General features: G+C 37.9%; 1 protein-coding gene across 2 annotated transcripts; it reads right to left on the reverse strand.

The window, feature by feature from the left end:
- Positions 1–5,225: 5,225 nt before the first annotated feature.
- GTPBP4 (GTP binding protein 4) lies at positions 5,226–86,797 on the reverse strand. 2 transcript variants are annotated; one of them, XM_037835682.1, is made up of 17 exons: positions 86,717–86,797; positions 31,666–31,836; positions 28,444–28,547; positions 28,224–28,360; positions 26,852–26,952; positions 25,403–25,495; positions 24,447–24,638; positions 24,247–24,312; positions 21,248–21,337; positions 20,159–20,269; positions 17,878–17,955; positions 17,386–17,437; positions 16,741–16,841; positions 14,330–14,527; positions 8,923–8,988; positions 6,770–6,913; positions 5,226–5,509 (listed from the first exon to the last, which is right to left on the reverse strand). In XM_037835682.1, exons 2-17 carry the CDS (start codon positions 31,741–31,743, stop codon positions 5,357–5,359), a joined length of 1,764 nt encoding a protein of 587 aa, XP_037691610.1. In that variant the 5' UTR covers positions 31,744–31,836; positions 86,717–86,797; the 3' UTR covers positions 5,226–5,356. The 2 variants fall into 2 exon arrangements, with proteins under 2 accessions (XP_037691610.1, XP_037691609.1); XM_037835681.1 differs by lacking the exon at positions 86,717–86,797 and adding an exon at positions 34,934–35,453.
- Between the last annotated feature and the right edge of the window lie 57,382 nt (positions 86,798–144,179).

Genomic DNA, 144,179 nt, shown 5'->3' on the forward strand with positions numbered 1-144,179 from the left:
GTAAATCTCAGGAAAATATTTTACCATCCAATGAGTTAAAAAAAATTGCTTCCTTTTTTGTCTTTCTATTAATAGTATCTGTTCTAGTCTCCTAGGCTGCTTAAAGCAGATACCATGAATTGAGTTGGCTTAAACAATGGGAATTTATTAGCTCACAGTTTTGATGCTGAGAAAATGTCCAAATCAAGGCATCAAGGTGATCTCGTTCTGAAGACCGGCTGCCTCTCTCACATGGCAAGGCACATGGCAGTGTCTGCTGGTCTCTCTGTCTCTTCCAGTTTTGTTGCTTTCAGCTTCTTGCTTCTGTGGCTTTTTTTGTATATATTCATTCCATTTGTAAAGGACACCAGTAAGAGGATTAAGACCTATCCTCAATGAGGTGGGTCACACCTTAACTGAAGTAAGTAAGCCTTATTAAAAGAAATCTACAGGAATGTTTAAGAACATGTTTTTCTGGGATACATACAGCTTCAAACCACCACAGTATCCATTTCACAAGATCTATCATCCCACAGTCTTCATTATGGAAAATGTTATATCAGGAATCTTGAAACAAGAGCTATTTTAATTAATTTTCTGATCAACTCTTCATTAATGAGAAAATCACCTTTATTTTGATGTGTTAAATTCTTTGCTGTTTGTAACTAAATAAATTTGCAAATAGGATACAGTCCTGAAAACAAAAATTATACAAAAACTGGTTAATTCTTTGTGCCAGTTTGAATGTATTGTGTCCCCCAAACGCCATTATCTTTGATGTAGTCTTGTGAGGCAGACGTTTTGGTGCTGATTAGATTTGCTTGGAATGTGCCCCACCCAGCTATAGGTGATGACTCTGATGAGATATTCCCATGGAGGCATGGCCCCACCCATTCAGGGTGGGCCTTGATCAGTGGAGCCATGTAAATGAGCTGACTCAAAGAGAAGGAACGCAGTGCAGTTGTGAGTGATGTTTTGAAAATGAGCAAGCTTGCTAGAGAGGAATGTCCTGGGAGAAAGCCATTTTGAAACCAGAACTTTGGAGCAGACGCCAGCCACGTGCCTTCCCAGCTAACAGAGGTTTTCTGGATGCCATTGGCCATCCTCCAGTGAAGGTACCCAATTACTGATGTGTTACCTTGGACACTTTATGGCCTTAAGACTGTAACTCTGTAGCCAAATAAAACCCCTTTTCATAAAAGCCAATCCATCTCTGGTGTTTTGCATTTTGCAGCATTAGCAAACTAGAACATTCTTCTTCCAAGTTCTGCAGAGGCTCGCAGTCATTTCAGTCATGAATCTACATGGTACAGTTCTGAGACAGAGCTGACCCTGTTTGAGTGGATGAATTCTGGCATTAGAATTCAGGATCTCTTCTGTGTTCTTTTCCTTATCTTGTTGCAATGCTTAGACATAATAGTTTTACCCTGTTTATTTTCAGAATTCACTTAAGAACCTATAAGTCTTTAATAGTCCATCATTTCTAACCTTTCTAGGCCTATCCCAAACCTTAGTTTTCTTCACCAACATATACTTCCCTACATATTTGTTGATAACAGTGACAACGTGCATTTCATTCCTTGTAAGGAAAAGCATTCTTTCTCAAAAGACATTAATGTTTGCAGTTTCAAAGACCAATGAACATATTTTAGCTTCCAGCATTGTGCAAAAAGCTACCTTACATTGTTAGAAATAGAAATTACTTTGACTTATTTTCTTTCGTTGAAAAGACAGCACCAGAAATAGAAATAAATAAGACATATAATAGCACATGAAAAAGAAAATTTTCTGGTTACATACAGCTCCCTTTCTCACACCAAATCTGAGGAATGATTGAACAGATAATACAAATAAAATTAAATACACAGGCATTCTCACGAAAAGGGGAATTCTGGAAAAAAAAAAAAAGAATGGATGAAAGGCACCTTTAAAAACAAATAGAATAATTTTCCAGAATTAAGGAAATCCTCAAATTGGAATGCCCTACCTAGTATCAAATATGATGAAGGGAAACAAAACCTGAACAAATTCATAGTGAAACTCTGTAACCTCAAGTATAAAGTATAAGTATACATTGCTGTCATGAAAAACAAAGAAAACCCAAGAAATGCTACAGATTAATGGAGACCAGAGACACAACTGATTGCAAAGCATGATTCTAGGATTTTCTGTTGCTCCAAAGGATGCCACTGGAAGTGTGTAAAAATCTGAATGAAGGCCACTGATTTTATCTTCAGTAGTAATATATCAATGCTAATTTCCTGATTTAAAAAATTGTAGTATGGTTATGTAAGAAAATGTATTTTTAAAGGAAATACACACTCAAGTATTTAGAGGAAAAGGGGCATCATGCCTGCAGACAGTTCAGGAAAAAATGCATACATATGTAGAGATTCTTTTATTAAATTATAGAAGACACCATTCTAAGATACTGGATATGAACAGCACCATAAAATGTACTCTTTCAGAGGAAACACAATAACACTGGCTCTAAACGAAGTAGAAAAACTTAATTAAACTAGGGAAGACATAGAAAGATTTGTTCAAATAGTTATCGCCACTAAAGGTTTTTATCAAGGAGGTTAAGGATATACGGGAACTTGTTTACCATGGAATGAGGGTAGAACACTGTGGAAATGTGGGGGATAAAAGACAGGAGAAAAACACAGAGAGGTACAGGAATAAAAGTACAGAAAAGAAAAAACTATCAGAGGTACATTTTCTAAAATCTCAATTGCTATCCAGAAATGATGACGAGTTTACCATGGTGGCAAAATTTTCACTTACCCCCAACTGAAAAAACCAGTAGCCAGGTCTGTGGGCACTAAGAGTAGCAGATAGAACCCAATGACAGCCTGCGACTCTTGAACCCTTTCTTTAGCTCTGGCAGAAGCCTGAGGACTACAGGATCTTCCCTGTGACTTAAAAAATGCCTTAGATGGCCCACTCAGGCTGGTTTTATAACTGATGGAGCCTCACTGTATTTGAATAACATAGGTCCTATAAATGTGCTTAATTTACTGCAGTCTAAATGATGAGTTGGCTAAAACAAGCTCATTCCTCCTCCAAAGCAGCATCCTTAAATTTGAAATTAAATAATGTATTACTCTGGAGACGAAGCACTTTATATTTCACTCCTTATTAATGGTGCCTTATTTTTCTTTGCCACCTTTTAGAAGCCTGAAACTACCTTTATATATGCTTTACTTCTCTCCTTGGGCCCAACCTCTCACTTGGACCTCTCCCAAGATATCAAATCAACATTGGAACAGAATTTTATTACTGTACAACAGTACAACAGTTGCAAGCATACCCTGAAGATGACTTCCCTGGTTAATGTTTCCCCAGTAGAAGGTCAAAACCTCTTGGAATTTTTGAATTTCTTAATATAACCTTTTTTCGGTCTATATATGTATGAAAATTTATGTCACAAACCTTCAATACATCTTTGTGGTAACATATATAGCATAGAATTTGCCATTTTAACCATTTTTAAGTGTACAACTCAGTGGCATTAATTTCTTTTACAATGTTATGCGACCATCACAACTTTCCATTACAAAACTTTTTCATTACCCAAAACAAAAAACTCTTTTTTATCTATTAAGCAGTAACTTCCCATTTCCACTATCTCCAGACCCTAGCAATTTTCTCTGGGAATTTACTTCTTCTAGAAATTTCATGTAAGTGGAATCATAGTTTCTGTCCTTTTGTATACAGCTTACTTTACTCGGCATGAAGTTTTCAAGGTTCATCCATATTGCAGCATGTATTAGCGGGTATGAATTGGTATCTCTTTGTGGTTTTGATTTGTATTTCTCTAACGTCTAATGATGTTGAACATCCTTTCATGTACTTTTGGTCATTGGTTTACGTTCTTTAGAGTACTGTCTGTTCAAGTCCATTGGCCATTTTTAATTGAATAACAGCTTTTTGTTGTTGAAAAGCAGGAGTTCTTTATCCATTTATTAAACCCTTATCAGATATAAGACTTCCATGTATTTTCTCCTATTTGTTAAGTTGCCCTTTGATGCACAAGTGTTTTTATAATTTTGATGAAGTCCAATTTGTCTATTTTGTTCTTCTATTGCTCAAGCTTTTGGTGTCATATTTAAGAACTCATTCCTAATACAAGATTTTCCCCTATTTTTTCTTCTAACCATTTTATGATTTTAGCTCTTACATTTAGGCCATTGGTTCATTTTCAGCTAATTTTTGTGCATGGTGTGAGGCAGAGATACAACATTTTAAACATAACTGTGTATAAGAAACCTCAAAATATATTCCAAAAACAACAGAATGTCCTACTCAAATGCACTTTTAAAAGTATACCAAGTGTCAGCAAAAGGGACCTGCTAAGAGGACCAAATCAGTTTCATGTTACCACAACAAAGCAATTGTTAAGAACTGTAATGTGGTCAGAAAGGGATATTTTAAATACTTATTTCACAAGTTTGTTACATGTTACTTTATTACAGGTACATCTGAGGAAATCAATTGGGGGTTTCCCATTTAAATTAACTGAATATAGGGTCCCAGGAGGTACTCGGGGGGTGAGGCTGGAGGTGCACTTTGTGTTTTCCTGAACATATGTAATTTTCAGAAATGGACTACTGAAATAGGAGAGGACCCGTTTAAAATGCTGCAATTGTATAAATAAAATTTTAAATAAAATATTTAAAGCAAAACATTTTTTCCTTGAAAACAAAACATGTCATTTATGTTTTCCCTTTTCATTTGCCCAAATCGATAGTGATATGTAACTAACCCAAAAAATGAACTAAATAAATTACTTTCTCAAAGTTTACTTCAGATAAAGTAGTTGAAGACAGTTTTACAATGATACATTGTACAAAAGAATGGAAAATAATTTAAGAGAGCATTTGAAGCCCTGGGTTCCAACATACTCATTAATGTCCATTTGCTCCCGTGCCTACAAAGCGCGGCCTCTGGTAGCCTCCTCCACACGTCCACAGTGGGGATGTTTTCCCACACAAAAAAAGGACCACTTGAGTGTGATAAAATAAAGCTCCCCTTGGTAGAAGAAAATAGGGGTTTTCTCCATCAAAAGTGGGGCACATCAATAAGTCTTTCCAGTTCTGCAACTCTGAAGCAATCAAAATGCCATTTAACACAGAAACCACTGTCTACCTAAAATATTTGAAATAATATGCAGGGACAAAAATTCCTCACACCTGTATAGTTAAGCTAACTATGGTTTTTCAGCAAAGCAGCAAGTGCCTTACTTATTTTCATTGTTTTTTTTTTTTCAGTTTATAGATCATTTACCCCAACTTTATGAAACCATACCAAACCAAAGCGAACAAAACCAAAAAACAAACAAATTAGTTCAGTCAATTTCAATTCAAAAGGATACCTATCTTCTATCCTTTTTACCAGCTTTCCTCTTTCCAGATAGTAAGTGTTTGGGCTTCATATCAAACACATGTCTATCTGCCTCCCCTTTCTTCCCCAAGCGATTCATCTTCTTTTGAGCATTCTTCATCATAGTCTTGGCTTTCTTCACCATCTATAATGGGGAGGGGAGGGGGGAACAACCCATAAAATACTTTGGTTACTGAAAAATCAATTTCCATTGCATATAACAATGACTTGGTTAAATGTCCTTAGTCTGCTAAGTTCTGTAAAGACTATGTTCACTGCTGTTTTCCCTTAAACTCACCACAGTATCTACAGGAACTCAATGAATATCTGCATATGAATACTAAATAAAAATTATATCTAGGAAAAGTTTTATGTCTATAAGGATTACGTAAATTTCAGACCTGGAAGATCAGAGTACATCTGTTCTTATGACCTCTTAAACAAACCAGGAAACTGCAACTGGGGCCCATGTAAATTTACTATTGGCATCTGATTAATAAGTAGCAAAAACAATAAAGTCCAGATCTCTAGACGGAAAAGGCATGGTAGAATGGAAATCTCAGACTTCAAAGTCAGACAGGCCAAGACTTTAGGCAAGTTACCTGTTTCTTATCAACGAGGATAATAATACTTATAATCTGTTATGACTGTTAAGAAGATTAACTAGTAAATGCAAGATGGAATATCATATGCATTAAAGAAAATGTCTTTCCTCCCACTTTTAGTCCAATGAGTGGTCTTTCGATCACAGGCATTTTTGAGTCTAATCCTTGCTTAAAAAAAAAAGACTGCTTGCCAGCTTATATGCAGACTTTCCTCTATAGCCGAGTTTTCAGAATGCTGAAAGCACCTTCATTGTTTCAAAATGAAAAGAAGTTACCACAAAAGAAACTACATACCCAAAGCTTCTTTCCCCAAAGACATTATAAATGTTTATATGATAGTAACTGAAGCTACCAACTTGAAGAAAAAAAAAAAAAAATCCCAAATAGTTCACTCTGAGGGTGGCTCTCTGGCAAGGGGCTACTTGGAACTGAGGGCCCAGGGTCTCCAAATACTAGGCAGGGACCATATCCTAACAGTTTCCTAAACTGCTGGACATAAGCTCAGACCACTTGGTGCCCAGTCGTATTTATTCCTAACCCATAATGCCACTCTTCTGTTCACCCTCCCCAAATAGGAAAGCATTAGGGAATAGTCCACCAGCTGGGCATGCCAGTGTACCCTGGCCCAAGCACACCTCTGTAGAGAACGGCTGGGAACGGGGGATGCAGTGCCTTTTAACCATCTGCCTGTCAGTTCCCATCTGCTCCGAATGACAACTGTTAGTGTTTGCCCTGAGTCCTTTGTGTAATAAAAGACAGAGGTTTTTTTTACTATTATATTACATTTTACAGACACTAACCTTGACATCCCTAAGACCAGAAACATCACGTGGAGTTCGAGAGCAGCTTCGACTCCGAGCTACGGAAGCAGATGGAACAGAGTCTTCCCGTTTTCTTTTCCTGGTAATGCTCCGAGATCTTCTTGCCTGGACTGCATAGTGGGCCTGGACATCATTAAAGTCAAGTCAGGATATCAGACTCACTTCCAGGTTTACTGATAAAAATAAAATTACTTCAACAAGCAGAGCAGCAGTGAGAAGTTTTTAGAACCATTATCAAATAAACTAAGGATTTTAAAAACACATATAATTAAATCCTAATTATTTAATGGTCAACATTCTTTCTAAGTTAACACATGCTGCTTTATGTTACAAAGGTGATTTTAACTACATTTTAAAAAATTTACTTAGAGCTGCCAATTTCAAAATCGTTCCCCTTACAACCTAGACCTTTAGATTAGCATCACAATTTTTATTTCAGACATAATGAATTCTTTCTCCCTTATGCCTCCATTTTTGGGGCTATATGAACACAAAGTGATAAACATTGGACAAAAAGGTTCAACCTTGATATTAAGCAGAGAAATGGCACACTAGTAATTAAGAGGACAGCTTCTGCAGTCAGACCTAGGTTATGTCACAGTTCTGCCTTGTGCTGGCTGTGGAGCTTTAAACAAATTCCTTAATCTTGCTAATCTTCAATTACCTCATCTATAAACTAGGGATAATAAACTATCTCAAAAGGTAAGCAGAGATTAAGCCAAATATTTAATAAACAATGAAAAATCAGAAGACACAGATGTACATTAAGGATGTAGGCAAATAGATACTCTATATGTAGCTGATTAAAATCCAAATTAATCTAACCCTTTTGGAATGGAATTTTAATACAATTATCCTTTGAATTTGGTAATTCCACTTCTGGGAATCTGTTCTTAGAAAATAATCTGGAATAGGGAAAAGTTCTTTTAACTAAAGACTTAAATACTCTGGCATGATTCATAACAGCAAAACAATGAGAATTCTAATTAATACCTAAGATTCCTTCTAATGTTTGGGTTCCCACAGAAATAGACTAGTAAAGACTTCTAAGTTCTTCCAGTGAACTATTTAGAGCCTAAGTGGTCTTTATTTATTTTGTTCTCTGTGACATTCTATTCCAATTTATATTTCCCAGATGCCAATTTTAAATATTTGTATGTTTCCTATAAGCAACCTTAAATTCTTTGAGGGGACAGCAAATATATGTGAGTTTTTAAACTGCAAGCAACCCAAAAAGCTCAAAAGAAAGAAACCATAATTGCTTAATTAATTTGTTAATTTCTTTATTAAGAAAGTGTATTTCTTCATTAATTTATAACTCAATTTAAAATGTGAGAAATTTACTGTATCTTGAAAAATGCTCATACCATAATGAAAAGTAGATATAATGTATGCAGAGTATGACCATAAATATATTTTTTTAAAAAGAAACAGAAAAATGAAAAGCTGTCTGTACAGAAAAACAAATAAAAAAGTATTTACCACATTTTAACCTAATTTATTTTTGTGTGACTTCGGTTTTTCCAAATTTTCCATTAACATGGAAATAGAAGATAATGTGTAAGTGCGTGTGTGCATGTGTGTGTGTAAAATAAGACATCCAAAAAAAACCCACAAAAACCAAAAATAGCATTGAGGTCACCTCACATACCTCACATGACTGACAATATTAAAGAAAATGGAATATCAGACTAATAGATGGGAAACTTTCCATAATGTCAGGGAGATTTTGTAATTAAGCACTTGAGGATGCATAAGGTTTTCCTTAAAGTTTTCACAAATTGTGAACAATCACAAAACAGTTGTGAAAATATCTTTTTGTACCAGTAGCATGGAATCCTTGAACCTGTTTATACAAACTTCCTGAAATAGTCATTGAAAGGGAACTAGAACAATGTAACTAACGTAGTTAAGCTGTTGATCTTTAGTTAACGAGCTATGTATCAACCAAATCACTGCAAATCAAAACTCCCTGCTAATACATATCATTAGAAATGCTGAAAGTTCTAATTTCTTTTCTCCTATATTTTTCAAATCAACTTTTATTCCCACAGATACCTAAAATCCTGGCCTTCTTTAACAAAGTTGTATCTAACTATATAAATATCTGAAACCCCCACACACACACTTACATCGTCTTTATCATCCATGTCAACACCCAGACTACGCATCTCATTCTCCAAAACTTTGCGCTGAACCTGAAAAAGAAACAAAAAAAGGGTAACTGCTTTTAAAAAAATTAGTTTGATGAAATGTTAAAAAAAATTCAAGGGAAAATATACCTTTTACAATGATCTTTAATATAATTTTTAAAGGAATTATACTTTTTATGTGGACTCACTTTCAAGCTTTTTTTTTTTTTTTTTTCAATTTTATTGGGATTGTTCACATACCATAGAATTATCCAAAATGCACAATCAATTGTCCACTGTACCAGCATACAGCTGTGCATCTACCACAAATTTTTTTCCCAATTTTTAGAACATTTTCATTACTCCAGAAAATAAATGAAGACGAAAGAAAATTCAGTTCCTCCCCTACCCCTAACCACCCCCTCCATTATTGACTCATAGTATTGGTATAGTACTTTTGTTACTGTTGATGAAAGAATGTTAAAATAGTGTTAACTGTAGTACATAGTTTACGATAGGTATATATTTTTTCCCCTATATACCCCTCTATTATTAGCTTCTAGTTATAGTGTCATACATTTGTTCTACTTCATGAAAGAGATTTCTAATATTTGTACAGTTAATCACGGACATTGTCCACCACAAAATTCACTGTTTTATACATTCCCATCTTTTAACCTCCAACTTTCCTTCTGGTGACATACCTGACTCTAAGTTTCCCCGTTCCACCACATTCACACACCATTCAGCACTGTTAGTTATTCTCACAATAATGTGCTACTGCCACCTCTGTCCACTTCCAAACACTTAGGTTCAACCTAGTTGAACATTCTGCTCATAATAAGTAACCACTCCCCATTCTTTAGCCTTGTTCTAAATCCTGTTAACTTATATTTCATGTCTATGTATTTATACATAGTTCACATCAGTGAGACCATCCAATATTTGTCCTTTTGTGTCTGACTTATTTCACTCAATGCAGTGCCCTCAAGGTTTCTTCATCAACCCATTTTTTTTCTTTAAGATGGTTTTGTTCACCCACCATACTTTCCATCCTAAGTAAGCAATTGATGGCTCCTGTAGAGTTACATATTTATGAATTCACCACCATCACCACTATCCGTATAAGGACATCTGCATTTCTTCCACAAAGAAGGAAGAAGAGTCAAAGAAGGTAGAGAGAGAAAAGAAAAAGAAAGAAAAAAAATGACGGCTAAAAAGCAATGAAAGAAAAGATAGAATTAAACTAAAGTAGAATAAAAGAGCCAGACAACATCACCAATGCCAAGAGTCCCATATCCCTCCCTTATATCCCCCTCTTACAGGCATTCAGCTTTGGTATATTGCCTTTGTTATACTAAAGGAAGCATAATACAAAGTTTCCATTAACTATAGTCTCTAGTTTGCATTGATTGTATTTTTTCCCCAATACTACCCCATTTTTAACCTTGCAAGGCTGACATTCATTTGTTCTCCCTCATGTGAAAACATATTTGTACATTTTATCACAATTGTTGAGCACCCTAGGTTTCACTGAATTATACAGTCCCAGTCTTTCTTTCTTCTTTCCTTCTTGTGTTCCACATGCTCCTAACTTTCCTCTTTCAATCATACAGCCATCTTTGTTCAGTGAACTTACATTGCTGCGCTACCATCACCCAAAACTGTGTTCCAAACGACTCACTCCTGTCTCTTCCTTTCTGCCTGTAGTGCTCCCCTTAGTATATCCTGTAGCGCAGGTATTTTGTTCACAAATTCTCTCATTGCCTGTTTGCCAGAGAATATTTTAAGCTCTCCCTCATATTTGAAGGACAGTTTTGCCGGATATAGGATCCCTTGGTTGCCAGTTTTTCTCTTTCAGTATCTTGTCTTTGGCATTTAATAATCTGATTATTAAGTGTCTTGGCATAGGTCTATTCAGATCTATTCTGTTTGGGGTACGCTGTGCTCCTTGGATCTGTAATTTTATGTCTTTCATAAGAGATGGGAAATTTTCATTGATTATTTCCTCTATTATTGTTTCTGCCCCTTTCCCCTTCTCTTCTCCTTCTGAGACAACCATGACATGTATATTCGTGTGTTTCATGTTGTCATTCAATTCCCTGAGACGTTGCTCATATTTTTCCATTCTTTTCCATATCTGGTCTTTTGTGTGTAGGCTTTCAGTGCCTTGTTCTCCAGTTCCTGAGTGTTTTCTTCTGCCTCTTGAGATTGGCTGTTGTATGTCTCCACCGTGTTTTTCATCTTGTGTTGTGCCTTTCATTTCCATAGATTCTGCAGTTTTTTCAAACTTTCCATGTCTACCTTATGTTCGCCCAGTGTTTTCTTTATAGCCTTCATCTCTTTTGTTATATCTTCCCTGAACTCACTGATTTGTTTTTTTTATTTGAATTAGCATATCTCTTTGAAAATCTTTAACAGATTGTTTCATTAAAGTGAAACAATATCTCAACTGTATCTTGATTGAGGTGTCAGTTTGTTCCTTTGAATGGGTCATATCTTCATTTTTCCTAGTATGAATTGTAGTTTTCTGTTGTCTAGGCATCTGGTTTCCTTGATTACCCCAGTCAGATTTTCCAACTGGAACAGGTTCAGCTCTCAGAATGAGGTTATATTCAGGGTGTATCTTAGAGGAATGACAGACTTTCCTGTGGGGTTTCCAGTCACTGTGCTTTTCCTAACCTGCCCAGCAGGTGACGCCTGTCAGCCTGTCGCTCCTGACTTGTGTAAGGAGGTGTGGTGCCTTCAGTTTCTGTTTTGGCTTTTTTCCCCCAGGCTCTGGGATCTGGTTCTGAAGGGAAAGCTGTGCCCCACCTCCTTATTCTTAGGGAAGATATATCCCCTAGGGAGTTATCATCTGCATTTGAATAGTCTCTCTGACTCTGTTATCTCCACCCCTGTGCAGGTCAGAGCACTGTGAACTGAAAATGGCTGCAGGTCTCTCTTCTGATCCCCTCAAGCTGAGAGAGAGAAAAAGGGACAGAAATCCCCCCTTTGGAGCCAGTACATGGTCCCCCAGTTTCACTCATTGGCCAGAGGTAACACTCAGTCTTCTGGGCTCCCTCTCCCAGGACCGATGAGTCTTCTGGTTCTTTAAGGTAAGTTGGCACTAAAAGCCTCTATCTGTTTGTTGGGGGGTTGTAGCTTATATTCAGCCGTCCACATTTGTTAATTAAAACCCAACTTGAAGCTCAGCTGAGATATATTCACTTGCTTGGAGAGTGCTGCTAGTTCCTAACACAGCAAAGTTTTGCAACAAAGCCTGCCGTGGGGGGAAGGGGCTCTTGACGCAGTTCCATAGCTTTTACTTACAGGTTCTACGCTGCGATCTCAGGCATTCCTCCCAAACCAGATTGGTGTACAATGTGTGGACAGTCACAGTTGTCCCCCAGCAGTTATTTCAGATTATTTACTAGTTGTTCCTCATTATTTATTCATTGTTCCAGGGGACTAAATTCCACTCCTCTCCATGCTGCCATCTTGCCCCTCCACTTTCAAGCTTTTTGACCCTCAATCTGATTTGTTACATCACATGAAAATTAACACATTCTATGCGTTTGCCAATGTGAGAAACAACAGATGTTACTTTATGTTTTTCTGCTCTTCCCAACCAACCTGGGGATTAAATAGTTACTGCTTTCATTGTATGGGTAAGATCATTAAAGCTGAGAGATTCAGTAATGTGCCCAAAGACACAAACTGAAGGCAGAGACTGAAGTTGTGCTGTCACAAGCCAAGGAAAGCCAAGAAATCCTTGCTACTGCCACAAACTAGAAGAGGCAAGGAATCCTTCTAAACACTTACTAAGCACTGCTAAGAGGAATATAAAAAGGTCTAAGTCTATCAATACCAGTCATCTATCATCACAGGAAAACAGTCTTTGCAAATATATGTTTATCCACTGAGAAATTTCTAGAATTTCAAGTTATTTTCTTTCCTTTCCCATTGCCTTTTTTTTCAACATTTTTAATTGTGAAATGTAACAAATATACAGAAAAGTGATAACTTTCAAAGAAAGATTTAACAAGTAGTTATAGAGCAAATTTCAAAGAATGTTATGGGTTATAGTTCCACCATTTCAGTTATTTCCTTCTAGCTGATACAATACTTATAGAGACTTTTAAAAAATTATATAAAGATTCAGTATACATAGTCCTTTGTTAAATCCTATGTTGTTTGTTGCTACTCCTCCCTCTTGTTTGATCACTGTCTCAGTCTTCAAGGACATCTGGGCAGTGACCACCCTAATTCGTTCATACTGAAAAGGGGTGTTGACATTATGGGGAAAGGGAATGCATCTGGTTGATGTTCTTGACGAGGCAATGCCTCTGGGTTTGGGGACTTATTTGGCATAGGAAGACTCTGGAAGATTTAAGTTTCTGAAGAATAAACTCAGTGAGTAAAACTTTTATAGAGTTTCAGATAGGGACCTGGGTATTCTTCAGAATTTTTGGGACTACTGTTAATTTGGGCTTGGCATACTGTGGCCATTTGGAATATCTAGCTGGAGCTTGTGTAAGAGTAACCTCCAGGATAGCTTCTTGACTTTATTTGAAATTTCTTAGTGACTGAAACCTTATTTTATTACCTTTCTTTTCCCCTTTTTGGTCAAGAAGGCATTCTCAATCCCTGATGCCTAGGTCAGGCTCATTCTTAGGAGTCATGTCCCACATCACCAGTCCATTGCCTTTTAACTGCCCAGCATCACTGTCTTCCTTTTTTGGGGAACTGCTCCTCTCTTACTGCCTGCCCCAAGTGGTTCAGGTTTTGCTGTCACAGGACCCTGCTCTGGTCACAGGGATAGGCATATGCCCTAAGCCTGACCAAATAAGAGACTACCACCTGCTGCCCCTGCTAGATATAAGAACTGGAGAGATGATGCCATATCAAAGAAAGAGAACTGAAAAATGGAAACAATCCTGACATCATTTGGTCGATTTGTGCCTAAAGTGTGATTCTTCCCATCCTAATCAGTCATCTGAGTCAATAAACTGTCTTTTGGATTGAGACTGGGTTAGGTTTCTGTAACTTGCAAATTAGGTTTCTGTAACTTGCAAAGGGTAACAGTTCTGATTAAAAAAGAAATGAAAGAATAAGAAAGCATAAACTGATGGCTTTAAGTTTTACAATTCACAAATTACAATCTTAATTTGTACAAGTGCAAAGTGATTGAATCTAACAGTGCTGACCTCGAAGACTGAAATTACAAGAGAGGACACATCAATCAGCCAGAATATAAAAGATCAAAAACCAAATGATTTTACAAGTCAACATATACTAAGAAAATAATTATGTAAAATCTTACGGCCACATAATGGGTTGAAAAGTTTCATTTAGCCATGATTACCCAGGAATCCAATATGCAAAGAAATAGGATGTGCTTCTTTGCAAAGACATAAAAACTTGCCTTTTTAGCAGTTCGAGGCATTCTGGGTCCCTGAATATTCTTTTCTTTGGACTGCAGAATTTTCAGTTTCCTTTTTTCTCTAATTTGCTTTGCCAACTGTCGGATTTCCACCATTTCCTCATCTTCACTTTCAGATTCACTGTCATACTCTCCGGCAGCTGTTCTTAGTTCTTCTTCTTTTTCTAACTCTTCCAATTTCTTTAACAAAAAAAGTCAGTTAAACAAAATTAACAATTAAAAAAAAAACCTCATAAATATATAAACGTATCAACATTTAAATGGGAACTATGTTTCCCTTGAACCTTTGAGGACACAATGAACCAAGGATACAATGTCTAGAGTCACAGCTGGACCTTATCCTACATGCTGGACCTGATTTTCAGAGGTAATGGATTCTATGGAGAAAATGAAGACTACTTGAATATTAACCTGACACTATTTTGCTGATTGTTCTGTGCCATTCCTCTATGCCTTTTAAAAAACAATTACTATGGACATTAAGGTAAAAAAACATCCAGACATCACTTTCCTCATTCCTACAGCTCCCAGCAGATGTATGAAATAACCTTGGATTCTTAAAGAACTTTAAAAATCAACCTGAATTAGTCTTGTGCTACAATACCTCATTTATCCATTCTAACACAATGTCACCCTGAAACAATTTTAATAAAATTGAAGAAAAAAAAAAGGGGCATATTTCTACAGACAAATCTCAGACCAGAATCCAACACAATCAGATGCGACCATAAGCTTATGGTCATATTACTGCATATGTGAAAAATGTATAGAGGGAATAAGATTGGAAAAGTAGATAAGCTAGGACAAATTACAAAGGTCCCTGTATCCACTAAAGAAAATGAATAAAAGATGGTAAAAGATGAATCAAAGAGGCATACTCGAAGTTTTAAAAAAAGAAATAATATGATCAAATTTTTTGGGTCTGGTAATGCAGGCAATGGAATGAAAAGGGGGAAAAGACTGAAAGCTGTAAGACCGATTAAGGCAAAGGCAATTAAGATGAAAACTAGCTAACAGAGAGCAAAAGAAGGGAATAAATAGTACAGATGAGAGTGAAGGGGACTTACTATGAAGGTTTATTCCTCAGGTATCTAAATAAACCAAGATACTAGCAGCCAGATCAATGTCTACAGGAAAAGGAAAGTTGTGAAGACTCTGTGGAGGCTTGGAGCTATACACCCCAGAAAAACATATCCTTAAACTTAATCCATTCCTGTAGGCGTGATCCTTTGTAAACCTATTTACCTACTGATGAGTTACTTCAGATAAGGTATGGCCCAAATGACTCAGGATGGGTCTAATCCTATTACTGAAGGCCTTATAGGAGAAGACAAAGAGAGAGAGGGAGAGCTGGTGGGCATGCAGTGCACAGGTGCCACAGGGAACAGCCAGAAGCTGCAAGTCAGTGAAGACTGGAACCTGGAAGAGAAGGGAGAGGCCGGGAGAGGCCACCATGTGCACTGCCAAGTGACAGAAAAGTCAAGGACCAAGGAGCGCAGCAGCCGGCCCTAGAACACCAGTATTCTTTGAGAAAGCATCGCCTTGATACTTTGATTTTGGACTTCTATCCTCAAAATCATGAGAAATAAACTTCCATTCTTTAAGCCAATCCATTGCATGGTATTTGCTTTAGACTCCAGGAAACAAAAACAAGCTTGTAGAGATAATGAAACTGAAAAATATAAATTGAGGGAATTTGGGAATTAAGGAGTGGAAAAATAAGGAAATAGAAAGTTTTCTCAAAAAGCCTGATTGAGGAGAGAAAGACAGGATAGAAACTAAAGGACAGAGTTAAAGACAGTTTTTGCTTTTTTAATAAGATGGAAGAAACCTATGGATATTTATAGATTAAGAAAAATCAAGAAAAGAAGGAAGGACTGGAACAGAAGAAATACATTACTGGTGGGAAGAAATTCTAGAGAAGACAAGAATTGATATCATGAGAAAAAGCAGAGGAATGAATGAGCCCTGCAGAGACAGTACACTTCTATATCAGATTAAAAGGATCACTGTGGAAATACACAGAAAAATGGGGCAATTATTCACATCCATGGACTCGATTTTCTTTGTAAGGTGAGGTCGCCTGCTGAGCAGTATGGGTAGGAAGTAGAAGAAGCAGAAGACTGTGATACCTACAAATGGAAGATTCAGAGCAAGTAATAGTGGCAAAGGTCCAGATAAGGGTGAAAAATTCCTTTGTAATGTCCCTGGTCTGAAGTATTATCTGATTTTCTCCAATAACACTCGGAGGAGAGGATGCACAGTGATCAAGGATTGTGAGGTTTCAGGGTAGGTGTAGCAGAGTAAAGGGGACAGATACAGAGGAGCCAAAGCTGTGCTTATATCTTCTAAGGGTGGGGGGTGGGAATCACATGATATAAAGTAACACTGACCTTCATGATATCAGGATCAATATAATCAGCTATATTATGGCCTTCCCAGATCTCTGGTATCTTATCATATTTTTCAGCTGAATCCATTAAATTCCAGTACTCTGAAGATTAAATTAAAAAAAGTTAACTTCGTAACAGTTATTAATATCTTTGACTATTATGTGGCCAAAGTGAGTTATGTAACTTAGACCACAACATATCGCTCTGTAAAGATAACAGCAAATTTGTATTCAACAGTAAAGAAGAAATATGCTTAATAAAAGAATTACTCCAAATCCTTTCCAAAGTATATCAGAACCTGAAGGCCAAGTGGCCCAAATAGTAAAAACAAAAATAAATAAAAAGCAAAACACGATATACTCAAAGGAAAGCAAAAGGCTTGAAAGATAGCTTTACAATTTCAACTTGTTTCAACCTTTCTATGCTGTGAAAGCTTCAAAAATTATTCCCTCATCCTAAAACTACAGAAAACTACCTGGAAGGAAATCTCAGAGAGTCCTATCAGTATGCAACTTGACTCTTTAATAAATTAAAAATTAACAAATATGCTGGAAGGCTTTTACTTATTAAAGACTTTTTGGATATACTTTATATGTAACTGGCATTTTAAAGTATCTGTTACACTGTGCTTTGTATAACACTTACTTTGAAGATCTAAAATATAATCATCTCCCATTTCCAGCTCAATATCTCGTTCCTGCAATGAAAGACAAAATCATAACCAGCTTTATTATGCCTTTCAGGTCCAGAAATGCTATGCACCCTTCTTGTCACTATGAAATAATCTCTTCTCCTCTAATCTAACATCCAATTCTTCCAACTCTGGTGGGTTCCATTCCTATTTCTGGTAATAAAGCTGTCCTTTTGTTTTGTTTTGCCATCTGACATGTTATATATTTTACTCATGTATTTTGTCCACTGCCCTCTCCATCAACTAAAATGTAAGCTCCACAAGGGGAAGGACTTGTTGGGTTTTTAAATGGTATGTTCCCAAGGCCCAACAGGGTCAGACATCAGGAAGCTCTCAATGTGTGTTTAATGGTTCTGATTCTCCATTACCAGTGGCACCTACATCCTAAAGTGGTGCCTCCCTCTCCATAAATGAGTAAGGTTGAGAGTTCATTTAAAGTAACCTACCCGTCTCTTTTTAGGCTCGTCAGTTTCCATTTTCTTCTTACGAGCCACTACTCCTTCTGGGATGAAAGGAGGCCTTTCCTGGAAAGGTATTTTTGGAAATATTTATTTGAAACGCCTTGCTCAATGAAGGAAAAAAAAAATTACAAAAAATTAGAAATGAGAAGCAAATTCTCCATCTTCCAGAGGAAAAAACATATCCAGACCAATTAAAATACCAATATATTATTTCGGAGGGAGAGGAATGGGTTGCAGGGTAATCTGGGCAAGGAGGTGAGGAAGACTTCACAAGCAGATTCAAGTTTATTTAGAAAAAATCTATACCAAGATGATCTAGAAATATTACAAAAAAGAAAAGTGATACAGAAAAAAACAATAGATCAATGGAAGAGAGAAATTTGGACACAAACCACATATATTTCAATGGAAAGATAAATTGTTCAATCATTTGTTCAATTGTTCAAATGGCAAGCCATTTGAAAAACACAGCTGATTAACCATTTCTACCTCTCTCTTGATAAAAAATTCAAGGTAGACTCTTTCTAAGCCAACTCTGCAGGTAAACTCGCTGCTCCCCCCACAATGTGGGACGTGACTCCCAGGGGTGTGGAACTCCCTGGCAACGTGGGACATGACTCCTAGTGATGAGCTTCACCCTGTCATTGTAGGGTTGAGAAAATTTTCTTGGACCAAAAGGGGGAAGCGAAATGAAACAAAATAAAGTTTCAGTGGCTGAGAGATTTCAAACAGAGTTGAGAGGGCATTCTGGAGGTTATTATTATTCATCATACAGATATCCCTTTTTAGTTTTTAGTTTATTGGAATAGCTAGAAGAAAATACCTGAAACTGTAGCCTTTGTTCTTGAAGGCGATTGTATAACCACATAGCTTACACTGAGTGACTGTGTTGACTATGAAAACTTTGTGGCTCACACTCCCTTTATACAGTGTATAGACAGATGAATTGAAAAATGAGGACAGAAAGTAAATGAATTATAGGGAGGGATGGAGAGGGATGGGATGTTTTGGGTGTTCTTTTCCACTTTAACTTTTATTTTTATTCTTTTTTGTGTACGGTAATGAAAATGTTCAAAAATCGAATGTGGTGATGAATGCACAACTATATAATGGTGCTGTGAACAACTGACTATACATTGGGGATGAACGTATGGTATGTAAATATATCTCAATAAAATTGAATTAAAAAAAAATTCAAGGCAGAGCAAAGACTTCCATATTCTTGGAATGGATGGCAGAACTTTCTACACATGACAAAAAACCCAGCAGCCATAAAGGAAACATTAATATATGTTAATAGTCTAAAAATGTATAATTTCTTTGAGGTAACCAAAAAAAGATATCAGAAACCAAAAGGTAAGTGACACACACACAAAAAAAGTACAGTACATATAACATGATTCTGACTTCTTTAATATACAAATTACAAATGAACAAGTAAAAGATAACCTAAAGAAATAAAAGGTCAATATGCACATACAAACTGCTCAACTGCACGAATCATTAAAGAAACATCACAACAATAAGATTGACAAAAGCTAATACGCAACGTTATAGAAGATGTCGGGAAAACATACATTCTCAAACTGTTAGTGGAGTAATTAAATGAGAAAGGCACTTTTGGAGGACAGTAACATTTTCAATGTACCTATCTTATCACCCATCTATTCTAATCCTTGAAATCTACTCTACATATATATTTGCAATAAAACACAAAGACATATGGATAAAGATATGCACTCTAGCCCTACCTGTAATGAAGAGAAATTAGAAATAACTTGAATATCTAGCAGAGGAGACTGCTTAATAGTAATACAGTAAATACATACAAGTGGAAATGGAGTCATAGCTTCATGTGCTAATATGGAAATATGTACATGATAAATTTTTAAAGCTAAAATGCAAAGTCTACGAGAATGGAACACATTTCTGTTTGTGCTGAAAAATTTGTTTTAAGTATGCTTACACACCAAGAAAATTTCTGGAAGGATAAACAAAATAAAGTTAACAGTAATGGCCTCTCGGAGAGTGAGAAGCAGGTTTTTTACTTATCTTGCACTCTTATTTAGTTTTCAATTCTTTATCATATACATATATAACTTTTATTATGAAAGAGAAACTCAAGACTGTTTATGAAATTCATTTGTGACTGTATTACTTTGACCTAAAATTCCTGGAGAAAGGTATGAGTACAGTATCTATTGACTTTTTATCAGAAACATATAATCTTATTCCAAAGGTTCTCTAAAAAGGTAATCAATCTCACCTTATCATCTCTTTTGTTTGGTACAGCTAAATGCAATCTGTTCAGCACCTCATTCACTTTATTTCCTTTCATTTTGGTTTCAACCCGATGAGCCAAAAGCCTATCACAAGCCTAATAGAGTATTTAAAAAAAGATACAAAGTCACAAAGACATAGTACAGTAGCTTCCAGTTAAACTTTAAAGGGAAAAATACAGAATCAGAAGTCCCTACTAACCAACAGATTATGTTCCAAAGGTTTGTTTTTATGTATGCCTTTCTGCAACTTACTATACATTTTCCCTTAATAACAACATATAGTAGCCACATTCTCAAGTCATCATCCCAAGGGTCTATTAAAAACTAATGTAGCATACCATACTTATACAAAGGGAAATAAGCTGCTTCCCCTCTTTTTGGGCTGAGTGCTAACCTTAGGCAAAACTGTGAAAGAGCCCCTTGAAAAAGTTCACCTTTGACACCCCCCACATCCCATTCCGCACCTTTTCCCAACATTAGTGACCCTCTCCCAAGACTCTCAGTGCTCTCAAACTGTACTTCCTAAAGGAATTTGAGAAGTAACCTTAACTATATGTAATTTTTCACCGTATGATTCTAACTTGAGAAACTAATCCCTGAGCAAAATCAACAGCATCATAGTTGTCTTTTCTTTTTCAGGCAAAAAAAGGAAAAAACAATTTTAGATAGCATGTGAAATCTGACATGAAACACCCCACCACCACCACCACCACCAAGGTGTTCCTGCTTTTCATACTATCTTTTTCCATCTACTTCTACACTTGTGCCATAAAAGCACTCTTCACTATTACTCATGGAAATACTAGCAGATCAAGAGAAGCAGCAGATATTTTAAGTTAAAATTACCTATGGTTGTAACTGTAAAGTATCTCTTCAAATTCCCATCATTCACTTGGGAGTATCCAGTAGGACTTTAAAACCCCATCTTATTAACTAGAGCACTATTCCTAGCTATCTAGCAACTATAAGTGCTCAGAGTATTAATAAAACCTAGCAGAAAAACTATTTTTTTCCAAAACTGGAGAAAGACATTAAAATAAAAGATTGACATCTGGTTTTAAGGAAGTACTGACCTCTGTTTTAACTTTAATAACACCTTCCTCTGTCAGGGTGCTGGTTTCTATTACAGGAAATCCTTCATCCTGCAAATCTATAAATATTTTCTGGGAAGACAAAGGAAAAATGTGAGATGCATTATTTATTTCCAGTTCCCTATGGAACAAATCTTACTGTTTCTCAAATGGATGTTGCAAATTCTAATTGTTCAACATCTGGTTTGTATGTTTGTTTTTTAACTCACTGAAAGGGCAGAAATCTCTTAAAAAGTTACTTATTTTTCTCCTATATTCTTCGATGATTAAGGAAAGAGAAATTACTGGAAGGATCAAACCATACTAAAGTAAGTGAATATCTGGCTCTACAAAACGTTCTGTAGGACCTCATTTTCCAAAAAGAAACTTTTAACAAGACCAAGATACCTATTTTTTAGAAAGTATTTAATGTTACTTGTTATAAAAAACTTGAACTCCACAGCCTACAGAGAATTGCTTAGAAAACAACATAAAAATATTTACAAATTTAAATACTTTTAAGTTACTATGACTCTAAAAGAAGGAACTTCATTTTATTTTCCTCCTTCAAATACCATTTTTTAAAATATCTAACTGTAAAGGCAACCATGGTTAGATGCAATGTGAACAGACCTATCATATTTAAGCTACTTCTGAACATGATCTATTTCCGTTATGGGGTCTAATCTACCAATTTAGAGACTTCCTCTTCTACTGGAAAGAGTACTGACTGGTCTTAGAGAAAACCTGGGTTTGAGTACCAATTCTGCCACTTACTAGCAGTGTAAGCAATGAGTAAGACAGACCTGAATCTGCATGGGCATGTGATGACAAACATTTATCATCTATAAAATGGGAATAACATCTACTTTAGTGCTGCTGTGATGAAGTTAGATGCACCAATAAAAAAAGGGCAGGGTATAAAATAATTATTAACTGACTACTAAACAGTTACTACTACCCATTTGCTTTTTGATTTCATTAAATCTTTCCAACAAACCCATGGTGCAACTCCTACCTCTATTTTATAGACAAAGAAACTAAGATTCAGAACGCTTAACTAAGTTCTCTATCACCCAGCTAGTAAGTGGTAAAACTGGGACTTCAACATCTCTAACTTCAAAGCCTGAGCACTTCATCATTAGATTGCTTCTTAAACCTTCCTAGTGCTACCTACTTTCCCCTTTTCTTCAGCCTCCAATTCTCTTTAGACTGAAAAACTGAAATAACTTAGATATATGGGTTCTTTTTAAGACGAGTTAATTCTCTGTGTTTATACAATTGGTAATTTAGAGAATATACTATAGCTCTCTAAGGAAAATCAGTATGGCTGTTTAAAGAAGCCTACTTTTTACAAAATATTAAATTTTCAAATAAAACAAGAGAGAGATCAAGACGTTATACTTTAACTTGTCTAGTGTAGAACAATGCAGGAGAGATACGGCCAAGTCTAATTTATTATTCTAGTGCAGTGGTTCTCAAAACTTTAACAAATATGAGAAACACCTGGAGGGCCTGTGAAACCACAGACTGCTGGGCCCTACTCCCAGATTTTCTGATGTTGTAGGTCTGAGGTGGGGCTCAGGCATTTGCATTTCTCACAAGTTACCAGGTAAAAGTGACACTGATGTTGCTGATCCAGGAAGCACATGTTGAGAACCACTGTTCTAGTGCACTGTTTCTCAAAGCACGTACCCTGAACGTCACTTTAAAAGGGTTGAGGCCTCCCCCCTACATGGGACCTGACCCTCAGGGGTGTAAATTTCCCTGGCAACGCAGGATATGACTCCCGGGGATGAACCTGGACCCAGCATAGTGGGATTGAGAACATCTTCTTGACCAAAAGGGGGATGCGAAATGAAACGAAATAAAGTTTCAGTGGCTGAGAGATTTCAAACGGAGTTGAGAGGTCACCCTGGTGGACATTCTTACACACTACATAGATAACACTTTTTAGGTTTTAATGTACTGAAATAGCTAGAAGTAAACAACTATCAAACTTCAACCCAGTAGCCTGAACTCTTGAAGACGATTGTGTAACAATGTAGCTTACGATGGGTGACAGTGTGACTGTGAAAGCCTTATGGATCATACTCCCTTTATCCAGTGTATGGATGGATGAGTAGAAAAATGGGGACAAAAACTAAATGAAAAATAGGGTGGGAGGGGCGGATGATTTGGATTTTCTTTTTCACTTTTATTTTTTATTCTTATTCTGATTCTTTCTGGTGTAAGGAAAATGTTCAAAAATAGATTGGGGTGATGAATGCATAACTATATGATGGTACTATGAACAATCTGATTGTACACCATGCATGATTGTATGGTTTGTGAGTATATCTCAATAAAACTGAATTTAATTTTTGAAAAAAGGGGTTGCAGGATCAAATCAGTTTGAAAAATGATGCATAATAGTGTTATCTTCCCCTTGGAAATTTACAGTAAACATTATATATTCAATATTCTGAAAAGTCCTATTTTACAATAGTTTGCAGAAATCCATTTTTTCCTTCATTTAATCATTTTCCAAATCAATTTAATGTCTTTTATTAAATAATATCTATGAACATCCCTTCTAACTAGAAATATATTTTGGAAAATGTTGCTCTCATATAAGATATCCTGAGGCTTGAAATAAAGCATTTCTTAAGGTACTTTATTTCTTTAATGCACCAATTTAAAAAGAGTCCCTTTGTAAGTAAGTAAACATATTTACCAAAGGTTAAATGTATGGATTCACCACTAAACACATCGACTTTTTTTCAGAGATCTAAGAATACAGAGTAGGAATTAGGAAAACTGTGTTTCAATTAGTTTGCCACTACCTAGGTTTTTATGATGGTCATATCACTAAACCACTGAGGATATTACTGTAGCAGTAAAATAAAAAAACTGAACAGTATTGCTAAAATCCCTTCTGAACTCTGACTGAGAGAGAATGAAATTCTGAATTAATAGATATGAAACATTTAAATTGTTACAAAAATATTAAGGTGATTTACCTGATCATCTTCAGCAAGTTCAGCTACTCTCTTCACATCACATTTGTTGGCCACAACTATAAGAGGCTAGCAAGGAAGAGAAATAATGAAGTTAATATCATCATAAAATATTAAAATATCAAATTTATTTATTAATAAATTTTTTAATATTAAAAGTTTTAAATTAACATTGATAGTTATTAAAACATTAGTTATCATACCTTATTGATAAAGAGAGGTCTAATATTTTGGAAGAGTTCTAGCTGCTCCTTCAATCCATGTCCACACTGTTCAGACAAATCCATTACATACAGAATTGCAGCACGAAGGTGGGCCAGTGCTGTGATGGCCTGCATTTCAATGGTGTTCCTATCCTCCAAAGGGTGATCCAAAATTCCTGGAGTATCTACAACCTAAAAATCTGACTTTATTATTCCAAATACATATTTATAAACTTTTTGTCCAGTACATCCAGGAAGTCACTCACATTCCCGAAGTAGATTTGACAACATAATAAATAGTATATAGAGCTCCCAAAATGACCATGATAAAATAAACAAAGCAGTAAAAGTACATTTCTTTAAATTAAAAGAAAAAAAAAGTGTGTCTGTTGGGGGGGAGATTAGCCAATCATCTTGAAATGACTCCTCCTCTTTTCATTAGTGACATCACAAAATTTAAAACCTGGAATAACTGGCAAATTATCTATGTCTTAAGAATTACTTCATAATTTACAACATTAAATTGCACTGTGGAAACTGATTCAAACTTTCAAATGGAACATGCCACTTCTAGTGACAGAATTAGAAATGATGACAAACAGCACTTCATTTCAGTAAAAGGGACATCACAGTTAACATAATACACAAACCCATACTGTTAGCTAGCTGTTTCCCTTGAATTTTATCAGAGGTAAGTGAACTACCCCCCTGTAACTTAACTCCAAAGTTCAGATGAGTTTTATTTACTGGTGATAGAGAAATTTAAAGTTCTTGGTGGCTCCAGAGAATCTATTCTCCCCATCTCCCCAAAATTCTCTCAAGGAGATATAGTTGACTCTATACTAAGTGTACTATGAAATGGGAACATACTATAGTTCTTCAGAAATCATCAAAACCAAAATCTACTAATAAAAAAACTAAGACAATGTTCTATCTTTAAAGGTAAGAACTCTCACCTGCCAACGTAAGTATTTGTAATCCATGTGCCCAACAAACAAAGATTTGGTCGTAAAGGCATAAGGCTGAACATCCACATCAGCTCTTGTCACCTTAAAACAATCAAAACTTCAATAATCACAAATTTTGTAACTTCTGTTTTCTCTCAAACAATATAAACATGGCAGCTATATATTACTGAAACTAATTTTTTTTGGTAAAAAAAGAAACAAAACAGGACTCACATGACTAAATTTTTAGGACAGAAGTTACCAAACTTACAAACCAACTAGCTTCACTTCCTTCTTATTGCCTGAACCACAGAGCAAGAACATGAATCAAACACTAGGAAGGCTAAGGAGAGCCCAGTACCTGGAGGGTATTCATCATTTAATGGAAGTTCAAGTATTCTTCCCCCCAGTTTTCTCATTGCTTGTCCCAGTGGAATGATAGAAATGGTCTATAAATGCACCATCTAATATGGCAGCCACGAGTCACATGTAGCTACTGATCTCCTGAAAAGTGGTTAGTACAACAAAGGAATGTAATGTTATTTTGTTTAATTTCAATTAATTTAAATTTCAAAAGCCATAGGTGGTGAGTGACTAGCTTATTAAACCACACAGCACTAATCCCTATTATACTTAAAAGTTATTCACAGTATGCTTAAAAGTTATCTGAAAGTGTCAGACAGGATACTGCAGACCTTTGTCACCACTGCGTCATGGCAACTTCTGGATAAAATAAAAACTTTAAAATCTGCCTAAAATCAAATGTGTTCCTGGTATCAAGTAAGCTATAACATATTTAACATATTTTTTTGTGGGGGTGGGGAGTGGGGTGCTGAGCTATTGCTGGTTGTATAAAATTAAATGCTGTATCTATTCTTTTCAGAACTCTCAAGCTCTGCTAAATTGTCCTGAAGCACTAAATCACTAAATTACTTAAATAGTACTCTTGAATCCTAATAAACTCATTCAAGTAAAGACTGACTTAGCAACCTACCACTACAATGGATCAAATAATTTATGTGAAAGTTTATACAGCAACCATGGTGACAAATCAACCAAGAAATACCTTCTGAGATTGGGGAAATAGAATTCAATACGTAAAATGTTTAAAGTAACTCCTTGGGCACTACCATTCACAGAATATGCTGAGATAGCAATCCTTTGAAAAGCTCTCTATTTTTTTTTTAAATGAAAATGTATTTGAATATCTCACATTTCTTAGACATCTGTATGACATACACAAGAACCAAAAATAAAATGGTCTCTATTATTGCAATATAAATCTCGATTCAGACAAGAGTTAATCCTCCTTAAGAGGAAATCAGGTATTTTCCAGGTGTTTATTAAATGACTAGACTAGTCTGCCAAAAATATAACCAAAGTCAACCTAAATTCCACATGCTTTCATCAAAAAATAATCACACCGTCCGTCAGCTTTATAATCAAAACCAGACCAACCTTATTGATGAAGCTGGATTTTCCGACATTCGGGTACCCACACAAAAGAAGAGTCCTCATATTTGGATCAATGGTTGGCAAACGGGATAAATGCTGACGCACTATGAAAGTTTAAATAAAATGTGTTTAATTTTCTAAGGAAAATTAAGAGCCCCAAAGTTTAAGATTTGCTTGAAATTGTCTTTTCAGCTCATTTACACTCCAGGCCCATGGTAATATTAATCTCATGCTAACATTTCTAAGTGAAGAAGAAAATATAAATTAATGGAAAAAAGGATTAGTTGCAGAGGCAACATTACAGTATACAGAGTAGAGTCTCCCAAATCTGACTCTATCAAGAATCATATTCCTAGCCTTACCAACCCAGTGTTCCAATTCTATAATTCAAGGGTGGGGCCAAAAACACAAGTCTAAGAAGTACCCAGATGTCTCTTATGAAGTGAGGTGATACGTTGAAAACAGTGTCTTTTAAAGAGTAAGTACCACCATTTTCTGGCTCTATGGCAGTGGTCTTATTTAATTACTTTAGTCCTCCTTTACCACATCTGTAATATGCACATAGCTCCACAATGATACTCATACCACATTACCATGAAGATTATTAAGTACTTTCAACAATTTCAAGCATTATAACCTTATCAAAAATTGTCTGCAAGATGAGGGGAACTAAATCAAATTTCAGTTAAAATAATTTTAGTGTAACAATACATGCCTGTTAGACGGCAAATAATTGTTTCAATAAAATCCTACTACATTCAGAAAACAGTCCTAGGAATAAAAATACAAGGTAAAAAACTGAAGAACACATTTGGATGCTAACATTTATTTCAAAGGAAAGCAGTTTTTTGAAAAATAAAAACATCATGGACTTTAATAGTACAATTATAAAAATGTGCCAGCGTTAATTGTAACAATGTCCCACACCAATGCAAGTTGTTGGTGGAATGGTGTATGGCAATCCTGTATTTTATGCATGATTGTTCTGTTAACTCCCAACATCTCTAACAAAGAAAAAAACAAATTAAAATATCAAAAATAGGTGGAACTATGAGTTAATTTAGTTTTATGTATTTTCCAGTATTTTCTTGTGATTTATGTTTACGTCTTATCTATTAAATATGAAAAACAATTTTCTTAATAGTTACTAATTTGTAAGCATTATAAGTACCAACCCTCCCCACCCCAGTTTTCAATAAAAAATAACTAGCCCAGTAGAATAAGAAAGCTGGGAAAAATAATATGACACTGCCACCTCTAAAATAGCATATGAGACAAATAACAAAAGCAAACACTTCAAGAATACGTTCTCATCATGGATCAATTATCTTAATAGCAGATACTAAAATCTGTTTTGCTTATGTATATTAAATACCTTGTTCCAAATATTCCAAACTCTGTTTCTGTCTCTTGATAATAGTACACATTCGCCCAAGGGCAGCCCGTTTCAGCTGTTTGCAGCGGTAGAGAGAATCTCCATATTTCATAAGCCGTACATAATCTTTAGCAACACTTAAAAAAATTTGTAAAATACATAAGAGACTTTTCACTTTTCAGAACAGCTTAAAAGACGCTATATTAAGAAAATACCTTACTTGTCCACTAAATTTTTAGCAATATTTATTTGTCCAAGAGCCAACTTGTAATGATCCTTGTCATAGAGAATATTCATCAAATCAGCATAAAATGGATGGATATCCTATTGGAAGAAAAAAAACTGTCATGTTAATTCAGTTCTTCCTCCCTATATGTCAGTAAGACATGAAGAATAATTTCCTAGGGAAATATCTCACACTTTTTCCTCTCTCCTCAAACCTTTAGCATCTTTTCCTCAATCCTCACCCTCTTGGTTAATGCCTTTACTTCTTTCATTGAGAAAATAGCAGCAATCAGCAGGGAACTGCTGTGAGTGCAACGATCCCTTCTACCCGCCTATCTGCACCTCTGCCTATATACTCCCCTTTCTTTATGGAGGAACTGTCCGAGGTTCTACCCAAGGCCAACTCTCCTTACACACTAGATCCCAGCCCTTCTTACCACTCAAGAACTTAGCTCCAACCCTTCTCTTCTTACTTTTCCATTTTTAATTCTCCCATTTCTACCTGATTATTTCCATCAGCCTACAAACATGCTGTTATTTCTCAAATCTTTCTTTCTAATTTAAAACTCCCTTGAACCTACAATCCTTCACTTCCAATTACTACCTCTTTTCTTTGCTCCCCATCTTGTTAACTCCATGAAGTGGCATCTATGCTGTATCTTTTCTTTCCTCCCACTGCCTTAAGCCCACTCCAACCAGAATATCATCTCTACTGCTCCATCAAAACAGCTCAACAAGCTCTCCAATGATATTCCCAATTCTCATTCTTTATCTTACCAGATTTCTTAGCAGCACTGGATGGTTGGTCACTCCATCCTTCTTGAAGCATTTATTTTATTGGCTTCCAGGACCTAATCTGTCTGGTTCTCTTCTGTAACTGGCCATTTTTACTCTAACTCCTTTGCTGGTTCCTCCTCACACCCCCAACTCTAAACATTAGAGACCCCCAGATCACTGCCTAGGTGATCGCACGGAAAGTTTAAATACCGTAACAACCTACATTTTAACAAATCTCATTTTCATCTCCAGACGTGGAGGTCTCTCTCTTGATCTTCAAATTACTTGGCATTTCTACTTGGAGGTCTTATACTCATCTCACAATTAATATGTACAAACAAATTCTTGACTTCTCTTCCTCCTCCTCCTCACACCTGATCCTCCTCCAGGCTCCCCTATCTTGGTAAACGGCAACTCCATTGTCTAAGGTGCTAAGACCCACCAAAGTCATTCTACAGTTTTCTTTCTCTCATAACCCATCTAGTCTACTCACAACTCCTTTCAGCTCTACCTTCAAATGCTATCCTGAAGCCAACCACTTCTCAGCACCTTCACTACTACCACAGCAACCTACATCTCACCATCTCTTACCAAGATTACTGCATTAAACTCTTAATTGTCTCTCATCCTTCTTCACCCTGTTCAAAGCAATGTAACCAGCCATCCTTTTAAAAGATAAGTCAAAGCATGTCATGTCACGCCTATGTTCAAAACCCTCCCATGGCTTCCTCAGAAATAAAATTTAAAATTCTACATGACTCATGTGTCCCCACCCATCACCTCTCTGATCCCATCTGCTAGTATTCTCCCTCTCACATACTCTACCCCAGCCTCACGGATCTCTCTGTTCCTCAAAGACATCACACTCTTGACTCCAGGGCATGCTGTTTCTTTGCCTATAGTGCTCTTTCTCCAGATATCCACAAAGCTCGCTACCTCACTTCCTTCAGTGTTACTTTATCAAAAAAATAATGACCCCACTGTGCTGGGACACCCTATTCCCCTTATTCAGCTTGATTTTTTTCATCTGACACACTGGATCTTTTCATGTTTACTACATATCTCTCCCACCAGAACAAGGATGGGGTCTTTTCATTCACTGTTGAATTCCTAGTATATGGAACTGGACCAGACACATAACAAGCATTTAGTGAATAACTGGATCTAAACAGCCATTCTGATACTATTCTCAGATAACTGTCTGTACTTTAAAAAAAAAAAAAAAGGAATAGAATGTTCATAAATTTGAATTCTTCTACCTCTAATGTATAAAACACAATGCCAAGAATAAAAAGAATAAAACTTCTAACAAAGAAGAATCAAAAGATCTGGTATTAATTAGATAAAAATATGTTCTTTTTGCTAAAATCCGGTGTCTTCTAATACCAAATCACTGTTTATATTCTTAATCTAATTCTCACCTCTTTTCTAATCCCCAAGAAATTATTCACTCATTCAAAAAACATCTACTGAACACCCTGTATCAAGCCCTGAAGACAGACTTGAGTGCCTGTCCTCTAGTAAGAATACTTTTGATTTTAAACACTTCTGTATTTTTTAAACAAGACATTTATCAATAAAATTTTGTATATATAAAAATATATAATAACATAAACCAATTTCAGAGTCTATTTTGGAGGAACAGCAAATTTAGGCTCTAACACTGAATTGCTAATCCCCTCGTTCTTCATAATCTTAAATAACCTTGCAACCACATCATCAAAACACAGGAAACTTTGATAAACTTAAGACTTTGTTAACAGACCATGCCAAGTAGTTCCTGCTTTTGCTTTTCTATTATTAAATAAATGGGCAAACTGCAACATGAAGCAATTCAGCTCTTTTCAGTTTCACACAGAAGTCAAAGCTCCCCATGCAACCTCTTCTCACCAGTGAGCAAAACAGACAGATGAACTGTCATCTGCTAATGAGGAACACCAAATCACAAACAGTGGTGGACCCTAGGCAGTTGACTCAAGTTGGGCCTATAGGAAACAGAAGCCTCAGACAGAAGGAAGTAGAGATGAAGCCCAGGCAGGCAAGAGTTTAAAGGCTAGCGAGCTGACAGATAAATGCTGAGTTTCTGAATTTAAAATCCACAGCTTTCAAATTTGGATTGGTCCTTTCAAGCCCGCAGGTTACAAAGAAAGCCTGAGAAGACAGCCTTGGGCCGTCTTAGCTAGGATTTGGTTGGGTATAAGGAAGAATACCAAGAAATTTTAAAACCTGATTCTGTTTCCAGCCTTGCCACTAAAGCCACTACTTTCTCCCACTACTGAGTAACCTTTGACAAGCCAAATATCTTCCATTTCCCCCACTTTCTATCGAATAAGTAGCCTAAACACTGGTAATCCGTAGGCTTTGCAAAAGCACACTTAAATAAAAACATATTTGTCACAGTACATCCAACCATACCCCCCTCTCCCGCCAAATCACTTACATCCAATTTGGGGAAATCTGTTAAAATCTGTGACAGTCTGTCATGGTAATTTTGTTGCGTAAATTTGACTTTCCTCATGTAAAAATGTCTAATGCGATGAATTTGGTAATGTTTATGAATAACTGTTGGAGTCTTTCGTTGAGTCTTTGATAATGTCAGGTCGATAAAGTCCTGCAATTATAGAAAGTAATTAAGACACAGTTGCACCAAAAAGTCTACTTTTACTTTTCATCTAGTTATTTGAAACCTTCTTAAAGACTGACAACTAATTTATATATATCCTACAGATACCTGTTTCTTCTAACTAAATCTTTGGTCTTTTAAACACAACTTTGTTCACCTTTATATTTAGTTTCCAGCCTTTAAGAAAGAAGCAGTTACCAAATGGCTGCTGAAATGAATTTTAGCCCATAGTTTCTTGTTGCTGCCTTAACTTCCAAATACCAAAGAACCTTTGAAGTCAGTCAGAAGATTGAGGCATAAATCAGAAAATTATTAGGAGAACAATCTTACAATTCCAATTTTAATGTACATAAAATAATGGGTAAAACTAAAATTCACTATTTATAATTTCTCAACATTCTGGTCCTAAAAGTATGTATGGCAACTATTTGAGGATATAAAAATTTTTACTTCTACTCCCCAATACAACTCCTACTTTAATAAGGACTCTATCACGATACTTCCTTTTTTCTTTTTATTCCTCAATATCATGTATGTAGCCATATCAAACTACTTGATTTTTTTCCTTTAACATGTTCATTAATTCAACAATATTGGTCATCTACTATAATGGATAATAGGGCTAGACAGGTGTTGAAGATAAAATAATAAACAAGACACACACTCCCTTATCTCAAGGAACTTACAGTCCAGGGACAGAGAGGCAAGTAGACAATTACAATACAGTCAGTCAAATACCATGGAGGTGGGGGTGGCATCGATTTTCACATCTCTGTGTCTCTGCATGAAATTTCCTGTTCTATCTGGTAAATTCTATTAACCTTTAAAGTGCCAGTTCAAAAGTTTTCCCTGACTCTCCCATCCACCTATCTGCACTTTTTATTCTCCCAAATCAATGTCTATTACTTTCTTACAGCAATTTTAGCAAAGTGGTTCTATTACCCTTCTAGAAAATGACTTCCAAAAAGGTAGGTATTGTATCTTACTCACTTTTCTAACCACAGCACCTGGCACACAAGGCACTCACTAAATAGCTTCTAGAATGAATTTTATCTCATACTTTCTTGATGCTATTTTTTACTTCCAATCACCCAAAGATATTATCACCCATCTTTTAAACATAAGTAAACTCATCTGTTTTCTATAAAAAAAGGCCTAACTTGAGATAAGAGGATTGATGGTGAACACTAATATATTTTAAAGATCTGTCTCTACATAGATGAAATATATGAACAAAATTCATATGATCCCAAGTGCCCAATTCCCTATAAGACAAAAACTTGGTGTATATGACACTCTTTAAAAGTAAAGAATTCATTGAACAAACTTGAGAGATCACTGAGAAAACATGAGGGAGATTGTGGAGACACAATCTCCATACTCACAAACAAATCTAGCCAGAAATGTGCTATAAATTATGAGAAACAAGTAAAATGTGATAGAGAAAAGTCATACAACAATTCTGTGTGTTATGAATCCAAAACCCCAGTTCTTAAAGTTTCCCAAGTCAAATTCACTGCAGTTTGATGCCCTCCCCCCTACGTGGGACCTGACTCCCAGGGGTGTAAATCTCCCTGGCAACACAGGATATGACTCCCGGTGATGAATCTGGACCCAGCACCGTGGGATTGAGAACATCTTCTTGACCAAAAGGGGGATGCAAAATGAAATGAAATAAAGCTCCAGTGGCTGAGAGATTTCAAATGGAGTTGAGAGGTCACTCTGGCGGACACTGTTACGCACTATATAGATAACACTTTTTAGGTTTTATTGTATTGGAACAGCTAGAAGTAAATACCTGAAACTACCAAACTCCAACCCAGTAGCCTTGACTTTTGAAAACGACTGTATAACAATGTCGATTACAAAAACCTTGTGGATCGCACTCCCTTCACCCAGTGTATGGACGGATGAGTAGATAAATGGGGACAAAAACTAAATGAAAAATAGGGTGAGGTGAGGAGGATGATTTGGGTGTTCTTTTTTATTTTTATTTTTTATTCTGATTCTTTCTGGTATAAGGAAAATGTTCAAAAATAGATTGGGGTGATGAATGCACAACTATATGATGGTACTGTGAAGAGTCTGTACACCATGGATGACTGTATGGTAGTGAATATATCTCAATAAAACTGAATTTAAAAAAACTTCACTGCATTATGAGATCTGAAAAAGAAAACAGTGAAGGTTATCTATTCACTGTAGTGAGTTTAACAGCCGTCAGCAAGAATTCTTCCTCATTTGCAGTAATCAAGAAACGGTGTAAGAAACAAGTTCCATGATGAACGCTTTTATCTGTGTCTTCATAAGGCACGTTAAACACTCACTACATAAAAACTTTACTTTTTAAGTCTTAATACTCAAACACTTTTTGTACTCACTCTTCCTAAGTTTACTAACACTATACAAATTTACTGCGCTTCCCAAATCCAACAGTGAAAGAGAATGATTTAAAAATTTTTAAAAAGCCGTGCGAGCAACAAACTTAAACTTACTCAGTGGAGAGAAGGAACCTATATGCTGAACTCAGAACCGGAAGGCCAGGGCTCTACTCCGGCTGTAGGGCCTCTGATACACAGTTCAATCATTGCTTCTGCATCCTTCCTCATATGTTTAGGACACCGCTACCCCACACCAATCAACTAACGACAGTCCCTTCCAGGAGACTGGGTCCCCCGGGGTGGGGGAATAATTCCTAATCTCAAGAAGATCTGGCCTCAGAAGTGGGAACCGACAACAGGGGAAAAAAGGTGAGCTCCTCTCCAAACACTAGTTACAGAGGCCTGCGTGGCGAGCAGCGGCAGGGAAGACACCAGCCCAGGTCGCCGACAGGTCCCTCCTCCCAAAGGAGAGGACAACGCCCCCTGGGGTCCACAGGCTCAGCAGGCTGTGACCGGAGCGCTCGTGGGGACGCAGACACAGAAATAAGACTTTGGATTCCCAAGAACTGGCTGCAGAGCTCTGCTCCGTCCCCGCCGCGCCCGCGCACGTGTCACAAGCGCAGACCCAGCCAAAGAGAAAGGCAAAAAAGAAAGGATCGTCTAAGACAAGAAGCAGCTCAGTGACAGCTGGCGAGCTGTTTTACCTTGGCGGACGGAACCACCATAATCTTCTTGAAGTTGTAGTGTGCCATATCCGCGGCCGCGAGCCCACTACCAGAAGAGCGTGGACCAAACTTCACGGTGAAACTACGGCGTGTTCGCACACAGCCGCACTTCCGCCACCGGGTGACCGCCTACGGGCAGGTGCGTCACTTCCGGAAGGTTTAGTCAGCGTGCGGTGTCCAACGTGGGGCATCACCTCCGCCCCACTCCGATGCTCTTCTTTCACACACCGCCCCCGCCTGGCCTGGAGGTTGCATTGCGGTGCCGTGTAGGTCCCCCCGCAAAGATGTATCCGAAGGTGGGCAATCAGTTGCGGGTAGCGGGATAAGAGGGACACAGAAATTAAATCCTACCCGAGTTACAGGAATGTTCAAGATGACTGAGGAGCCACAAGACGCTCTGGCCACCAGCCCTGGGCAGCATCCAGTGTGGTGTGAGAAGCCACAGCTCACGGAGGTAACGATCCCAGGTGGGGTCGTTCTGGGCTAACTTGTGGGGCTTATTATTCTTCCCTCCCTCGGCAGGGCTGTTTGATCCAGTCACCCTGGAAACAGGAAGTCCCCCAAGCCACGCCCACCCTGACTGGGTTAAACTTTAAAAGGGTCTGAGCCTAGCTAGGATTAGGTCTAGTGTTAACAGTCATTCACCAAACATTTCTTAAGGCTTACTAGTCACGGTGAATTTAAAAAAAGAAGGAAGGGAGGGAGGGAGGGAAGGGGGGAGGAAATGTATGGTGCTTTAAAATATACAAAGAATGTCCGTGTACATTTAATTTGTACTGAAAAATATTGTTGGAATTATTTTCAATGGCATGTACCACCATCTTAATTTTTAAAAGATAATAGAATTTTATTAAAATAAATAATGGAGAGTAATGGGGAAGCAGAAGTCATCTAGTGGGGGAACAGAGTACATTTTCATGAAGTAACGTAAATGAAAGTAAAAGAACTGAAGATGCCCTATTATACTACATCCTCGCTTCTTGTCTTGCTTTTCTAGTTGCTAAAACAAATACCATACAATGGTTTGGCTTAACTGGAATCTATTTGCTCACCGTTTCAGAGGCTGGAAGGCTTGCTTACTCTTGGGGTTGGTATCTTCTGGCTGGTAGGCAATCTTTGGGCTTCCTTGGCTTTTCTGTTATGTGGCAAAAACTCATGGCAGTGTCTTCTCCTTTCTCTTTTAGGTTCTATTACCTAACAGCTTCTGGCTGCTCCTCATGACTTCTTCCATGTCTAATTTCCTCTGCTTATGAAGATTTATATTTGTTCAAGGCCCACCCTCATTCAGTTTGGGCACACCTTAACTATTAACATCTTCAAAGATCCTGTTTACAAATGGATTCTCACCCCAACATGTCTTTTGGTGGAGGATGTGATTCACTCCCCAGCAGTACTCAAATGTGATTGTGGACCCCCACAGAATCTGCATGTTAACAAATCCTCTGGCAGTGTGCATGCACATTAAAGTTTGAGAAGCCCTGCTGTACATAAGGGCACTGGCAAGAGGAAGATGGGGGATGGAAGTAACTGACAAAGAGATTCAAAAATGAAATGAGCATGAGACACCTAGGACTAATCCTACCACTCCTTTTAGCAGACCATCATATGCTTGCTCTTCCTTTTCTTTCATGTGTAAATATAATATTATCACCCATTTTCTTTCAATCCTTGCTTTCTGGTTTCGTCCATTCCCTACTGAAGCAGAACTGTCATCACCTCTGACCTAATCTCGAAACCTTATGACCTTTACTCAGGCATCACTATCTCTTCTTTCTATCTCCTTAAAACCCTCCTCTTTATTTGTTACATGCTATTATTTTGATTCTTCTCTTAATATCTATGATTCTGTTTTGTTGCTAACTTGCCTTCTACTGCCACTCCCTAATCATAGATATGTCTCAAGATTTTGTCCTTCATCCTTTTCTTTAGAGGGTCTCTGTCTGAGCACTCACACTGTTGCCTCTATATGGAGGACTTTGATGAAATAGACATCTCTGGCTTGACTTCTCTCTGAATGCCAGTACTACATTTCCAACCAACTATGGAATATTTCCACCTGCATGATCCTAAATATGTCAAACTCAGCATATTGAAAAAATAAAAACAGCCTTCCCCTCCCTTCAGGCAAACCCATCCTCACTGGCTTATGGAAGAGAGCAGCTGGTCACCCTGACTACCTCTGAGACTCCAGGAATGGGCTTGGGAGTTAAAGGCAGGGCTGGCCTTCAGCTGCAAAATGTGAAACAGAGGATAATGGATATGGCATCCACGGACAAACATGAGGTCAGGTCCAAAAGAAGTGTTGAATCCAAAGAACAAGGAGCAGAAAAGTGAAAGCCTGATGTAAGGCAAAAGGTTTGCAACTGGTTCCATAACGTAGATTGGAGAGTCCAAGTGGACAGGTGGGAAATGCAGCCCTTTGGTGTCAGACTGAGCAGAAATTTGTTAAGGGTGGAACAATTTGGATATTTCCTACTCTAATTTCTGTTAATAATGCAAACACACTCTCAGTTACTCAAGGTCAAATCCCATATTAGTCTTGTGGGACTTTGTGTCAAACACTATTCAAGACATTTGACCATTTATTAATTCCTACAACCCTATGAAGTGGAAGGGGAAACAGGTACAGCAAGGCAAGTAACGAGCCCATGGTCAGAGACTTGATAAGTGGCAGAGCTGGGATTTAAACGTGTGTGGCCTGGCTCCAGCATCCCTACTTTTAACATTGGCTATACTGCTTCTCAAGCACCTTGGAGTCCCCCTTACTTCTCAAATCCTTTTAACAAATTCTGTCATTCTTACATGAGGATGTTCTTATGAATTCTCAACATTCTAATATTCAAAATAATTTTGAATCATGAGCCTCTTATCTACTATTTAACTATACTGCCCATACTTATGTCATCAACAAGTTAGATAAGCATGCGTCCTTTGTCTTTACTGATAAATCAAGTGCTGAAGTCTGCAGCACTTCACCAAAAGTAAGCATCCAGATAATTGAGATTCTTTGGCTACTGACCACCTCTGGCCCTAGAATCAGGCATTTCTCTACACAAACCTTTCCTGGGGCACAGACTGGACATGTGGATACCTCTAGAAGAGAATGAAAAATAAAGCAGCCTAGCAGAAAGCAGGCTAACAGTAGGAGCACTGTGTGAACTGAATACAGGGCAGGGGTTGGAGAAGGCTTCCCAGGGCAAAGACCATTGGCCAATCCCTGAAGTAATGATACTGATAACAGTAATAATGCTTATATACAGCCAGATCTTGGTTTCTAAAGACCATTATCCAATAAAAGGAACCAGGGATCTTTGGAGAAATGGGTCATAGTAGGGCTGGAGCATCTTGTAGTGCCAGAAAGTAAGGAGGGCTCAAAATAAAACAACAAATGGATGGAGGCATGTCAAAGGGACACAAGAGCTAACTGAAAAAACTCCCATTGGCCAAAAAATGGAAGAATCTGAACAAAATAAATAACATAGATTGAAGCTCCCTATGGCCAAAGCTGGAAGAATCTGAGCCAATCCTTGAAGCAATAATAATTAATGATGATGATGATGATGACAAAATGTTTATATATGCCCAGATCTCAGTTTCTAAATATGATGACAACAACTAAAAGCAATGTGGTATCCTAGATGGAATCCTGGAACAGAAAAAGGACACAAGGGAAAAACTGGAAATTTGAATAAAACCTCAAGTTTAGTTAATAGTAACGAACCAATGTTGGTTTCTTAATTCTGACAAATGAGCCCTGGTGAGGTAAGAGGTTAACAAGAGGAGAAACTGGGTGAAGGATATATGCAAAATAGGTACTATTTTTGCAACTTTTCTGTAATTCTAAAATTATTCCAAAATAAAAAGTTTATTTAAAACAAGTTTAAAAGAAAAAAAAAAAAAAGATTCCTTGACTGTAATCATTTGCTAAACCAGATGACATTTTCATGCACCTTTTCTGTGATTAGCACAGCTCCCCTCCTGCTCATCCACCTTGTCTTGAGTTGTCAGATACTCACCTTCTCTCTTATGCGCAGATCCCACTTCCTTTCCATTGAATCTACTGTTTACAGAAACCCATTCAAGCCTGAAGATGACTGTCTTTCAACTTCACTTCATGCTTGCAACCATCCTTTCTTTAACTCTTAACTCTAGGCTGAAATTGAGTAATATCTTGGATTTGTATAACACTTGGACTTGTATACCAATAATTTCACCCAACAACTTTATGATGTGGTATTCTCTCTATTTTAGAAATTAAGAGCTAACAGAGAGCTTGTTTCTTCCCCAAGGTTACACAGCTTTAAATGGCAAACAGGATTAGCCCTTTCAAAGAATCTTCAGCGACCTCATAAACACAATCATTTACATAGATAGTATAGGGAGAGGACAGAATTTTTTTTAAGTGATAATAATAATATAAAATGTCAATATATGTGATTATCTTGGCAGTAGAATTGAAGTCTACTTGTTCATATAGAACAGAATGGTAACTATTCATTAAAAGGAACAAAAAGTGTTCCCTAGACAAAGAGTGTGTCAACATTCATACCAGAAAATAAATGTGAAAGGGTTTTAGAAATCCTGTCAGTGAAACACCGATAGGTCTTTGGAATTTTTGCTATTCTCCCAAGAATTTGAAATAATATTTACCTAAAAGACTTAACAACCTTTTCACACAGCCTGCACCGAGTTCACCCTCCAGCTCTGCAACTTACAGGTGATGTGACTTTGGGCAAATCACTTTAGCCCTCTGAGTCTTGGTTTCCCCTTTGGCAAATTGGCAAAAACAATGCCAACCCCCAAAGGATTGTTTATGATGGCTAAACAAGATTATGTGTGAAAAGTATATGGTGTCATGTAACAGGTAAATACGAGAACATGATTAATAAGGTTTTATATTAAAACTTTATCAGGTCAGCACAAGGGAGTGCCATAAAGTGTATTAAATGCCACATTTCTTATCAGGGGTTCTTGGTTCTCACACATGGCAATAAAATCCTCTCATAGAGAGCTTGACCATGTAGGACCTCAATCACTTGCTAGCTTTATGAGGACTGAGAACTACCACATGAAAAGAGATGTATAAAGTGCCTCCTTATTGTGTATCTATAGGTGTGAAATTAGAAAGGGGGTGTGAGAAAATAAGACCACTTACCGAAAGCTATCTATCTAAATTGTTCAGCCACGAAGGCATGACTGTGGCTGCACCAGCACCATGACCCATCCTGGGCCCAGAGCTATCACACTGATGGTGAGGCCCCAAACGCCCCACACCACCTGAAGCTGATGACAGCCAACCTGCCCTATTCCACCTGTGCCTCTGCCTTTCCTGCATGCAGCTTTCGGGTAGCAGGTGTGGGGCAAGACCGCACAGAGGAAGCAGTCTCCTCCACGAACACGCTGTTGATTCTCCGTCTCTGGCAGAATGAGTTTGAGAAAGCCTTCTGTGGAGTTGGAACAGCCGCTCGCAGCTGAGGGCAGATTGCCAGTTCTTGGGCTGACTTTGGCCACATTCTGGAAATATCCAGTTACCAGGACTCCTCGCAGAAAAAGGTAAGCCTCGGCCTTGGTAAAGGATGCTCTGGAGGGTTCCCTGCAACTCTTCCTGGTGACTTCTGACAGTCAGAGTGCTTCAGGGAAACAGGCTGGTGTTCAGACCTCTTTATTTTGTGGAGTTAGGCTCTCTGTTTTACTTTATTTGTTGCTGTAATTTTCTGATTGACGGAAAGTACATCTCGTAGCGGACTCTGTGCCAGGGAATTGTGATTGAATTTCTTGCTTACAAGGAGCCTTTGTGTAGGGATTAGTCACTTAACCATAAGCTAGCTGTCAGGTGTCAGAAGGTATTAAGTTGGCTCCAGCTTGCATTGATCTGTCATTTCTCTGGAGCCTCACAGGAGTTATTTTCTGGTCCACTCGTTTAATGCTGCTTTGTATTATTATCTAGATGTACACATCTTGACATCTTATTCCCCAAAAAGAGAGACAGTCAAGCATTAGAGGGCAGGGACTGCATCTCTTACTTTTTTCCATTTGTCCCAGCATGCAGCATTGCCCTAAGCATTCAAAAATAACTATGAATTTATATTAAAAATGACTGTGGAACTCAATGGGTTGAAAGCCGGCTTGAGTAAATTCCTGGTGCAACTGGTGCTGTCACATTTATGATCCATGGCTTTGGTACCACTCAGGTAGTCCTACTGAGTTTACAAGTCTATAGAATCCCCTGGACACAGCCCTGAAATAGGTCATAACTCCAAAACATGCCACAAAAGAAGAAAGCCCCATCTTTTCCTTAATGACAGCCAAGGCCTGCCCCAGAGAAGGTCCCTGAGCCTGTTGCCCTGGGAATCCTCTCCCTCGGGTGCTGAGAGAGGCAGGGGACCCCAGAGTCTGGGACTCCCTCCTGGATGCTTGTGAGACAAGCTCCATCCGAATGAGCTTGCGGCCAGCAAACCTCAAGGCTGACCCAGCACGTTTCATGTTAAAATAAAAACTGCTAGCTGTGCAGCCACAGAGCAGGTCTGATGGCATCTGATTAGCCCGCTGTGTTCACACACCTCCTTAATGAAGTTCTGCACATTAGCATTGTTCAGGACTCCATCGTGCCAGACTATTTTTATTCCCAACTTCTGACCCATTGTCCCTTGGCCTAAAGGCAGTGATGCCTCATTTGCTGGCACTAAGAGAGAGAAGCTGAATCCCCAGAGCTGAAGTCTAAAGATTTCTGTCTTTTAGTTTTTGAAATAATTGGTTATAAAAAGACAACTCACTTTATAATAAGGAGTAAAGAGTTTACTTATGGTTTTCCCTTAACATGACACTGGAAAACTAAAGAGAAGGGAAATGTCACCTTAATGACACTACTAAGTAAGTGGATTTTGTTTATGTAATTAGTAAATATATATAGTACCTGTCAGCAGAATTTTTAAAGTCTTTCTGGGTCTTAAAATATAGCTAAGAGACAGACATCCTAATTTTACAGAGGTATTAATCATAACAGGGAGCTCAAGAGATACACCCTAGGTTACGTGGAAGATACTGATGATGTTAATGGTTTCAGAGTGTGGGCTCTGTTTTTGAGACCTGGCTCAGCCTATGTGAACTTGCACAAATTTCTCAGATTCTCTAAACCTCAATTACTTCACCTGTGAATTGGGAGTAATAATAATGCCTACAGGATAGGGTTAATGTGAAGATAAGTGAATAAATGTAAAGTATTCATCACAGTGCCTGATACATAGTAAGTGTGCAAAAAGATTATATAGCAGTAGAAGTATTATCTACATGCTTTTACAATCAGATTCCCTAAATTTTAGTTTTATTCATTATATTCTCGTTGAGCCTTAAATAATTATTGAAGTGGAGGAAACGTCTACTACATGCCAAGTAACTATTTTATTTCTGACAGCAGCTCAATGAGGTGGGCATGCTTATCTCTGTTTTACAGATGACAAAACTGGTTTGGGAGAGGTTACGTCGCTTGCTCAGTATCACACAGATAGGAAGTGGCACAGGTAGAACCTGAATTTAGGACTGTTGAATACCAAAACCACTTTTCCATGTTATACGGCCTTCCAAGAGTGACTTTATTCTTGACCTCTTTAAGAATTATTACCTTTTTTGACATTCAAGTGAAGGTACATGAAGGGCCACTCTTGGAGTCATATGGTGTAAATAATCTCAATGCACAGAAGTTTTCCATGAATTATACATATCAACAAGTAGAATTTATTATATAAGAACATGCTGTTTTTAGTATTAGAACAGGACAGACAAGGTAGATCATTTACTGCCTAGACTGATAAACTACTAACCATGTTCATGTCAGCAGCTATTTGATAAGGAATGTTTTGCACATATTAATTGCAACGCCAATATATGAATCATTCTATTACGTTAACACTGTTAAAAACATTCCTTCCATTTTACTTTAGGTTTAATGAAAATCTTGCAATCTCTTTTCTTAGAGAAGACTGACGACAATAAATGGTTTGGAATCTGTGTGTTTATGCTTATATGATCTATGTCTGATTATTCCAAATAGCTACAAGAAGAATTTCTTAAGATTAGTGTTCTGTGCCATACCCCAAAAGAGACTCAAGATAAGCAATGACAAGTTTCATGTTGCAACAGACATCTGTATTCTGGTATTTATGAAAGCTGGTTAAGCAGCTGATTGTACTGTCCATCCCTCAGGGTAAGAACAGCAAAAAAGTTTATTTTGATGATGATGTAATGTTGTCACAAGTTTAATGATTGATTATGAAGTTCTGCGTAAGCAAAGCTTGGTGTTCTAGCAATCTGTTTTCCAGAGAAACGAGGTTAAGAGTTTCAATCCCAGCTCTACCACCAACTTTTGGGATAATAGCAAGTTAAGGTGCCTTAAACACTATTTATTTGGACTTAAAAACATAAATTTTGCTTACCAGGACATTATCAGTTTGGATAGTATGAACTATGCTTTGATAACAAGCAATCCTCAAATCTCAGCATCATGTTATTTCTCCCTTATGCTCCATGCCCATCCTAGGTCAGCAGGAGACACTGTTCAGGTAGTCATTTAGGGAACCAGGCTGCTTAAGCAAACACTGCCAATTGTTATGCCAGATGGAAAAGAGAGAGTTTGACATTTAATGTTTCGACTTAAGTTCGTTGGCCAGAGTTAGTTACATGGGGCAGGAGATGTGAGGAAGAAGGGAGAAACAGAGCTATTTGCAAATAGTACTGATGCCTACCACATAGGCTTCTAAAGTAGATGCTCCCAAATGTGTGTTTAACTGACAATTCAAATATATTATGACATACAAGGTAACACAAAAGTACTTACATTTAACTACAGAATTTGAACTTATACCCAAACATATTAAGGGGCAGGCAATCAATCCTGTTCTAGCCATCCATCCCAGGTGCACCACCCTACTGGCTGATGAAGATACAAACCTTCTTCATGAATGTTCATTCAATGAAACACTTCACAAATGCATCAGTATTTCTGGAACAGACTAAGTACACAGTTCAAACTCTTTGGCAAACATGATGGGACTCTGGTGAATAACTTTTACAGGATGATTCAGACTACCCTGTTTCCTTTCTCTTTATAGTCTGTTTCTGTTGATACCAGTCTTCATAGCTCACTTTCCACTGGGATTAATTCATGTGCCAATTTGAATATATTGTCTCCCCCAAACGCCATTATCTTTGATGTAATTTTGTGTGGGCAGACATTATCAGTGTTGATTAGATTGTAATTCTTTGAGTGTTTCTTTGGAATGTGCCCCACCCAGCTGATCAGTGGCGCCATATAAATGAGCTGACATAACAGAAGGAATGCAGTGCAGCTGAGAGTGAACTTTTGAAGAGGAGCTACAGCCAAGAGGGACACTTTGAAGAAAAAACAGGAGCTGCAGATGAGAGACATTTTGAAAATGGCCATTGAAAGCAGACTCTTGCTCCGGAGAAGCTGAGAGAGGACAGATATTCCAAGTGCAACTAAGAGTGACATTTTTGAGGAACTGCAGCCTAGAGAGGAACGTCCTGGGAGAAAGCCATTTTGAAACCAGAACTTGGAAGCAGACGCCAGCCACGTGCCTTCCCAGCTAACAGAGGTTTTCCGGACACCATTGGCCACCCTCCAGTGAAGGTACCTGATTGCTGATGTGTTACCTTGGACACTTCGTGGCCTTGAGACTGTAACTGTGTAACCAAATAAACCCCCTTTATAAAAGCCAATCCATTCCCGGTGTTTTGCATTTCAGCAGCATTAGCAAACTAGAACAATTTAGATCTCTTTTTCTTTTATTTTATTGAGTGATTCTCATTTTTGAAATTTCTGCAACAGAGTAACATGCTAATACTCAATAAACATATGTTGAATTACATTCAGAAGGTAAAAGTACTAGTATGAGTATTGATAGATGGAGATGGGTGGAGAAAATTTAGCCATACAGAAAGACATAGAAAAATTTCATGGTCCCATATTTTTAGGCAGTATATTGTTGCCTGGTGTGGTGGTTTGAAGCTGTATGCAACCCAGAAAAACATGTTCCTAAATTTAATCCACTCCTGTAGATGTGAACCCATTGTAAGTAGGACCTTTTGATGGGGTTACTTCAGTTAAGATGGCCCACCTCAATCAGGATGGGTCTTAATCCTATTACTGGAGCCTTTATAAGTAGAGTGAAATTCAGACAGACAGAGAAAGCCACAAAGGGAGCAGCCAGAAGATGAAATCAGTGGAACCTGGAAGAGTAGAGAAAGACGAAGAAATGCTGCCACGTGACAAGCTGAGGACTAAGGATAGCCAGTAGGCAGCCGCAAAACATCACAGTCTTTGGGGAGAAAACATCACCTTGATGAAGGTTTGATTTGGATTTTCTCTTAGCCTCAAAACCTTAAGCAAATAAATGCCCATTGTTTAAGCCAAACCATTGCATGGTATTTGCTTGGGCTGGCTAGGAATCTAAAACACCTGGTATCTGTGGCTTCACCTAGATAATATTTTCTATTTTTCAGCTCAGTACAATTTTACTTTCTCCTATTTATTTGACTGACCCATTCTGCCATAGCTAGTATGAGCAAATGTGGCATAGTCCAAATTATTTATAAAAAATTAAAAGGTATATGTTGAAAAATAGCAGATTTAGGATACCCTTGGCCAGCACCTATACCAGATGCAGGCTTATACTACTGCTAAGAAATTCAAGCAATTTCAAGCCTTACTTGTAACACAATAACAAATTTTATTATGAAGTTCCATTTCTTCCATATGATAAACTAAGGACCCAGATCAATGTCATATTGAAAAGAATTAAACGGGTTTGAAATATTTTTTTTCGTTAGAGAAGTTGTGGGTTTACAGAACAATCATGCATAAAATACAGGGTTCCCACATACCACCTATTGTTAACCCTTTGCATTGGTGTGGAACATTCGTTATAATTGATGAAAGCACATTTTAATAATTGTGCTATGATTATAGACCATGGCTTAACTTAAGGTTCACTCTGTGTTGCGCATTTTCAGTGCTGTTAATTCACAATGTGTGCTACCATCACCACTTTTCCATTGTCCCAAATAGAAACTCTGTATATTTTAAAGCTTAACTCCCTATTCCCTCCCCCCACCCCCATCCCCTGGTAACCTATATTCTAGATTCTGACTCTATGAGTTTCCTCTTTTCTAATTATTTCATATCAGTGAAATCAGAATAATCTTAAAACACCTTTAAAAATGGTCTAAGAATTACTTAGACAAAAATATTAAGTGGAAGCAGGTACCAGACAGAGCTCTGAAGCTGGCTTTCACTCTCAGAGCATTTACTGAACCAGGTAAATTTGAGCTTTGGTTATTGTAGCTTTGTGAGGATGGGAGGTTAGAAATAAAACCCAGGGCCCACCTGGTGTAAAAATGTAATTGAGCATTCACCACCATAAAGCTGGCCCCAAAAGATACATACTTTGGCATTCTAAGAAAAGGGGGAAAACGAGACCCCAAAAAGTTGCAATGAAAACCTAGGCCTCATGCTGATTTGAAACCTAGATTCACACTACTTGAATGGTTCAAAAAAAATTAAGTAGGGAATTTAGAGTGGTCTTGACAAAATCAACATGATCCTCTCTGAAGGAGGTCATTTTCAGGCCAGGCCTCAAAGAATCCCTACAAATACTTGTCCATGGGAAATGAACAGCTCACAACTAAAAGTCATTAAATCCAAAAATATATGGAGATTAAACAACACCCTCTTAAACAATCAAGGTTCAAAGAAGAAATTGCAAGAGAAATCAGTAAATATCCTGAGATGAATGAAAACAAGAACACAACATATCAAAACTTATGTATGCAGTGAAGGCAGTGCTGAGGGGGAAATTTATAACTCTAAGTGCTTACAGTAAAAAAGAAGAAAGAGCTAAAATCAAAGACCTAACTTCACACCTGGAGAAACTAGGAAACGAACAGCAAACTAACCTCAAAGCAAGCAGAAGGAAAGAAATAACAAAGACTAGAACAGAAATAAATGAAAGTGAGAACAAAAAAAGCAATAATCAACAAAAACAGAAGTTGCTTCTTTGAGAAGCTCTATAAAATTGACAAACCCTTAGCTAGACTGACAAAGGAAAAAAGAAGATGCAAATAAATAAGATCAGAAATGAGAAGCGGGACTTCACTTCTGAAAGAAATTAAAGGGATCATAAAAGGACTCTATGCCAAAAAATTAGACAACCTAGATGAAATGGCCAAATTCCTAGAAGTGCACGAGAAACGTACTCTGACTCTAGAAGACAACTATAAGTAAAGAGATTGAATCAGTCATCAAAAACCTCCCAATCCTTTAAAGAAAAGCCCAGAACCAGAGGGTGAATTCACAGGCGAATTCCACCAAGCATTCCAAGAAGAATTAATACCAATACTGTTCAAAATCTTCCACAAAATTGAAGAGAAGGGAGCACTACTTAAATCAGTCTATGAAGCCAATATTACCCTAATACCAAAGACAGAAAAAGATAGAAGAAAAGAAAACAGTGGACCACTTTCTCTAATGAGTATAGATGCAGAAATCCTCAACAAGATACTTGCAAATTGAATCCAACAACAAATCAAAAGAATTATACATCATAATCAAGTGGGTTTTATTCCAGGTATGCAAGGGTGCTTCAACACAGGAAAATCAATTAATGTAATACACCACATTAATAAATTGAAGGGGGAAAATTCATGATCATCTCAATTGATGAAAAGCACTTTGAAAGATAAGGATAGAAGGAAGCTTCCTCAACATGATTAAGCGAATATATGAAAAACCCACAGCTAACATCATACTCAATGGTGAAAAACTGGAAGCTTTCCCTCTAAGATCTGGAAGAAGACAAGGATGCCCATGTCACCACTGTTATTCAGCATTGTGCTAGAATTTCTAGCAAAAGCATTAGACAAGAAAAAGAAATAAAAGGCATCCAGATTGGAAAGGGAGAAGTAAAATTTTCCCTATTTGCAGATAACTTTCTATATATAGAAAGTCCCGACAAATCTACAACAAAGCTACCAGCAAAGTGGTGGGATACAAGATCAGCATGCAAAAATCAGTAATGTTTCTATACAATAGTTGAGCAACTGAGGAAGAAATCTAGAAAAAAAATTCCATTTATGATAGCAACTAAAAGAATCAAATATCTAGGAATAAATTTAACCAGGGAAGAAAAGGACCTTTACACAAAAACTACAAAACATTGCTTAGAGAAATCAAAGAAGACCTAAATAAATGGAAGGGTATTCTGTGTTCATATATTGGAAGACTAAATACCATTAGATGTCAATTCTACCCAAATTGGTTTACAGATTCAACACAATTCCAATCAAAATTCTGACAGCCTACTTGGCAGAATTGGAAAAGCCAATTTTCAAATTTATTTGGAAGAGTAAGGGGCTCTGAATAGTCAAAAATATCTTGAAAAAAAAAAGAATGAGGTTGGAGGACTCACGTTTCCCTACTATAAAACATATTACAGAGCTACAGTGGTCAAAACAGTATGGCACTGGCATGAAGATAGAGATATTGGCCAAGGGAATCGAATTGAGAGTTCAGGAACAGATCTTCAAATCTATGGCCAATTGTTATCAACAAGGCTGGCTAGTCAACCCAACTGGGACAGAATAGTCTCTTCAACAAATGGTGCTAGGAGAACTGGACATCCATATCCAAAAGAAGGAAAGAGGACCCCTACCTAACATCTTATAAAAAATTAACTCAAAATGGATCAAAGACCTAAATATAAGAACCAGGACCATAGAATTCCTAGAATAAAATGTAGAGAAGCATCTTCAAGATCTTGTGGTAGGCACTGGTTTCTTAGACTTTATACTCAAAGCACAAGCAATGAAAGAAAAAAATTACATAAATGGGACCTCCTGAAAATTAAAAGCTTTTGTGCTTCTAAGGACTTTGTCAAGAAGGTAAAAAGGCAGCCTATGCAATGGGAGAAAATATTTGGAAACCACATATCTAATAAGGGTTTAATATCCAGAATATATAAAGAAATCCTTCAACTCAACAATAAAAAGACAACAACCAATTTAAAAAATGGGCAAAAAACTTGAATAGACATTTTTCCAAAAAGGAAATAGAAATGGCCATGAAGCACATGAAAACATGCTCAACATCGCTTGCTATTAGGAAAATGCAAATCAAAACCACAATGAGATATCATTTCACAGCTACCTGAATGACCACTATTTAAAAAACCAGAAAGCTACAGGTATTGGAGAGGATGTGGAGAAGGGAACACCCATTCACTGCTTCTGGGAATGTAAAATGGTGCAGCCGCTGTGGAAAACAATTCGGCAGTTTCTCAGGAAGCCAAGTATAGAATTGCCATATGATATGGCAATCTCACTACTAGGTATATACCCAGAAGAACTGAAGGGTTGTGAACTGACATTTGCACATCGATGTTCATGGTGGCATTACTCACATTTGCCAAAAGATGGAAGCAACCCAAGTGTCCATTAACCAACGAATGGATAAGTAAAATGTGGTAAATATTTATGATGTAATATTATCCAACAGTAAGAAGAAATGAAGACCTGATACATGGGACAACATGGATGAACCTGGAGGACATTATGTTGAGTGAAATAAGCCAGACCCAAAAGGACAAATATTGTATGATCTTGTTAACATGAACTAATTAGAATAACCAAGCTCATAAAGTTAGAATCTAGAATATAGGTTTTCAGGAGATAGAAAAGGGGTAGAGAATGGGGAGCTGATGCTTAATTTGTACAAAATTTATATTTAGGTTTATTGTGAATATTTGGAAATGGATAGAGGTGATGGTAGCCCAATTCTGTGTGTATAATAGTGCTGAATTATGTGTGTGAATGTGAATGAAAGGGATAGTTTTAGATTCTCTATGTTACTAAAGGGAAAGCTAGAGGATAAAACATGGGACTGTATATAGTGAACCCCATGATGATGTCTGTGGTGAATAGTACAAATATAAGAATGTTCTTTCAGGAACCATAACAACTGTACATCACTAGTACAAGATGTTAATAATAAGATGGCATATGGGAAAAAATATACCTAATGCAAACTATGGCCTATAGTTAACAGGAATATTTTAGTATTCCTTAAATACAAATAAATATATGAAGTATAGAGGGATTGAGAGGTTGACTGCTAAGGGGTATGGAGTTTTTCTTTTGGAGTGATGAAAATGTTCTAAAATTGACTGTGGTGATGAATGCACAACTCTGTGAATATACTAAAAGCCATCGATTGTACACCTTGGATGGGTTGTATGGTTTGTGAATATATCTCAATAAAACTATGTAAAAATAGTAACAGTATTAGGAATGAATGTAATTAAAAGCATTGGGTTATATATTTGAATGTGGTTAAAAGGGGAAATTTTTAGTTTGTATATATAGCACTAGAATTTTAAAAGAAAACAGTATCAGGAATGAAAAAAGGGCACAGCAAAAGAAACTACACACAACACAAATAAAATAAGAGATTATAAACAAATTAATGCCGCCAAATTTGAAAACTTCAATGAAATGAAAACATTCCTAGAAAAATATAACAAAAATGACCCAAGTGGAAATTTAAAACTAAAATAGTTTCATAACTATTAAAGAAGCTGAATTAGTAGTTAAAAGTCTTTCCTCAACCAGTTTTAACTGTGAATTCTACCAACATTTCAAAGAAAAATAATTCTCATCTTATACAGCTTATTCCAGATACCAGAAGAAAAGATGATTTTGCCCCTACTCATTTTGAGAAGGTCACATAGTTTGATACCCAAACCAAGAAAAGACAACACAAGAAAGCAAAATTATAAACCAACCTCACTCATGAACATAGATACAAAAATTCTAAGTGAAATATTATAAAAGTTTTGGTAATGGATGGTGGTGATGGTAGCACAACATTGTGAACATAACAGCACTGAATTATATATTTGAATATGGCTAAAGGGGGGCATTTTAGATTGCATATATGTTACTAGAATAATTTTTTTTTAAAAAGTCCATGGAACTGCATAACACAGTAAAACCTAAGTTAACCGTAGACTATAGTTAATATATTGTACAATTCTAAAACTGTGCTTTCATCAGTTGTAACAAATGTACCACACCAATGCAAGTTGTTGGTGGTGAGATGGTATATGAGAATCCTGTATTTTATGCATGATTGTTCTGTAAACTCATAATATAATATATATTATGTTGATTGCACTCACTCTGATAATATATATATTATAGTCCTCTGATATTATATATATATGTATATGTATATAAGCAAATGAAATACAATGATGTATAAAAAGGATAATACAGAAGGACCAAGTTGAATTTAGCCCAGAAGTGAAAAAATAGTTTAACAGTGGAAAATAAATTAATTTATAGTTCATCACATTAACAGAGTAAATCACCACACTATGCAAGAAAAGTATTTGATGAGATTCAACATCCACTCATGACCAACAATAATCAACTCTTAGGAAGAAAAGGTAATTTCCTTCCACAGCGTACCTACAAAAAAAGAAAACAAAACAAAACCCTCAGTAAACACCATATTTAATGGATAAATATAGAAAACATTGTCTTTGAAATTGGGAACAAGATAAGGATGTTTGCTCTCATCCATTCTGTTAAATAGTGTACTGGAGGTACTGAATAGTAAGACTAATTAAATAAATTAATGAAGGATACAAGAATTGGAAAGGAAAAACCAACTTTCATATTCACATATGTTGCAATTTTTGTACACAGAAAATGCAAAATAATATACATATATGCATTATTAATAAGAGAAGTTAGGATTGCTACATGCCAAATCAGTATGAAAATTAAAAGTTACTGTAGTATGTATCATTTACAACTATATCTGAAAGCTATAGAGTTCTTAGAAATAAATCTAACAAAAGATGTGCCAGAACATTATGGAGAAAAGTCATGAAGTTTTGGTGAAAAAGTTTCAAGATTTTTTTAAATGATAAGAGGGAGTGGGGGAGAGAGAAAAAAAGAGAGGGAAGGAGAGGAAGGGAGGCAAGGAGGGAGTGAGGGAGAAAGAAGGAAGAAAGAGATAGAGAGAGAGGAAGAGAGAGAGGTGATGTTCATGGATTGGAAAACACAAAGTTGTAAAAATGTAGCTTTCCCCAAATTATTGATCTGTAGAGGAGGGCAATCAACAAAATCCCAATCAGATTTGTGTGTGTGTATATGTGTGTGTGTGTGTGTGTGTGTGTGTGTGTGTGTGTGTGAGACTTAATATCTGATTCTATGCAGGGGTATTGGCCTACCCCACCTTGATGGTTGCTAACATGACCACAGACATAGGGGACTGGTGGTTTGATGGGTTGAGCCCTCTACCATAGGTTTAACCCTTGGGAAGACGGTTGCTGCAAAGGAGAGGCTAGGCCTCCCTATAATTGTGCCTAAGAGCTTCCTCCCGAATGCCTTTGTTGCTCAGATGTGGCCCTCTCTCTCTAGCTAAGCCAACTTGAAAGGTGAAATCACTGCCCTCCCCCCTACGTGGGATCAGACACCCAGGGGAGTGAATCTCCCTGGCAACGTGGCATATGACTCCCGGGGAGGAATGCAGACCTGGCATCATGGGACGGAGAACATCTTCTTGACCAAAAGGGGGATGTGAAAGGAAATGAAATAAGCTTCAGTGGCATAGAGATTCCAAAAGGAGCCGAGAGGTTACTCTGGTGGGCACTCTTACTCACAATTTAGACAATCCTTTTTAGGTTCTAAAGAATTGGGGTAGTTGGTGGTGGATACCTGAAACTATCAAACTACAACCCAGAACCCATGAATCTCGAAGACAATTGTATAAAAATGTAGCTTATGAGGGGTGACAATGGGATTGGGAAAGCTATAAGGACCACACTCCACTTTGTCTAGTTTATGGATGGATGAGTAGAAAAATAGGGGAAGGAAACAAACAAACAAACAGACAAAGGTACCCAGTGTTCTTTTTTACTTCAATTACTCTTTTTCACTTTAATTATTATTCTTGTTATTTTTGTGTGTGTGCTAATGAAGGTGTCAGGGATTGATTTAGGTGATGAATGTACAACTATGTAATGGTACTGTGAACAATCAAATGTACGATTTGTTTTATATGACTGCGTGGTATGTGAATATATCTCAATAAAATGAAGATTAAAAAAAAATCTGATTCTAAAATGTGTATGGAAATGTAAAGGACCAAGAATTGCCCAAACAGTGGCAGTTTAGAGAGCCCAGAATCAGATCCATGCATTTATGGATGCTTGATATTTGCTAGTCTTGACACTGCAGTTCAGAGGAAAAATACAAGCTTTCCAACTGGTTATATAGAAACATAAATGAAAGTTGAGCCCCTAATTCGTATGATACACTAATATTAATTCCAGATGTATTAAAAAGACTTGAATGTGAAAGGAAAGGCTATAAAACTTTTTAGAAAATACATGAAAAAATTTTTTTTGTTTTGAGGCAATTCTCCATGGGCCTCTCACATTTCTGTACATCTTACAAGCAGAAGCATTGTTAGCTTTTGTAACTAAATATTTTTTAAGAATGTTTGCATAGCAAGCATCCTTAGAAGATAGAGATACTGTCTCCCTCCAGGGCAGTGGTGGATTGACTTGCTAACCTGTATAATAAAAATAATGTCTCCCTCCAGGGTAAAGGTTGAGCAGGTCTCCTTTTAAAGACTGGAATTTCCTAAGCCTAGGGATTCTTGGCTGTGTTGCAAAACTACTGCGTGCATAGCATCTACCTGTCCATATCTCCCACGGGACTTGGAGGACAAGCAGAACTAATGCAGACTTGATGCCTGTGATGCTTGCTTTACCTGGGAGTCTCCTGTCTTCTGCTAGCATTCAGGAAATGGCAGGCTAACTTGTTTACTTGTACATGGGGTAAAGTCTCAGACCCTTTACAGTTCTTGACAATTTAATTGCAATTAGAATAGGGAAGGATTTCTTAAAAGACACATACATGCACAAACATAAATGAAACAATTGATAAATACAACTATGCTAAAATTAAGACCTTCTGCTAAAATACATGTATGTACCATAAAGAAAATTGAAAGGCAAACCACAAAGTTGAAGAAGATATTTGTACCATGTATAACTGAAAAAGAAGTATTAATCAGAATGCTGTATTTGTCAATTTCTGATGCACTTTTTTTATTACTTTTGAAATCAAGACATTTATCACAATAAATGGCATTTTGCAGTTATAATTGGAAGCATTTTTTATTAATAACATGATAGTGGATCTTATCTATGGTAGCTAAATGTTAATGAGATATCGTATATGAAGTGCACCTTTGAATCAATACAATAAAAAAAAAGCAAGCAAATAGAAAAGTGGACTTAGCAGGTACTACATAAAAGAGAACATCTAAACACTCAATAAGCATATGAAAATGTGTTCAACTCTATTAGAAATGGAGAAAAAAAGAAAAAATCTCCATTGGCATTTTTTTTTTACTCCAACAATATATTGAGTGTTGGTAAAGTAATAGGGCAACAGTAATTCTTATCCACTGGTGGTGGAGTGTATATTGGTACAACCACTTAGAAAAAAGTTTTCCATTACCTATACACCCCATTAAAAAGGTAAAAGGACAAAATACACACTATACATAGATGTTTTATGAACTTTTCAGTATGTGTGCTACATTTCACAATAAAACAATGAAAACAAATAACAAAAGCATAAACAAGGAATTTTATGTTCTCTAAAAGAAAATCTTCCTCAATTAAATTGCAAAGGCAAGAAAGGAGAGTGAAAAGGAAACTATAATTTAAGGGAGGCTTGAGAGACATATCCATCATTTACAAAATATAAATTTATTTGGATCCTGAGTTAAACAAAAATTTTTAAATGAGACTTGCAGTAAAATGTGGTCACTGACTTGATATTTGATATTTATAAAGAATTATTCTTTATTCATTTTAGGTTTGATAATTGGATTGTGATTATTTTTATAAAGGATTCTTACTTTTTAGAGAAACACTGAAATATACACAAAGAACGTGATTTCTAGTGCAGGTGGAGGAGATGCTTAACTGAGCTGGGAAACCACTTTCTGGATACTTGATTTGTTAATATATTAATAGGCTGACAAAGCTGATTTAATACATAGTCCAAAAAGGTAAAACATCTAGCCAGCACCCATGGAATCCATGAAAAAGGAGTTCTTCTTGAATTGATTACTTAGGGCAAATAGGAGGTTATCCACTAGTGTATCTCTATCTACTTTCTTGCTTTTCTCAGATCCCAGTAATATTATTTCATCCCAGTTACCCTTCTTGTGAGAGAAAGACTAACTGAATTCAAAAGGGAGGATCACGTGAGGTAAAATTGAAGAAGGGGCACTTCCCATATCTGGGTCCATTGCTTGGCATGCTAATAGAAGTCACAGTGAACCCAGCTGAAGAGGAAAAGATGGTTTATTATGCCAGCAGGAAGATAGGGGAAGCGTTCCCAAATCTTCCTCCCCAAAGTGTTTCTCCAGTTGGGTTTTATACCCAGGTTCAGAGACAAAGATAGATAATCATTCAGTCAACATGCAACAAGAGTGATAGAGGAAAGGCCCAGCTATCTGGGAGGTTTGGGGCAGTGATTCTTTAATTGGTTAAACCTATTAGAGACAAAGGGAGTTCATTATTTTAGTTAACACGTAACAGGTTTGGAGAACTTCAGTAATTTGTTATTTCCTGTTTTCTAGGTGACACCTGAGAAAGGTGTCACCAGGTGTTTAAAGAGATAGATGAAAAGGCTCTATTCATATCTGGGTACAGGCTTTACATTTACATACTGTTTCAGACTTTACATTTACAAATTGCTTCTTTGTGAGACTAAGAGCTTCCATTATAGCTTGTTTCCAGCTTTAAAGGCTACAATAAAATTTCCTGCTTGCTTACAGTTTTAAGATTATATTTAAAAAGTTACTCTTAAAAAATAAACAGCCAAATCTCCTCCCTTTTTTAAATACTAAAAAGAGTCAGGATTTAGAATGAGAATGCTAGCCCCTAAACTGATCCAATCTTTAATACAGAATCATCTTCTCCAAATTTTTACAAGTCATAACAAAGTAAACACTTTTAATAATTGATAGATCCTAATTCTAAGATTTTAGGATTTGGGGAGAGAGAAGATGACAGCATAAAGAGGAGTGGAAGCTAGTTAGTCTCCCTGGACCAACTAATAAACAACCAGGAACAAATAGTAAATCTGGAATAACTGCTGGGGGACAAATGTGACTGTCCACACATCATACACCAACCTGAATTGGGAGGAATGCTTGAGATTGCAGCATAAAATCTGTAAGTAAAAACTGCAGACCGTGCTGAGAGCCCCTCCCCATGGCAGCCTGAACTGCAAAGCCTTGCTGTGATAGAGAGCAGCACTCTCTGAACAAGCGAATATACTTCAGCCCAGCTCCAACTGAGGTTTTAATTAACAAGCATGGACTGCTCAATACAAGCTATGAATCCCCAACAAGTAGACAGAGGTTTTTGGTGATGACTGACCTGGGAGAGCTGGAGGACCTCCCTGGGAGGGAGAGGGGAGCCCAGAGGACCAGGTGCTACCTCTGGCTGATAGATGAAACTGAGGGTGGCCATGGACTGGCCCTGAAGGGGGGCTTTCTGTCCCTTTTTTGCTCAGTGGAGAAAGCCTCAGCCATTTTCAGTTGCCAGTTCTCTGACCCAGACAAGGGTGAAGATAGCAGAGTCAGAGAGACTATTCAAATGCAAATGATATCTCCCTAGAGGGTGTATCTTCCCTAAGAGGAAAGAGGTGGTGCCAAGCTCTGCTACCTGCCTCCCATTCAGAACCAGACCTCAGAGCCTGGGAGTAAACAGCCACAGGCCACACCTCCTTACACCAGTCTGGAGTGAAAGGCTGACAGGTTCCACATGCTGGGCAGAAAAGTACAGTGGCTTGAGGCCTCACAGGGCACATCAGCCTTCTAAGACACACCCTCAGGGAGACCAGATACTATTGCCTCCTTATGAGACCTGAGCCCAGTCTGGTCTGAGAAAACCTGATTGGGGTAACCAAGGAAACCAGATGCCTAGACAACAAAAAACTACAACCTACACTAAGTAAAATGAAGTTATGGCTCAGTCAAAGGAATAAACTTACACTTCAACCGAGATACAGGAATTTAAACAACTAATACTAAATAAATTCAAAAAGTTTAAGGAAGATATGGCAAAAGAGATGAAGTGTATAATGAAAACACTGGGCGAACATGAGGTAGAAATCAAAGGTTCAAAAAAACAACTGGCAGAATCTATGGAAATGAAAGGCACAACACAATAGATGAAAGACACAATGGAGACATACAACAGCAGATCTCAAGAGGCAGAAGAAAACACTTAGGAACTGGAGAGCAAGAAAACTGAAAGCTTACACACAAAAGAACAGATAGGAAAAACAATGGAAAAATAAGAGCAATGTCTTGGGGAATTGAATGACAACACAAAATGCAGGAAGGTATATGTCATGGGTGTTCCCAAAGGAGAAGAGAAGGGAAAAGGGAGAGAAGCAATAATAGAGGAAATAATCAATGAAAATTTCCGATCCCTTATGAAAGACATAAAATTACAGATCCAAGAAGCACAGCGTACCCCAAATAGAATAGATCTGAATAGGCCTGTGCCAAGACACTTAATAATCACATTACAAAATGTCAGAGATAAAGAGAGAATCCCGAAAGCAGCAAGAGAAAAGTGATCAATCACATACAAAGGAAGCTTGATAAGACTATGTGTGGATTTCTCAATAGAAACCATGGAGGCAAGAAGGAAGTGGGGTAATATATTTAAGATACCAAAAGAGAAAAACCACCAACCAAGAATCCTATATCTGGCAAAACTGTCCTTCAAATATAAGAGAGAGCTTAAAACATTCTCTGACAAACAGACAATGGCAGAGTTTGTGAACAAGATACCTGCTCTACAGGAATCACTAAAGGGAGCACTACTGACAGAAAGAAAAAGACAGGAATGAGAGGTTTGGAACACAGTTTTGGGAGATAGTAGCACAGCAATGTAAGTACACTGAACAAAGATGAGTGTGAGTATGGTTAAAAGAGGAAGGTTAGGAGCATGTGGGACACCAGAAGGAAAGAGGAAAGATAAAGACTGGGACTGTATAACTCAGGGAAACTTAGGGAGCTCAGTGATTGTGATAAAACATACAAATATGTTCTTACATGAGGGAGAACAAATGAATCTCAACATTGCAAGGTGTTAAAAATAGAGTGGGATTGGGGGAAAAATACAATCAATGCAAATTAGAGACTATCATTAACAGAAACATTGTATTATGCTTCCTTTAACGTAACAAAGGCAATACACCAAAGCTAAATGCATTTGAGGGGGTACATGGGGGGGTATTGGAACTCTTGGCATTGGTGATGTTGTCTGACTCTTTATTCTACTCTAGTTTAATGCTATCTTTCCTTTTGTTGCTTCCTAGCTGTCATGTTTTGTTTTGTTTTGTTTTTCTCTTTCTCTTCTCTTTTTCTTTTGTATCTCTACCTTCTTTGACTCTTCCTCCTTCTTTGTGGAAGAAATGGAGATGTCTTTATATAGATAGTGGTGATGGTGGTGAATACATAAATACATGACTATACAGGGAGCCATCACTTGTTTACTTAAGACAGTATGTATGGTGTGTGTTCCAGTTTGCTAATGCTACTGGAATGGAAAACACCAGAGATGGATTGGCTGTTATAAAAAGGGGTTATTTGGTTACTAAGTTACAGTCTTAAGGCCATAAAGTGTCCAAGGTAACACATCAGCAATTGGGTACCTTCACTGGAGGATGGCCAATGGTGTCCAGAAAACCTCTGTTAGCTGGGAAGGCACGTGGCTGGCGTCTGCTCCAAAGTTCTGGCTTCAAAATGGCTTTGTCCCAGGACGTTCCTCTCTAGGCTGCAGTTCCTCAAAAATGTCACTCTTATTTGCTCTTGGGGTGTTTGTCCCTCTTAGATTCTCTGGAGCAAGAGTCTGTTTTTCAATGGCCATCTTCAAACTGTCTCTCATCTGCAGCTACTCTCTCAGTTTCTATGCATTCTTCAAAGTGTCCCTTTTGGCTGTAGCAAGCTCGCTCCTTCTGTCTGAGCTTTTATAGGGTTCTAGTGAACTAATCAAGGCCCACGCTGAATGGGTGGGGCCACACCTCCATGGAAATGATCTAATCAGAGTTCTCACCTACATTTGGGTAGGTCGCATCTCCATGGAAACACTCAAAGACCTACAATCTAATCAACACTAGTATGTCTGCCCACACAAGATTGCATCAAAGATAATGACATTTTGGGGGACATAATTCATTCAAACTGGCACAGCATGTGAACAAAACCATCTTTAAAAAACTGGGTTGATGAAGAAACCTTGAGGGCACTATATTGAGATAAATAAGACATACATATGAGAACAAATACTGCAGGTTCTCACTGATATGAACTAATTGTAATATGTAAACTCATAGACATGAAATATAAGTTACCAAGATATAGAATGAGGCTAAAGAATGGGGAGCAGTTGCTTATCATGAGCAGAATGTTCAACTAGGGTGAACTTAAACGTTCGGAAATGGACAGAAGTGACGGTAGCATGTTGTGAGAATAACTAACAGTGCTGAATGGTCTGTGAATGTGGTGGAAAGTGTAAGCTCAGAGTCACGTAAGTCACCAGAAGGAAAGTTGGGGGTTAGAAGATGGGAATGTATAAAACAGTGACTCTTGTGGTGGACAATATCCATGATTAACTGTACAAATATTAGAAATCTCTCTCATGAACTAGAACAAATGTATGACACTATAACTAGAAGATAATAATAGAGGGGCATATAGGAAAAATATATACCTATTGCAAACTATATACTACAGTTAATAATATTTTAACATTCTTTTATCAACAGTAACAAATGTACTATACCAATACTATGAATCAATAATGAAGTGGGGGGTGGTTAGGGGTATGGGAAGATTTGAGTTTCTTTTTTTTGTCTTCATTTCTTTTCTGGAGTAATGAAAATGTTCTAAAAATTGAAAAAATTAATTGTGATGGATGCACAGCTGTATGATGGTACCATGGGCAATTGATTGTACACTTTGGATCTTTGGATAATTGTATGGTATGTGAACAATCTCAATTAAAAAAAAGAGATTTTAGGATTTTGGTTATTTCAACTCTGATCTGAAATAATGAACTTCAAGTTTGTTTGTCTGGCTTCTTTTTAAAAAGTTTAGATGCCATTGATCATGGCTCTCTTGTTAAACAACCACATACTTTTTTTTTTGTAGGACGTTGCTTCTTGACAGATGGGTTACAGAATATGACAGGAAGGATTAGCTTTTGATATGGACAGACCTGGGTTGAAATTCTAGTTCAAGCCTTATGTGTTTTAATGACCATAGGCAAGTTATTTGATTTCATTTTCTTTTGTGAAATGTGAATGATAGCACCGATTTCATTTGCTTGTTGATTATACAATTTAAAATGCTCATAACAGGGCCTGCCACATAGTAAGTGCTCAAAAATTGGAAGGTGGTGTGTGCCCGTCAAGACAGAGGCACTGGAGAAATGCAGCGTCTCCTAAGAACGGCCCCATAAGCAACTGCTCTCAGGTGCCGGTGTGTAAACACAGGGGAAGCAGAGTAAACTGTTTTGGGGAGACATGTCTCAGCTCATTTATTTCTTTTCTTCAGAACTTCTGGAACCATCATTCCTAAATAAAGAGTGATTTGGGTGGTCAGAAACCTTAGTCTGTTCAATACAAAGATATTTTTCTTCTAAATCACTTTTGCTAAAGTCAGGTTATACTGAGGCAAGATTACCTAGAATACTAAGTGTTGTAAATGTGATCCAAATAAAAAGGCTGAGATTATAATTTTTCTCCTTTAGACAAAATATTCTGTTTGTGAGCTCTGAAACTAGTGGGAAATATGGAAAAAAAGTGACTTTAAGACAGGACATTATGAATCAGATAATGCTCTCTGTATCTCATAATTTTATAATGCTAGTTTTGACTAGCAGAAATAAAGCAATTTAAAATAATTTGGAGTACAGCACCCATTTTTCTTTTCTTTTAAAAAAAATTTTTTTAATTAGCATAGTTTAGGTTTATGGAAAAATCATGTTGACAATACATCATTCCCATAACCCCCCCATTGTTGACGCTTTGCATTGGTGTGGTGTCTTTGTGACAATTGATGAACGAATATTAAAATTGTACTATTAACTATAGCCCATAGTTTACATTAGGTGTATCCCCCCGCCCCATATAACACCCTATTATTAACACCTTGTATCAGTGTGGTAGATGTGTTACAATTCATGAAAGAACATTTTTATACTTGTACTATTAACTGTGGTTCATTGTATTCAGTAAGGTTCTCTATGATATACAGTCCCATGTTTTCATCTTTTAATTTTTATTCTGGTAACATATATGACTTAAAATTTCCTCTCTTAACCACCTTCACATATATAATTCAGTGCTATTAACTACACTTGCAGTAAAATGCTACCATCACCACCATCAAATTCCAAAACTTTACAATTAATCTAAATAGAATTTCTGTACAAATTAAGCATTAACTCCCCATTCACTACCCCAAACCCAGCCCCTGGTAACCTATATTCTAGATTCTAACTCTATGAGTTTGCTTATTCTAATTATTTCATATCAGTGAAATCATATAATATTTGTCCTTTTGTGTCTGGCTTATTTCACTCAGCATAATGACTTTAAGGTTCATCTATGTTGTCACATGCACAGGACTTCAATCTTTTTTACTGTTAAATAATATTCCTTTGTATGCATCTACCACATTTTCTTTATCCATTCATTGGTTGATGGACACTTGGGTTGCTTCCATCTTTTAGCAATTGTGAGTAATGCTTCTGTGAACATTGATGTGCAAATATCTGTTCAAGTCCCTGCAGCACCCATTTTAAAATTGATTGCATGAGGCCCTGTGTCCCCCGAGATCTGTAAGATCCTGGTACAGTATCATACTTCTGTTGATACTCTGAGAATGTACAATAATTTAATCATTCCAGATTGTTAAATATATAGGTGGTAAGTTATGTTGAAGCTGAATGTACCCCAGAAAACATTTTCTTAAATTTAATCCATTCCTGTGGGTATGAACCCTTTGTAAGTAGAAATTTTTGATGAGGTTACTTCACTTAAGGTGTTTCCAAACTCAATCAGCACAGATCTTAATCCTATTACTATTATATGAAGAATGAAATTCAGACAGAGACAGAGAAAGCCATGGTAAACAAGAAGTTGAACATCAATGGGACCCAGAAAAGAAGGGAGAAACCAGGAGATCCCACCATGTTCCTTGCCACGTGATAAACAAAGGACCCAGGATCGCTGGCAACCAGCACCAGAACACCAGTGTCTGGGAAGAAAGTACCGCCTTGATGATGCCTTGATTTGGAGTTTCTTTTAGCTTCATAACCATGAGCAAATAAATTCCCATTGTTTAACCCAACCCATTTGATGGTATATGATTGAGCAGCCTAGCAAACTAGCCCTTGGGAAGACTGTTGCTGCAAAAGAAAGGCTAGGCCTGCTTATAATTGTGCCTAAGTGTCTCCTCCTGAATGCCTGTTTGTTGCTCTGGCTAAGCCAACTTGGCAGGTAAAATCAGTGCCCTCCCCCCTAAGTGGGATCTGACACCCAGGGGAGTGACTCTCCCTGGCAAAGTGGAATATGACTCCCAGGGAGGAATCTAGACCCAGCATCATAGGATGGAGAACATCTTCTTGACCAAAAGGCGGATGTGAAAGGAAAGGAAATAAGCTTCAGTGGCAGAGAGATTCCAAAAGGAGCCAAGAGGTCACTCTGGTGGGCACTCAACGCACAATATAGACACCCCTTTTTAGGTTCTAATGGATTGGAATAGCTAGCAGTAAATACCTGAAACTATCAAACTACAACCCAGAACCCTTGAATCTTGAAGATGATTGTATAACAATGTAGCTTATGAGGGGTGACAATGCGACTGGGAAAGCCATGTGGATCACACTCCCCTTTGTCCAGTGTATGGATGGATGAGTAGAAGAACGGGGGCAAAAAAAAAAAAAAAAAAAAAGCCACCTAGTGTTCTTTTTCACTTTAATTTTTATTCTTATTATATTTGTGTGTGTGGTAATGAAAATGTTCAAAACCTAATTTTGATGATGGATGCACAACTATATGGTGGTACTGTGAACGATTGATTGTATGCTTTGTATGACTGTATGGTATGTGAATATATCTCAATAAAATTGAATTATTAAAAAAATAAATAATAGCATTAAAATATATAGAGAGATATATGCTAAAGTATATAGATATATATTACAATATATAGTATGATATATATATTAATAAATATATAAATAGATATGATATATATAGAGAGAGAGATAATGATAGGTAATAGATGATAGGTAGACAAAGAGGCAGCGAGATAGATAATTGAAGCAGAATTTTTTCCTTGTTTGAAATATCCAAGGAATTATTTCTGTTTTATGTAAAGACCAAGCATACTTTATCTTACTTTTGAACCATAATGTTAAATCTCTTAATATCAAAATATTAAAATTTTTTTCATATATTCTCTGGTTTATAGAGATACTCTATATGGGTTAAAAAGTAATGAAAATTAATTGGAAAACTTCCTGTAAAACAGGGTCCCATCTGTTCTCATCTGTCTAAAAGCAGACATTTTGACAGTGGAATGGAATTTTCCATACGGATGTAGGAATTTGAAAAGTAGATGTGATAATGTTGACACCCCTTTTCAACATGAGGTTAGAATGGTCATTGCCCAAATATCCCTGAAGATTTAGAGGATGATCAAATGAGAGGGAGGAGTTGTAACAGAGAAGTTAGGATTCAACAAACCATTATGACTACTGAATCATTATATAGATATTTCTTTTTGGTTTCTAGTGTATTAAAACAGCCAGAAGGAAATATCTGAAATTGTGGAACTGTAACCCATAGTATACTTTGAAATTTGCTCTATAACTACTTGCTAAACTGTGCTTTGAAATTTATCACTTTTCTGTATATGTTATATTTCACAATAAAAAGTGTTAAAAAATACAAAAGTAGATGTGAATAAATATTTATTATCTTCTATTACAGCAATATTTAGCATGCCTATTCCAAAAATATCTACTTAATGATTATTGTAAGTATTTCAGGGAGTTAAAGGTAGTTTAAAAATGTACAGAGTCATTAAACACATTCAGAGGATTTGAAACATAAGCTCCATGTAACTGAAGTCTTAACTGTCATTGTGTGAAGCAGCAGCAGGTGGGCTTTCAGTCAGAACCTTTACCCTTTGCATTGCTAGAACACAAGCTCAAAACTGTTTTCTGAAGAAATGGAAGCACTGATTATTCCAAAATCCGGGGTAGAAGTTCATTACATGGAATATCACTGCATTTCAGTTCAATTCAACAAACATCTAGTGAGCAATGAGTATTTTTCAGAATGTGTACTTGGGGCTGGGATTTAAAAAATAAAATATATTCTTTGTTTTCAGAGACAAATATGAGAAGAAAAGCTTTGAGGAGTTAAAACTATAGATACATGTGCAAGTTGCTATACTGTAATGTAAAAAGAGTTAGAGATGGATAATAAATGCTTTGGGAAGAAAATGGAAATATCAGTTAATCCTATTTGAGGGATTTTACAGTGTGTGTCTTCCAGGTGTGGCTGAAATTCAGGGTATTAAAAGGGGAAAGTTGGAAAATTAAGCTGAAAATTAAAAAGTAGAAAATATAACATTCTAGATAACCATGACCTGCCTTACAATAGAAATTTTTAAAACTAAATAGTTGAGATGCTGTTTCATAGTCTAAAGATGTACCATGAAAAGTGTGGCTTCATTCCTCAATTCCGTTATTCCATTATTCTATTTGTGATATATGGAAATAGTCTGGGAATAATTGACACTTCCAGTACACCCTTGATTAAATCTCACTTTTACAATTTGGCAGTGTGCATAGATTTGTCATACCCACTCCCCAAAGCTGCCTTTCAATGGAGGTATTGATGTACACAAATTGCTTGAGATGAAAAGGACTTAAGGAATGTGCAATACCTTCATTATGTATTCAATATTTAAATACTAATGGCTTCCTATATGAAGCATGAGGTATTTCCTTACTACTTAGCAAGAACCGTAGTATCTGACAGCCATTTGGGCACACTGTCAAATGTAAAACAATCTTGATGCTTTTATTCTCATACAGGACATTAATAAAAGAAATAAATTCAACATTATTCAAATGTCCTATATATTGATCTAACTAAACAAGATCAATTCCTAGTTATTAAATGCATGTCAGCTAGTAGGCCAAGTTCATGTGTCAAAGATATATTGAAAAAGTATCCCATTATTGCAGATGAGAAAGCACATTCTGTAAGGATTAAATGAGAGGCCTAAATTCAGCTAACTACAGACCATATTCCTGATTTCCAGTCTGTTATTTGTTTCATAGTTCACCACTGCTTTGATTCCATTATTTCCACCCCCAAGAGCTCTGATCTGTGTGCATTCAAATTTTATTCAACACTCAATGAATATCCTCATTGGATACCCTCAACATTATTCCTTTATTTATATATTTAAAAAAACGTCTTTCATTTTCTTAAATTTAAAGCTTTTGTATGCAAAAATCTAGACAAGGCTTGTAGCTTTGTGGGAGAAAAACCAAGATATGTGGAATTTATGAAATTTAGTACGTTATCACTTAGATTCAGCAAATATTTACTAAGTCTCAACTGTGTGCCAGGCACTGTTCTAAGCACTTGGAACACATCTAAATAAAACAAGATAAAATTATTCCTGCCCTCAGAGTTCACATTCTAGTGGGGCACCACAGGTGGATACTGATAACTAAATTAAGTTAGGAGATTTAATTTAAATAAATGTATAAACTGACAGCAGTGTTGTAAATCATTTCCAATTAATAAATTTGCTATTTTTTCCTGACCACTGGGAACCCATAAATTCATAAAACACTTTGCATGTGTTTACTGTTTAAATGTTCAAGTATTTTACATAAATTGTTTCAAATGATCCACAAATATTCCTATGTGATAGATCAGCTGTGATCATGACCATTTTATAAAGAAGGGGAAACTAACACAGATGGTTAAGGAGCTGGCCCAAGATCACATTCCTAATCAGAGTGATACTGGATACCAGGTCTCTTGACTCATGGTCTAGTTTGACCCCACCCCACCCCTGCTCCCTCACACTATTTTCCCATTTGTTGTGACATATACGTACCTGTCCCCAAACCCCTTCATAACAGGGTAGTAGATTCAACCATCCGCATAACAATCACTAATGATAGCCAACATTTATTGAATATGTGCTATATGTCAGGCATGTTTCAAGCATTTTATGTGCATTAACTCATTTAATTTTTACAATCTATGAGGCAGGTAATGTTATGCACATTTTATAGCTAAGAAAAACTATTTCTCTTTTACACTTTTGTAAACAGAATCCAGATTATAGTTGTGGCCTAAATAGCAATGGAGGCATGAACTAATGAACTGGCACCATTCAAAATGTTCCAAGATGATTTTTATAGAGGTAATGAAGATAATAACTGTCATTACAGATAATAGTGTATGAGCCAGGCACTTTGCTTTACATAAATTATTCCTAATCCTCATACAACAATCCTTCAAAAGAGGTTTATTATTCCCAATTTATAGGTAAGGAATTTGAGGCCCAGAAAAATGAAATAATCTATTCGAGATCACTCAGGTAGTAAGGGGTTGAGGTAATAGATTCCTGGTATCTGTGACAAACTCAGACACTCTCCTATAAGAATGCTCCCCAAGATAGAGTGGTTTTACAACTCAGTAGTTGTCTAGAGAAATAGTTAATAGGAAAAAAAGAGGCAAACTCCACAGGGAAAACAAATAAAGAGAAAAACATTGTATATGCAGCATTTGATTTATAGAGAAGGGTTGTGTGATTTAGTGGAATCATGTTGACATGGTAACAAAGCATTTGGCTGAGTCATTCATCATGTGCCTTTGAACTGGCTGCTCCCCTCCTACTTACCTTGGGGGTTTTGTTTGTTGGGAGAATGTAGTGTTGCTATTCTAAACCAGTTCTTCCAGAGCTTTACACAAAAGGTGTTACGTTTGATTAACTATGTGAAACCATAAATTCCCTGTGTTCTCTAACTTTTTTAAGCTAAAAGTTACATCATTGAGGTGCTGGGATTTTATTTGATATTTGTGTAAAATTAGGTCTTATTGTTTGAAGTTTTGAAGGTTGTTATAGCACCAATGGCTAACAGAAGCCTAGGCTAGTCCTAACAACCAAGAGGACTATTTGGAAAAAATACTTATCCTTCTTAAAGTTGAACCCTACCTAACTTCAAGTAGTATGCCACATTTTCTGGGACTGGAAATATTTTGTTGTACCCCAAAATGACTAATAGGACACAAATCCTGGTAGACTGTATTTTTTTAGCTCCACAATATGACCGCTTGCTTGAGATAATAGAATATATGATTTACAGGTACTAAGCTTTAAAAATTTGGTCTAAATAACTTCCAGAGGTTCTTAACCATAAATTTGCAAATAGCTATACTATACGATTAAAAATTTAGCTGATGAAAACAAATGTGACTGTGACTAGGGCATGGAAAAATATGCTAAAAGTAAACCCCAAATAGATTATGTTCAGATTTTTATGTGAGGTCTGGATAATTCATCTTGGGGAAATTTTTCTCGGTCACAGGTAGAAATGAGGAAGTGTGAACTAGTGAATTGGCATCATTCAAAATGTTTCAAGATGATTTTTATAGAGGTAATGAAGATAATAACTATTGTTACAGATAATAGTGTATGAGTCAGGCACTTTGCTTTACATAAATTATTCCTAATCCTCACACAACAATCCTTGAAAAGAGGTTTATTATTCCCCATTTATAGGTAAGGAATTTGAGTTGTGATGGAAAGTCTTGCCCTAAGTGAAGGAAGGCACTGTACACTATATTTACCCTGACTATCCGATTAATGTCACCCCTTCTGTGAAGTCATGTAAGAATATCCAGTTAGTGTAAGTTATTTCCACCTGTTTTGGTTTGCTAAAGCTGCCAAATGCAATATACCAGAAATGGATTGTCTTTTACAATGGGGGTTTATTAGTTCACAAATGTACAGTTCTGAGGCCATGAAAATGTCCCAATTAAGGCATAAACAGGACGATACCTTCTCTGAAGAAAGGCTGATGGCATCTGGGGTTCCTCTGTCACATGGGAAGTACATGGCTTGAGTCTATTGGTCCTCTCTCAGGTTCAGCTTCTGGTTTCCATGGCTTTCTCCAAAATGTCTCTGGGCTTCTGTTTTAGCTTCTCTCAGCTCCTGTGGGTCCTCCTTACTTCTGCCAGGAGCAAACTCGGGATTACATATCTTAGCTTCTCTGAGCTCTCTCTCTCCATGAGCTCTCTTAAGGGACTCCAGTAAAGGATTAAGACCCAGCTTGCATGGACAGGGTCATATCTCCATGGAAACAACCTAATTAAAAGGTCCCATCAGTGATAGGTCTGCCCCCACAGATTGGATCAACAGAACCTATGGGGTTCATAATCAATTCAAAGCAGCACACCTGCATTTGCCAGCACTCTGGGAGTATTTCTATTACAGCCCTCATCAGGTTGAACTGTAATTGACATATCTAACTCCATCACTAGATTGTGAGCTTCTTGAAGTCAGGATCCTTCCTTTTACCATCTGTGATCTCCACCTCCCAGCTGGTGCCTGCTATAAAGGAGGTACTCATTACATAGTGAGTAAATCAAGGCTCATTCAAACAATTATGTGTTTGCCCTTTTTAATTTTCATCCATCAGTCTTCTCTTATCTGCTAGCACTATACAACCTTCTTGCCATAACAACAAAATTACTGTAGATCAATGACTGCCAGCATAATGACAAAATCAAAATGCTTATGAAATCAAAATAATGGAGCATGCTCTCAACACCTTATTTGACATACGCTTTATAGCCTGCATAAATAGATAGATCAATGTGATGCAATAATGAACCTCCAAAACAAACCTCAAAAAGAGCAGAGTAAAGAGCTCTTTTCTAATGCTAAGACTTATCGGCCAGTATTTCTGGCCTTGGAGAAAGAAAAATAAGGCAGTAATCCATGACTTCATCTTTGTTCTGATGCTAGCTACTTTCTTTTGCCTTCTGTACTTTACTTACTGATACCAACTCTATGTGCAAAATATTTGACATTCTTAACTCATTTTTAGCAAGTATGTACTTCATTTAATTCAAAAGGGCTCAAATAAAACTATGAAGTTTCATGATTGCCTGGAAGTCTCTGATCATACTTTGTGATTATCCCTTTTTGCTTGTTTGTTTGTTTGTTTTTTCCATGCAAATATATTTATTTATCTCATATAATGAATTTAAGAAAAACATTTATCCATGTACTTCAGCATCAGGCTAATTACTTTTCCTCCTCTTAATATTTTTTTCATACATAACAAATAAATCTCAGAATGGGAGACGTAAATAACTAGGTCAATAAAATGCACATTATCCCTACATTTGCTCACCACAAGCAAACACTGTCAGAGGTGCAGTGTGACTATCCCTTTCTGCATCTACTGTGACAGATTTGATCTCTTATACAGTGGACATTAACCTCTTTTGAATTTCTGACTCCTTGGAAATATAATTAAAGCTACCAGGCTGTCTCAGAACAATGAACATACGCTTATTCTCATACATTTTGGCAAGCAATTTCAGCAGGAGGTTCATGGACATGGCCTCTTCAACCACTTCCCCCAACCAAAACCAAAACTCAAACCAAAAACAAACTTACCATTGTATATACAAGATCCTCCTTAGACAGTAATTAAGTGTATGGTTGTTTCAAACATTGTTTCGTGGCATCCCTTGAAATATTAATGTGATCTCTAAATGCCCATATTCAACCATAGGCAACATGACTCTAAACTTCTGATTCCAAGAAACTGGATGAAGTGACTTTTCTGACTACTTGTCATAAAGCAAGTAACATCATTTTGCAGGGTGAGCAATGTTTCATGATAGGAGGCAAATGAGTAGAATAGGACTTTTCATGGCATCAAGCAACCAAAGGCAGATATTTTAAGTCTTTCTGATAGCATTAGAATCCGAGTTGAAGGAAGGAGGAGAAACAGGGCTTGCTGGTCAGGTAATAACCAATTCATTATCCAGGATGAGCTGATATTGAATATAAATGTCACCTTCACTCTTATACAGCTTTACTTAGTTCCTTCAATTATCATTTCTTTTTCCTAAGGCATAATTAATATAGGAAAATGCAGAGTGTAATATAATGAGCACCCATGTACCCACACCCATCATTTTATGCATTCTTTCAACAAATATTAAGTGCTCAGGATGTTACAGGCACTGCATTAGGTGCTGGGGAAACCACAGTGACTAAAACAGATAGTTCCTCCTTTCAAAGGAGTCACAGTTTCTGTAAACAAATCATGACTCAAGGTGACACCCTCTTCTAAGGTGTGTATAGGCACCATGTAAACAAAAAGAAGGAGGAGCTTGACCACCTGGGCTGATTAGGGAATGTCCCATGGTAGAGCCAACATCAGAAGGGTAGAGGTAGACCTGACACACAAGGTAAGAGAGACAGAAGGAATTGTGTATGCAAAGCTATGAAGGTGTGAGATGGTGTCACATATTGAGGGAACTGTTGGAAATTCATCAGTGCTGGGCTACAGGATACACATGGAGACAGACAATCAGAACAAGAACGTGAATGGCCTTAGAAGCCAGGTGTCTTTGTTTGCCTGAGCTACTATCACAAATACCACATAATGGTTTGGCTTAAACAACAAGAATTTGTCAGCTCACAGCTTTGAGGCTAGAAAAGCCCAAATCAAGATATTGGCAAGGCTTGCTTTCTCCCTGAAGACTAGCATTCTGGTACTGCTTACAGGCAATCCTTGGGATTCCTTTTGTAATTGGCCTTGCCTTTACATGCAAATGTCCTTTCCTTTCTCTTCTGGGTTTCTCTTGACTTTCTACTTCTCCCCATGGCCTGGTTTCTTCTCTTTATAAGGTCTCCGGTAATCAGATTATACCCTGCTTCAGTAGCCCACAGCTTAACTAAGAATATCTTCAATAGGTCCTATATACACCCACAGGAACACAGATTAAGATTAAGAACATGTTTTTTCTGGGGTATATAATTCAATCTACCACACCAGGTAAGGAGAATGGACCTCACCTTCTGGGTTTACAAAGCTATTAAAGGATATGAAACAGTGGAAGCATGGTAAACTTGTCAAAACATGGTAAAGTTTGAGTTTGGAAGCAACACAGAGAATGGCTTGAAGGATTGAAAAGAGAATGAGTAGGCAAACCTGTTGCAATGTTACACAGTACTGCCAGGGAGAAACCGTGAGGCCAGTACTAATACATTGCCATTATAAATGGAAAAGAGGGGGACAGATTGAAAAATAATTTAGGAAATAGAATCACTGGGATCTTGTGTGATTAGATATGAGGCATAAGAGGAAAGGGAGATTGAGCAAACTAACACAGGCCAGAATTCAGTTAGGTCAGAAAATGGAGATTTACAATTACGAGTTTGAAATGTTTGACTTAGAAACATTAGCAGAAGATTAGGAGAGGGAAGCCAGTAGGCAGTTGAAACTCAGTTCAGTTCTGAAACTCAAAAAAAGAAGTCAAAGATTTGTGAAGTAGATTTAAGTCAACAGCATCTAGGTAATAACTGAGGTGGAGTTTGTTGAATGAGAGGAGAAGTAGAGTGAGCACAGAAACCTTGGAAACATTTAGGGCTGGGAAAAGGAAGAGGACCTGTGCTGGATTGAATGTATTATGTCCCCCCAAATGCCATTATCTTTGATATAGTTTTGTGTGGGCAGGAAACGTATTGGTGTTGATTGGATTGGAGACTTTTGATTGGATGTTTCCGTGGAGATGTGATCACTCAACTGTGGGCGAGATCTTTCACTGGATAATTTCCATGGAGGTGTGGCCCTGCCCATTCAGCATGGGCCTTAATTAGTTTACTGTTAATTTACTGGAGCACTGTATAAGTTCAGACAGAAGAAGTGAGCTTGCTACAGCCAAGAGGGACACTTTGAAGAATGAACAGGAGTTGAGAGAGGATCTGCAACTTACAGAGACATTTTGGAGATGGCCTTTGAAAGCAGACTTTTGCTCCGGAGAAGCTAAGAAAGGACAAATGCCCCAAGAGCAACTGTGAGTGACATTTTGAAGAGGAGCTGCAGCCTAGAGAGGAACATCCTGGGAGAAAGTCATTTTGAAACCAGAACTTGGAGCAGACACCAGCCATGTGCCTTCCCAGCTAACAGAGGTTTTCCGGAAGCCATTGGCCATCCTCCAGTGAAGGTATCCGATTGTTGATGCATTACCTTGGACACTTTATGGCCTTAAGACTGTAACTTAGTAACCAAATAAACCCCCTTTTATAAAAGCCAATCCATCTCTGGTGTTTTGCATTCTGGCAGCATTACTAAACCGGAACAGGACCCCATTAAGGAGGCTAGGAAGGAATAAAGAGAAAGAGAGTCACAACAGAAAATATGGAAGCCAAGGGTGGAAAAAGTTTTAAGGAGAGGTTAACAGTGCTCAGGCTTTGCTTTAGTTTCCCAGGCTTCTCAAGCAAATACCATGAAATAAGTTGGATTAAACAATGGGAATTTATTCGCTCATGGTTTTGAGGCTAAATAAAGTCCAAATCAAGTCATCATCAAGGTGATGCTTTCTTCCCAAAGACCAGCATTCCGGAGCTGGCTGCCAGCAATCCTTGGCTCCCCTGTCACATGGCAAGGCGCATGGTGGCTTCTCCTAGTCTCTCCTGGGTTCCATCAATGTCCAGCCTCTTGCTTCCTGTGGCTTTCACTCTCTCTCTCTCTGTCTGAATTTCACTCCACTTCTAAAGGACTTTGGTAATAGAATTAAGAACCACACCTTAACTGAGGTAACCTCATCAAAAAATCCTACTTAAAATGGGTCCACATCCACAGGAATGGATTAAATTTAAGAACATGTTTTTCTGGGGTACATACAGTTTTAAGCCTCCACAGTCTTCTAGAAAGATAAGGATGAAAAATGCCCATTAATTATCTCAGTTAGTTAGAAAACTTTGCTAAAGGTTTAAAAGCATTGTGGGTAAGCTACATTAGCTGTGTACCTCATCCACAGGCTGCACCCCCTCACCCTGGAGCTCTGCTTTAAGAATCCATGTAATCAGTTGTTTGGGGCTAGGGCATAGGACCACCACATGGCACAACTCCACGGGGCACCATTTACATGACAGTCTTGGAGAAAGGCACCCCTGGAGTAGTGCAGGGCACAGCCTGTAGGGTTGCAAGCAGCAACTCTGACTGGACAACATACTGAGGATGGATCAATACCAAACCATGACCACTACCAGGAGCGTGATTCCTGTTACCACTGATGCTGATTAACATTTTCAGATGGGGGCAAAGGGAATTACAATGATAGTATTCCTGTGTAATCACACAATTAGCTCAAGTTTCTGACAATCATTCCGCAGGACCCACCTCCTCTTATTACAGTAAAATTCCTCCTCGGTGCGTACTGAGTTACATACATGACCAAATGTGTGGTGAACGCCAGAGAGTAGTCCACGTGCTTATGCCCTCTAGAGCACACCCAAACAGAAACAAGAAAGGCCAAGGCCGCTTTGTAATCTGGGCACTGCCACCTGGTCCACCCACCAGATTTCTGAATGTGGTCATTAGTAGGGTCAACCTGTTCCAGATATAAATCTAAAAAAATAACCTAAAGAGTTCTTTAACTCAAGGATTTTTAAAGAAAGATTCATTGTGAATTGCTGAACTTACTCTAACGAATGAGGATCAGGAATAATTTACCGGAGAGTTAGTTTTAACATAATTATAGCCAATAACAAATGATACTAATGTCATGAGTTCTAATATTGATTTCTAATTTCTCCTCACTAAGAGACTATTGAAAACCTTAACACATGACTATGAGAACAGTGTAGGGGTTAAGAACATAGGTTTTGCAATTAGGCTGCTTATGTTTGAATACAGTGTGTCAGCTCTGTGGCCTGGGGCATGTTACTTAAGCTCTCTAAGCATCAGTTTCCTCATCTTTAAAATGTGTTCCTTATTTGATGTGTTTTGTTGTTGTTAGGATTACAATAATGAACTGAAGTATATATATAGAACTCACACAGATTTTGACACGTAGAAAATGCACAAGTGTTAACTCTTAGAGCTATAGTCTAGTTCTGATTTTCTAATTTTCTTGCCTTACTAAAATTCTGCCAGTCTTTTTCCATGTGTCCTATATCATTGTTTTCCCACACCAGTCTGTGCTGAGATGTTCCTGTCTTGTATCAGGGCCTTTATTGCTATATGGAGAAAAATCTCTCTTTAAAAGCAAGCTTCTGTAGAAGCTTCTACACCCATTCAAAGTGCACTTTAAATGCAGTCTTTATTAATGGAAGGCCTAACGAAACTTTGCTTCCTTCCAAACTAAGCTGCAAAATACTTGCCATTAACTCTTATTACTGAAGAATACCGTTTGTTTATTTGTGTAGCATCCTGAGTTTTTCTCTAATCCAAACACTGGAAGTGCCGTGATCTGCACTTTGCCCATGCTGCAGCACAGGAAGAATGGTGTATTCCGGTAGTAGGAGCAACTTTTAGCTTGGATCTCAATTGAAAAGAGATCTCCCAGACCACTGTACTCTCAGGTGCCAAGATGCTTCCAGTATCACCAACAGGTATCATCTGATTTTTTTTTTTTTACATGTTTAACAAACAGTTCTTATTTATTGATGGTGAGAAAAATGAATAACAAAGCTTAGGGGGAAAGTACAGCAGGAAATATATTAGCAGGAGGCATGATTTGTTTCTTTGAAGGGGGCCTGTTTCTTTTTAAATTAAATTTTAAGTTTTATTGAGATATATTCACATACCATAGAATCACCTATGTATCAGCTAACAGTACCATCATATAGTTATGCATTCATCACCCCAATCTATTTTTGGGTATTATTTGGTTTAAACCAATTCAGGCATAACTTCATCTACCAAGCTGAGAATGTCTTCAAAATTACTCAGCCCCTGAAATCACGGATTTCCTTCTATTTGCTGCATAATCCTGCCAAGAGAAACCACGTGTCATTTTGTTATTCTGTCAGGCTGCTGCTGAGGATGCTAATAAACAAAAATCCCTGCTGTACGGGAAGCAATATATTTGGGAACTTGAATAACTGTTATCATGATTTAATTTAGAGGTTGTGGAAAAAGTGATGACTTAAATAGAGATAGGAAATGGCACAATAGTTAAGAGAATATGGTAAACATTACATCGATTCAATAGTGTTTGATGTAAAAGGGATCAAACAAAATGAAAGACCATAGAGTAAAGTTTGTATTTATTTATCTTATTTAAGAGGGATGCACTGTGTCTTTACAATGGTGCCAAGCATATGGGTGGGGTGTGGTAGGCAGAGTCATGGGCCCCCAAAGATGGGAACCTCTGAATATGTTAAATTACACGGTAAAGGGGACTTAGGGTTGCAGATAGAATCAGCTAACCTTAAGGTCGGGAGAGTGTCCTGGATTACCCGGGTGGGCCCAATGTAGTCACAAGGGCCCTTTAAATGTGGAAAAGGCGGCAGAAGAGGCAGCATCAGAATGACGCCATGTGAGAGAGACTTGATCAGCCCTTACAGCGTTGAAGATGGAGGGAGCCCAAAGCCAAGGAACCGGGTAGCCTATAATAGCTGGAAAAGGCCAGGAAATGGATTCTCCCTTAAAGCCTCCAGAAAGGGACACAGACCTGCCAACACTTTGGTTTTTAGCTCAGTGAGGCCCATTTCAGACCTCTAACTTTACAGAACTGAGATAATAATTTGTATTGTTTTAAATCACCATGTTTGCAGCAAATTGTTACAGAAGCAATTGAAAACTAATATGCCAACTAGCTAATCAATTTAGTCAACTGTCTGCCAGTATTATCTTGTTAAAGACAGAATAGATAAAACATGACCCTTGCCCTGGAGGACTAGCCTCCTAATGGGAGAGACAAACATAAAATAACTTATCAAAATTAAATGTTGTCAGTGATAAGTAGAAGTTCATATGCGTGTTGTCTGAGCAGAAAAAAAAAAGCGTAAAAGAAAAATGAGTAACTAAAAGGCACTCTCGAGCATGTCTTCTTTGTGAATTCTGTTGAGGTCCAAGGTGGTTTATATCAAGTTCTTAGAAACTGAATAATTATGAATTGCCTCTCAACCAGATGCTAGGATTTGGCTTCTAGTTCATCTCTTCTTGATTTATCTGAGGTGGGACAGGCTGCAATGTGTTCTTCTTCCCAGAAAAAGATTATTTATGTTCCCACTGACGAGCAACACAAAAGAAACAATATTCTGCCAGAATTCTTCTTGCAAAAGCAGTGTGCACTCCAAGTCATAAATGTGGCTCCCTTGCCTAGGGAAATAGGCATGGAAAAGCTATAGACTCTTCCTAAGAAGCCCATGGCCACCTGCTGAATATTACAGAAGAGTAGAATGAAATACATCACCAGGTTTCATTGTTGTGGTGGCTGGAGTATTCTAGCTCTTCCCTATACTTGAAGATGCTTTGGCCCCTTGCCGCATTAGGTATTGCCAGGTTGGATCATTGTTGAAGATTTCAAAGTTGTTGCCAAGGAAATTTACTCTGTACATTTTCACTTTTAAACAACCATGTTTTCAAATGTAAGTTTGAAAATATGAATGGAAATGGGAATGCTTTTGATCCTTTAGGATCCTTCCCCAGGACTCGTAAAGAATTGAACAGATCTATCTTGATCTGTTACTGATAATTCCAAATTCTGCTTGTGGCCCTCTTTTTGTACTCTCTTAATGCCCTCCACCAGCTCTCTAAAGATCTAGCTGACTAAATTTCCGGATATAATTGTACTATTCTAGAACATACTGTCTGAGAAATAGTGGCAAGCCACTTGGCAGAATAAATATGCGCTGCTCTTGAGTATTTCAGGGCCCTAACTGCACCCCAAGCACCCAGCTAATTAGAGGATCTGTCACCTAAGAATACTTCCAGATATCTTGTCCTGAATTTACCACAAATCTTCTTTGAGATTCCATTTAGTACTCATTGCTGAGAAAAAGCATACTGTAGAATCAATCAGGATCTTCAATGACACTTAGAACAAGGTTCAGTCTGAGTAGAGACTGAGAAGATCTGATAGGTTCAAGATTTCCCAAGCCCACTCATTTCTACAAGATCCCTGAGACTCACCATTCAGGCTAATGTATGCCCTTGCCATGAGAAAGAAGGGAATTCAAGTCGGTGCAACAGCCAAGACCGACACTTTGCCCTCCAGCAGCCCTCCTGATTTTGTAGGAAAGGCAGAGGTCAGTCTATTGTTCTGCCACTCAAACATTCCTGAAATGTTGTTTTACTCCTACAGCTATTCTCTTTCCAAGAGAGGTGCTTATTAACAGAAGTGCGGTTAGAAAGGGCACATCTCTTGTGATAGCACAACACCTGGTAATTGAAAAGAAGGAAAAACAGTGCCAATATCTAGGCAGAAATACTCCCAGGAGTTTAAAAGAAATTATGCAGCAAGATGCACGAATGTCTTTTTATGATGTGGAAAGGGGTGGAGGCCACACTAGAAGGCGGAAGTTCATACCTCTGCTAAAATATACCTAACCTTTCCTGTTTGTTGATTTAGTAGAAAAGCCAATCAACAAATAGTCTCTGAGAATCTAGAGGACTCCTAGTCCAAATAAGTCAATTCAGAATTTATTAAGTAACTATTAGGTGCTCACTACTAAAAGTCTACTCTAGTAACTAAAGTATCTCCACCAAGAGACATGGACTATGGAGTGAAAAACCTCAGCATTTCGAACTTCATATCTGATCTCTTCTTCTTAAAAATTATATATAGTAGATTTTGAAGAGAAAACAAAAGTATCATGGGGGATAAGATACATACCTAAAGACAACATAAAACATAATGAATTCAATAAGAAAATTACAGACAAAATGCTATGGGAGTTAGTGCTGGTTTGGATCTGTTATGTACCCCATAAAAGGCCATGTTCTTTTAATCCAATCTTGTGGGGGAAGACCTATTGTAGGTGGGACCTTCTGATTAGATTGTTTCCATGGAGATGTGACCCCACCCATTCCAGGTGGGTATGAATCCTTTACTGGAGTCCTTTAAGAGAGCTCACAGAGAAAGAGAGCTCAGAGAAGCTGAGACAGACATTTTGGAGAGAAGCTAAGATATGTAATACAGAGTTTGCCCTGGGAGAAGCAAGGAGGACCCAGAGGAGCTGAGAAAAGCTAACACAGAAGCCCAGAGACATTCTGGAGAAAACCGCTGAAACCAGAACCCAGGAGAAGAAGAACAGCAGACATCACCATGTGCCTTCTCATGTGACAGAGGAACCCCTGAGCCATCAGCCTTTCTTCAGAGAAGATATCATCCTTTTGATGCCTTCATTGAGACATTTTCATGGCCTCAGAACTGTAAATTTGTGAACTAATCAACTCCCATTGTAAAAGCCAATCCTGCCCCCGAGGGACATGCCTCCCAGGGGAAATAATCTCCCTGGTGATATGTGACATGACTCCCAGGAATGAGCCTAGCCCTGGCAGTAAGGGATTGAAAATGCCTGCTTGACCAAAAGGGTGAAAAAGAAAGGTAACAAGCTGAGGTTACAGTGGCTGAGAGATCCCAAATAGAGTCAAGAGGCTATCCTGGAGGTTTCTCTTTTGCAAGCTCCAGCTAGATATCCCAAATGGCTACAGCATGCCATGCCTTTACCAAAAGTAGTCCCCAAATACCTAGGTCCCTACCTGAGATTCTATAAAAGATTCACTCACTAAGTTTTATTTCTCAGAAACTTAAATCCACCAGAGTGTTCCAATGCCAGACAAGTCCTAAAACCCAGGGGCAACAGCCTCTAAAAACAACAATCAGATGCAGCCTCCTTCCTTATACTGTCAACATCTTCTTTCAATATGAACAAGTTAGGGTGCTCACTACCTAGACACCCCTGAGGATGGAAAAAGAGATAAAGAAGAGAAAAAGAGAGGAAGGGGTAGGAACAAACCAGATAAGATTTAACAAAGGTCTATGAATACTGAAACTTATATATTTAGATGCTGGGGTGTTGGAAAAGCTGGAAGGAGGTAAATGCCATGATAGAACTTGTAACCTATAACTTTATAACTTTCTTTGAAATTTGCTCTGTAGCTACTCATTGAATTGTGCTTTGAAAGTTTTCACCTTTTTGTATATACCCTATATTTCATAATAAAGAACTGAAACTGTGGAACTGTAACCCATAACAATTTTTGAAATTACCTATATAACTGCTTGTTGAGCTGTACATCAAAAGTTAACACCTTTCTGTATGTATATTTTACAATAATAGAAATAGCTGAAGTTGTGGAACTGTGACCCATGACGTTCTTTGAAATTTGCTCTCTAACTACTTGTTAAATCATACTTTGAAAGTTATCACTGTTATGTATATATGTTAAACTTCACAATAAAAAAAATGCATTTAAAAAAAAAGCCAATCCATTTCTGGTATATTGCATTTCAGGAACTTTAGCAAACCGAAACAGATTTTGGTACCAGAGAAGTGGGGTGCTGTTGAGTTTGCAAATACCAAACATGTTGGAACGGCTTTTTAAATGGATAAGTGGAAGATTCTGAAAGAACTGTGAAGGGCTTGATAGAAAAGTCCTACATCACTTGTAAATACTGTTGGTAGAATTATGGGTGCTCAAAGTACTTCCAGTGAGGCCTTAGACAGAAACTCTGAACACTTGGGTATAAAGAAACCAGAAACTGATATTTGGAAAATTCTAAAACTTTGGAAAGTGAGTCCCCAGAGAATGGTGCCCCACATGAGTATTTAACCAAATATGGAATAAATTAGCTATTGCAGAACAAGAGAGGATTGGAAATGCAGCTATCCAGAAAGGATATGTGGAAAGTTCTATCGTCTGATGGTTGGGACCCCTTTATGCTGCATGCCAAGCCAACAAGTTTTTTGTGGGATCTGTATAAACAGAACCACTGCCAGTCTGGACTAAAAGGGACAGAAAAGGAGAGATTGAAGGAAGAACAACTTCAAAGACAGAACCATGTAAGCCAAGGTCTGGAGCCAAGAAATCCTGGGTGAGGAGAGGTGTTCAACACATGCAAGTGGAAATGGTGAATTTAACCCAGAGGCAGAGAGCAGGCCTTCTGCCGTGATGTTCAGGAAGAATGCTGCTGCCCCAGGCCTCAGAGAGGGTGGAGCACATTCCCTGGGGATTGGGGAGAGCCTGCCCACCACCCAGCTGTTCTAAAGGGATTGAGAGTGCCCCAGAGATGGAAGAGAGTCTGGGTGCCACCCAGATGGTTGAGGAGGGTGGGACTGAGAACAAAGTGGTCTCCCCAGTACTTAGATATGTTGGAGCAATCACTCCAGCATTTAGAGAAAACAAGGCTGCCGCATAAGCCTTTAGAAAGGGTGGGCTGCTGCTGTCTCAAGCCCCGAGGATAAAATGTCTTTCTGTAGATGACTCTCAGACTTTGAAATCTAATGGAGTTTGTCCTGCAACAGGTTTTGGGAACTGTTTGGGTCCCATGACAACTGTTTTCCTTCCAGTCTCTCCCTATGGCAATAAGAACATTTATCCTATGACTGTCCCGTCTTTGCCTATTGGAAGCAGATAACTTGTTCTAAGTTTCACAGGTCCACAGAGTAAGAGAATTTTGCCTTAGAGCAAACCACGCCTGTAACTGATTTTGATAAGACTTTGTACATATCTATTGTTACTGAAATGATTTAAGCTTTTGTGATATTGTGATGGAATGAATGTATTTTGCATATGGAAAGAACATGTCTTTTGGAGAGTCCAGAGGGTGGAGTGTGCTAGTTTGGATCTGTTATGTACCCCATAAAAGGCCATGCTCTTTTAATCCAATCTTGTGGGGCAGACCTATTGTGGGTAGGAACTTTTGATTAGATTGTTTCCATGGAGACGTGACCCAGCCCACTCAAGGTTGATCTTAATCCTTTACTGGAGTCCTTTAAGGGAGCTCATGGAGAGAGAGAGAATGCTCAGAGAAACTAAGATACGTAATCCAGAGCTTGCCCCCTGGAGAAGCAAAGAGGACCCAAGAGATTCTAAGAAAGATGTGTAGACAGAAATGGCCCTGGAGAAACAAACAGAGGGCTGAGAGAAGCTAAGAGAGACAGAGGCCCAGAGACATTTTGGAAACAGCCGCCGAAACCAGAACCCAGGAGAAGAAGGACCAGTAGACATCACTATGTGCCTTCTGACATAAAAGGAACACCAGATGCCATCAGCCTTTCTTCAGAGAAGGTATCATCCTGTTAATGCCTTAATTGGGACATCTGCATGGCCTAAGAACTGTAAATTTGTGAACTAATGAACCCCCATTGTAAAAGCCAACCCATTTCTGGTATATTGCATTTTGGCAGCTTTAGCAAATCAAAACAGAACTCAACAGTAGAGAAGGCTCAAGTTGAGAAGGTCAGAAATTCCACAAGATTATTCCTAGCAGTGCTGTAATGCAGTGTTTTTCAGGTTTGTCAGCAAATAATAATCTTTATTAAAAATATGTTTAATCCTGATGCCTAGGCCACACCTCAGCACAGTTGAATTAGCTTTTCCAGGAATGGAAACTGTGCACAATTTTTTGTTTTTGTAATTCCTCAGAGGGGTTCAACATGCTGGCAAGGTTGAAAAATTACTGTTGTGATGAGTTTTAGTACCCACAGAGAATAGGAATTTCAGGGATATTGTATCCATCTTTATGGCACATCACTTACACAAGAAGACCTTCAATAGTCCTTCTAATTCTTTTAAATTGAGATTCATATTCCATTCCTTCCTTTCCATCATCCTCTACATCTAACCTTATCAATTATGAGCCTCTTAATTAGGTATAAAATATCCCTTCCCGTGCATCTCTTTCATCATGTCAGGATAGACCTGTGCTATCCCGTACTGATACCACTAGTCACAAGTGGCTGTTGAGCACTTCATACGTGGTGAGTCCTAATTGAAGCATATTTTAAGTGTAAAAAACACATTGTATTTTGAAAAGTAGTATAAAAACTTATGTAAAATTCATTATTTTTATACTGATTGCATGTCAAAATATAATATTTTAGTTATGTTGGGTTAGGTAAAATATATTATTAAAATTAATTTATACCTGTGTCTTTTACTTTTTTTAATGTGGCTACTAGGTAATTTTAAGTTACACGCATAACTTTCATTATATTTCTATTGGCAACACTTGTATAAACACTCGTTCTTTCTGACCAGGAGTATTACAACATTCTTCTAATTGGGTTTCTGCTTCCATTCTCAATCCCATCCCCACTCTCCATCTCCAGCCCAAATCCATTCAAGACAAAACTGATCACCTAATTTCCTCACCTAAATTCCCTGTGTTACTGCCATCACCTTCAAGTTAAAGTTAAACTCTTGAGTTTAATGTTCAAGAGTGTCATGACTTGGCCCCATGTGTACCTGTTTAAGCCTCATGTGTTGGCTCTCCTTTCTGGGTACACTCTGTTCTAGTGCAGTGAACTACTTTCACTTCCCCAACATGCCACACCATTTATAGCTGCCATGAAGCTGACAACCTGTTTCCTCTGCTTGGAATTTACAGAGGAAATTCCCCAGTTGTCAGTAAGAATTCTAACTAATCTTTCAATAATTCATCTTCCCTGGCCATGCTAGGCAGAGTATATCATTCTCCCTTCCTTGCACCCTCAGAAGCTTGGTACTTTGTATATACCTTCCTTGCATTTATCAGAAAATAATATTACAATTATTTGTTTATGTTTCATCTTCCCTGCTCCATATTTTTGCTCCTTAAAGGCGGGGGAAAAAGCTGCTCCATGGCACTAGGCTTTGTACTTTTTGGCAGTCAAAAAATATTGATTAAATGAACAAGTGAGTAAATGAATGAATGAATATACAACTCCAAAGTCTGAGCATGTTAAGAATTGACTTACATTGATATTCTATATTTTTGCCAAAATTAATCACTTGCTATTGTGCTGGGTATCACTTAGGGATAAATGGTAAGCAATTCCATTGAATGTCTTTTACACAATTTTCCTTTGCCACTCTAATGCCCCTACCACAAGTATCATTTACTCATCCATCACCAGCAGGCTCTGACAGGTTAAAAGGCAAAAGCCACAGATGTTTTTCCTCACCAAGAAGAGCTCCCCTGCCCTGCCTCCATGTCCTGGCAGACTTTGGGAGCATAAACTTTGGCAAATGAGTCTGTGGCCTGCTCACTTGCTGGGCCAGGGCAGGAAGCTAAGTGTGCTGGCCCAGGGGGAGGGTGACTCTATACAGTGAGAAGAAAGCCAGAGAGCCTAGTAGCTCTGTCACAGATTAAGGGGAAAAGGGGTTTAGGTTCCATAGAAGAAGCTGTTCTCTTTTAATCCAGAAATCATCCCAGAAATCACATTCTAAACTTGATTAAAGTAGCTTTACCATTAGATCCAACCTTAGGCACAGCAGGATATGGTCAACTCCCCACCCCATTTCTCATATACTCAGTAGACAAAGTTTCTCATTATGCAATATAAATACTTCATAATCAACAAACTAATGGTGAATAAATTTTGTCAAAGAATAACCAGTGATAACACAGGATGCCCCCGAAGGGAGAAGGGTGAGGACACCAGTGAGGGAGAAAAGAGGCCAGAAAAGGGAGGTTGGTGATATTAAGGACAAATTGAAAACTTTTTGTGAATAACTCAAGCCCTTGTCTTTTTCTACTTCGTCTCTCCTGCTTTCCTTTGACTATTTAACTTCTTACTATTTCTATCAAGAAATTACTCAATAATTTTGGCAGAGAATAAAAATATATTTGCAAAGACCCCTTGAGGGACTGGGAAAAAAATGTGGAAATATTAAAATTCCCCACCTGGGGAATTCCTGATATTCTCACAAGCACTGGGGACCATAAGTTTAGTATGCTGAGCCCTCGATCTTGGGACTTGCCCTTACGAAGCCTGTTCCTGAAAAGGAGAGGCTAAGCCTACTTATAATTGTGCCTAAGAGTCACCCCCAGAGAACCTCTTTTGTTGTTCAGATGTGGCCTCTCTCTCTAAGCCAACTCGGCAGGTAAACCTACTGCCCTCCCCCCTACATGGGACATGACTCCCAGGGTGTAAATCTCCCTGGAAACATGGGACACAATTCCCAGGGATGAGCCTAGACCCAGCATCATGGGATTAAGAAAGCCTTCTTGACAAAAAGGGGGAAGAGAAATGAAACAAAATTAAGTTTCAGTGGTTGAGAGATTTCAAATGGAGTTGAGAGGTCACTCTGGTGGACATTCTTATGCACTATATAGATAACACTTTTTAGGTTTTAATGTATTGGAATAGCAAACTCCAACCCAGTAGCCTTGACTCTTGAAGACGATTGTATAACAATGTAGCTTACAAGGGATAACAGTGTGATTGTGAAAACCTTGTGGATCATACTCTCTTTATCCAGTGTATGGATGAATGAATAGAAAAATAGGGACAAAAATTGAATGAAAATTAGGGTGGGATGGGGGGTAAGATTTGGGTGTTCTTTTTTACTTTTATTTTTAATACCTATTTTTATTCTTTCTGGTGTAAGGAAAATGTTCAAAAATAGATTGGGGTGATGAACGCACAACTGTATGATGGTTGTGCCGGTTTTAATGTATTGTGTCCTCCAGAAAAAGCCATGTTTTTTGATGCAATCTTGTGGGGCAGACAAAATAGTGGGGATTAAGTTGGAACGTTTGGATTAGGTTGTTTGCATGGAAATGTGCCCCACCCAACTGTAGGTGATAACACTGATGAGATAATTTCCATGGAGGCATGGCACCACCCATTCAGGGTGGGCCTTGATCAGTGGAGCCATATAAATGATCTGGCAAACAGAAGGAACTCAGTGCAGCTGTGAGTGATGTTCTGAAGAGGAGCAAGCTTGCTAGAGAGAAATGTCCTGGGAGAAAGTCATTTTGAAACCAGAAGTTTGGAGCAGACGCCAGCCACGTGCCTTCCCAGCTAACAGAGGTTTTCCGGACGCCATTGGCCATCCTCCAGTGAAGGTACCCGATTACTGATGTGTTACCTTGGACACTTTAGGGCCTTAAGACTGTAACTGTGTAGCCAAATAAACCCCCTTTTTATAAAAGCCAGTCCATCTCTGGTGTTTTGCATTCTGCAGCATTAGCAAACTAGAACAATGGTACTGTGAACAGTTGATTATACAGCACGTATGATTGTATGATATGTGACTTTATCTCAATAAAACTGAATTAAAAAAAAAAAAAAAGTAAGCCCTTCACCTTGCCCAAGGTGTCTCTGTTAATATACCAGTCATGAGAGTTCGGAAATTTTGGTTAATATGGAAAACAGGGGAGTATTCCTTCATTTGGAAGGAACCAGAATCAACTTAATAAAACCTTCTACTCACAGCAGAAATCCCCTCCAGGCAGCCATCTAGCCTTGACTTGGATCAATTTCATAAAATACATAAAATAAAAGTGGAGCGGCTGTAGAGATTATTTAGTCCAGTTGCCGCATTTTACAACTGAGACAACTGGGGCCAAATTATAGCAAAAGACAGAAGGAGAATAAACAACCTAAATGATCATCAACAGGGAGAATAAATAAGTTTTTGTTTACATTATAAACCAATGAAACAGATAAATGTGTTGCCATAAATACATCTCAAATGCATAACGTTGAGGAAAAAAGTTGGAGAAGGAAATGCACAATATAATAGATGCTGTTTATATTACTTTTAAAACATGGAAAACAATACTGTACATTGCTTATGAATCTTCAGAAAAGCAGCAAGGGCAGAAGGACAAGGAGGGCAGTGACAAAGTGAGGCCCCCGGTGACCCTCCTCTCAGGGAGGAAGGAAAGGAACGCAAGTGGGGAGGGGGACACAAAGAGCTTCAATTTTCTTGGTTGTATTTTTGTCCTTAAGATGGATTGTGAGTACATGGGTGTTTATTATATTTTTAAATGCTCAATATTATTTTTTTAAATGAAAAGGAAAATAAATAAATTGAAGCCCTCAGAGATTAGATGAATTGCCTTAGGTCACATTGCCAGAGAGTGTTGCAAAACGTTTTTTTCTCCTTTCCTGGCTCCATCACAAGATTTTATCTATCTCACATTATACTAAGAGTCCTGTATTTTAGAAAAATCTTAATAGTTTCTCTTTCACAATCTCAGAGAGTTAACTGTGGAATGAGTAGCATGAGAATCAGCACCAGGGACTAAATTCTTTGTCCAGATGGTGCTGAACCTATGGTGGTCAATATCTGGCACTTACTGTACCTGCTTGCAGGGAGAGAAGCACAGGGCACTAATAAAGCCAACAAATTCTTTTTTCATGGTCTCTTTCTTGAATTCCATATCAAGAACTCACCAAAACACCACAAACCTTAATTGTTTCTGCAAATTTTTTGTTTTACATTTTCCCAGAATTTCTATTTGAAAATATGATTGTTTGTAGTGTGTGTGTGTGCACGTGCGCACCTGGGAAGCAGTGAGAGGTAGGGCACAAGTTACCTTCGTGCTTTGTTTAACAGCAGAATCAATCTTCCAAGTTGATGAGGCTGTTCTCGCCTGGCTGGCATCCCTACAGTGGGGCTGTGGAGAGAAAGGGAGAGGCGCCTTAGTGTCCTTCTCATCACACTCACAAGCTTCACTGCAGTGAGCTGCTTGGGCAGTGGCCTGTGTCCTTGTTTGCAGCATTGACAGGGTTATTTATACTTGGAGCCCCCCTGCAAGTCTGCAGTGGGATGCAAACTTGAAAAACTTCCTGAGAGAAACTAGTTCGAATTTAACCCTGGAGAGGCAGTCCTGAACAAGCTGCTCACGTTAACGTGGAGTGAGAAGGAGCCATGATTTCCCCATTTCCCACCAAAACCACGGGCACATTAAAGCACCTTTTGAAATATGAAATACATGTTACAGAAGGACAAGGGTCTGCCCTGGGAGAAATGTGGGTTATGGATCTAGGGAGGTTTAGAGAAACACACAGTGCCAAATGCCTCTTTCCCTAAAGTGGACATAAAGTCCCCAAATCCTGCTTATTTCACCAACCCTAAAAAGGCAAAGGTTTTCATTATAGTGGGGTCCCATCCAAGAAACCGCCTTATTGCCTTATAGGCGCAACATATAATAGGGCATCACTACAAAATGCTGAAGCGCTTTTCACTCTTTTTAAAATCCCGGGTTGAATTTCTCTTAAGCATTGCCTTTCTTCTGTTCATTAACTAATTTACCATCAAATGTAATTGGAACCTCAAGTTCTGTTTCCACAGGGTAAACATTATACACAGGCTCATGCTCCAAGAGCTGGACTAGAAGTCACTAAAAGCCCGATTTCAGTACCAAGCTCTATTGTCAACTTTCCAAATGCTGACATCGCTGGTTTATCGGCTCAACTCCTCTCAGCCACTTGTTCACTGGCAGGGATGATTCTTGGCTTTGACGAACTTGAGTTGAGAATTCTCACTGAAAATAACCATAATCCATTCATTTAACAAACTGTAATGGTTTACCTCCTGTATTCCAGGCTCTATGTTAAGTACTAGGCATACGAGGAGGCATTTAGAAAACTGTGAACTTGAAGAGTTCGCTGTTTAATAGATAATTTTATAATAGTACTGCGTTTTTTTCTGAGTGTGAAATATATACATTTATTATGGAAATACTTAAAAGAATTAAGAAAACAAAAATCATTCATGATGTCAGTACTCAAAAACTATTGTTAAAATTTTGCTTTATATGTTACTCACCATTTCCTTGGGCAATTCTAATAATTTCTTTTCTTTGTTAACTAGTTGCCATTCTGCTAAGCAGAGTTCCCTATGGTTTTCAGCATTGGGTTCAACTATGTTAATACAATAGTGTCAGTGGTTCGTCTCTTGGTCATGGGCCTTACCCTCTAGTTTGTTTGTGTAGTTTATTTTTAACTATACAGAGGCTGTGAGTGAGAATTTATCAACTATGATATATTCACAATATCTTAACATATATCAGACTTTACATGTGTTCCTTCTAATAGGTTTGACACCCTAGAGATGATCAGTTGAGGAACATTCATGAGATTCTGGCCAATACAACTAGAGACAAAAAAAATCAATCTTCAATCATGAAATAAATTTTACAGTGTCACTATTTGTCAACATAAGTCTGTGGTTTCAAATACTGGGTGGGAGGAATGGAGCATTTTCTTTCCCTGGAGGAACAGTGCAATGAGGTTGGAGATCTAGGCAGGAGATATGCCCTCTTTTCAGGAGATTGAGTTTTTCTTTTACCAGGAAGAATGTTCATTATTTGGTGAGAGAAATTTACATCTTAAGTATTAAAAATATTTTATATGTTACTAAATTTTGACATTTACCTTGTCAAACTCATCTGAGTATTTCCTTGTCAAGAAACTCTAAAGAATTTAGGACCAATTATGATAATAAGCTATTTTATAATAGTACTAATGGGCCTAACCTCCTTAAAGTTTGTTTCTTACTTCTACCTAATCAGTTACGTAGTTTAAAAAAAAACAAAACAAAACACCAGGAACTGGTGACCACGATGCTACCTCTTTTTGGCAATAATGAACTAACTAGACTTATAATCACCTCCCTTTTGGGACATGGTTATCCCATGAAACAAAAGCTGTTTCTACCTTATTTTGTATATTGCTATCAGATCTCAATTTATAATCCAGTGTCAACATTCAAATCATTAAGCAACACTCACAACTCCAGCCATGGAGAAACATCACCCACATGCCCAGGGCAACTAATAATTATGCCTGGCAAGTTCCAAGAAACACTGATATTACTGAACCAGTGGTCACTGGTATTATAGCCAGTGTTTCTTCCAGAGAGAAAATGGACTGATAGAATATTAGCACTTTTTATCAAAGTCACAGTAAAACAATCAACAATAAGAATAATCCCAAGATGGAAGTTCTCTAAGTTATTCACGAGTGCCTAAATGTTCATGTTATATGTTTAGGCACTGAAGGTAAATCTAGTTAAGTCAACCTACGACTTGTAAGTAAAATTATCCACTTGAGGATTACTGTGAGGCCTTTCTTCTGCTAGCACTAGCCCTTGTTTCCAGAAGAACAGAGACTCTTTAAACAAGTTTCCCCCAACTCTTGTAAACGTCCTGTCTGACTCTTTCCTAAGATCCACAAAGGCATTTTCCTCCCTTGGATATTTTCCTCCCACTCATCCTAAAAATGGCAGGAATTCATATTCATCAAGAGTCCTGGTGATTTAAGCCCCGTATTGCCTTTGTTCAATCTGTGCTAAAAGGAATCACAGTGCTAGAGATATGGATATATTAATTTCCAGGAGACTTACATAACAGATTGAATTTCTCTTCTTTAAGGTTTGGCTTGCATCTAATCATTAGCTAACTGACTATCCAGTATCACTTAAACAAAGGAGTCCTATTTCAAAAGGGTAAATTCTATTCAAATCGTTCATGATCTTCAACCTGTAAGTGCCCGAAAGCATCTACTTATAGTCCGTATTATTTTATGTAAATATTAAAATCAATATGTCTACAGTGCTTCAGAATTACTAAACAGGGATTTTTACATGTACTATTTCATTTGCTCTTCACTAGTGAGGACTACGAGGCAGGCATTAATATTATTGTCATTTTTATCGCTATTATTGCTCCTCAATGAGTGAGCCAGTGAGCATTTTAATATATTTTTACTCTGCCTGCCTCGTGAAGTAGGGAAATCCCTGTCCCTGGAAGTTTCCATCTTTCAGCATTTCTCAGGCACTAAACAAGAAACCTGTGTTGGGTGTGAGATTGGACTAGATCAGTGGTTCTCAAATGTGGTCCATGGTCCCTTGTCCAGCATTAACAGCATCACCTTGTAAACTTACTAAAAATGAAAATTCTTAGACCCTATCCCAGGCCTACTATTTCACTTGCAAAATGAGAATTAAGAATAAGTCTCTGGAAGTAACTACCCTAAACTTTTCTTGACCTATGACTGTCCACTAACTATCCACTCAGCAAACCCTAGTCTACATTATGGAGGACTTCACCCTTCTGTCATCCCTGGAGCATATGTTGATTCCTAATGCCAATCTGCTAAACATCTGGCCAGCTCCAAACTCTTCATGACACTGATTTCCTCCTATCAGGTAAAATCTGCCACACCTATCTTTCATTTCTTTATTTTCTTCATCACCATTTTCTATTCATGTTCCTGAAAATCCAAAAGAAAAGTGGAAAGCCAGTAAAGAGCATTAGCAATGCCCCATCCCAAAGGCCTTTACTATAAAGATAGTTAGATAGTAGCACAACTTACCAAGTTAAGCTGTAATGCCTTCTTCTTGGGGTTGTAAACATCTCTTCCCAGAAATAAAGGGGTAGATTAAAGGAGTCTTTAGAGGTCACTTCTGCTACAGTGAGTTTATGAAATAGCCATAAATAATTGCCTAAGACTTCATCTTCCTGTAGTTAAATTTGAGCATGAAGCCAGTAGCAGGATCATAACTCTGTATGGTAGGTACTGTTTTAACCCCATTTTACAAATGAGAAAATTGAAGCATAGAACACTTCAGTAACTTGCCTAAGATCACACAGCTGGTAAGAAGCAGAGCTGGAATTCAAACCCAATCAATCTGATTCTAATGTTGTCTTCAATAAAGATATCTTGGAAACAAATTTTGAAGAGAGATTAGACGGAGACCACAGTTATGTTTAGCATTCTTAGTCTGTCACATTGCTGAACTAGAGAGGTCATGCTCTGCCGGGTTAATAATAGAGTGTGGGGAAGCATGGCTGAATGCCCTAATGAATTGAGAGTATCCACCAGCACAGAAACGTATCTTCTGATCAAATAATGCCCCCTCATACTAATAGCATACTTACTGTGATCTCTGCTCAAACTCCCACTCCTCTGGGTGAAAATCAGTGTATGAGAATGAGAAAATGTTCAATGGAGTCAAAGAAAGAGCATTGCTTGGGTTATATAAAGTCATTACAGACAGATCTACTTTCATGAGCAGGCTTTAAGGACAAGTGAAGAAGACGTGCACGTGTTTAAATGGAACAAAAGTAACAAAGGGAAGGGTAGAACTTCAGTGAGCTCACGGTGATGTTAGAAATCCTTAAAGATCTGGGAAATAAGGCAACTGCAGTGTGTGGAAAGCAATCAAGAACCATTTCTCCCCAAAGTCCCATAGAAATACTAAAAGCTCAATTAATTAATGATAAAGAATCCTTAATTTAAAGCTCACTAATCTGACACCTGTAATAATTCAGATTTTACCTTTCAGCCTTCCTGAATCCGAATCCCCTCTTCTCTTGGTTCAGTACCATGACTCAAAGAATGGTGTTCAATGCTCCATGAAAGCCAAGGGTGCTGGACATTGAGAATAGAGAGTCCAAAGATGTCAGAGGAGCAATCTGCCTTACTGCTTGGTATTCTGATACCTGGCTAGCTTCTTTTTTTTTTTTTTTTTTTGATGCAACTTCACTAGATATATTCACATACCATATAATCATTTAAAGTATACAATCAATTGTTCACAGTATCATCACATAGTTGTGCATTCTTTACCACATTTAATTTTTGAACATTCTCATTACTCCAAAAAAATAAAAATAAGAATCAAAATAAAAATAAAAGTAAAAAAGAACATCCAAAACATCCAATACCCTCCATTCCCCCCTATTATTCATTTACTTTTTGTCCCTATTTTTCTACTCATCTGTCCACACACTGGACAGATGAGTGGGAGCCACAATGTTTTCACAATCACAGGGTCACACTGTCTCAAGCTATATAGTTATACAGTCATCATCAAGAATCAATGCTACCAGGGGTGAGATAAGATGGTGGTGTTGAGAGGAGTGGAAGACTGTTAGTCCCCCCCATGGAACAATTCATAAATGACCAAAAAACTAGTAAATAACCTGGAATAACTGCGGGGAGACAAACATGACTGTCCACTCATCATCCACTAACCTGAATTGGGAGGAATGCCCAAGATCGCAGCATAAAATCTGTAAGTAAAACTGCGGACCCATGCTGAGAGTGGAGAGCCGAGAGCCCCTCCCTCATGGAAGCCTCGCTAGAGATCAACACTCTCTCAGCCCAGCTCCAACTGGGGTTTTAATGTTAACTGCTTGATACAGACAGTGAATCCTCAACAAGCAGACAGAGGCTTTGGTGACAACTGACCTTGGGAGGGTTGGGGGACATATCTGTCTCAAGACGGGGAGCCCAGAGGATCAGGTGCTATCTCTGGCTGACAGGTGACCTTGGGAGCTTTTCTGTCCCTTTTTCTCTCTGTGGAGAAAATGTCAGCCATTTTCAGCCTGCAGCGCTTTGCAGGAAAGACAGCCTCAGCCATTTTAAAATCAAAACACTTTGATCAGCAGAGTCAGAGAAACAAAGAACTTATTGATATGTAGATGACCTCTCTGGAGGGGTGTAGCTTCCCAAGAGGAAAGGGAGGGGCCCAGCTCTACTGCCCGCCTTTCCAGAACCAGACCCCAAAGCCTGGGGGAGGAGAGCCACAGGCCACATCCTCTTACACCAGCCGGTGACAGGCTGACAGGTGCACCTGCCAGGCAGAAAAGCATGGGTGTATCAATCCTCTAAGAAAAACCATCAGGGGAACCAGATACTGAATATTTCCTCCTTCTGTGACCTGAGCCTGTTCTCATCTGGGAAAACCTGATTGGGGTGGCCTAGGAGGTCAGATGCCTAGACAACAGAAAGCTACAACCTACACTAAGAAAAACGAAGCTATGGCCCAGTCAAAGGAATAAATGTACACTTCAACTGAGATACAGGAATTTAAACAACTAATGATAAATCAATTCAAAAAGTTTAGAGAATCTTTCACAAAACAGATAGAGGCTGTAAAGAAAACACTGGGCACACATAAGGCAGAAATCGAAAGTTCAAAAAAACAACTAGTAGAATCTATGGAAATGAAAGGCACAACACAAGAGACAAAAGACACAATGGAAACATACAACAGCAGATCTCAAGAGGCAGAAGAAAACACTCAAGAACTGGAGAACAAAACACCTGAAAGCCTACACGCAAAGGAGCAGATGGAGAAAAGAATGAAAAAATATGAGCAACGTCTCTGGGAACTTAAAGATGAAACAAAGTACAAGAATGTACATATAATTGGTGTCCCAGAAGGAGAAGAGAAGGGAAAAGGAGCAGAGGCAATAATAGAGGAAATAATCAATAAAAATTTCCCATCTCTTATGAAAGACATAAAATTACAGATCCAAGAAGCACAGCTTACTCCAAACAGAATAGATCTGAATAGGCCTACGCCAAGGTACTTAATAATCAGATTATCAAATGTCAAAGACAAAGAGAGAATCCTGAAAACAGCAAGAGAAAAGCAATCCATCACACACAAAGGAAGCTTAATAAGACTATGTGTGGATCTTTCAGCAGAAACCATGGAGGCAAGAAGGAAATGGTGTGATATATTTAAGATACTGAAAGAGAAAAACCACCAACCAAGAATCCTATATCCAGCAAAGCTGTCCTTCAAATATGAGGGAGAGCTCAAAATATTTTCTGACAAACAGACAATGAGAAACTTTGTGAACAAGACACCTGCCCTACAGGAAATACTAAAGGGAGCACTACAGAGTGATAGGAGAAGACAGGAGTTCGTGGTTTGGAACACAATTTTGGGAGATGGTAGCACAGCAATGTAAGTACACTGAACAAAGGTAACTATGAATACGGTTGAGAGAGGAAGGTGGGGAGCATGTGAGACACCACAAGAAAGGAGGAAAGATAAAGACTGGGACTGTGTAACTTGGTGAAATCTAGAGTATTCAACAATTGTGATAAAATGTACAAATATGTTGTTTTACGAGGGAGAACAAGCAAATGTCAACCTTGCAAGGTGTTAAAAATGGGGAAGCATTGGGGGAGGGATGCAATCAGCATAAACTAGAGACTGTAACTAATACAATCATTGTATTATGCTTCCTTTAATGTAACAAAGGTGATATACCAAGGTGAATGCAGATAAGAGGGGGGGATAGGGGAGGCATGTGAGACACTTGACGGTGGTGTTGTCTGACTCTTTACTCTACTTTGATTTAAGGTTATTTTTCCTTTTGCTACTTCCTAGCTGTCATTTTTTTTTCTTTTTCTTTTGCCTCTCTACCTTCTTTGACTCTCCCTTCTGCCTTGTGGAAGAAATGTAGATGCCCTTATATAGATAGTGGTGAAGGTGGTGAACACATAAAGACGTGACCATATGGAGAACTATTGATTGTTTACTTGGGATGGAATGTATGGGGTGTGAACAAAACCATCTTAAAAAAAAAAATGGGTTGATGACAAAGCCTCAAGGGCAATATACTGAGTGAAATAAGCCAGACACATAAGGACAAATATTGCAGGGTCTCACTGATAAGAACTAATTATAATATGTAAACTCATAGACATGAAATATAAGGTACCAAGATGTAGGATGAGGCTTAAGAATGGGGAGTGGTTGCTTAGTATGAGCAGAATGTTCAACTAGGATGAACTTAGATGTTTGGAAACGAACAGAGGTGTCAGTAGCAAGATGTGAGAATAACTAACAGGGCCGAATGGCATGTGAATGAGGTGGAAAGGGGAAGCTCAGAGTCATATATGTCACCAGAAGGAAAGTTGGAGGTCAAAAGATGGGAATGTATAAAACTGAATCCTATGGTGGGCAATGTCCATGATTAACTGTACAAATATTAGAAAACTCTTCCACGAACCAGAACAAATGTATGACAATACAACTAGAAGTTAATAATAGAGGGGCATATAGGGAAGAAATATATACCTATTGCAAACTATATACTACAGTTTGTAGTATTTCAACATTCTTTCATAAACAGAAATAAAAGTACTTTACCAACACTATGAGTCAACAACTGAGGAGGTTGGTTAGGGATATGGGAGGATTCGAATTTCCTTTTCTTTTTTTTTTTTTTCTTTTTACATCTTTCACTTTTATTTCTTGTCTGGAGTAATGAAAAGTTTCTAAAAATTGAACAAAAATTAAGTGTGGTTATGGATGCACAGCTGTATGAGGGTACCAGGGGCAACTGATTGTACACTTTGGATCTTTGGATAATTGTATGGTATCTGAACAATCCCAATAAAAATTAAAAAAAAAAAAAAAGGAATCAATGCTACCAGATTGGAGTTCAACAGTTTCAGGTATTTCCTTCTAGCCATTTGAATACACTGAAAACTAAAATGGGATATTTATGTAGTGCATAAGAATAACCTCCAGACTCCATTTGAGATTTCTCAGCCACTGAAACTTTATTTTGTTTCATTTCTCTTCCCCTTTTTGGTCAATAAGGCTTTCTCAATCCCATGATGTCGGGTCCAGGCTCATCACTAGGAGTCATCTCCATCATTGCCAGGGAGATTTACACCCCAGGAGTCATGTCCCATATAGCGGGGAGCCTAGCCAGCTTCTTGATATATGTTCATGGTCAGCTAGATAGTCGCTGTGACTTTTATTTATTTTTTTTTCCAGAGTTAATTCAATCCCTATATTTATCAGCTATGTAATCAGATACTCTTAGCCCGTTTCCATCTTTAAATTTCAGCACTTTTGTTGAAGTTCATTTTTCTTAATGTTTCAATGAAAAAGAAAAAGATAATACAAACCAAAAGCAGATCTCTTCTGTCCTAGCTAGCAACAGAGAACAGAGGCTCCAGAAGTCCATTTGCAGCCCCTCTTGGATGATCTCTGTCTGACTTGAGTTGTCTTTGCAAGTAAACATGTCAGGTCAAGTGAAAGGGTGATGGAAACAGACATTTTAAGAGCACAGGGAAGATGAATGTAGCAGGGCAGTGACTGTAAACAACAGACATCGCTGAGTTCTTCAGATTCCTTCCTGTGAGCCAAAAACCCCAGTCAACCATTCTCAGTAGATTTTAGAACTGCAGGTTAGTTTAAGGACACTCAGATGCAAGTAAACACGTGGAAAAGAGAAGCAGGAGAGTTTAGATCATGTCTGATGATCTACTGTCTCAACATGGCCCTATAACATGTGATTCTCAACACTGACCTCTTCTTTCTCAATAGACTACAAACATTCAAAGGGTGGGAAATTCATGCTGAGGGTGGGAATCTCTTCTCTCTTGCCAGTCCTCTGAGTAGGAGAGTATTACCCCGGTATTATTTCTCATCTCATCTCTTCCTATTCCTGACTGGTGACAAGGACCTTAGCCACCAGCCTGGAGCCCCAGGAAGGACAGAGAGCTGGGCTGGGCTGTATGACCTGCAACAATCTCCAGAGGCATCGCTTGGGGCTGACTGTACATAGGCACTGCCACTGTACCAACCGTAAGACCTGTAGCTCCCTGCAAAGCTGGAGATCACAGGGCCCATTATGAAGGTGGCCTGGTGCCCCCATTTTAATGCTGTGACAGGTCAGCTCCTCCCTCTTTGGACAGTGAAAACTTGTCAAATGGGATATGTGCTGAAACACAATGGAGGCAAACATTCTTTCCCAGCACCACAACAAGGTTCTGGTCAGCTGAGAGGGAGGTTTGGTCATACAAGCCGTGGTCTCCGGGGATTGGCTACCCTGCCGCCATTTCCACAGCCTAAGGGCTTTGCCTGTGCCTCGGTGGAGGCCAGGGTGCCAAGATGGTGCCACGGACGAGGTAATGGGGTCACGGGGCCGTGGGGTCGCAGGCCACTGTGACTTTTAAAAATCACATTTTAAAAATAGACTAAAAACTAAAATACAATAATTTAAAATCAGCAAATTTTTTAATATTTTAGAGCAGTTGTAGGCTTACAGAAAAATCTTCCAGGAAGTACACAGTTGCCTTGTTATTCCTCCCAAACACACACAAGTTTCCATATTATTAACATTTTGTACTAGTGTCGTACATTTGTTACAACTAATGAACTAATATTATTCTAAGTATATTATTAAGGTCCACAATTATGTTAGTGTTCATTCTTTGTGTTGTATAGTTTTGCTTTTTTAATTTATCATGATAACATATATACAACATAAAATTTCCCATTTTAACCACATTCAAGTATACAATTCAGTAGTGTTAATTATATTCACAATGTTGTGCAACCATTTCCACCATCCAGTACCAAAACTTTTCCATCATTCCAAACAGAAACTGTACCAATTATACACTAACTCCCCATCCCCCACCCCACTCATGCCCCTGGTAACCTATATTCTAATTTCTTATTCTATGAAATTACATATTCTAATTATTTCATATAAGTGAGATCATATGATATATTTGTCCTTTCATGTCTCTCTTATTTCACTCAATGTGATGTCTTCAAGGTTCATCCATGTTGTAGCATGTATCAAAACTTCATTCTTTTTTACAGCAGAATAATATTCCATTCTACGTATATGCCACATTTTGTTTATCCATTCATCCATTGATGGACACGTGTAAATAATATTGCTATGAACATCAGTGTGCAAATATCTGTTCAAGTCCCTGCTTTCAATTCTTTGGGGTATATAAACATATAAAATCAGCAATTTTGGTAGATATTTTCTATACTTGATAAATTCTTGAATTGTGGTAACACATATAACACAAAATTTCCTATTTTAAACATTTTTAAGCATATACTTAACAGTGATATTAATTACATTTACAATGTTGTGCTACCATTACCACCATCCATTACCAAAACTTTTTTATCACCTCAACCACAAACTCTGCACCTATTAAGCAAAAACTCCCCCTTGACTCCTCTCTGGGGCCTCTGGTAACCTCTGATCTATTTTCTGTCACTGCAAATTTGCTTATTCTAGACTTTACATGTATGTAAATCATACAATATTTGTCTTTTATGTCTAACATTTCATTCAGCATAATGTTTTCCAGGATCATCCATGTTGTAACATATACATAGCAGAACTTCAATGATTTCTGTATATTTCGTTGTATATACATACTGCATTTTGTTCATCTTTTCATCTGTTGATGGACATTTGGGTTGTTTGAGTTCCTGCTTTCAATTCTTTTGGGTATATACCTGGAAGTTAAATTGTCAGTTTATATGATAATTCTATTTTTAACCTTTTGAAGAACTGCCAAACTGTTTTCCACAGTGGCTGCACCATTTTACATCCCCACCAATGATGTTCAAAGGTTTCAGTATTTGATAAATACTTTTTTTTAAATTCAGTTTGATTGAAATATATTCACATACCATACAATCATCCATGGTATACAGCCAACTGTTCACAGTACGATCATATAGTTGTGCATTCATCACCACAATCTATTTCTGAACATTTTCCTTATATCAGAAAGAATCAGAATAAGAATAAAAAATAAAAGTAAAAAAAGAACACCAAAACCACCCCCTCATCCCACCCTATTTGTCATTTAGTTTTTGTCCCCATTTTTCTACCCATCCATCCACACACTAGACGAAGGGAGTGTGATCCACAAGGCCTTCACAATCACACTGTCACCCCTTGTAATCTACATTATTATACAGTCGTCTTCAGGAGTCCAGACTACTGGGTTGGAGTTTGGCAGTTTCAGGTATTTACTTCTAGCTATTCCAATGCATTAAAACCTAAGAGGTGTTATCTATATAGTGCATAAGAATGTCCACCAGAGTGACCTCTCGACTCCACTTGAAATCTCTTAGCCACTGAAAGTATTTCATCTCATTTTGCATCCCCCTTTTGGTCAAGAAGATATTCTCAATCCCATGATGTTGGGTCTAGATTCATCCCCGGGAGTCAAGTCCTGCGTTGCCAGGGAGATTTACACCCCTGGGGGTCGGGTCCCACGTAGAGGGGAGGGCAGTGTGTTCACCTGCCGAGGTGGCTCAGTTAGAGAGAGAGAGGGCCACATCTGAGCAACAAAGAGGTACTCAGGGGGAGACTCTTAGGCACAATTCTATGCAAGTTTAGCCTCTCCTTTGCAGTAACGAGCCCCACAAGGGCAAGTCCCATGATAGAGGGCTCAGCACATCAAACTGCCAGTCCCAATGTTTGTGACAACATCAACAACAGTCCAGGTGAGGAAGTCCAACACTTCTGCACCTTCCCCCAGCTCCTTGGGGTGGGGGTGGGGGGCTGTAAATATATTTTTTATTCTCTGGGTTGTGTCACTATTTCACTCTAACCCATACCAACCCACCGTATCTCACTTCCTATTCAAAGCTCCATGCAATCGTGGTGTTTGAACAAACCAACTGTAGAGTTATACTGTTAAGAAAATATAGATCCTGCACCAAATAGACATCTCTTCCCTTGGTCTCACATGGAAGTTGAAGTTTTAAAACACAGTCAGTTTCGACCTTTACCTTTTGGCCGGGTTTGCCCTAGTCTTAACCAGATCTGCTTTATTCATATCACTGATTGAAGTCTGGGTTCTTTTCAGCTTTTTTCTTGAGCACTAGAAAAGTATGTGTATCCTGGTGATTTGGGATGTAATGTTCTGTATACATCTGTTAAATCTAATTCATTTATCAGATTGTTTAGGTTTTCAATTTCCTTATTGGTCTTCTGTCTGGTTGATCTATCTATAGGAGAGAGTGATGTGTTGAAGTCTCCCACAATTATTGTGGAAACATCAGTTGCTTCCTTTAGTTTTGCCAGTGTTTCTCTCACGTATTTTGTAGCACCTTGATTGGGTGCATGACATTTACAATTGTTATTTCTTCTTGTTGAATTGCCCCTTTTATTAGTATGTAGTGGCCTTCTTTGTCTCTCAAAACATCCCTGCATTTAAAGTCTATTTTATCTGAGATTAATATTGCTACACCTGCTTTCTTTTGGCTGTAGCTTGCATGAAATATTTTTTCCATCCTTTCACTTTCAATTTCTTTGTGTCCCTGTGTCTAAGATGAGTCTCTTGTATGCAACATATTGATGGCTCATTTTTTTTGATCCATTCTGCGAATCTATATCTTTTAATTGGGGAGTTTAATCCATTTACATTCAACGTTATAACCGTGAAAGCATTTCTTGAATCAGCCATCTTATCCTTTGGTTTATGTTTGTCATATATATTCTTCCCCTCTCTCTATTAATATCCTTTATTGTACCCATACCAAATCTCTTTAGTACTGAACCTTTCTCCAAGTCTCTCTGTCTTTCTTTGTTTCTCTGTCTGTAGGGCTCCCTTTAGTATCTCCAGTAGGGCAGGTCTCTTGTTAGCAAATTCTCTCAGCATTTGTTTGTCTGTGAAAAATTTAAGCTCTCCCTCAAATTTGAAGGAAAGCTTTGCTGGATAAAGTATTCTTGGCTGGAAATTTTTCTCACTCAGAATTTTAAATATATCGTGCCACTGCTTTCTCACCTCCATGGTGGCTGCTGAGTAGTCACTACTTAGTTTTATGCTGTTTCCTTTGTATTTGGTGAATTGCTTTTCTCTTGCTGCTTTCAGAACTTGCTCCTTCTCTTCCGTGTTTGACAGTGTGATCGGAATATGTCTCGGAGTGGGTTTATTCGGATTTATTCTATTTGGAGTTTGCTGAGCATTTATGATTTGTGTATTTATGTTGTTTAGAAGATTTGGGAAGTTTTCCCCAACAATTTCTTTGAATACTCTTCCTAGACCTTTACCCTTTTCTTCCCCTTCCGGAACACCAATGAGTCTTATATTAGGACATTTTATATTATCTATCATATCCCTGAGGTCCGCTTCGATTTTTTCAATTTTTTTCCCCATTCTTTCTTTTATGCTTTCATTTTCCATTCTGTCATCTTCCAGGTCACTGATTCATTGTTCAAATTCCTCTAGTCTTGTACTATGAGTGTCCAGAATCTTTTTAATTTGGTCAACAGTTTCTTTAATTTCCATAAGATCATCTATTTTTTTATTTAGTCTTGTAATGTCTTCTTTATGCTCTTCTAGGGTCTTCTTGATATCCTTTGTATCCTGTACTATGGTCTTATTGTTCATCTTTAGTTCTTTGAGTAGCTACTCTAGGTGCTGTGTCTCTTCTGATCTTTTGATTTGGGTGCTTGGGCTTGGGTTATCCATATCGTCTGTTTTTTTCATATGCTTTATAATTTTCTGTTGTTTTTGGCCTCTTGGCATTTGCTGAACTTGACAGGGTTCTTTTAGGATTTGTGGACCAATTGAAGTTCTTATCTCTAATTTATCAGATCTACAGCTTTGTGGAGTACACTTTCTCTAACTAACCAGCAGGTGGCGTCCACGAGCCACCTGTTCTCCACAAGCCAGTTCTCCCCTGCTTTGCCTTTGTGGTGAGTAGGGGAGTGAGTCTTGTGGGGTCCAATTGGTGTACCAAGCTTGCGTGTGTAGTTGGTGTTGCCCGCCCTGTATATGGGACGTGTTTCTGGGCAGTCAGGGAGGTGGGGGGTGGCTCTAACAATCAAATCTCCCTGGTGATCCGGGAGTTTTAAAGCTGCTGCAATAGTCTAATCCTTCAGTTCAGTCCTGCCACAGTTTGTCTCTGCCACTGACCCACAAGTCGTTGGTATTGGTGTATGGCTCCTGAGACTTGCAAGTGGGCCCCTCTTCCAGGCCATGCACCCCCTGGTCCTCTGTTGAGGGATGACTGTGCTATGTCACAGGTGAGTGCCATCCCCCCAGGGCGGTTCTGGGCTGCTGGGCTGTGTAGGGAGGCTCCCAGTTTGCTGAAATGATGGCTGAATGGGGCTTTGTTAATTCACACTGCTCCACCTTCCCAACTCTGGGACAATCAGCTGAGGTTGCAGGGAAGGCTAATGTCCACACCCAGTTTTGTGGTGTGTGCCTGTTATTTGAAGCACTTCTGTCACACTGGGTTGTGTGGGGCAGCTCTGGGCTATGGGGCTGGTGATGGGCAGGAGTGTTTCCTGTCCACCAGGATGATGGCTGTGAGCGGACATCCCCCTTTCCTTGGGAAGTTGTGGTGTTTATTGAATTTTCTCAGCCACTGGATTATTGCCTTTTGTCTCAGAGCTCTCTTAGTTCTGCTCTTGTCTTGACCTGCCCAAATTGCAAGTCTTTGAAGCTTTCTGTATTGGGCTTCTTAGACTAATTGTTTTAGAAAAAGAAAAAAAGATTAAAAAAAAAAAGGGCCCTCCTCACAGATCTAATGGGTTATTGGGGCCATTAAGGAAAGGTCCACAGGGCAGAGAGATCAGCTTTTCTTCAGGATTTGCATATGAGCCTCAAGGCCTGAGCTGTGCCCTTCCCCTTTCTATGTTTACCAGAACTCCAAAAATCCTCCACTTTTATTTTAGAGTTTTTCGTGCTGTTTTTTTCTATGCCTGTCTCCTCTCTGCTGGGCTGGCTGCTCTCAGATTCTCTGGTGTCTGGTCTCAGTCTATCTATGGTTGGAGTTTGGATCAGTAAAATGAGTTTCCGATAAGAGCTGCCACTGCAGTTCTCCCTTCTCCTTCCCAGAGCTGACAGCCTCTCCTCCCACGGGACTGACTGGCAGGGGGGGTGCGGGTCCCCTGGCCACAAAAACTTACAGATTTCACTGATCTCAGCAGTTCCACGTTTTCATGAGTGTTGTATGAAGTATGCCCAAAGTCAGATTGCTCTGTGGTGTCCAGTCCACACAGTTCCTGGCTTTCTACCTACTTTCCTGGAGGAGTAACTAAAACATACAGCTCACCAGTCCACCATCTTGCCCCGCCTCCCTCAGCTTTTTTCTTTAAGAGTTGCTGTATGCATTAATACTGACATTCATATCTGCCAAGCTCTAACTCCAAGTTTCAAGTGTCTCAGAGATACGCATTGTTCCAGAGACCAATCAGGTCATACAGTAAGGGATCAGCATCTCAAAGTTTAGAGATAGGCATTACAATTTAGGAATAGAGTTGACTACTGTAAGAGCTTACAATCTAGGGACCATTATAATAATCAAGTCCATGTTAGGCTATGCTCTAAGATTCAATTCTGAGTTTACACACTGTAGTTAGTCCATATTGGTGAGGCATTATAGTGCCTGCCTTTATTTCTGACAAACTTCACTCAAATACTGTGTACAGGATCCATTCACCTTGTTGTGTGTCTCACAGCTTCACTCCTTCTGGTAGTTGCTCAATATTCCATTGTATGCGTACGCCACAGTTCACCATTCTATTCCTCAGTCTATGTACCCTTAGGTCACCTCCACCCATTGCAAATCATGATTGCTGCCTCCATGAATGTCAGTTTGCAAACGTCCATTCATGTCTCTGCTCTCAGATCTTCAAATGCCATCCCCCATAATGAGGTTGCAGGACCTTATGGTCCCCACGTACTTAACTTTTTCTGGAACCACCACACTGACCTTCAGAAAGGCTACATCATTCTACCTGCTCATCAACAGTAGATAGGTAAATCCCTCTTACCATGTTTTCTCCAACACTTTTACTCCTATATACATTTTTCCTACAATTTTATAGAGTTATATTCACATACCATACATTCATCCACAGTGCACAATCAGTTGTTCATGGTGATAAATACTTTTTAATTTTTTTTACAGATAAATACTTTTTAAACATATAGATCTTAAGCAATTGTCTCCAAATCCTAGTGGCATATTAATTGTGATTTTCTTCCAGAAATTTATGTAAGTTTCTTTGAGAGTAAATGGTTCTTTAAATGACTTTAGGGATAAACCCTATATTTCATTCTTAACATTTTTCAAGCTATTAGCCATCTGTCCTTCTAGTATTTCCAAACAGGAAAGTGAAGACATATTAACCCAGAGAAGGTGACTAAGCCCCTTTTATGATCTCAAATAATGCAATTGAGAGATAGGTAAAAATTTTAAAGATTGCTAAAACTAACAGAGTCATTAACACATTTTGAAAGAGATCTACTAATGATATAAATATGAAATTACTTGCATTCTCTCAGTCAGTCAAACAACCTGAACCCTTTAGAAGGTATTCTATCTCTGAGAGCTTAGTATAGAAAAGTTAAGAAAAAACAGATTGCATAAAACCCTCTTGAGGAAATATTAAACTTCCCCACCTGAGGAATTAATGATATTCTCACAAGCACTGGGGGCTAGCAATCTAGAAGGCCTAGCCCTTGATCTTGGGGCTTGCCTTTATGAAGTTTGTTATTGCAAAGGAGAGGCTAAGCCTACTTAAAATTGTGCCTAAGTGTCACCCCCAGAGAACCTCTTTTGTTGCTCAGATGTGGCTTCTCTCCCTAAGCCAACTCTGCAGGTAAACTCACTGCCCTCCACCCTACATGGGACATGGCTCCCAGGGGTGTAAATCTCCTTGACAATGTGGGACATGACCTGTGGGGATGAGGTTGGCCCTGGCAGCATGGGATTGAGAAAGCCCTCTTGGACCAAAAGGGGGAAGAGAAATGAAGCAAAATAATGTTTCAGTGGCTGAGAAATTTCAAATAGAGTCAAGAGTTCATTCTGGAGGTTATTCTTATGTATTATGTAGCTACCCCTTTCTGGACTAGCTAGAAGGAAATAGCTGAAACTGTTGAATTGTAACCCAGTAGCCTTGATTCTTAAAGATGAGTGTATAACTATATAGCTTACACTGCATGACCATGTGATTGTGAAAACCTCATTGCTCCCACTCCTTTTATCCAGTGTAGGGACAGATGAGTAGAAAAATGATGGCAAAAAGTAAATGAATAATAGGGAGGTATGGGGAGTATGAAATGTTTTAGATGTTCTTTTTTACTTTAATTTTTAATCTTATTCTTTTTTGTGTGTGGTAATGAAAATGTTCAAAAATTGATTGTGGTGATGAATGTACAACTATATAATGGTACTGTGAACAACTGATTATACACTATGGATGACTGCATGGTTTGTGGATATATCTCAATAAAATTTAATTAAAAAAAAAAACAGATTGCATATCCATTTCCCATGTAGGCAAATGTTTTCTTCTTCAGGTTATTTGCTGGAATCAATAAAACTTAAGATATTTGTTTGTATATAATGTTATTTGATTTAAATTAAAAGAGTAATACATATTCCTAGTGAAAAATCTAAACAATTTTGAAATGTATAAAATAAAAAGAGAAAATAATCCCTCATTCTTTATTTTCCAATCCTAATTGCTACAGGCAAACACTTATATCAGTTTTATGTGTATGTTTCTCATATTTTTTTCTATTTAATGCCACCAAATAATTGAAATTTTCATATTACTCTGTTCCATTTTTTGGATATACAATTATATGTAAGTGTATGGATTTACCAAAATTCATTTAAACAATTCCCTATTCATGAGCATGTGTTTCTAATTTTTCTATTATAAATAATACTACAGAAAACACTCTTGGGCCTATATCCTTGCGTAGTGGGCAAATACTTCTGTAGTATCAACTCCAGAATTTCCTAACTGCCCTCAAATTTTATAATCTCTCCAATAGTAACTAAAAGTTCCTCTTCTTCATTCCTAGAAATATGTCTTAACGTTTGCCATCATGGCATGAAAAAATATTGTAAAGTAAAACTACTTTGCATTCCTTTTTTTTTTTTTAATAAAGTCATGTGTAGGTCTTTCCCTTGGCCCTGCCTGAGAAGCCACAGATTGTCCAAGTATTGTGTGGCCGCACTAAGCTACCCTACAATCAATAGCTACACATTTGTTGTTGCTTTTTTTTTTTTTAAATTCATTTTATTGAGATATAGTCACATACCATGCAGTCATACAAAACAAATCATACATTCAATTGTTCACAGTACAATTACATAGTTGTGCATTCATTACCAAAATCAATCCCTGACACCTTCATTACCAAACACACAAAAATAACAAGAATAATAATTAAAGTGAAAAAGAGCAATTACAGTAAAAAAGAACACTGGGTGCCTTTGTTTGTTTGTTTGTTTCCTTCCCCCATTTTTCTACTCATCCATCCATAAACTAGACAAAGGGGATTGTGGACTATATGGCTTTCCCAATCACATTGTCACATTTCATAAGCTACATTTTTATACAATTGTCTTCAAGATCCATGGGTTCTGGGTTGTAGTTTGATAGTTTCAGGTATCTACCACCAGCTACCCCAATTGATTAGAACCTAGAAAGGTTGTCTATATTGTGCATAAGAGTGCCCACCAGAGTGACCTCTCGGCTCGTTTTGGAGTCTCTCTGCCACTGAAGCTTATTTCATTTCCTTTCATATCCCCCTTTTGGTCAAGAAGATGTTCTCCACCTCATGATGCTGGGTCTAGATTCCTCCCTGGGAGTCATATTCCACGTTGCCAGGGAGATTTACACCCCTGGGTTTCAGATCCCACTTAGTGGGGAGGGCAGTGATTTCACCTGCAAAGTGGGCTTAGCTAGAGAGAGAGGGCCACATCTGAGCAACAAAGAGGCACTCAGGAGGAGACACTTAGGTACAATTATAAGCAGGCCTACCTCTCCTTTGCAGCAACAGTCTTCCCAAGGGCAAGTCCTGTGGTAGAGGGCTCAGCCCATCAAGCCACCAGTCCCCTATGTCTGTGAGCACATTAGCAACCACTGAGGTGGGGAAACCCAATACTCCTGGATTCTCCACCAGCTCCTCAAGGGGGCTCAGCATATTTTTTACCTTGTTTTTTTTTTTTTAAATTAACTCTTTTTTTAAAATCAACTATATAAAAAATAAAAAAATAAAAAAATTTAAAAAAACATACAATAAAAAAAATTTCAAACAGACCATAACAAGGGAGCAAGAAAAAGACAACTAACCTAAGCTAACTACTTTACTTCCAACATGTTCCTACTCTACGCCAAGAAAGTTACCTAATATAGCAACATTTCTGTGAACTTGTTCCTACTATACCCATCAGAAATTAACAGACCATAGTCATTCCTGGGCATTCCCAGAACATTAAATTTACCCATGATAGCTTACCTGTTCTTATTGGATTATCATTCCCCCTGCCTTAATTGCTCTCTATCACTAGTTCCCCTACAATCTACATTATAAACCATTTGTTTTACATTTTTCAATGTTCACATTAGTGATAGCATATAATATTTCTCTTTTTGTGCCTGGCTTATTTCGCTCAGCATTATGTCTTCAAGGTTCATCCATGTTGTCATATGTTTCACGAGATCGTTCCTTCTTACTGCCGCATAGTATTCCATCATGTGTATATACCACATTTTATTTATCCACTCATCTGTTGAAGGACATTTGGGCTGTTTCCATCTCTTGGCAATTGTGAATAGTGCTGCTATGAACACTGGCGTGCAGATATCTGTTTGTGTCATTGCTTTCAGATCTTCCGGGTATATACCAACAAGTGCAATTGCTGGATCAAAGGGTAACTCTATATCTAGTTTTCTAAGGAACTGCCAGACTGATTTCCAGAGTGGCTGAACTATTATACAGTCCCACCAACAATGAATAAGAGTTCCAATTTCTCCACATTCCCTCCAGCTTTTGTAGTTTCCTGTTTGTTTAATGGCAGCCATTCAAATTGGTATGAGATGCTATCTTGTTGTGGTCTTAATTTGCATCTCTCTAGCTAGTGAAGCTGAACATTTTTTCATGTGTTTCTTGGCCATTTGTATTTCCTCTTCAGAGAACTGTCTTTTCATATCTTTTGCCCATTTTATAATTGGGCTGTCTGTACTACTGTCATTGAGTTGCAGGATTTCTTTATATATGCAAGATATCAGTCTTTTATCAGATACATGGTTTCCAAAAATTTTTTCCCATTGAGTTGGCTGCCTCTTTACCTTTTTGACAAATTCCTTTGAGGTGCAGAAACTTCTGAGCTTGAGGAGTTCCCATTTATCTATTTTTTCTTTTGTTCCTTGTGCTTTGGGTGTAAAGTCTAGGAAGTGGCCGCCTGACACAAGGTCTTGAAGATGTTTCCCTACATTATCTTCTAGGAGTTTTATGGTACTATCTTTTATATTGAGATCTTTGATCCATTTTGAGTTAATTTTTGTGTAGGATGTGAGGTAGGGGTCCTCTTTCATTCCTTTGGATATGGATATCCAGCTCTCCCAGCCCCATTTGTTGAAAAGACTGTTATGACCCAGTTCAGTGACTTTGGGGGCCTTATCAAAGATCAGTTGGCCATAGATCTGGGGGTCTATCTCCAAATTCTCAATTTGATTCCATTGATCAATATGTCTATCTTTGTGCCAGTACCATGCTGTTTTGACAACTGTGGCTTTATAATAAGCTTCAAAGTCAGGGAGTGTAAGTCCTCCCATTTCGTTTTTCTTTTTTAGAGTGTCTTTAGCAATTCGAGGCATCTTCCCTTTCCAAATAAATTTAACTACTAGCTTTTCCAAGTCTGCAAAGTAGGTTGTTGGAATTTTGATTGGGATTGCATTGAATCTATAGATGAGTTTGAGTAGAATTGACATCTTAATGACATTTAGTCTTCCTATCCATGAACATGGAATATTTTTCCATCTTTTAAGGCCCCTGTGCCAGTTTGAATGTATTATGTCCCCCAAATGCCATTATCTTTGATGTAATCTTGTGTGGACAGACCTATCAGTGTTAATTAGATTGTAATTCTTTGAGTGTTTCCATGGAGATGTGCCCCACCCAACTGTGGGTGATAACTGATGAGATATTTCCATGGAGGCATGGCCCCACCCATTCAGGGTGGGCCTTGATCAGTGGAGCCATATAAATGAGCTGACGGGCAGAGGGAACTCAGTGCACCTGTGAGTGACATTTTGAAAAGAAGCCACAGCCAAGAGGGACACTTTGAAGAAAGCACAGGAGCTTCAGATGAGAGACATTTTGAAGATGGCCATTGAAAGCAGACTCTTGCTCTGGAGAAGCTGAGAGAGGACAAATATCCAAAGTGCAACTAAGAGTGACATTTTTGAGGAACTGCAGCCTAGAGAGGAACATCCTGGGAGAAAGCCATTTTGAAACCAGAACTTAGGAGCAGATACCAGCCACGTGCCTTCCCAGCTAACAGAGGTTTTCCAGACACCATTGGCCATTCTCCAGTGAAGGTACCCAATTGCTGATGTGTTACCTTGGACACTTTATGGCCTTAAGATTGCAACTATGTAACCAAATAAACCTCCTTTTATAAAAGCCAATCCATCTCTAGTATTTTGCATTCTGGCAGCATTAGCAAACCAGAACAGTCCCCTTTTATTTCTCTTTGTAGAGTTATGTAGTTTTCTTTGTATAGGTCTTTTACATCTTTGGTTAAGTTTATTCCTAGGTACTTGATTTTTTTAGTTGCTATTGAAAATGGTATCTTTTTCTTGAGTGTCTCTTCAGTTTGTTCATTTTTAGCATATAGAAACATTACTGACTTCTGTGCATTAATCTTGTATCCCGCTTCTTTGCTAAATTTGTTTATTAGTAGCTGTATCATTGATTTCTCAGGGTTTTCCAGATATAAAATCATATCATCTGCAAACAATGACAGTTTTACTTCTTCCTTTCTGATTTGGATGCCTTTTATTTCTTTGTCTTGCCGGATTGCCCTGGCTAGCACTTCCAGCACAATGTTGAATAACAGTGGTGATAGCGGGCATCCTTGTCTTGTTCCTGATCTTAGAAGGAAGGCTTTCAGTCTCTCATCATTGTGTACTATGCTGGCTGTTGGTTTTTCATATATGCTCTTTGTCATATTGAGGAAGTTTCCTTCAATTCCTACCTTTTGAAGTGCTTTTATCAAAAAGGGATGTTGGATTTTGTCAAATGCTTTTTCAGCATCTATTGAGATGATCATTTGATTTTTCTCTTTTGATTTGTTAATGTGTTGTAATACATTGATTGATTTTCTTATGTTGAACCATCCTTGCATGCCTGGAATGAACCCCACTTGGTCATGGTGTGTGATTTTTTTTAATGTGTCTTTGGATTCGATTTGCAAGTATTTTGTGAAGAATTTTTGCATCTATACTCATTAGGGAGATAGGCCTGTAGTTTTCCTTTTTTGTACCATCTTTGCCTGGTTTTGGTATTAGATTGATGTTAGCTTCATAAAATGAGTTAGGTAGTGTTCCATTTTCTTTGATGTTTTGAAAGAGTTTAAGTAAAACTGGTGTCAGTTCTTTTTGGAAAGTTTGGTAGAATTCGCCTGTGAAGCCATCTGGCCCTGGGCATTTATTTATGGGAAGCTTTTTGATAACTGATTGGATCTCTTTTCTTGTGATTGGTTGGTTCTTCTCTGGTCAGTCTAGGTTGTTCATATGTTTCCAGGAAATTGTCCATTTCCTCTACATTATCCAGTTTGTTGGCATACAGTTGTTCATAGTATCCTCTTATAATTTTTTAATTTCTTTGGGATCTGCAGTAATGTCACCTTTTTCATTCATTATTTTGTTTATATGGGTCTTCTCTCTTTTTGATTTTGTCAGTCTAGCTAGGGGCTTGTCATTCTTGTTGATCTTCTCAAAGAACCAACTTTTGGTGTTATTTATCTTCTCTATTGTTTTGTTTTTTTTTTTTTTTTTTGGTTCTCTATGTCATTTATTTCTGCTTTAATCCTTGTTATTTATTTTCTTCTACTTGGTGTAGGAATGGTTTGCTGTTCATTTTCTAGCTTTTTCAGTTGATCCATTAGTTCTTTGATTTTGGCTCTTTCTTCCTTTACAATATATGTGTTTAGTGCTATAAATTTCCCCCTCAGTCCTGCTTTTGCTGCATCCCATAGGTTTTGGTATGTTGTGTTCTCATTTTCATTCATCTCTATATATTTAGCAATTTCTCTTGTTATTTCTTCTTTAACCCACTGATTGTTTAGGAGTGTGTTGTTTAACCTCCAGGTATTTGTGAATTTTCTAAGTCTCCAATGGTTATTGACTTCTAATTGTATTCCATTGTGGTCAGAGAATGTGCTTTGAATAATTTCAGTTTTTTTAAATTTATTGAGGCTTGTTTTATGTCCCAGCATATGATCTATTCTGGAGAAAGTTCCATGAGCACTAGAGAAGAATGTGTATCCTGGTGATTTGGGATGTAATGTTCTATCTATGTCTGTTAAATCCAATTCACTTATCAGATTGTTTAGGTTTTCAATTTCCTTATTGGTCGTCTGTCTGGCTGAACTATTTATAGGAGACAGTGATGTGTTGAAGTCTCCTACAATTATTGTGGAAACATCAATTGCTTCCTTTAGTTTTGCCAGTGTTTCTCTCATGTATTTTGTGGCACCTTGTTTGGGTGCATAAACATTTATGATTGTTATTTCTTCTTGTTGAATTGCCCCTTTTATTAGGATGTAGTGGCCTTCTTTGACTCTCATAACATCCTTGCATTTAAAGTCTATTTTATCTGAGATTAATATTGCTACTCCTGCTTTCTTTTGGCTGTAGCTTGCATGAAATATTTTTTCCATCCTTTCAATTTCTTTGTGTCTAAGATGAGTCTCTTGTATGCAACATATTGGTGGTTCATTTTTTTGATCCATTCTGCCAATCTATATCTTTTAATTGGAGAGTTTAATCCATCTACATTCAATGTTATAATCATGAAGGCATTTCTTGAATCAGTCATCTTATCCTTTGGTTTATGTTTGTCATATATATTTTTTCCCTCTCTCTATTAATGTCCTTTAATGTACCCATACTGAATCTCTTTAGTACTGAACCTTCCTCCATCTCTCTCTCTCCTTTCTTTGTTTCTCTGTCTGTAGGGCTCCCTTTAGTATCTCCAGTAGGGCAGGTCTCTTGTTAGCAAATTCTCTCAGCATTTGTTTGTCTGTGAAAAATTTAAGCTCTCCCTCAAATTTGAAGGAGAGCTTTGCTGGATAAAGAATTCTTGGTTGGCGATTTTTCTCTCTCAGAATTTTAAATATGTCATGCCACTGCCTTCTCGCCTCCATGGTGGCTGCTGAGTAGTCACTAATTAGTCTTATGCTGTTTCATTTGTATGTAGTGAATTTCTTTTCTCTTGCTGCTTTCAGAACTTGCTCCTTCTCTTCTGTATTTGACAGTGTGATCAGAATATGTCTCGGCATGAGTTTATTTAGGATTCATTCTATTTGGAGTTCACTGGGCATTTACGATTTGTGTATTTATGGTGTTTAGAAGATTTGGGGAGTTTTCCCCAACAATTTCTTTGAAATCTTTTCCTAGACCTTTACCTTCTCTTCCCCTTCTGCAACACCAATGAGTCTTATATTTGGACGTTTTATTTTATCTATCATATCGCTGAGGTCCATTTCAATTTTTTGATTTTTTTCCCTATTCTTTGTTTTGTTCTTTCATTTTCCGTTCTGTCATCTTCCAGGTCACTGATTCACTGTTCAGCTTCCTCTAGTCTTGTACTATGAGTATCCAGAATCTTTTCAATTTGGTCAACAGTTTCTTTAATTTCCAAAAGATCATCTATTTTTTTATTAACTGTTGAAATTTCTTCTTTATGCTCTTCTAGGGTCTTCCAGAATCTTTTCAATTTGGTCAACAGTTTCTTTAATTTCCAAAAGATCATCTATTTTTTTATTAACTGTTGCAATTTCTTCTTTATGCTCTTCTAGGGTCTTCTTGATGTCCTTTATATCCTGTGCCATGGTCTTCTTCATGTCTTTTATATCCTGTGCCATGGTCTCATTTTTCATCTTTAGTTCTTTGATTAATTGCTCTAAGTACTGTGTCTCCTCTGATCTTTTGATTTGGGTGCTTGGGCTTGGGTTATCCATATCATCTGGTTTTTCCATATGCTTTAAGCTTTTCTGTTGTTTTTGACTTCTTGGCATTTGCTTAACTTGATAGGGTTCTTTTAGGATTTGTAGACCAATTAAAACCCTTATCTCTAATTTGTCAGATCTACAGCTTTGTGGAGTACACTTTCTCTAACTAACCAGCAGCTTGCATCTGCAAGCCACCTAGTCCCCTCAAGCCAGTTCTCCCCTGCTTTGTCTTTGTGGTGAGTGAGGGTGTGAGTCTTGTGGGGTCCAATTGGTGTACCAAGCTTGCGTGTGTAGTTGGTGTTGCCCATCCTGTATATGGGGTGTGTGTCTGGGTGGTCAGGGAGGAGGGGGCGGCTCTAACAATCAAATCTCCCTGGTGTTCCTGGAGATTTAAAACTGCTGCAATAGTCTAATCCTTCAGTTCGGTCCTGCCACAGTTTGTCTCTGCCGCTGACCCACAAGTCCTTGGTATTGGCATTGGCCCCTGAGACTTGTGAGTGGGTCCCTCTTCCAGGCCGTGCACCCCCAGGTCCTCTGTTGAGGGATGACTGTGCTATGTCACAGGTGAGCACCATCCCCCCAGGGCGGTTCTCTCATTTCTTTTATTTTTAATAAGACTGAGCATCTTTTCTTAGATTTATTGATCACTTTTATTTATGTCCAACTATTTTCTTCTTAGGTGGTTCACAATTTTTTTTTTGATTTTTATATTCCTCTTTTGTTTGATATATTGACACAAATGTTTTTTCCACATTTGTAGTTTGCTTTCAACTTTGTTAATGGTGTCTTTTGGACAAGTTTTTTTTCTTATTTTGGACAATTTATTTATTTTTATGTATTTAAATCCAGGCTATTAACCTTTTTCTATTAGGACTTATATCATGCTTACAAAGGCCCTCCATAATCCAAGACTATGAGAATTATTCTATTCTTTTCTAGCAAATTTATGGTTTTGTTTTTCTCATTTAGAGCTTTAATCAACTGGGTATTTATTTTGTATATAAAATGAAGTAGAGAGACAGCTGGGTTTTTGTGTGTGTGTGTGGATTTCCCGTTTTCCAATACACTATACCGATTAACAAATTCTGTCCCCATGAATGCAAATGCCACCCTTATCATGTATTAAATTCCACTTAAGCAAGAATCAGTTCTGTCATCAGTGATCTATTTTTATATTCCTGTACCAAAAACACCTTGTAACTTTATAGTATATTTTTATATTCTTAGATATTTTCATAATTTCTTTCTTCCAGATGAAATTTAAAATGTGGATTTGGCTATCTCCCATAAATGTTTTTGTTTGTTTTATTTTATTTGGTTTTTTAGTATTCTCATAATCATTTACTTCTTTTTTTATATCATCATTTATTTCTCAATTGCCTGTAATTTTAGTTTGATTTGCTATTTAAAACAAGAGTTTCTTCCTTTATTTAAAAAAATATTTATTGGGTAAATAATTGAGAGATTAGGAGGAGAGCTGACATTGAGATAGGAAGTGAGGAAAGACCTCAGTGAGAAGTGAAGGAAGTGAGGGGGTGGAGAGTGCATTCCAGGCAGAGGATACAGGATGTAGGGCAGAGGCATGCCTGAAAGTGGAAAAATGTGCAGTAGGGATATTTAATTGATTGAGCTGAGGAGCCATTAGAGGGTTTTGAATAGAAGATGGCTATGATCTAGTTTAGGTTTTAAAAGGATTGTTCTGGTGACTGCATTGAGGATAGACTGAAGGGAGGAAGGGAAGAAGCAGAAAATACAATTAGGAAACTACTGCAGTAATCCAGGCTAGAGATAACTGTGGCTCTTACAGAATGGTAGCAGTAAGTGTGGTGAGAAATGTTGGAATTTTGTATGTAGTTGAAAGTTTAACAGAAAGGTTTTGCTGAGCATTGGACTGGGTGTCAGACTGAAAGAGGAGTCAGGGATGATTCTGTGATTTTTGACCTGAGCAACTGGAAGAATGGTGGTGCAATTAAGTGAGATGATCAAGAAGAGCTGATATGAAGGGAAATATTGGTTATCAGAAGCTGAGCTTGGACATGGTACACTTGACTCGCCTAGCAGACATCCAAGTGAAGACGTCAAGGAGGAAGCTGAACACAAAAACCTGTGAAAGGGTCTGAGCCAAAGATATGAATATGGCAGTCAGCACCACCCAGATGAAATTTAAAGTCATGAAACTTGTGAAGATAACCACGGAGGAGGAGGAAGACAAGAGAGGATGAGAGGAAAGACAGAGAGATCCCAGGGACATGCCAGCAAATAGAAAGAGAAAGATGAGTTGGAATATATAAAAAGAAACTGAGAAGGTGGAACTGTAAGGATAGGAGGAAAACCACGTGAGTAGGAGAACTGCAGGAAGAAAGATCAAGGCTGAGCAATACTCAATGGTTTAGCAATGTGGAGTTGCTCATTGCCTTCAGAAGAATAGAGGGGAACTCAAATGAGTAGGAGAAGAGGAATTGGAGAGAAAAAGGATAGAAAGCTCTTTCAAGGAGTCTGGCACTAAATGAAAGAGAGAAATGGAACAGTAGCTGGATGGAGAAGTGAGGAAATTGTTTTGTTTGTTTTTAAATTGCAGAAATAAACAGTGTGATTGTATATGATGGGAATGATCCTTTACGGAGAGGAAAACATTGATGATGCAGAAGACAGGAGAGTAAGTGGAGCAATATCCTTGAATAATGTGAGGGGATGGCATCTAGTGCACAGGTAGAGGGATTGGACTTGCCTAAAAACATGGAGATTCATTTGAGGGCAGAAGAAAAGACAGAGTACTTGGGAGTGATACCAATCAAAAGCACTGGGTTCTCTGCCCAGTGTGCTCAAATGACCAATTCCTATTCTTGAGATACCAGGGTTTCAGAGAGAGAAAGATTTTGTTGCTAAGCACGAAGCAGGAGATTGGATGGCCTATCGGCCTAGAAATCTGTCTCTGCAAACTGCAATAACTCTGACAGTTTTATAATATCAAAACATGGGCAGGTTTTAGGTTAATGAGCACAGTGGCTAGAGATGACAAGGTTAGAGATGATCTAATTATTGAGTATGCACAGATTGATTTCATGCTTAGCCACAGAACGTATGTAAGAAAATGGTGGCCTTAACAAAGTTTAAGTTACTGCACATCTGGTGGGCCAATTTTGGTTAGATCTAGCTCCATCTAGCAAATTAGTTTTGGAATTTGGTGTGGGTTAGTTCTGGGCTGACTCACGGCCCTTCATTAATAGACATTAGAGGCTGTCTTTAGTGATCATAAGACTCTAAAATTGAAAAACAGGATAAGATGGTACAAGTAGTGTACAGTCTTCAAGTTTTTACAATCACAAGATAAAGATTATATAGTTACACAGTCATTATCAGAAATCAAGGCAGCTGGATTACAGTTCAGAAATTTCAGGTATTTTCCTCTGTCTATTCTAATATACTGGAAAGTATATTAGAAAAGAAAATATTAGAAAAAGAAATATGTATAATGACTCAGTAATATAATCATTTTTTAAATCCTAACTTCTTGGTTACAGGAGATATCCATGGGGGGGGGGGGTAATGCTGTGGTTTTCTTCTCCTACAGCTGTTGAGGTGTAGTAGAAAGCTAGGTCATTAGCTGAAAGTGAGGATGTGGAGAAGGTATTAAAAGGAAAAAGTACTTACTGTAACCATAAAATCATCACAATTTTAAATCTTTGACAAAAAAAGGAGAATATATGATGTAGTTGTCTAGGAAACTGGGAGTGACGATGAGCTAGGAAGATGCAGGGTCTACACTTGCAATGATGAGTCCAGTGGGAGACCTGTCAGCCTGGTTGTATGTTTTCCTCCACCTCTCTTCAGCTACATCCTGTCGGCTCAGAGCAGGCAGAGAATGCATTTTCATCAAAGTTGTGGTTCATGAGGTGAGAAAGAGTTGAGGTCATTTACTGCATAAAATGATCCTTCTATCTCATCTGTGGCTATAAACAAAATATCCTATTCTTTAATGCTTTTATTTCCTCTTAATTATGCAGTATCTGTTGATACCATTGCATTGATACTTTTTATTTTCATTTTCCAGGTATATTTTTGCCTTGCCCTTTATTTTCAATTATTGTTCTAGGTGTTTCTTATATTCAGCATTTAACTACAGTTTGCTCTTTTAACCCACTGAGAGATTATTTGTCTATTCAATCCTATTTACTGCAACTCTAACAAGATTTGCTTAACCCTGCCGTCTTATTTTGTATTTTCTATGTACTGTGCTTTCTTGTTGTTGTTGTTTTTTCCCTTTTCTTCACTTTTACTGTATTGTTTGAGGGTTTCTTCCCACTCCCAATGTTTTGGAAGTTACATTATAAGTCTATTGTACTGGCTGTAATGCTTAATTTTTAAATTAATTTTTTTATAATTATAAAACTATGTTATTGTAGAAAGATTAGAAAATACAGGAAAACATAAGGAAAAATATTAGTTTTCAAAACAAGAGGTAATAATTCTTAACAGTTTTTATAAAATGTACTAAACTTTACTTAGCCTGAATGTAACAGAAGAAAAATATTGAAGTGATGCTGAAAGACTTACCAAACTTTGGATGATATTTTACCTCAAAAAAATTATAAATTTCTACAAAGAAAAATCTATAGATAAAAATTAAAATTATAGGAAACATTAAGAGTTTAAGATAAGTATTGTGCCAGTTTGGATATATTATGTCTTCCAGAAAAAGCCATGTTCTTTAATGCAATCCTGTGGGGGCAGACATATTAGTGTTGATTAGGTTGGAACCTTTGGATTAGGTTGTTTCCATGGAGATGTGACCCACCCAACTGTGAGTGACACCTTTGGTTAGGGTGTGAACACTCATTGAATGTTTCCATGGAGATGTGGCCCCACCCATTCAGTGTGGGTCTTGATTCGTTCACTGGAGTCTTATAAATGAGCTCACAAACAGAAGGACCTCGGAGCTGCAGCTGAGACAGACATTTTGAAGATGGCTGTTGAAAGCTGATGCTGATGCCATTTTGAAATGTGACCTGGGAGCAAGCAGACACCAGCCACGTGCCTTCTGAGCTAACAGAGGTTTTCCAGATGCCAATGGCCTTTCTCCAGTGAAGAAAGGCATTGTTGATGTCTTACCTTGGACACTTTATGGCCTTAAGACTGTTACTGCGTAACCAAATAAACCCCCTTTATAAAAGCCAATCCATTTCTGGTGTTTTGCAAAACAGCAGCATTAGCAAACTGGAACAAGTATATTTGTTTACTTTTTTAATTACTGTTGTAATGGCTATATGTTTCTAAGCAATAAAAGTAGGCACACTCTTGTAAAAAAAATCAAAAGATACAGGTAATGTCCAAACAAACCACAATACTTTTAAAGTAAACAAAAAAATAGTGTTTTAAAATCTCTGCCATTAATTTATACAAATTTTTCCAGAAAATTTAAAAAGAGGGACTACTTCTCAACTCATTTTATGGGGCCAATATTACCCTGATAACAAAGAACACTCCAGAGTGGTATTCCTCACAAAAGCAAAAATTCTTTTTAAAAAATTGCAAGTTGAATCCAACAATATAAAAAAAGAACAAGACATCATTACCAAGTGACTTTTATCAATGTAATTTACCATATTAACATACTAAAAAAATATATGATTTCTCAATAGATGCAGAAAAAGCATTTGACAAAATGCATGTCCATTCCTGAAAAAAATTATCAGACTTCTAAGAATAGAAGGGAACTTCCTCAACCTGATAAAGGGCATCTGCAGAAAACCTGTAGCTAACATCATATACTTAATGGTGAAAGAATAAATGCTTTCCCCAAAAGACTGGGAACAAGGTAAAGATGTTCACTCACACCACTTCTTTTCAACAGTGTAAAGGAGTTTCTAGCTAGTGCAAAAAGGCCAATTAAAAAAAAAAAAGCATATCTAGATTGGAAAGGAAGTGAAACTATATTCACAGAATGTGATCATTTATGTAGAAATATGATGGAATCAATGAAAAAAGCTACTAGAACTAATAAGTCAATTTATCAAAGCTGCAGGATAGAAAATCAGAATACAAAAATAAATTGTATATCTATATACTAGCAATAAAGAATAGGAAATTGGTGTTATAAAAACACCATTTACAATAGCACCAAAAGTATTAGATAGTTAAGGGTAAATTTGAGAAATGATGTGTCAGACCTGTTCACTGAAAACTAAAAAACATTGCTGAAAGATATTTGAGAAAGCCAGTGTAGAGAGAGAGAGAGAGAGAGAGACGTACCTTTTCATAGGTCAGATGACTCAATACTGTCAAAATGTAAATTCTCCCAAAGTGATCTATGGAGACGATGTAATCCCAATCAAAATCCTAGTGGGTTCTTTTGCAAAAATTGACAAACTGATTCTAAAATTCTTATGGAAATGCAACAGGCCTAGAATAGCCAAATATTTTTTAAAAAGAATGTTGAAGGAATAACATCACCCAGTGTTTACAACTTACCATAAAGCTACAGTAATCAAAAGAGTGAAGAATCTGCCTAAAGACTGACAAATAGAGCATTGTAACAGAATAGGACCACAGAAATAGAGCCGCACATGCATGAACAACTGATTTTTCAACAAAGGCACAAAGACAATTGTAGAGAAAGGATAGTCTTTTCAACAAATTGTGTTGGAACAATTGAATATCCATATGCACAAATGAATTTACACCCATACTTTGCACCATAAACAAAAATTATCTCAAAATGGATCATAGATTTAAATGCAAAATATAAAACTATAAAATTTCTAGGACAAAACATAAAATAAAACCTTATAATCTTGGGTTAGGCAAAGATTGTTAGATACAACATAAGCATGCTCCATAAAAGAACAAATTGATAAATTGAACATCATCAACATTTAAAATTTCTGCTCATCAAAACATAGTGTTAATAAAAAGAAAAGAAGCTGCAGACTGGGAAAAAAAATATTTGCAAATCATATATCTGATAAAGGACTGTGTGACTTCTTTTATACTTCTGTATTATATATACTTATTTTGAGATTCATTCATACACCTATGATACAATCCAGCCATTTCACTCCTAGGTATTTACCCAAGGGAAATGAAGCATGTGCCTATACAAAGACTTGTCCACAAATGTTCATAGCAGTTTTTTAGTAATAACCAAAACTGGAAACAACCCAAATAAAGATCGACAGGTGAATGTAAAGACAAACTAGAGTATAACCCTTCAATGGCATACTACTCAACAATGAAAAAGAATGAACCATTGACTTACATCACAAACTCAATGAATCTCAAAATAAGTATATATAATATAGAAGAATAAAAGAAGTCACACAAAAAGAGTTCATACTGTATGCTTCCATTAATATAAAACTCTGGAAAATGCAAACTAATCTATAGTGACAGAAAGCAGATCAGTGTGCGCCTGGGGAAGGAGGGTGTGGTGGGAAGGGGCAGAAAGCAGGGATGATACAGGGGCATGATTGGAGTGATGGATACATTCATTATCTTAATTGTGGTAATTATTTCATGGGTATAAGCATATATTGAAACTTTATCAAATTGTATACTATAAATATTTGTAGTTTTTATATGTCAATTACACCTCAATAAAGAAGTCTAAAAAATGAAAAGAAAACTCAGTCTCCTTACAGATAATTTACTAGCAGAAAATAATGGGAAAAGGCTAATCTTTAAGTAAAAGATTCTGCACATGTGCCAAAACACTTTGAGGAGAGAAAACAATCATGGGAAAAATACTGTAACTTGTATCTATTATATGGCCAAAGAAATAAGGCATTAATTTAAAATATCAATCTACTTTTTTCCCTTTCCTAAATTATTTGACCAATGGAAGCATTATTTTCCTCAATGAGTCAAAAATAATTTCACCTTTTAACTTGTTTATATTTGGACCATGCTTTTACTGTACAATTTTTTTCTATTTCTTTTTTCTTATTTCATTTCATGCTACAGTCTATAATATTTTTCATTACACTTGACAATACAGTGGACACTTGCATTGTTTCTTATTCTCTCTTTGTTTCTTTCTTGGACTTTTAAATAATTTGTTGGAGTACCTCCTCAAACGATTTTTTGAAAGAATATTTGAGCTAAATTTTCTTAGTTCTTACATTATTATAAACATTTTTATTTTGCCCTCATATATAATTGATATTTGGCAAGGTATAAAATTTTAGGCTCAAAATCATTCTCTCAGAATTTTGAAAGCATCCAAAGTTACTAATATAAAATTCATATGCCAGGCTGATACCTATTTCTTTATACGCAATGGTTTTGTTGTTGTTGTGTTTATTTCTGGAAGCTTTTAGGATTAGCTTTTTATCATGAAATTTCACCAATGTGTCTAAAAATCTTTTTTCATTCATCCTGCTCCCTAGTCATTGGACTTGTTCCTAAAATAAGTCTTTCTTCAGCTCTGGGAAATTCCCTTCATCTATTCCTTTGATTATTTATTGGTCCTCATTCCCCAGCCCCCTGCCAGTTGTGTCCGTTCTCTATTTTTGGAAATACAATTCAATAGCTATTGGGCATTCTGGGTCTACTCTCCATGCCTCTCAATTTTTCTCTCATATTTTCTATCTTTTTATATTTTAGGGGTTCCTTACACGTTTTTCCATATCATTAATTCAACCCTGTTTGTTTTTATTACTCAGTCTCTCCATTTAAATTTTTATTTCACCATTGACATTTTTAACTTTCAAGAATACTTTCTTGTCATATGATTGTCCCTTTTTTATAGCATTCAGTTCATATGCTATCAATGTATTATTATCTCAGCTCTTTTAGAATACAAATTGAAGAAAAACTTTTGAAGTCCTCTCCTGTTCCTTGCATCTTCTCTGTTGTTCTAATGTCAGCTTAGTCCTCTTTTCCAACCACTGGCTTTCCTCAACAGGTGGTTCTTTTGTGCAGTCAGTCTACTATGTATCAGGTTATGTTCTAGGTGCTGGCGTGATTACATTGATCAATATATTTTTCATAGTTCTATTTATCCAAAAATTCCTCTTCCAAAATCAAGGGCTATCTGGAGCCTCTGTGAACACAGGCAGGGAGTGCTGCCAGGCAAACTTCCCTTGCAGATGCGTGTGTATGCGTGGGGGCTTGGGGGAGAGTAGAGAGGTGAGCTTGGCCCATGTACAATTGCCAAAGTAGAGGACTTAACAGTTCGGGGCATTTCAGCCCTAGAGGGAATTTCCTTTCTTTCTGCACTCCCTGGTCTCTTCCGAACATCTAGAGACATCTCAGCATCCTCTTTCCCTCTGGACCACAAACCCATGAAAGGATCCCTTTCTGGATTGGCCTTTGACTCTGGGAAGAAAGCAGTTCTCAGGGGTGTACTCTCACAGCCAGGGTTCTCAACTGGGTACAATTTTGCCCCTCCCTCCAGGGGATTTGGCAATGTCTGGAGACATTTTTGGTTGTCACAACTTGGGAGCAGGGGCAGTACTGGCATTTAGTGGGTAGAGACCAGGGATGCTACCAAACATCCTATGATGATGCACAGGAGAACCCCTCAAAACAAAGAGTTATCTGGTCCAAAATATCAATAGTACTGTGCTTGAGAAACCCTGCTCTAGGATCAAATGCTGCTGTCAATGCAAGGGAGAAGTGGGTGGTCCCTAGGTGCATCAATAGTGCTTTAAATTACATTCATTATTACCCAGTAGCCCACTCCAATTTTTCAATTTGTTAAAAACTAGGATCTCCTCCAGAGTACTTTTGGGAAAATGGTGCTTACATCTGTAATAACCTACTCTTGTATATATGCTGTAGATTATATTTTCCTTTACTCTTCTTTTTTTATCAATTTAATTGCATTTACCTTCCAAAAATTCCTCAAAATGCCTGGTTATAAACATTCTTGTTTCCAGTGAATTTATGGTTGCTGATTGATTTTTGTATAGGTATAATGCCTTAAGTATGTCTAGCCCTATAGAGGTGCTTTAAAGAAAACTGTGAGTGGAAATACTCTAAGCATTTTTGCAGTAATAATATTGATAGCAGTTATAATAACCCCATACGAAATTTAGACAGTATAATTTCTAACCACATAATACCCATCTTTGACATTTGACCAGAAAAGCAAGAATTAAGAAAGATATATCTGAGATTTTGCCTTCAATTTCTCTACTGTAATGAAAGTTTCTTCAGAATTTTATGACATTAGTTATAATCTGGATTTATTAAACCACTGGTCTTGATGGCTGTTCCTACTTGCTAACGCTGCCATTGTGCAAAATACCAGAAATGAATTGGCTTTTATAAAGGCGGTTTATTTGGTTACAAAGTTACAGTCCTAAGGCCATAAAAGGGTCCATGAACAAGAGGATACCTTCACTGAAGAATGGGTGATGGCATTTGGAACACCTCTGTCAGCTGGGAAGGCACACGGCTGGCATTTGATGGTCCTTTGCTCTCAGTTTGCTTTGCTTTCAGCTTCTGATTCCAGTGGCTTTCTCTCTGGGAGTCCTCTCTTAGCTTCTCTGGAGCAAACTCTGGGCTTCATCTCTTAGCTTAGCATCCCCAAACATCCTTCTATCCGTGTCACCAAGCATCTCTCCAAAAGTCTCTCTCAGCTGCTCTGAGCCCCTTCTGTCTGTGCTCTCTTATAGGACTCCAGTGATTTAATTAAGACCCACCCTGAATGGGCAGGGTCCACACCTCCATGGAAATAATTCAATCAGAAGTTCCACCCTAATCAACAGACTTATCAGTCTGCTCCCACAAGAGTTCATTAAAAAATATGGCTTTTCTGGGGGACCTAATAGATCTAAACTGGCACAATGGCTTGATAAGAATTACTCAAAAATGAATATTTTTGCACTATATTTGGTTTTATTTTTACCAAATCATAACCCAAACCAAGACCAGGTTAGAAAATTAGTACCACCTGACTAGAGTTCATTTTATCTTAGATATTTGGATAAAAGGCCTAGCTGTTTGGATAAAGAGCTGAAATATTAGGATATTTGATGCACACTGAATTTTATAGTTTTTAATTGAAAGTGCCAAGCATGTTCTTGGAATAAAAATGTAAACCAAAAGAATTTTTAAAGGTATAGACATTAGAAATCTCAGCCTCTCTCCCCAGGTCTCTAGTCCTTATCTGCAGAGGCAACCACCATTAGCAATTCCTTCAGACTACATTAATTTTAAGGCATAATAATCTCAATAAAATGAGCTAATTCTATTAATGTATTTACTGAACATTATCAGAGCTACAGTCCTATCCCCTTACTTTATTGCTAACATTTAATGATTAAGATTTTATTAGATGCTTGATGTTAAGGTTGTGTATAAGTCACCCTCTAATTATAATGCCAGAACAAAGCACCCCAACATCTAAGTGGCTTACAATAAGACAGGTGTCTTTCTCATGTTACATGTTAGCGGTGGAGCCAGCTATGGGGTTGACTACAGCTCTGCTTCAAGTTCTCTTCATTCCAGTGTTCAGGCTAAAAGAGCAGCCCCTAACTGGGACATTGCCACATGTGTCAGACAGAAAAAATCCTGGTAGAACCCTCAATGGCACTTAAACCACTCTGTTTTCATTGCTCAAAACTAGTCACATGGCCAAGCCTGACATCAGTAGAGTGGAAAGGATGGTCTTCCTGAAGGGAAAAACCCATTAGGGAAAGAACTGGTAGAGACAGGCCCATTAGGAGAGACAGTAAATACTTGAAACAGCTTGTATAAATGTTGTCATTTTTCAATTCAGTTATGTATTTTGCAACTGATGGCTGCAGTCCTAATTAAAGAATGTCCAAATGATGCTCATTAATTCTAACTTGTACACCTCTATCCCTAATTTAGTTGATTTGCCCCACAGAACTGAGCTTCTTTGCTCTCACCCTACAGTATCAGATATAACCAAATAAATGGATTTTGACTGATTCTTTTCATAGGAAAAGGGAGAAGATCCATGTGGCTTCACAAGAACTATATCTAATGAATCCCTGAGGTGACACTGGCACCCAGAAGTGGTAAATCTGCCATATTCAATTTGCAAGTGCATCAACTAAACTGGAGGTGTCAGAGACAGACTCAGCATATCTGAGTATATTTAATAAAGCTGCTGCTTAAAAACCTCAAGGAAGAGGTTATTTTGAGAAAATTGTTTAGAAATTTTAGGAATATATTACTTACATTTCTTGATTTATGCAAACATATGTTCTTTTTATCACTTTAAATAATTGGCAATGTGGATATATTTGATTTGCTTTACAATCTTTAGCTCTAAGGATATGAAAAAAAGAGGGGTGTTAATTATTTACTAATTCCTTTTGTAAGGTAGGGGAAACAGTGTGGTAGTTTGGAGCTCTTATGTACTCCAGAAAAGGCCATGTTCTTTTAATCCTTTCTTGTGGGTGCAGACTTATTGTGGGTGGGAGCTTTTGATTTGGTTGTTCAATTGAAATGTGACCCACCCAGTTCAAGGTGGGTCTTAAACCTTTACTGGAGTCCTTTATGAGAGGATAAAAGGCAAAAACACTGAGAGAGAGATAGAGAGCCATTGAAACCAGAACCCAGGAGAGAAGGACCAGCAGACATCCCCATGTGCCTTCCCATGCGACAGAGGAACCCCAGATGCCAGAGCTGTTCCTCAGAGAAGGTATCTTCCTCTTGATGCCTTAGTTTGGACATTTTCCTGGCCTTAGAACTGTAAATTTGTAAACTAATAAATCCCTATTGAAAAAAGCCAACCCATTTTTGGTATATTGCATTCTGGCAACTTTAGCAAACCAAAACACAGAGTATATCAGGTAACCTCACGAAGGAATAGAAAACACAGCCAAGATTGTATAGTAATAATATTCCATGGATGATTTCTGTAGTTCCCCTAAATCTTTGATGTCTTTGAGACCTAGTAAATCTTAAATTTTTTGGAATTGCCAGTTCAGAATACAAATCTTTAATCATTGCAGTATTTTGATCTGCTGGTTAAGAGCTTGGACTTTGGAGCCAAAGAGACCTAGGCAGAGTAGCTCTATCACTTACCAACTTGTGTGATTTTGTTCAAGTTAACTAACCTCACTAAAGGCTTAGTTTTTTTTCATCTGCAAAATGATGCTGTAACTACAGTATAGAGTGTTTATGGGAATTAAATGATATAATATTGTAAACCTCTTAGCATAGTACCTGGCATATAATAAACAGTCAATAAACATTAGCAATCATTATTATTTTTTGTAACAAAGATTATTACATATTTTTCTACAATATGGGTACACTCAAATATAAAAGACTCATTCAATTTTCCTGAATAATTCTGATTCCTGTTTTGCTTTATACTCTCTACTCTCAAATTAAAATGTTGTAAGGAGTGTCATAGTCAACAGAAAAATATTTTACTTATACAGATAACACAGAAGAATGAAGTTCATCTTCCAACAAATAAGCTATTTAAGAAACTCACTTACTCATTTCCTAGCTATCATTCCAGGACTCCAGTCAGGGTCTTTAATGGATGAAAACCTTCATTACTCCATGTGAGAAACTTCACATCAAGAGATTTATGATTGGAAAGTTATTTTTAAAATTATCTTCTTTAGATCTCCAATATTAAACATTTAAACAGAAAGTGAAGTGCTTGGTGTGGATGAGCCAGGAAAATTTATTAAAAATGTGTTTGGCGGTCCCAGGCTCAGCACTGGAGCCACCGCCCCATGGTGGCAATAGCTGGCCTGGAGGCAGGCATTCTTTCACATGGTATTTTCCCTCTCTTTCTTTAACTGAATTCACTGCCAGCATTTAAAAATAATTGATTTCACAGGAAAAATCCAGATTCCTGGCTTTTCTTGAAATATCTGAAGATCTGGCACCACTGGGCTCTCATTTTACATGACAAGAATCAGTTACAGAAAGATGGCAGCATAGAGAGGAGTGGAAGCTAAGTAGTCCCCCTGGAACAACTACAAAAAACCAGAAACAACTAGTAAATAATCCAGAATAACTGCAGGGGGATAAACGAGACCATCCACTCATCATACACCAACCTGAATTGGGAGGAATGCCCGAGAACACAACATAAAATCTGTAAGTAAAACCTGTTGATCCAAGTCGTGAGACCCCCTCCCCCATAGCCTGAGCTGCAAAGCCTCGTGGTGCCAGAGAGAAGCTCTCTCCCAGCAAGCGAATATAGCTCAGCTGAGCTCCAACTGGGGTTTTAAGTAGCGAGTGTGAACTGCTCACTACAGGTACGCATCCCCAAAAAACAGACAGAGGCTTTGGGTGATGACTGACCTTGGAGAGCCATAAGGTCGCCTTGAACTGGTTCTGAAGGGGACTATCTGTTTCTTTTTCGGCTCAGTGGAGAAAGCCCCAGTCATATTCAGTTTCCAGGGCTGTGACTTGGAGAAGGGTGGAGACAGCACAAGCAGACAGCGAGACCATTGAAATGCTAATGACCTTCACCTGGGGGGTCTGTCTTCTCTAGGAGGAAAGGGGTGGGGCCCTTTCCATTCAGAACCAGACCCCAGAGCCTGGGGGAACACGGCCATACCTCCTCACACCAGTCAAGAATTATAGGCTAACAGGCATCACCTGCTGGGCAGAAAAGCACAGTGACCTGAGGCATCAAAGGGTGGAGCAATTTTCTAAGACACACCCGCAGGGAAACCAGATACTGAATATTTCTTCCCTCTGGGACCTGAGCCTGTTCTGGTCTGGGAAAACCTGATTTGGATAACCAAGGAAACCATGCCTAGACAACAGAAAATTACAACCTACACTAAGAAAAACAAAGTTATGGCCCAGTCAGAGGAACAAACATACACTTCAACTGAGATACAGGACTTTAAACTAATGCTAAATCAAATCAAAAAGTTTAGAGAAGATATTGCAAAAGAGATAGAGGCTGTAAAGGAAACACTGGGCATATATACAGCTGAAATCAAAAGTTCAAAAAAACAACTAGTAGAATCTGTGGAAATGAAAGGCACAACACAAGAGATGAAAGACACAATGGAAACATACAACAGCAGATCTCAGGAGGCAGAAGAAAACACTCAGGAACTGGAGAACAAAACACCTGAAAGCCTACACGCAAAGGAGCAGATGGAGAAAAGAATGAAAAAATATTAGCAACGTCTCCGGGAACTCAAGGATGAAGCAAAGTACAATAATGTACGTATCATTGGTGTCCCAGAAGGAGAAGAGAAGGGAAAGGGGGCAGAAGCAATAATAGAGGAAATAATTAATGAAAATTTCCCATCTCTTATGAAAGACATAAAATTACAGATCCAAGAAGCGCAGCGTACTCCAAACAGAAGAGATATGAATAGGCCTATGCCAAGACACTTAATAATCAGATTATCAAATGTCAAAGACAAAGAGAGAATCCTGAAAGCAGCAAGAGAAAAGCGATCCATTACATACAAAGGAAGCTTAATAAGACTATGTGCGGATCTCTCAGCAGAAACCATGGAGGCAAGAAGGAAGTGGTGTGATATATTTAAGATACTGAAAGAGAAAAACCGCCAACCAAGAATCCTATATCCAGCAAAGCTGTCCTTCAAATATGAGGGAGAGCTCAAAATATTTTCTGACAAACAGACAATGAGAGACTTTGTGAACAAGACACCTGCCCTACAGGAAATACTAAAGGGAGCACTACAGGGTGATAGAAGACAGGAGTGCGTGGTTTGGAACACAATTTTGGGAGATGGTAGCACAACAATGTAAGTACACTGAACAAAGGTAACTATGAATATGGATGAGAGAGGAAGGTGGAGAGCATGTGAAACACCACAAGAAAGGAGGAAAGGTAAAGACTGGGACTGTGTAACTTGGTGAAATCTAGAGTATTCAACAATTGTGATAAAATGTACAAATATGTTCTTTTACGAGGGAGAACAAGCAAATGTCAACCTTGCAAGTTGTTAAAAATGGGGAGGCATTGGGGAGGGATGCAATCAGCATAAACTAGAGACTGTAACTAATACAATCATTGTATCATGCTTCCTTTTATGTAACAAAGGTGATATACCAAGGTAAATTCAGATAAGAGGGGGGGATAGGGGAGGCATGTTAGACACTTGACATTGGTGGTATTGTCTGATTCTTTATTCTACTTTGATTTAAGGTTATTTTTCCTTTTGCTGCTTCCTAGCTGTCATTTTTTTCCCCTCTTTCTTTTGCCTCTCTACCTTCTTTGACTCTCCCTCCTGCCTTGTGGAAGAAATGTAGATGCCCTTATATAGATAGTGGTGAAGGTGGTGAACACATAAATGTATGACCATGCAGAGAACCATCGATTATTTACTTGGGATGGAATGTATGGTGAGTGAACAAAACCATATTAAAAAAAAATGGGTTGATGACAAAACCTCGAGGGCAATATACTGAGTGAAATAAGCCAGACACATAAGGACAATTATGGCAGGGTCTCACTGATAGGAATTAATTATAATATGTAAACTCATAGACATGAAATATAAGGTACCAAGATATAGGACAAGGTTTAAGAATGGGGAGTGGTTGGTTACTATGAGCAGAATGTTCAACTAGGATGAACTTAAATGTTTAGAAATGAACAGGAGTGTTGGTAGCAAGATGTGAGAATAACTAACAGTGCCGAATGGTGTGTGAATGAGGTGGAAAGGGGAAGCTCGGAGTCATATACGATACCAGAAGGAAAGTTGGAGGTCAAAAGATGGGAATGAATAAAACTGAATCCTCTGGTGGGCAATGTCCATGATCAACTGTAGAAATACTAGAAATCGCTTCCATGAACCAGAACAAATGTATGACAATACAATTAGAAGTTAATAATAGAGGGGCATATAGGGAAAAACTATATACCTATTACAAACTATATACTACAGTTAGTAGTATTTCAACATTTTTTCATAAACAGTAACAAATGTACTATACCAATACTAGGAATCAACAATTGAGGGGGGTTGGTTAGGGATAGGGGAGGATTAGAGTTTCCTTTTCTTTTTTTTCCTTTTTTCATCTTTCACTTTATTTCTTGTCTGGAGTAATGAAAAGTTTCTAAAAATCGAACAAAAATTAAGTGTGGTGATGGATGCACAGCTGTATGAGGGTACACAGGGGCAGGTGACTGTACACTTTGGATCTTTGGATAATTGTATGGCATCTGAACAATCTCAATAAAAATGAAAAAAAATTGCAAAAAAAAAAAAAAATGTGTTTGGCATTGGACTCTGGAGCCATGCCACTGTATCCACCACCCCAGGGGTGTCTGGACCCACAACATGAAGTGTTGTAACCTTCCTTTCCCTGAGCATTGGCCTGCTGTACAGGCACCTGCTTTGCGTGTCGTGCCCAATGCTTTCATTCCTACCCAGGACTGCAGTCTTGCCTTGATCCCCAGCCTACTTGGCTAGAGTCCTATGTTCCTGCCTTGGTCCAGCCTTGCCCCTGGGATGGGGTGGGGGGTCTGTGTTCTGGCTGGTTCCCCACTGAGGAAAATGAGTCTCTAGAACTAGACAACTGTCTGCACAATGTTGAGTAGCATCTGTTACCTGAAAGCACCCACCTCTCCCCCACATCCATTGCTGAACGTCTGAGCCAGTCTTGCCTTTTGCATGACATTGAATAGACCTGAATAAACAGTCTTGGCTGACCTCAGAGTCTTATTTGTTTCTTCCACTGATATTGTTCTGTTGTGCTTTCCTGTCTCTTTTCTTGTCCCACGAAGATGACCCTGAGGCTTCTTTGGTTCCGGAAGTCATTTTACCAAAGTACACGTGATGTAAGCTCTGTACATGCTAATGCTATCTGGTGTCTGCAAATATAAAATTTGATGTCAGATCTAAGAATAAACACCAATATTGTTTGTAATGGTAGAGAGGAAGGGGAAAGAAATAATATTGCTGAGCATTTCCTATATACTAGCACTTTGCTAAATGTTTTACTGATTTTATATAATTTAATTCCCACAAAATCCTATGAAATAAATATTATTTCTATTTAATAGATGAAGAAACTGGGATTCACAAAGGCTAAGAAGTTTACACAAAGTTAAGCAACTAACTAATGGCCCAACTCAGATTTAAATCTAAGTCTGATTCATTAACTGATATTTATATTGATAAACAATAATGATACTAAAATCTAATACTTATTAAACACTTTCATATTGCCAGCCACTGTATACGCACTAAACCTAGATCATCTCATTTAATCTCCAGATCAATCCTTTTATTGATATCAACACTGATTATCTCATTTAATCCTCATATCAATCCTATTACTGTCCCCATTTTATAAACAAGGGAATTGAGGCACACAGAGATTAAGAGGTAACTTGTTTAAGTCCTCCCACCTAACAAGAGCCAGAGCAAGAGTCTGAACCAAAAAGGTCTTATTCTACAGTAAAGCCCATTAAATACAATAAGCACTATTTAATTTCCATATGTAAATATATATAGCCTTTCCCATCCAAAAGGAATATGAGATATGTTATGGAAAATACACTCCACAATAAAATATGGAATATATGAAATATTTAAAAACATCAGAACAAAGATAATATAAGAAAATGAGGCTAGAGAACTAAGGCAATGCTGAGAAATGTATGCCACAGATTCTTATTAATTTACCAAAGGAGGGTCATACAGAATGAAACCCATGTCAAATAAGTATTCGGCTCAAACATGTTCAAACAATTTCTAATCAGCATCCTATTACTAACTAAAGTTTAAAATATTCAATAAACAGATGAACCCACAAAACCTTCCTTTGTCCTACTGAGCCTTTCATAGAGCTTCAGACATTAAAATAGTCAATCAAAGACTGAAGTATCCTGAAGATTGAAAACCTTGTCACTTAGGATCAAGCCACTTACTTAACTCCAGTGATTTGAGAGGGATAATTACATTAATCATCCTTTCTTAAGAAGTAGAGGGTAGAATAGCTTCTCATGCTGCTGCTATCTGGAATTTGTCCACATTTCCAATGTTTCAAGTATGTATCGGTCAATTCTTAGTTGCAGGCAATGGAAACAACTCTACCTGATAAAAGCAGAGATTTATTGAAAGGATAGGTAGCGTGCAGATTTCTGGGAAGCCTGGATAACTAAACTTTGAATGAGGGGCATGGATGAGAGGCCACACAACCTGAAGTACAGCTAAAATCTCACCAGAGCACCAGGCTGCTTGCATCCTTTGGGGCCATTGCCACCTCTGCTACCAGTCAACTCTAGAATGGACTCCCTTTTCTTTATATTTTTAATAGCTAACTAAATTTAATTTCAAATTCTGAGTCCAAAGCACCTCATTGGGCAAATCCAGATCATGTACCAATACTCTAGCTGCAACAGAGGCTGGGAAGAAAATATCTGGACTTCTTAGCTTCTAAAATAGAAGGCAAGCTCTACTCTCCACCAAGACTTACGCAATGAGGAATGAACTTCCATTCAAAGGAGGGTCAGTTGCTGGCAATGACAGTGCAGTAAATGCCAGGGGAGGAAAGAATCAGGGAAAATATGGTATTAAACAAAAATGATATACATAAAATGCTTAGAGCAATTGCTGGCACATAATCATTATTCAATAAATGCTAGTGGTTGTTTCCAACCCGATTGTAGTAAAACCATTTCTGTACTATTTAAATTTAGATACAATTACATGTTACACTGAATATATCACTTTGAAACAAGTAGGAGCTCTGTAGATTTGTTCATTTTTCCTTATCTGTTTTCTTCCTTTCCTCCCACACTCATAGGCTCAGGATTCCTGTTGGGGAAAAGTCCTCAGCTGATATGATGGTAAAATAATTTAATACCTTTCTAAATTTAATCTAAATCCTGACTATAAAAGGGGGATTAATTTTCAGAGTTGCTGGAATAGAGATTTGCAGAATGGAAAAAAGCCCCCTGTGTCTCTAAGTAAATGTTATGTAACACAAATATGTCCTCTTGGCATATCCAGTCATAACGAGGTCTCAGCCTCTAAGAATAGAAATTAGCCAGGTGTGCTAGGATGAAGCTATTGGTAATGACCCTGAAGGTCTGGGGATGAAGGAATAGGAAGAAGAAGGAGAAGAGATAAAGAAAAGAAAAAGAAAAGATATTTATTGAGCACCTTTCATTTAATTCTCACAATATTGCAGTGATGGAGATATTTCATTTGTTAATCCTATTTTACTTTAAAGAAAACTGGAGTTCAGAGGCATCAAGTCAGTTACTCAAGGTCACACAGCATGGCCCATCCAATTGCAAAATCCATGCTTTTTTCCATGGCATTCCAATCAAGATGAGGCTTTTCCTCGAGCTGGAAATGTAGCATTTGTGTCAGTGGTAGAAAACAAACTACCTAAATAGAACTATCTCATGCTTCTTTATAATTTTTTTTTAAAGCCCCTAAGATGGTGTCATAGAATCACTATTTCCCCAAAGCAAAGAAGTAGTAAAAGGAAGAGAGAAACCAGCTCCAGGAAAGCAGGAATTTTTATCTAATTCATTACCAAATCTCTAGTTCAGAGAACAATCTTGACACAGAATAGATGCTTAATAAATATTTGTTAAGCAAACCAATCAATCATTCTAAATATGTTTATCCCCATGCTAGGCTATGTTGGGAAGGATATTTATTATGCATTAAGACTTGTGGATTTTTTCAGTATCTTAAGACGATATCTTAATAGAGAAAATGTATTTAATTCTGTATGTGCTTAATTTGTATGCATGTTACAAATGCATTTTTGTATTTGAAGATGGATTTTTAATAATTAAATAGATATTTATGTGGAAAGTATTTACATTAAAAATTCCCATGTGAGAGAGGCTAAACTTGCTTTTAATTGTGCCTAAGAGTCTCCCCAAGTGCCTCTTTGTGGCTCAGATGTGGCCCTCTTTCTCCTTAACTAAGCCACCTTGGCAGGTGAACTCACTGCCCTCCTCCCTACATGGGACCCAACTCCCAGGGGTGTAAATCTCCCTGGCAACGCAGGACATGACTCCCAGGGATGAATCTGGACCCAGCATCGTGGGATTGAGAACATCTTCTTGACCAAAAGGGGGATGTGAAATAAAATGAAATAAAGCTTCAGTGGCTGAGAGATTTCAAATGGAGTTGAGAGGGTCACTCTGGTGGACATTCTTACGGACTATATAGATAACACTTTTTAGGTTTTAATGTCTTGGAATAGCTAGAAGTAAATACCTGAAACTACCAAACTCCAACCCAGTAGCCTTGACTCTTGAAGACGATTGTGTAACAATGTAGATTACAAGGGGTGAGAGTGTGATTGTGAAAACCTTGTGGATCGCACTCCCTTTACCCAGTGTATGGATGAATGAGTAGAAAAATGGGGACAAAAACTAAATGAAAAATAGGATGGGATGGGGGGAATGATTTGGGTGTTCTTTTTTATTTTTGTTTTTTATTCTTGTTCTTATTTTTTCTGGTATAACAAAAATGTTCAAAAATAGATTGGGGTGATGAATGCACAACTATATGATGATACTGTGAACAGCTGATTGTGCACCATGGATGATCGTATGGTATGTGAATATATCTCAATAAAACTGAATTTTAAAAAAAAATTCTCCTTGTGAATAAAAATAATTTGTTCGCTTTAACAAGAGGTATACTTATATCAAATATCAAGATCTTTTCTAATTGTAGTATTAAATGTTTTTAGTAGAGTTATTTTAAAAGGATGTCTAATATTTATGATGATTCTATAAAATTCAGAATACAGACATTTCCAATTTTATAAACACCCTAATTTCTACTGCCAGAGCTTTTTTAACCAGTAAAAGAAGATCTGTACATAGAAATTATATCTTCTGTGCTACCCAGGGGACTGGAAAATTAGAGAGTGTGCTTGGTGTAAAGTGGAGGAAAATAGAAACGTTGATTTAGAAGTGGGAAAAGGAAAGAAGCTGTGAACAGCAAGGCCAGATATATGAGATGCTGGTTGATGGGGCAAATGAAAGGCATCTGCTACTTGGTGATACCCCAGAAAAAAATCTCTTCATGGGACACATAAAAAAATCACATTTCACTTTCTTGCAGTTTAAATTTTACCAATTAGAAATTAATTTGGTTAATGTATTATCTCTTTAAAATGCAAGTATGAACGTAGGCAGTAATAGAAGAATTGAGGCACAAAAAAGGTGTAAGTTTCTCAGAAACCAAATAGAAAAATGATAGAAGAAAGTCCTGCATTATCAGTAGTTATTTTAAATTTAAATGAGTTAAACCCCCCAGCCAAAGGCAGAGATTGGTAGAATGGATTAAAAAAAAAATTGCCAAACTATATACTGTTTACAAGAGACTCACCTTAAATTCAAAGATACAGGTAGGTTGAAAATGAAAGGATACAAAAAATTATCCCATGCAAATAATAACCAAAAAAGAGCTAGGATAGCTATACTTAGATAAATTAATAGACTTTAAGTCAAAAACTGTTACAAAGGACAAAGAATGACACTGTACACTGATAAAGGGGTCAATTTGACAAGAAGATATAACATATGTAAATATATATGGACCTAACAGCAGAGCCTCAAAATATATGAAGCAAATGTTGACAGAGTTGAATGGAGAAATAGACAGTTCTACCTTAATAGTACCTTCAATATACCACTTTCAATATGGATTGAACATCTAGACAGAAAATCAATAAAGAAATAGAAAACTTAAATGATACTATAAACCAACTAGACCTACCAGACAATATAAAACATTTCACCTAACAGCAGAAAACACATTTTAGTGCACAAGGACTATTCTCTAGGATAGACCATAAATTAAATCACAAAACAAAGTCTCAATAAATTTAGAGATATTGAAATAATTTTTATTTTAAAAGTATTTTAAAGTAAGTTAAAGTAACTCTATTTTTTATGATATTTAATTACATTCTGGACCCAAAAATAGTAGAGGAAATGCCCTGATTCCTAAGAAAAGAGAATGGGATATGAAATTCTTTCAGGGCTAAATCTTCTAGGTCAACATCTGAAATGCCTTTCCTAAGAGAGAGACCTATAGATCCTTTTTTATCTTTAAATTCAGTATTTTATTAAATAAGAGTGCCTTTTTTGATAAACTTTATAGATTTTAAATTTTAGATATAATAAGAAATTTTAAATTATGTCTTTTCAAAACCTCTCACTTTTAAATCTGTTTTTTTTAATTTTATTTTGAAATAAATTCAAACTTACAGGAACACTTGGAAAAACAATACAAACCCCATACACAGAACTCCAGCATACCCCAACCCCCCTCTCCCGATACCCCATCCACCAACTTTAACATCCTGTCACACCACCATTTCTTTCTTTCCCTCCCTCCCTCCCCTCATCATCCATCATCTATTGCTCTGTCTTCTGAACATGAGAGCAAGTTGCACACATCCTTGAAAAAACACTATAATTCACATATACATTTGTCATGAACAAGAACGTTCTTTTATGCAATCCCATTAAGCACAGCTAAGAAGTTCAAGAAATTCAACATTGATACAAAGCTTACATTCTATATTTCCTTTTTTTTTTTTTTTGTTCTTTTGTCCCAACTGTGTCCCTTTGAGTCTCCTCTTCTCTATCCTCAGATCCCATCCAGGATCATCCTTGGCATTTAATTGTCATTATCTATTTAGACTTTTTTTCTTTTTTTTTTTCAATTGTGGAAATATATATACAGTCTAAATCTTCCCATTCCAGCCCCTCCCTAGCATTCCATTAGTGGGATTAATCACATTTAGAATGTTGCAATACCATCACTTTCCCACCATCCATTACTAGAAATTTCTCTTCACCCCAAACAGAAACCCTATACTCATTTCTTAACTCCCCATTGCCCCTTCCCCCACTTCTCATAACCCATACTCTTAATCTCTATGGTCATATTCTCTGATACTTCCTTTGTGTTTGGGCTTAAATTTAACCTCTTAAATCTGTAATGATCTTGTTTTTCTTTGATACCAACTTAATTTCAATAGGACACGTAAACTATGTTCTTATACTCCTCCATTCCCCCACCTTTATGTAGTACTTGTCAAAAATTACATATTTTACATTGGGTCCAAAACCACTGATTTATCATTACACTTTATGTATTTTAGATCCTGTAGGAAGTAAATAGTGGAGTTACAAATAAAAAATACAGTAGTATTGGTATTTATATTTACCTTGTGATCTTTACTGCAAATCTTTATTTCTTCATGTGGTTTCAGTCAATTGTTTAGTGCTCCTTCCTTTCAGCCTGCTCAATTCCCTTTAGCATTTCTTATAGGACTGATCTACTGATGATGAAGTCCCTCAGCTTTTCACTATCCAGGAATGTTGTCATCTCCCCCTCATTTTTACCATCCAGCTGTTTGTGAATTTTCTAAGTCTCTGATGATTATTGACTTCTATTTGTATTCCATTGTGGTCAGAGAATGTGCTTTGAATAAATTCAATGTTTTTTTAAAATTTATTGAGGCTTGTTTATGCCACAGCATATGGTCTATTCTGGAGAAAGATTCATGATCACTAGAGAATAATGTGTGTCCTGGTGATTTGGGATGTAATGTTCTATATATGTCTGTTAAATTTCTCTATATCTCTCTCTCCTTTCTTTGTTTCTCTGTCGGTAGGGCTCCCTTTAGTATATGAAGTAAGGCAGGTCTTTTATTAGCAAAATCTCTCAGCATTTGTTTGTCTGTGAAAAATTTAAGCTCTCCCTCAAATTTGAAGGAGAGTTTTACTGGATAAAGTATTCTTGGTTGGAAATTTTTCTCTCTCAGAATTTTAAATATATCATGCCACTGCCTTCTCATCTCCATGGTGGCCACTGAGTAGTCACAACTTAGTCTTAGGTTGTTTCCTTTGTATGTGGTGAATTGCTTTTCTCTTGCTGCTTTCAGAACTTGCTCCTTCTCTTCAGTTTTGACAGTCTGATCAGAATATGTCTTGGAGTGAGTTTATTTGGATTTATTCTATTTGGAGTTCACTGGGCATTTATGCTTTGTGTATTTATATTGTATAGAAGGTTTGGGAGGTTTTTCCCAACAATTTCTTTGAATACTCTTTCTAGACCTTTACCCTTCTCTTCCCCTTCTGGGACACCAATGATTCTTAAATTTGGATGTTTTATTTTATCTGTCATATCCCTGAGATCCATTTTGATTTTCTTGATTTTTTTCCCCATTCTTTCTTTTGTTCTTTCATTTTCCATTCTGTGGTCCTCGAGGAGGTTGAGTCGTTGTTCAACTTTCTCTGATCTTGTATTATGAGTATCCAGAGTCTTTTTAATTTGGCCAACAGTTTCTTTTCTTTCCATAAGATCTTCTATTTTTTTATTTACTCTCGCAATGTCCTCTTTATGCTCTTCTAGGGTCTTCTTCATGTCCTTTATATCCTGTGCCATGCTCTCATTGTTCGTCCTTAGTTGTTTGATTAATTGCACCAAGTACTGTGTCTCTTCTGATCTTTTGTTTTGCATGTTTGGGTTTGGGTTCTCCAAATCATCCGGTTTTATCATATGCTTTAAGATTTTCTGTTTTCATTTCGGGGCTCTTGGCATTTGCTTTATTTGATAGGGTTCTTTCCAGATATAAAAAATACCAATCTCTAATTTGTCAGATCTACAGCTTGGTGGTGTACACTTTCTCTAACTAACCAGCAGATGATATCCGCGAGTCACCTGTTCCCCTCAAGTCAGTTCTCCCCAACTTTGTCTTTGTGGTGTGTGGGGATCTGGTTCTTGTGGGGCTCAATTGGTTGCACTAAGTTTGGGTGTGTCGTTGGTGCTGTCTGCCCTGAATGTGAAGCGTGTGTCTGGGTGGTTAGGGAGGCAGGGCAGCTTTAATAATCAAACCTCCCAGGTGTTCCCAGAGATTGAAGGCTGTTGCAAGAGTCTAAGCCTTCATTTCAGTCTTGCCACAGATTGTCTCTGCCGCTGACTCACAAGTCCTTGGTACAGGCGTAGGGTCCCTGGGATTTCCAAGCAGGTCCACCTTCTCAGCCGTGCTCTTCCAGGACCTCTGCTGAGGGAAGGTTGTGCCGTGTCACAAGTGCGCACCGGCCCTCTAGGGAAGCCCTGGGCTGCCGGGCCTTGCAGGGGCATTCCCAACCTGCTGTAAAGATGGTTGAACAGCGTGTGTTAATTTCCCCCTTTTCACACAACTCCACCTTCCCAGCTCCGGGACAATTAGCTGTGGGTTCACTAAAGGCCACTGTCCATGGTCGATATTGTGGCATGTGTACGGTGCTGCAGGAAACACTCCCCACCACACTGGGTTTCTTGGCGCGGCTCTGGGCTGTGGGTCAGGCCCCAGGCAGGAGCATCCTCCACCCGCCAGGGAGATGGCTGCAAGGGGCGCAGTTTCTTTCTCCTTTTGGCTCTCCCTCTGCCCCCCTGGCTCTGAGACAATCAGCAGTGGGCTATCCTCCATGCCAGACACCGAGACATTGGTACAGTCTGCTCTTGCCATACTTCACTGCGTGGTTCTGGCTGTCGTAACCACAGCCACTCCTGGGTTTTTTGTTTGTTTGTTTTTCTTAAAGGAAATAGTCCATCTCCAAACACCAACCTGTGGTGTCCCCACACCGCAGCACAGCCACTGGACTTTCAGCCAGCTCACTCACTCGTTTCAGAATGCAGACTCCTGGTTTCACCAAATGCATGGTCCCTGTGGATTTATCAGACCTTGTCTGACTCATGCATCACTGGAACTGGTGTTCTGGGTCACTTTCTGGCTTTTATCTAGTATTTTTCACGGAGGTGTTTTTTTGCCCTGTCTCACCTAGCCACCATCTTAGGTTCTCCTAAATCTGTTTTTTAAGAACAAACAGTCTAGTTAGCCAAACTGATAAAGAATCATCACCATACCCGAAGTTACTATTATTAGTAGTCTATTTATTGTCATTTGGAGCATTGGTGTGTGTGTGTGTGTATGTGTGTGCGAAGGGTTGGGGTGTTTGGTCACAGCTTCAAACTGTCTACTTTGCACTCTCAGTTTCACACTAAACATATGATATATGTTAACTATAATATTATCTTCCATTATCACAGATTAATTTATTTAATACAGATAATTCTAAACTTACAAACATTATTGTGCTCCAGAAATTGGTTTTTAAATAAATGGTTTGTATCTAAGAAAACATTTTCGCCTGGAAAACACTTTTTTATTTTCAGGAGAGTATGCTAAGGCCTTAATAGTGCTGTTCCACACCAAAATTCTATGGCTGTGCATTTTGCAAAGTGTCATAGAAAAAGGAGTCAATAGATGGGCCAATGAGGAAAGATCTCCAGAGCTATTGAGAGCAAAGCTCTGGCTAGAGATAAAGATGTAGAGATGGAGACACTAAAGAAAAGAGAAATACAACAGCCAACAGCTGTTTTCCTGTGCTGGTAAAATTGATAAGGGTTTGGTAGCGGGGACCTTGGTTTAGGATTTAGCATTTTATAGATAAGAAAACTTAAGCTCAGAGAATTTAAGTAACTTGCCCAAGGCTCCACAGTAAATATGAGGCAGTCAGCACTATCTGGGCACTGAGGATACAGCAAAATACAAGGCAAAGACACTGGCCTCATGAAGCATACATTATAGTGAGGGAGACTGACAATAAACATAAATTTAATCTAATATTTGGTCATAATGAGTAAAATGAAGGAAAATTAAGCAAGGGATTGATAGCAGTGGGGGTAAAGGAGGTTATTTTAGCAAGTCTGAAGTTTAAGGAGGTGACATTTGAGCAGCAGAGACCTGAATAAAGTGTACGAATTAGTTACATGAATATCTGGGGCACTATGGACAGAGGGAACGGTGTGTGCAAAGGCTTTAGGGTGATGGCAAGCTTGGAGTGTTAAAAGACTACAAGAAAGGGATGGCTAGAGGTGAAAATGTTAGGAGACAAGATTAGAAAGATAGCCTAAGGCCAGATCTTGTAAGACCTCTGGCTACACTTTTTGTTCTAAGTATAATGAAAGAGAAAAAGATGACCTGAATTTTGAATGATCACACTGCATGCTGCATGGAGAATAGACTGTAAGGCATCAAGGACAGAAGAAGGGAGACCAGTAAGAAACCTACTTTTGAGATCTAGATGAGAAATAATTTTGGCTTGGACTAGTGTAGTAGTAGTGGAAATAGTGAGAAGTGGTCAGATTGGAATACAGTTCGAAGACAGAGACAAAAGAATTTGCTGATGTTGGGTGTGAGAATGATAGAGATCAAGGATAACCCCAGTTTGCAACTTGAACAACTGTGAATGTTGATAAAGAAAACCAGGGAAGGAGGCGGGGCAAGATGGCAGACTGGTGAGCTGTATGTTTTAGTTACTCCTCCAGGAAAGTAGGTAAAAAGCCAGGAACTGCGTGGACTGGACACCACAGAGCAATCTGTCTTTGGGCATACTTCATACAACACTCATGAAAACGTGGAACTGCTGAGATCAGCGAAATCTGTAAGTTTTTGCGGCCAGGGGACCCGCGCCCCTCCCTGCCAGGCTCAGTCCCGGGGGAGGAGGGGCTGTCAGCTCCAGGAAGGAGAAGGGAGAATTGCAGTGGCTGCTCTCATCGGAAACTCATTCTACTGATTCAAACTCCAACCATAGATAGACTGAGGCCAGACACCAGAGACTCTGAGAGCAGCCAGCCCAGCAGAGAGGAGACGGGCATAGAAGGAAAACAACACGAGAAGCTCCAAAGTAAAAGCAGAGGATTTTTGGAGTTCTGGTGAACACAGAAAGGGGAAGGGCGGAGATCAGGCCTTGAGGCGCATATGCAAATCCTGAAGCAAGGCTGATCTCTCTGCCCAGGGCACCTTTCCTTAATGGCCCTGGTTGCTTTGTCTATTAGCATTTCAATAACCCATTAGATCTCTGAGGAGGGGCCGTTTTTTTTTTTTTTTTTTTTTTTTTAAATCCTTTTTGCTTTTTCTAAAACAATTACTCTAAGAAGCTCAATACAGAAAGCTTCAAAGAATTGAAATTTGGGCACGTCAAGTCAAGAGCAGAACTAAGAGAGCTCTGAGACAAAAGGCAATAATCCAGTGGCTGAGAAAATTCACTAAACAACACAACTTCCCAAGAAAAGGGGGGTGTCCGCTCACAGCCACCATCCTGGTGGACAGGAAACACTCCTGCCCATCGCCAGCCCCATAGCCCAGAGCTGCCCCAGACAACCCAGTGTGACGGAAGTGCTTCAAATAACAGGCACACACCACAAAACTGGGCGTGGACATTAGCCTTCCCTGCAACCTCAGCTGAATGTCCCAGAGCTGGGAAGGGGGAGCAGTGTGAATTAACAGAGCCCCATTCAGCCATCATTTGAGCAGACTGGGAGCCTCCCAACACAGCCCAGCAGCCCAGAACTGCCCTGGGGGGACGGCACTCACCTGTGACATAGCACAGTCATCCCTCAACAGAGGACCCGGGGTGCACAGCCTGGAAGAGGGGCCCACTTGCAAGTCTCAGGAGCCATACGCCAATACCAAAGACTTGTGGGTCAGTGGCAGAGACAAACTGTGGCAGGACTGAACTGAAGGATTAGACTATTGCAGTAGCTTTAAAACTCTAGGATCATCAGGGAGATTTGATTGTTAGGGCCACCCCCCCTCCCCGACTGCCCAGAAACACGCCCCACATACAGGGCAGGCAACACCAACTACACACGCAAGCTTGGGACACCAACTGGGCCCCACAAGACTCACTCCCCCACTCACCAAAAAGGCTAAGCAGGGGAGATCTGGCTTGTGGAGAACAGGTGGCTCGTGGACGCCACCTGCTGGTTAGTTAGAGAAAGTGTACTCCACGAAGCTGTAGATCTGATAAATTAGAGATAAGGACTTCAACTGGTCTACAAACCCTAAAAGAACCCTATCAAGGACAGCAAATGCCACGAGGCCAAAAACAACAGAAAATTATAAAGCATATGAAAAAACCAGACGATATGGATAACCCAAGCCCAACCACCCAAATCAAAAGACCAGAAGACACACACCTAGAGCAGCTACTCAAAGAACTAAAGATGAACAATGAGACCCTAGTACGGGATATGAAGGAAATCAAGAAGACCCTAGAAGAGCATAAAGAAGACATTGCAAGACTAAATAAAAAAATGGATGATCTTATGGAAATTAAAGAAACTGTTGACCAAATTAAAAAGATTCTGGACACTCATAGTACAAGACTAGAGGAAGTTGAACAACGAATCAGTGACCTGGAAGATGACAGAATGGAAAATGAAAGCATAAAAGAAAGAATGGGGAAAAAAATTGAAAAACTCGAAATGGACCTCAGGGATATGATAGATAATATGAAACGTCCGAATATAAGACTCATTGGTGTCCCAGAAGGGGAAGAAAAGGGTAAAGGTCTAGGAAGAGTATTCAAAGAAATTGTTGGGGAAAACTTCCCAAATCTTCTAAACAACATAAATACACAAATCATAAATGCTCGGCGAACTCCAAATAGAATAAATCCAAAAAAACCCACTCCGAGACATATACTGATCACACTGTCAAACATAGAAGAGAAGGAGCAAGTTCTGAAAGCAGCAAGAGAAAAGCAATTCACCACATACAAAGGAAACAGCATAAGACTAAGTAGTGACTACTCAGCAGCCACCATGGAGGCGAGAAGGCAATGGCACGATATATTTAAAATTCTGAGAGAGAGGAATTTCCAGCCAAGAATACTTTATCCAGCAAAGCTCTCCTTCAAATTTGAGGGAGAGCTTAAATTTTTCACAGACAAAGAAATGCTGAGAGAATTTGCTAACAAGAGACCTGCCCTACTGGAGATACTAAAGGGAGCCCTACAGACAGAGAAACAAAGACAGGACAGAGAGACTTGGAGAAAGGTTCAGTACTAAAGAGATTCGGTATGGGTACAATAAAGGATATTAATAGAGAGAGGGAAAAATATGGCAAACATAATCCAAAGGATAAGATGGCCGATTCAAGAAATGCCTTCACGGTTTTAACGTTGAATGTAAATGGATTAAACTCCCCAATTAAAAGATATAGATTCGCAGAATGGATCAAAAAAAATGAACCATCAATATGTTGCATACAAGAGACTCATCTTAGACACAGGGACACAAAGAAATTGAAAGTGAAAGGATGGAAAAAAATATTTCATGCAAGCTACAGCCAAAAGAAAGCAGGTGTAGCAATATTAATCTCAGATAAAATAGACTTCAAATGCAGGGATGTTTTGAGAGACAAAGAAGGCCACTACATACTAATAAAAGGGGCAATTCAGCAAGAAGAAATAACAATCGTAAATGTCTATGCACCCAATCAAGGTGCCACAAAATACATGAGAGAAACATTGGCAAAACTAAAGGAAGCAATTGATGTTTCCACAATAATTGTGGGAGACTTCAACACATCACTCTCTCCTATAGATAGATCAACCAGACAGAAGACCAATAAGGAAATTGAAAACCTAAACAATCTGATAAATGAATTAGATTTAACAGACATCTACAGGACATTACATCCCAAATCACCAGGATACACATACTTTCTAG

Source organism: Choloepus didactylus, chromosome 5 (genome assembly GCF_015220235.1).
Source record: "Choloepus didactylus isolate mChoDid1 chromosome 5, mChoDid1.pri, whole genome shotgun sequence".
NCBI classification, from domain to species: domain Eukaryota; kingdom Metazoa; phylum Chordata; class Mammalia; order Pilosa; family Megalonychidae; genus Choloepus; species Choloepus didactylus.

Coding starts and splice junctions, on each gene's coding strand:
- GTPBP4 (XM_037835681.1), bottom strand. CDS start 34,981: ATGGCACACTACAACTTCAAGAAGATTATGGTGGTTCCGTCCGCCAAG. Junction 26,953..28,223: donor TTTGGAATATTTGGAACAAG/GTATTTAATATA, acceptor AAACTTTCATAG/TGCGTCAGCATTTATCCCGT. Junction 14,528..16,740: donor TTGATCCTGATATCATGAAG/GTCAGTGTTACT, acceptor TTTTTGTTAAAG/AAATTGGAAGAGTTAGAAAA.